The following is a 143,568-nucleotide window of genomic DNA, read 5'->3' on the forward strand; positions in this document are numbered from 1 at the left end:
AGCTTGAATTTCAATGATGCATTGGGGCAACGATTTTGTGAGAAACATCTTCACCCTTAAATAAAGATTTTCTTAATTCCTTACCTGTGTGCTAATTAGATATCACCTTGTTTTCACATTAAACAGACTTCCACATGAGAAAGCAGCAAGGATGCAGTGGCGTTAATGTTTCCTGGTGTCAACCTGTATTATTTCAGTAGACATTGAAATGAGGATGCATCTTGCTGCCTTTCCAATGAAGCAAGTTTAATTTAGTAATAGGTGAAAAACCATCCTTACAAAGGTGTTAATCAGAGACTTGGCTTTGTGGACACTTTTCAGAGAACAAATTTGTTAGCATAAAAATAAAGCCAGAAAATGAAGAGCTGTTTAATCACGCAATTTGATTTTTTTGCCAGCATATTTCTTTTTCTCTGCAACCCACTGCTAAATTGTGCTTCCTAGATGTTTTTATAAAATCACTGAATCAAATCTAACTCTGATTACATCAGAGAAGGCCAGAAGGCCAGGTACCCTACACCATAACAGGGGGTATGAAATTTGACTTGTCTACTTAAAGATCACCAAAATCTGATAACAAGGTCAATTAGGTCCCTGGGTGCGATTGAACCACCAACCTTTTGGTTAATAGCCGTACATACTAACTGATTGCGCCACAGAGACACTTTGCAAAAGTCCATACTGACAAAGGCTAATAAGCATTCATCTAAAACGTTTCCTAGAAAAACTTTAAAAAGTCAATAATCTGGAGAGTTTTTGTAAGATGTTTCTTCCATCAACCAACGAAGAAACACATTGGTACTTTCCCATGATGAGTGAGTGCTTCAGGATCTCTTGCACTTACATGTGCAGCAGAGTACTGCAATGGAAGCATGCTGGGCCCATAACCCAGAGGTAGGCAGATTGAAACTATCCTCTGCTATATGCATTTTTTTTTGTTAATTAAAGTAATCCAAAACTGGGATTGATATTTTGTCTCTTTTATTTTTACTTAAAGTACAATAACTTTTACCATTTTAATTTGTTTTAATAGTATATTGACAGTATTGTTTTCTTTCAAAAATCCACATCATTTTCTTTACCCTATTATTAAAATGGTAATTGACAAAAACAAACTACATTGTCACCAGAAGAGCAATACAAAATGTACAAGTGATATATTAAAATCATATTTCCAGCTTGAATTTCAATGATGCATTGGGGCAACGATTTTGTGAGAAACATCTTCACCCTTAAATAAAGATTTTCTTAATTCCTTACCTGTGTGCTAATTAGATATCACCTTGTTTTCACATTAAACAGACTTCCACATGAGAAAGCAGCAAGGATGCAGTGGCGTTAATGTTTCCTGGTGTCAACTTGTATTATTTCAGTAGACATTGAAATGAGGATGCATCTTGCTGCCTTTCCAATGAATCAAGTTTAATTTAGTAATAGGTGAAAAACCATCCTTACAAAGGTGTTAATCAGAGACTTGGCTTTGTGGACACTTTTCAGAGAACAAATTTGTTAGCATAAAAATAAAGCCAGAAAATGAAGAGCTGTTTAATCACTCAATTGGATTTTTCTGCCAGCATATTTTTTTTCTCTGCAACCCACTGCTAAATTGTGCTTCCTAGCTGTTTTTATAAAATCACTGAATCAAATCTAACTCTGATTACATCAGAGAAGGCCAGGTGCCCTACACCATAACAGGGGGTTTGAAATTTTGACTTGTCTACTTAAAGATCACCAAAATCTGATAACAAGGTCAATTAGGTCCCTGGGTGGGATTGAACCACCAACCTTATGGTTAATAGCCGTACATACTAACCGATTGCGCCACAGAGACACTTTGCGAAAGTCCATACTGACAAAGGCTAATAAGCATTCATCTAAAACGTTTCCTAGAAAAACTTTAAAAAGTCAATAATCTGGAGAGTTTTTGTAAGATGTTTCTTCCATCAACCAACGAAGAAACACATTGGTACTTTCCCATGATGAGTGAGTGCTTCAGGATCTCTTGCACTTACATGTGCAGCAGAGTACTGCAATGGAAACATGCTGGGCCCATAACCCAGAGGTAGGCAGATTGAAACTATCCTCTGCTATATGCATTTTTTTTTTGTTAATTAAAGTAATCCAAAACTGGGATTGATATTTTGTCTCTTTTATTTTTACTTAAAGTACAATAACTTTTACCATTTTAATTTGTTTTAATAGTATATTGACAGTATTGTTTTCTTTCAAAAATCCACTTCATTTTCTTTACCCTATTATTAAAATGGTAATTGACAAAAACAAACTACATTGTCACCAGAAGAGCAATACAAAATGTACAAGTGATATATTAAAATCATCTTTCCAGCTTGAATTTCAATGATGCATTGGGGCAACGATTTTGTGAGAAACATCTTCACCCTTAAATAAAGATTTTCTTAATTCCTTACCTGTGTGCTAATTAGATATCACCTTGTTTTCACATTAAACAGACTTCCACATGAGAAAGCAGCAAGGATGCAGTGGCGTTAATGTTTCCTGGTGTCAACCTGTATTATTTCAGTAGACATTGAAATGAGGATACATCTTGCTGCCTTTCCAATGAAGCAAGTTTAATTTAGTAATAGGTGAAAAACCATCCCTACAAAGGTGTTAATCAGAGACTTGGCTTTGTGGACACTTTTCAGAGAACAAATTTGTTAGCATAAAAATAAAGCTAGAAAATGAAGAGCTGTTTAATCACGCAATTTGGTTTTTTTGCCAGCATATTTCTTTTTCTCTGCAACCCACTGCTAAATTGTGCTTCCTAGATGTTTTTATAAAATCACTGAATCAAATCTAACTCTGATTACATCAGAGAAGGCCAGGTACCCTACACCATAACAGGGGGTATGAAATTTGACTTGTCTACTTAAAGATCACCAAAATCTGATAACAATGTCAATTACGTCCCTGGGTGGGATTGAACCACCAACCTTTTGGTTAATAGCCGTACACACTAACTGATTGCGCCACAGAGACACTTTGCAAAAAGTACATACTGACAAATGCTAATAAGCATTCATCTAAAACGTTTCCTAGAAAAACTTAAAAAAGTCAATAATCTGGAGAGTTTTTGTAAGATGTTTCTTCTATCAACCAACGAAGAAACACATTGGTACTTTCCCATGATGAGTGAGTGCTTCAGGATCTCTTGCACTTACATGTGCAGCAGAGTACAGCAATGGAAGCATGCTGGGCCCATAACCCAGAGGTAGGCAGATTGAAACTATCCTCTGCTATATGCATTTTTTTGTTTGTTAATTAAAGTAATCCAAAACTGGGATTGATATTTTGTCTCTTTTATTTTTACTTAAAGTACAATAACTTTTACCATTTTAATTTGTTTTAATAGTATATTGACAGTATTGTTTTCTTTCAAAAATCCACTTCATTTTCTTTACCCTATTATTAAAATGGTAATTGACAAAAACAAACTACATTGTCACCAGAAGAGCAATACAAAATGTACAAGTGATATATTAAAATCATCTTTCCAGCTTGAATTTCAATGATGCATTGGGGCAACGATTTTGTGAGAAACATCTTCACCCTTAAATAAAGATTTTCTTAATTCCTTACCTGTGTGCTAATTAGATATCACCTTGTTTTCACATTAAACAGACTTCCACATGAGAAAGCAGCAAGGATGCAGTGGCGTTAATGTTTCCTGGTGTCAACTTGTATTATTTCAGTAGACATTGAAATGAGGATGCATCTTGCTGCCTTTCCAATGAATCAAGTTTAATTTAGTAATAGGTGAAAAACCATCCTTACAAAGGTGTTAATCAGAGACTTGGCTTTGTGGACACTTTTCAGAGAACAAATTTGTTAGCATAAAAATAAAGCCAGAAAATGAAGAGCTGTTTAATCACTCAATTGGATTTTTCTGCCAGCATATTTTTTTTCTCTGCAACCCACTGCTAAATTGTGCTTCCTAGCTGTTTTTATAAAATCACTGAATCAAATCTAACTCTGATTACATCAGAGAAGGCCAGGTGCCCTACACCATAACAGGGGGTTTGAAATTTTGACTTGTCTACTTAAAGATCACCAAAATCTGATAACAAGGTCAATTAGGTCCCTGGGTGGGATTGAACCACCAACCTTATGGTTAATAGCCGTACATACTAACCGATTGCGCCACAGAGACACTTTGCGAAAGTCCATACTGACAAAGGCTAATAAGCATTCATCTAAAACGTTTCCTAGAAAAACTTTAAAAAGTCAATAATCTGGAGAGTTTTTGTAAGATGTTTCTTCCATCAACCAACGAAGAAACACATTGGTACTTTCCCATGATGAGTGAGTGCTTCAGGATCTCTTGCACTTACATGTGCAGCAGAGTACTGCAATGGAAACATGCTGGGCCCATAACCCAGAGGTAGGCAGATTGAAACTATCCTCTGCTATATGCATTTTTTTTTTGTTAATTAAAGTAATCCAAAACTGGGATTGATATTTTGTCTCTTTTATTTTTACTTAAAGTACAATAACTTTTACCATTTTAATTTGTTTTAATAGTATATTGACAGTATTGTTTTCTTTCAAAAATCCACTTCATTTTCTTTACCCTATTATTAAAATGGTAATTGACAAAAACAAACTACATTGTCACCAGAAGAGCAATACAAAATGTACAAGTGATATATTAAAATCATCTTTCCAGCTTGAATTTCAATGATGCATTGGGGCAACGATTTTGTGAGAAACATCTTCACCCTTAAATAAAGATTTTCTTAATTCCTTACCTGTGTGCTAATTAGATATCACCTTGTTTTCACATTAAACAGACTTCCACATGAGAAAGCAGCAAGGATGCAGTGGCGTTAATGTTTCCTGGTGTCAACCTGTATTATTTCAGTAGACATTGAAATGAGGATACATCTTGCTGCCTTTCCAATGAAGCAAGTTTAATTTAGTAATAGGTGAAAAACCATCCCTACAAAGGTGTTAATCAGAGACTTGGCTTTGTGGACACTTTTCAGAGAACAAATTTGTTAGCATAAAAATAAAGCTAGAAAATGAAGAGCTGTTTAATCACGCAATTTGGTTTTTTTGCCAGCATATTTCTTTTTCTCTGCAACCCACTGCTAAATTGTGCTTCCTAGATGTTTTTATAAAATCACTGAATCAAATCTAACTCTGATTACATCAGAGAAGGCCAGGTACCCTACACCATAACAGGGGGTATGAAATTTGACTTGTCTACTTAAAGATCACCAAAATCTGATAACAATGTCAATTACGTCCCTGGGTGGGATTGAACCACCAACCTTTTGGTTAATAGCCGTACACACTAACTGATTGCGCCACAGAGACACTTTGCAAAAAGTACATACTGACAAATGCTAATAAGCATTCATCTAAAACGTTTCCTAGAAAAACTTAAAAAAGTCAATAATCTGGAGAGTTTTTGTAAGATGTTTCTTCTATCAACCAACGAAGAAACACATTGGTACTTTCCCATGATGAGTGAGTGCTTCAGGATCTCTTGCACTTACATGTGCAGCAGAGTACAGCAATGGAAGCATGCTGGGCCCATAACCCAGAGGTAGGCAGATTGAAACTATCCTCTGCTATATGCATTTTTTTGTTTGTTAATTAAAGTAATCCAAAACTGGGATTGATATTTTGTCTCTTTTATTTTTACTTAAAGTACAATAACTTTTACCATTTTAATTTGTTTTAATAGTATATTGACAGTATTGTTTTCTTTCAAAAATCCACTTCATTTTCTTTACCCTATTATTAAAATGGTAATTGACAAAAACAAACTACATTGTCACCAGAAGAGCAATACAAAATGTACAAGTGATATATTAAAATCATCTTTCCAGCTTGAATTTCAATGATGCATTGGGGCAACGATTTTGTGAGAAACATCTTCACCCTTAAATAAAGATTTTCTTAATTCCTTACCTGTGTGCTAATTAGATATCACCTTGTTTTCACATTAAACAGACTTCCACATGAGAAAGCAGCAAGGATGCAGTGGCGTTAATGTTTCCTGGTGTCAACCTGTATTATTTCAGTAGACATTGAAATGAGGATGCATCTTGCTGCCTTTCCAATGAAGCAAGTTTAATTTAGTAATAGGTGAAAAACCATCCTTACAAAGGTGTTAATCAGAGACTTGGCTTTGTGGACACTTTTCAGAGAACAAATTTGTTAGCATAAAAATAAAGCCAGAAAATGAAGAGCTGTTTAATCACGCAATTTGATTTTTTTGCCAGCATATTTCTTTTTCTCTGCAACCCACTGCTAAATTGTGCTTCCTAGATGTTTTTATAAAATCACTGAATCAAATCTAACTCTGATTACATCAGAGAAGGCCAGGTACCCTACACCATAACAGGGGGTATGAAATTTGACTTGTCTACTTAAAGATCACCAAAATCTGATAACAAGGTCAATTACGTCCCTGGGTGGGATTGAACCACCAACCTTTTGGTTAATAGCCGTACACACTAACTGATTGCGCCACAGAGACACTTTGCAAAAGTACATACTGACAAATGCTAATAAGCATTCATCTAAAACGTTTCCTAGAAAAACTTAAAAAAGTCAATAATCTGGAGAGTTTTTGTAAGATGTTTCTTCCATCAACCAACGAAGAAACACATTGGTACTTTCCCATGATGAGTGAGTGCTTCAGGATCTCTTGCACTTACATGTGCAGCAGAGTACAGCAATGGAAGCATGCTGGGTCCATAACCCAGAGGTAGGCAGATTGAAACTATCCTCTGCTATATGCATTTTTTTTTGTTAATTAAAGTAATCCAAAACTGGGATTGATATTTTGTCTCTTTTATTTTTACTTAAAGTACAATAACTTTTGCCATTTTAATTTGTTTTAATAGTATATTGACAGTATTGTTTTCTTTCAAAAATCCACTTCATTTTCTTTACCCTATTATTAAAATGGTAATTGACAAAAACAAACTACATTGTCACCAGAAGAGCAATACAAAATGTACAAGTGATATATTAAAATCATCTTTCCAGCTTGAATTTCAATGATGCATTGGGGCAACGATTTTGTGAGAAACATCTTCACCCTTAAATAAAGATTTTCTTAATTCCTTACCTGTGTGCTAATTAGATATCACCTTGTTTTCACATTAAACAGACTTCCACATGAGAAAGCAGCAAGGATGCAGTGGCGTTAATGTTTCCTGGTGTCAACCTGTATTATTTCAGTAGACATTGAAATGAGGATACATCTTGCTGCCTTTCCAATGAAGCAAGTTTAATTTAGTAATAGGTGAAAAACCATCCCTACAAAGGTGTTAATCAGAGACTTGGCTTTGTGGACACTTTTCAGAGAACAAATTTGTTAGCATAAAAATAAAGCTAGAAAATGAAGAGCTGTTTAATCACGCAATTTGGTTTTTTTGCCAGCATATTTCTTTTTCTCTGCAACCCACTGCTAAATTGTGCTTCCTAGATGTTTTTATAAAATCACTGAATCAAATCTAACTCTGATTACATCAGAGAAGGCCAGGTACCCTACACCATAACAGGGGGTATGACATTTGACTTGTCTACTTAAAGATCACCAAAATCTGATAAAAATGTCAATTACGTCCCTGGGTGGGATTGAACCACCAACCTTTTGGTTAATAGCCGTACACACTAACTGATTGCGCCACAGAGACACTTTGCAAAAAGTACATACTGACAAATGCTAATAAGCATTCATCTAAAACGTTTCCTAGAAAAACTTAAAAAAGTCAATAATCTGGAGAGTTTTTGTAAGATGTTTCTTCTATCAACCAACGAAGAAACACATTGGTATTTTCCCATGATGAGTGAGTGCTTCAGGATCTCTTGCACTTACATGTGCAGCAGAGTACAGCAATGGAAGCATGCTGGGCCCATAACCCAGAGGTAGGCAGATTGAAACTATCCTCTGCTATATGCATTTTTTTGTTTGTTAATTAAAGTAATCCAAAACTGGGATTGATATTTTGTCTCTTTTATTTTTACTTAAAGTACAATAACTTTTACCATTTTAATTTGTTTTAATAGTATATTGACAGTATTGTTTTCTTTCAAAAATCCACTTCATTTTCTTTACCCTATTATTAAAATGGTAATTGACAAAAACAAACTACATTGTCACCAGAAGAGCAATACAAAATGTACAAGTGATATATTAAAATCATCTTTCCAGCTTGAATTTCAATGATGCATTGGGGCAACGATTTTGTGAGAAACATCTTCACCCTTAAATAAAGATTTTCTTAATTCCTTACCTGTGTGCTAATTAGATATCACCTTGTTTTCACATTAAACAGACTTCCACATGAGAAAGCAGCAAGGATGCAGTGGCGTTAATGTTTCCTGGTGTCAACCTGTATTATTTCAGTAGACATTGAAATGAGGATGCATCTTGCTGCCTTTCCAATGAAGCAAGTTTAATTTAGTAATAGGTGAAAAACCATCCTTACAAAGGTGTTAATCAGAGACTTGGCTTTGTGGACACTTTTCAGAGAACAAATTTGTTAGCATAAAAATAAAGCCAGAAAATGAAGAGCTGTTTAATCACGCAATTTGATTTTTTTGCCAGCATATTTCTTTTTCTCTGCAACCCACTGCTAAATTGTGCTTCCTAGATGTTTTTATAAAATCACTGAATCAAATCTAACTCTGATTACATCAGAGAAGGCCAGGTACCCTACACCATAACAGGGGGTATGAAATTTGACTTGTCTACTTAAAGATCACCGAAATCTGATAACAAGGTCAATTACGTCCCTGGGTGGGATTGAACCACCAACCTTTTGGTTAATAGCCGTACACACTAACTGATTGCGCCACAGAGACACTTTGCAAATGTACATACTGACAAATGCTAATAAGCATTCATCTAAAACGTTTCCTAGAAAAACTTAAAAAAGTCAATAATCTGGAGAGTTTTTGTAAGATGTTTCTTCCATCAACCAACGAAGAAACACATTGGTACTTTCCCATGATGAGTGAGTGCTTCAGGATCTCTTGCACTTACATGTGCAGCAGAGTACAGCAATGGAAGCATGCTGGGCCCATAACCCAGAGGTAGGCAGATTGAAACTATCCTCTGCTATATGCATTTTTTTTTGTTAATTAAAGTAATCCAAAACTGGGATTGATATTTTGTCTCTTTTATTTTTACTTAAAGTACAATAACTTTTACCATTTTAATTTGTTTTAATAGTATATTGACAGTATTGTTTTCTTTCAAAAATCCACTTCATTTTCTTTACCCTATTATTAAAATGGTAATTGACAAAAACAAACTACATTGTCACCAGAAGAGCAATACAAAATGTACAAGTGATATATTAAAATCATCTTTCCAGCTTGAATTTCAATGATGCATTGGGGCAACGATTTTGTGAGAAACATCTTCACCCTTAAATAAAGATTTTCTTAATTCCTTACCTGTGTGCTAATTAGATATCACCTTGTTTTCACATTAAACAGACTTCCACATGAGAAAGCAGCAAGGATGCAGTGGCGTTAATGTTTCCTGGTGTCAACCTGTATTATTTCAGTAGACATTGAAATGAGGATACATCTTGCTGCCTTTCCAATGAAGCAAGTTTAATTTAGTAATAGGTGAAAAACCATCCCTACAAAGGTGTTAATCAGAGACTTGGCTTTGTGGACACTTTTCAGAGAACAAATTTGTTAGCATAAAAATAAAGCTAGAAAATGAAGAGCTGTTTAATCACGCAATTTGGTTTTTTTGCCAGCATATTTCTTTTTCTCTGCAACCCACTGCTAAATTGTGCTTCCTAGATGTTTTTATAAAATCACTGAATCAAATCTAACTCTGATTACATCAGAGAAGGCCAGGTACCCTACACCATAACAGGGGGTATGACATTTGACTTGTCTACTTAAAGATCACCAAAATCTGATAACAATGTCAATTACGTCCCTGGGTGGGATTGAACCACCAACCTTTTGGTTAATAGCCGTACACACTAACTGATTGCGCCACAGAGACACTTTGCAAAAAGTACATACTGACAAATGCTAATAAGCATTCATCTAAAACGTTTCCTAGAAAAACTTAAAAAAGTCAATAATCTGGAGAGTTTTTGTAAGATGTTTCTTCTATCAACCAACGAAGAAACACATTGGTACTTTCCCATGATGAGTGAGTGCTTCAGGATCTCTTGCACTTACATGTGCAGCAGAGTACAGCAATGGAAGCATGCTGGGCCCATAACCCAGAGGTAGGCAGATTGAAACTATCCTCTGCTATATGCATTTTTTTGTTTGTTAATTAAAGTAATCCAAAACTGGGATTGATATTTTGTCTCTTTTATTTTTACTTAAAGTACAATAACTTTTACCATTTTAATTTGTTTTAATAGTATATTGACAGTATTGTTTTCTTTCAAAAATCCACTTCATTTTCTTTACCCTATTATTAAAATGGTAATTGACAAAAACAAACTACATTGTCACCAGAAGAGCAATACAAAATGTACAAGTGATATATTAAAATCATCTTTCCAGCTTGAATTTCAATGATGCATTGGGGCAACGATTTTGTGAGAAACATCTTCACCCTTAAATAAAGATTTTCTTAATTCCTTACCTGTGTGCTAATTAGATATCACCTTGTTTTCACATTAAACAGACTTCCACATGAGAAAGCAGCAAGGATGCAGTGGCGTTAATGTTTCCTGGTGTCAACCTGTATTATTTCAGTAGACATTGAAATGAGGATACATCTTGCTGCCTTTCCAATGAAGCAAGTTTAATTTAGTAATAGGTGAAAAACCATCCCTACAAAGGTGTTAATCAGAGACTTGGCTTTGTGGACACTTTTCAGAGAACAAATTTGTTAGCATAAAAATAAAGCTAGAAAATGAAGAGCTGTTTAATCACGCAATTTGGTTTTTTTGCCAGCATATTTCTTTTTCTCTGCAACCCACTGCTAAATTGTGCTTCCTAGATGTTTTTATAAAATCACTGAATCAAATCTAACTCTGATTACATCAGAGAAGGCCAGGTACCCTACACCATAACAGGGGGTATGACATTTGACTTGTCTACTTAAAGATCACCAAAATCTGATAACAATGTCAATTACGTCCCTGGGTGGGATTGAACCACCAACCTTTTGGTTAATAGCCGTACACACTAACTGATTGCGCCACAGAGACACTTTGCAAAAAGTACATACTGACAAATGCTAATAAGCATTCATCTAAAACGTTTCCTAGAAAAACTTAAAAAAGTCAATAATCTGGAGAGTTTTTGTAAGATGTTTCTTCTATCAACCAACGAAGAAACACATTGGTACTTTCCCATGATGAGTGAGTGCTTCAGGATCTCTTGCACTTACATGTGCAGCAGAGTACAGCAATGGAAGCATGCTGGGCCCATAACCCAGAGGTAGGCAGATTGAAACTATCCTCTGCTATATGCATTTTTTTGTTTGTTAATTAAAGTAATCCAAAACTGGGATTGATATTTTGTCTCTTTTATTTTTACTTAAAGTACAATAACTTTTACCATTTTAATTTGTTTTAATAGTATATTGACAGTATTGTTTTCTTTCAAAAATCCACTTCATTTTCTTTACCCTATTATTAAAATGGTAATTGACAAAAACAAACTACATTGTCACCAGAAGAGCAATACAAAATGTACAAGTGATATATTAAAATCATCTTTCCAGCTTGAATTTCAATGATGCATTGGGGCAACGATTTTGTGAGAAACATCTTCACCCTTAAATAAAGATTTTCTTAATTCCTTACCTGTGTGCTAATTAGATATCACCTTGTTTTCACATTAAACAGACTTCCACATGAGAAAGCAGCAAGGATGCAGTGGCGTTAATGTTTCCTGGTGTCAACCTGTATTATTTCAGTAGACATTGAAATGAGGATGCATCTTGCTGCCTTTCCAATGAAGCAAGTTTAATTTAGTAATAGGTGAAAAACCATCCTTACAAAGGTGTTAATCAGAGACTTGGCTTTGTGGACACTTTTCAGAGAACAAATTTGTTAGCATAAAAATAAAGCCAGAAAATGAAGAGCTGTTTAATCACGCAATTTGATTTTTTTGCCAGCATATTTCTTTTTCTCTGCAACCCACTGCTAAATTGTGCTTCCTAGATGTTTTTATAAAATCACTGAATCAAATCTAACTCTGATTACATCAGAGAAGGCCAGGTACCCTACACCATAACAGGGGGTATGAAATTTGACTTGTCTACTTAAAGATCACCGAAATCTGATAACAAGGTCAATTACGTCCCTGGGTGGGATTGAACCACCAACCTTTTGGTTAATAGCCGTACACACTAACTGATTGCGCCACAGAGACACTTTGCAAATGTACATACTGACAAATGCTAATAAGCATTCATCTAAAACGTTTCCTAGAAAAACTTAAAAAAGTCAATAATCTGGAGAGTTTTTGTAAGATGTTTCTTCCATCAACCAACGAAGAAACACATTGGTACTTTCCCATGATGAGTGAGTGCTTCAGGATCTCTTGCACTTACATGTGCAGCAGAGTACAGCAATGGAAGCATGCTGGGCCCATAACCCAGAGGTAGGCAGATTGAAACTATCCTCTGCTATATGCATTTTTTTTTGTTAATTAAAGTAATCCAAAACTGGGATTGATATTTTGTCTCTTTTATTTTTACTTAAAGTACAATAACTTTTACCATTTTAATTTGTTTTAATAGTATATTGACAGTATTGTTTTCTTTCAAAAATCCACTTCATTTTCTTTACCCTATTATTAAAATGGTAATTGACAAAAACAAACTACATTGTCACCAGAAGAGCAATACAAAATGTACAAGTGATATATTAAAATCATCTTTCCAGCTTGAATTTCAATGATGCATTGGGGCAACGATTTTGTGAGAAACATCTTCACCCTTAAATAAAGATTTTCTTAATTCCTTACCTGTGTGCTAATTAGATATCACCTTGTTTTCACATTAAACAGACTTCCACATGAGAAAGCAGCAAGGATGCAGTGGCGTTAATGTTTCCTGGTGTCAACCTGTATTATTTCAGTAGACATTGAAATGAGGATACATCTTGCTGCCTTTCCAATGAAGCAAGTTTAATTTAGTAATAGGTGAAAAACCATCCCTACAAAGGTGTTAATCAGAGACTTGGCTTTGTGGACACTTTTCAGAGAACAAATTTGTTAGCATAAAAATAAAGCTAGAAAATGAAGAGCTGTTTAATCACGCAATTTGGTTTTTTTGCCAGCATATTTCTTTTTCTCTGCAACCCACTGCTAAATTGTGCTTCCTAGATGTTTTTATAAAATCACTGAATCAAATCTAACTCTGATTACATCAGAGAAGGCCAGGTACCCTACACCATAACAGGGGGTATGACATTTGACTTGTCTACTTAAAGATCACCAAAATCTGATAACAATGTCAATTACGTCCCTGGGTGGGATTGAACCACCAACCTTTTGGTTAATAGCCGTACACACTAACTGATTGCGCCACAGAGACACTTTGCAAAAAGTACATACTGACAAATGCTAATAAGCATTCATCTAAAACGTTTCCTAGAAAAACTTAAAAAAGTCAATAATCTGGAGAGTTTTTGTAAGATGTTTCTTCTATCAACCAACGAAGAAACACATTGGTACTTTCCCATGATGAGTGAGTGCTTCAGGATCTCTTGCACTTACATGTGCAGCAGAGTACAGCAATGGAAGCATGCTGGGCCCATAACCCAGAGGTAGGCAGATTGAAACTATCCTCTGCTATATGCATTTTTTTGTTTGTTAATTAAAGTAATCCAAAACTGGGATTGATATTTTGTCTCTTTTATTTTTACTTAAAGTACAATAACTTTTACCATTTTAATTTGTTTTAATAGTATATTGACAGTATTGTTTTCTTTCAAAAATCCACTTCATTTTCTTTACCCTATTATTAAAATGGTAATTGACAAAAACAAACTACATTGTCACCAGAAGAGCAATACAAAATGTACAAGTGATATATTAAAATCATCTTTCCAGCTTGAATTTCAATGATGCATTGGGGCAACGATTTTGTGAGAAACATCTTCACCCTTAAATAAAGATTTTCTTAATTCCTTACCTGTGTGCTAATTAGATATCACCTTGTTTTCACATTAAACAGACTTCCACATGAGAAAGCAGCAAGGATGCAGTGGCGTTAATGTTTCCTGGTGTCAACCTGTATTATTTCAGTAGACATTGAAATGAGGATACATCTTGCTGCCTTTCCAATGAAGCAAGTTTAATTTAGTAATAGGTGAAAAACCATCCCTACAAAGGTGTTAATCAGAGACTTGGCTTTGTGGACACTTTTCAGAGAACAAATTTGTTAGCATAAAAATAAAGCTAGAAAATGAAGAGCTGTTTAATCACGCAATTTGGTTTTTTTGCCAGCATATTTCTTTTTCTCTGCAACCCACTGCTAAATTGTGCTTCCTAGATGTTTTTATAAAATCACTGAATCAAATCTAACTCTGATTACATCAGAGAAGGCCAGGTACCCTACACCATAACAGGGGGTATGACATTTGACTTGTCTACTTAAAGATCACCAAAATCTGATAACAATGTCAATTACGTCCCTGGGTGGGATTGAACCACCAACTTTTTGGTTAATAGCCGTACACACTAACTGATTGCGCCACAGAGACACTTTGCAAAAAGTACATACTGACAAATGCTAATAAGCATTCATCTAAAACGTTTCCTAGAAAAACTTAAAAAAGTCAATAATCTGGAGAGTTTTTGTAAGATGTTTCTTCTATCAACCAACGAAGAAACACATTGGTACTTTCCCATGATGAGTGAGTGCTTCAGGATCTCTTGCACTTACATGTGCAGCAGAGTACAGCAATGGAAGCATGCTGGGCCCATAACCCAGAGGTAGGCAGATTGAAACTATCCTCTGCTATATGCATTTTTTTGTTTGTTAATTAAAGTAATCCAAAACTGGGATTGATATTTTGTCTCTTTTATTTTTACTTAAAGTACAATAACTTTTACCATTTTAATTTGTTTTAATAGTATATTGACAGTATTGTTTTCTTTCAAAAATCCACTTCATTTTCTTTACCCTATTATTAAAATGGTAATTGACAAAAACAAACTACATTGTCACCAGAAGAGCAATACAAAATGTACAAGTGATATATTAAAATCATCTTTCCAGCTTGAATTTCAATGATGCATTGGGGCAACGATTTTGTGAGAAACATCTTCACCCTTAAATAAAGATTTTCTTAATTCCTTACCTGTGTGCTAATTAGATATCACCTTGTTTTCACATTAAACAGACTTCCACATGAGAAAGCAGCAAGGATGCAGTGGCGTTAATGTTTCCTGGTGTCAACCTGTATTATTTCAGTAGACATTGAAATGAGGATGCATCTTGCTGCCTTTCCAATGAAGCAAGTTTAATTTAGTAATAGGTGAAAAACCATCCTTACAAAGGTGTTAATCAGAGACTTGGCTTTGTGGACACTTTTCAGAGAACAAATTTGTTAGCATAAAAATAAAGCAAGAAAATGAAGAGCTGTTTAATCACGCAATTTGATTTTTTTGCCAGCATATTTCTTTTTCTCTGCAACCCACTGCTAAATTGTGCTTCCTAGATGTTTTTATAAAATCACTGAATCAAATCTAACTCTGATTACATCAGAGAAGGCCAGGTACCCTACACCATAACAGGGGGTATGAAATTTGACTTGTCTACTTAAAGATCACCAAAATCTGATAACAAGGTCAATTACGTCCCTGGGTGGGATTGAACCACCAACCTTTTGGTTAATAGCCGTACACACTAACTGATTGCGCCACAGAGACACTTTGCAAAAGTACATACTGACAAATGCTAATAAGCATTCATCTAAAACGTTTCCTAGAAAAACTTAAAAAAGTCAATAATCTGGAGAGTTTTTGTAAGATGTTTCTTCCATCAACCAACGAAGAAACACATTGGTACTTTCCCATGATGAGTGAGTGCTTCAGGATCTCTTGCACTTACATGTGCAGCAGAGTACAGCAATGGAAGCATGCTGGGCCCATAACCCAGAGGTAGGCAGATTGAAACTATCCTCTGCTATATGCATTTTTTTGTTTGTTAATTAAAGTAATCCAAAACTGGGATTGATATTTTGGCTCTTTTATTTTTACTTAAAGTACAATAACTTTTACCATTTTAATTTGTTTTAATAGTATATTGACAGTATTGTTTTCTTTCAAAAATCCACTTAATTTTCTTTACCCTATTATTAAAATGGTAATTGACAAAAACAAACTACATTGTCACCAGAAGAGCAATACAAAATGTACAAGTGATATATTAAAATCATCTTTCCAGCTTGAATTTCAATGATGCATTGGGGCAACGATTTTGTGAGAAACATCTTCACCCTTAAATAAAGATTTTCTTAATTCCTTACCTGTGTGCTAATTAGATATCACCTTGTTTTCACATTAAACAGACTTCCACATGAGAAAGCAGCAAGGATGCAGTGGCGTTAATGTTTCCTGGTGTCAACCTGTATTATTTCAGTAGACATTGAAATGAGGATACATCTTGCTGCCTTTCCAATGAAGCAAGTTTAATTTAGTAATAGGTGAAAAACCATCCCTACAAAGGTGTTAATCAGAGACTTGGCTTTGTGGACACTTTTCAGAGAACAAATTTGTTAGCATAAAAATAAAGCTAGAAAATGAAGAGCTGTTTAATCACGCAATTTGGTTTTTTTGCCAGCATATTTCTTTTTCTCTGCAACCCACTGCTAAATTGTGCTTCCTAGATGTTTTTATAAAATCACTGAATCAAATCTAACTCTGATTACATCAGAGAAGGCCAGGTACCCTACACCATAACAGGGGGTATGAAATTTGACTTGTCTACTTAAAGATCACCAAAATCTGATAACAATGTCAATTACGTCCCTGGGTGGGATTGAACCACCAACCTTTTGGTTAATAGCCGTACACACTAACTGATTGCGCCACAGAGACACTTTGCAAAAAGTACATACTGACAAATGCTAATAAGCATTCATCTAAAACGTTTCCTAGAAAAACTTAAAAAAGTCAATAATCTGGAGAGTTTTTGTAAGATGTTTCTTCTATCAACCAACGAAGAAACACATTGGTACTTTCCCATGATGAGTGAGTGCTTCAGGATCTCTTGCACTTACATGTGCAGCAGAGTACAGCAATGGAAGCATGCTGGGCCCATAACCCAGAGGTAGGCAGATTGAAACTATCCTCTGCTATATGCATTTTTTTGTTTGTTAATTAAAGTAATCCAAAACTGGGATTGATATTTTGTCTCTTTTATTTTTACTTAAAGTACAATAACTTTTACCATTTTAATTTGTTTTAATAGTATATTGACAGTATTGTTTTCTTTCAAAAATCCACTTCATTTTCTTTACCCTATTATTAAAATGGTAATTGACAAAAACAAACTACATTGTCACCAGAAGAGCAATACAAAATGTACAAGTGATATATTAAAATCATCTTTCCAGCTTGAATTTCAATGATGCATTGGGGCAACAATTTTGTGAGAAACATCTTCACCCTTAAATAAAGATTTTCTTAATTCCTTACCTGTGTGCTAATTAGATATCACCTTGTTTTCACATTAAACAGACTTCCACATGAGAAAGCAGCAAGGATGCAGTGGCGTTAATGTTTCCTGGTGTCAACCTGTATTATTTCAGTAGACATTGAAATGAGGATGCATCTTGCTGCCTTTCCAATGAAGCAAGTTTAATTTAGTAATAGGTGAAAAACCATCCTTACAAAGGTGTTAATCAGAGACTTGGCTTTGTGGACACTTTTCAGAGAACAAATTTGTTAGCATAAAAATAAAGCCAGAAAATGAAGAGCTGTTTAATCACGCAATTTGATTTTTTTGCCAGCATATTTCTTTTTCTCTGCAACCCACTGCTAAATTGTGCTTCCTAGATGTTTTTATAAAATCACTGAATCAAATCTAACTCTGATTACATCAGATAAGGCCAGGTACCCTACACCATAACAGGGGGTATGAAATTTGACTTGTCTACTTAAAGATCACCAAAATCTGATAACAAGGTCAATTACATCCCTGGGTGGGATTGAACCACCAACCTTTTGGTTAATAGCCGTACACACTAACTGATTGCGCCACAGAAACACTTTGCAAAAGTACATACTGACAAATGCTAATAAGCATTCATCTAAAACGTTTCCTAGAAAAACTTAAAAAAGTCAATAATCTGGAGAGTTTTTGTAAGATGTTTCTTCCATCAACCAACGAAGAAACACATTGGTACTTTCCCATGATGAGTGAGTGCTTCAGGATCTCTTGCACTTACATGTGCAGCAGAGTACAGCAATGGAAGCATGCTGGGCCCATAACCCAGAGGTAGGCAGATTGAAACTATCCTCTGCTATATGCATTTTTTTGTTTGTTAATTAAAGTAATCCAAAACTGGGATTGATATTTTGGCTCTTTTATTTTTACTTAAAGTACAATAACTTTTACCATTTTAATTTGTTTTAATAGTATATTGACAGTATTGTTTTCTTTCAAAAATCCACTTAATTTTCTTTACCCTATTATTAAAATGGTAATTGACAAAAACAAACTACATTGTCACCAGAAGAGCAATACAAAATGTACAAGTGATATATTAAAATCATCTTTCCAGCTTGAATTTCAATGATGCATTGGGGCAACGATTTTGTGAGAAACATCTTCACCCTTAAATAAAGATTTTCTTAATTCCTTACCTGTGTGCTAATTAGATATCACCTTGTTTTCACATTAAACAGACTTCCACATGAGAAAGCAGCAAGGATGCAGTGGCGTTAATGTTTCCTGGTGTCAACCTGTATTATTTCAGTAGACATTGAAATGAGGATGCATCTTGCTGCCTTTCCAATGAAGCAAGTTTAATTTAGTAATAGGTGAAAAACCATCCTTACAAAGGTGTTAATCAGAGACTTGGCTTTGTGGACACTTTTCAGAGAACAAATTTGTTAGCATAAAAATAAAGCCAGAAAATAAAGAGCTGTTTAATCACTCAATTGGATTTTTCTGCCAGCATATTTTTTTTCTCTGCAACCCACTGCTAAATTGTGCTTCCTAGCTGTTTTTTATAAAATCACTGAATCAAATCTAATTACATCAGAGAAGGCCATGTACCCTACACCATAAGAGGAGGTTTGACATTTTGACTTGTCTACTTAAATATCACCAAAATCTGATCACAAGGTTAATTACGTCCCTGGGTGGGATTGAACCACCAACCTTTTGGTTAATAGCCAAACACACTAACCGATTGCGCCACAGAGACACTTTGCAAAAAGTACATACTGACAAAGGCTAATAAGCATACATCTAGAACGTTTCCTAGAAAAACATTAAAAAATCAATAATCTGGAGAGTTTTTGTAAGATGTTTCTTCCATCAACCAACGAATAAACACATTGGTACTTTCCCATGATGAGTGAGTGCTTCAGGATCTCTTGCACTTACATGGGCAGCAGAGTACTGCAATGGAAGCATGCTGGACCCATAACCCAGAGGTAGGCAGATTGAAACTATCCTTTGCTATATGCATTTTTTTTGTTAATTTAAGTAATCAAAACTGGGATTGATATTTTTGCTCTTTTATTTTTACTTAAAGTACAATAACTTTTACCATTTTAATTTGTTTTAATAGTATATTGACAGTATAGTTTTCTTTCAAAAATCCACTTAATTTTCTTTACCCTGTTATTAAAATGGTAATTGACAAAAAAACTACATTGTCACCAGAAGAGCAATACAAAATGTACAAGTGATATATTAAAATCATCTTTCCAGCTTGAATTTCAATGATGCATTGGGGCAACAATTTTGTGAGAAACATCTTCACCCTTAAATAAAGATTTTCGTAATTCCTTACCTGTGTGCTAATTAGATATCACCTTGTTTTCACATTAAACAGACTTCCACATGAGAAAGCAGCAAGGATGCAGTGGCGTTAATGTTTCCTGGTGTCAACCTGTATTATTTCAGTAGACATTGAAATGAGGATGCATCTTGCTGCCTTTCCAATGAAGCAAGTTTAATTTAGTAATAGGTGAAAAACCATCCTTACAAAGGTGTTAATCAGAGACTTGGCTTTGTGGACACTTTTCAGAGAACAAATTTGTTAGCATAAAAATAAAGCCAGAAAATGAAGAACTGTTTAATCACTCAATTGGATTTTTCTGCCAGCATATTTTTTTTCTCTGCAACCCACTGCTAAATTGTGCTTCCTAGCTGTTTTTTTTTAAATCACTGAATCAAATCTAACTCTGATTACATCAGAGAAGGCCAGGTACCCTACACAATAAGAGGGGGTTTGAAATTTTGACTTGTCTACTTAAAGATCACCAAAATCTGATCACAAGGTCAATTACGTCCCTGGGTGGGATTGAACCACCAAACTTTTGGTGAATAGCTGAACACACTAACCGATTGCGCTACCGAGACACTTTGCAAACAGTACATACTGACAAAGGCTAATAAGCATACATCTAGAACGTTTCCTAGAAAAACATTAAAAAATCAATAATCTGGAGAGTTTTTGTAAGATGTTTCTTCCATCAACCAATGAATAAACACATTGGTATTTTCCCATGATGAGTGAGTGCTTCAGGATCTCTTGCACTTACATGTGCAGCAGAGTACTGCAATGGAAGCATGCTGGACCCATAACCCAGAGGTAGGCAGATTGAAACTGTCCTTTGCTATATGCATTTTTTTTGTTAATTTAAGTAATCAAAACTGGGATTGATATTTTTGCTCTTTTATTTTTACTTAAAGTACAATAACTTTTACCATTTTAATTTGTTTTAATACTATATTGACAGTATAGTTTTCTTTCAAAAATCCACTTAATTTTCTTTACCCTATTATTAAAATGGTAATTGACAAAAAAAACTACATTGTCACCAGAAGAGCAATACAAAATGTACAAGTGATATATTAAAATCATCTTTCCAGCTTGAATTTCAATGATGCATTGGGGCAACAATTTTGTGAGAAACATCTTCACCCTTAAATAAAGATTTTCTTAATTCCTTACCTGTGTGCTAATTAGATATCACCTTGTTTTCACATTAAACAGACTTCCACATGAGAAAGCAGCAAGGATGCAGTGGCGTTAATTTTTCCTGGTGTCAACCTGTATTATTTCAGTAGACATTGAAAAGAGGATGCATCTTGCTGCCTTTCCAATGAAGCAAGTTTAATTTAGTAATAGGTGAAAAACCATCCCTACAAAGGTGTTAATCAGAGACTTGGCTTTGTGGACACTTTTCAGAGAACAAATTTGTTAGCATAAAAATAAAGCCAGAAAATGAAAAGCTGTTTAATCACGCAATTTGATTTTTTTGCCAGCATATTTCTTTTTCTCTGCAACCCACTGCTAAATTGTGCTTCCTAGATGTTTTTATAAAATCACTGAATCAAATCTAATTACATCAGAGAAGGCCAGGTACCCTACACCATAACAGGGGGTATGAAATTTGACTTGTCTACTTAAAGATCACCAAAATCTGATAACAAGGTCAATTTGGTCCCTGGGTGGGATTGAACCACCAACCTTTTGGTTAATAGCCGTACATACTAACTGATTGCGCCACAGAGACACTTTGCAAAAGTTCATACTGACAAAGGCTAATAAGCATTCATCTAAAACGTTTCCTAGAAAAACTTAAAAAATCAATAATCTGGAGAGTTTTTGTAAGATGTTTCTTCTATCAACCAACGAAGAAACACATTGGTACTTTCCCATGATGAGTGAGTGCTTCAGGATCTCTTGCACTTACATGTGCAGCAGAGTACAGCAATGGAAGCATGCTGGGCCCATAACCCAGAGGTAGGCAGATTGAAACTATCCTCTGCTATATGCATTTTTTTGTTTGTTAATTAAAGTAATCCAAAACTGGGATTGATATTTTGGCTCTTTTATTTTTACTTAAAGTACAATAACTTTTACCATTTTAATTTGTTTTAATAGTATATTGACAGTATTGTTTTCTTTCAAAAATCCACTTAATTTTCTTTACCCTATTATTAAAATGGTAATTGACAAAAACAAACTACATTGTCACCAGAAGAGCAATACAAAATGTACAAGTGATATATTAAAATCATCTTTCCAGCTTGAATTTCAATGATGCATTGGGGCAACGATTTTGTGAGAAACATCTTCACCCTTAAATAAAGATTTTCTTAATTCCTTACCTGTGTGCTAAATAGATATCACCTTGTTTTCACATTAAACAGACTTCCACATGAGAAAGCAGCAAGGATGCAGTGGCGTTAATGTTTCCTGGTGTCAACCTGTATTATTTCAGTAGACATTGAAATGAGGATGCATCTTGCTGCCTTTCCAATGAAGCAAGTTTAATTTAGTAATAGGTGAAAAACCATCCTTACAAAGGTGTTAATCAGAGACTTGGCTTTGTGGACACTTTTCAGAGAACAAATTTGTTAGCATAAAAATAAAGCCAGAAAATAAAGAGCTGTTTGATCACTCAATTGGATTTTTCTGCCAGCATATTTTTTTTCTCTGCAACCCACTGCTAAATTGTGCTTCCTAGCTGTTTTTATAAAATCACTGAATCAAATCTAACTCTGATTACATCAGAGAAGGCCAGGTACCCTACACCATAACAGGAGGTTTGAAATTTTGACTTGTCTACTTAAAGATCACCAAAATCTGATAACAAGGTCAATTAGGTCCCTGGGTGGGATTGAACCACCAACCTTTTGGTTAATAGCCATACATACTAACTGATTGCGCCACAGAGACACTTTGCAAAAGTCCATACTGACAAAGGCTAATAAGCATTCATCTAAAACGTTTCCTAGAAAAACTTTAAAAAGTCAATAATCTGGAGAGTTTTTGTAAGATGTTTCTTCCATCAACCAACGAAGAAACACATTGGTACTTTCCCATGATGAGTGAGTGCTTCAGGATCTCTTGCACTTACATGTGCAGCAGAGTACTGCAATGGAAGCATGCTGGGCCCATAACCCAGAGGTAGGCAGATTGAAACTATCCTCTGCTATATGCTTTTTTTTTTTGTTAATTAAAGTAATCCAAAACTGGGATTGATATTTTGTCTCTTTTATTTTTACTTAAAGTACAATAACTTTTACCATTTTAATTTGTTTTAATAGTATATTGACAGTATTGTTTTCTTTCAAAAATCCACTTCATTTTCTTTACCCTATTATTAAAATGGTAATTGACAAAAACAAACTACATTGTCACCAGAAGAGCAATACAAAATGTACAAGTGATATATTAAAATCATCTTTCCAGCTTGAATTTCAATGATGCATTGGGTCAACGATTTTGTGAGAAACATCTTCACCCTTAAATAAAGATTTTCTTAATTCCTTACCTGTGTGCTAATTAGATATCACCTTGTTTTCACATTAAACAGACTTCCACATGAGAAAGCAGCAAGGATGCAGTGGCGTTAATGTTTCCTGGTGTCAACCTGTATTATTTCAGTAGACATTGAAATGAGGATGCATCTTGCTGCCTTTCCAATGAAGCAAGTTTAATTTAGTAATAGGTGAAAAACCATCCTTACAAAGGTGTTAATCAGAGACTTGGCTTTGTGGACACTTTTCAGAGAACAAATTTGTTAGCATAAAAATAAAGCCAGAAAATAAAGAGCTGTTTGATCACTCAATTGGATTTTTCTGCCAGCATATTTTTTTTCTCTGCAACCCACTGCTAAATTGTGCTTCCTAGCTGTTTTTATAAAATCACTGAATCAAATCTAACTCTGATTACATCAGAGAAGGCCAGGTACCCTACACCATAACAGGAGGTTTGAAATTTTGACTTGTCTACTTAAAGATCACCAAAATCTGATAACAAGGTCAATTAGGTCCCTGGGTGGGATTGAACCACCAACCTTTTGGTTAATAGCCATACATACTAACTGATTGCGCCACAGAGACACTTTGCAAAAGTCCATACTGACAAAGGCTAATAAGCATTCATCTAAAACGTTTCCTAGAAAAACTTTAAAAAGTCAATAATCTGGAGAGTTTTTGTAAGATGTTTCTTCCATCAACCAACGAAGAAACACATTGGTACTTTCCCATGATGAGTGAGTGCTTCAGGATCTCTTGCACTTACATGTGCAGCAGAGTACTGCAATGGAAGCATGCTGGGCCCATAACCCAGAGGTAGGCAGATTGAAACTATCCTCTGCTATATGCTTTTTTTTTTTGTTAATTAAAGTAATCCAAAACTGGGATTGATATTTTGTCTCTTTTATTTTTACTTAAAGTACAATAACTTTTACCATTTTAATTTGTTTTAATAGTATATTGACAGTATTGTTTTCTTTCAAAAATCCACTTCATTTTCTTTACCCTATTATTAAAATGGTAATTGACAAAAACAAACTACATTGTCACCAGAAGAGCAATACAAAATGTACAAGTGATATATTAAAATCATCTTTCCAGCTTGAATTTCAATGATGCATTGGGTCAACGATTTTGTGAGAAACATCTTCACCCTTAAATAAAGATTTTCTTAATTCCTTACCTGTGTGCTAATTAGATATCACCTTGTTTTCACATTAAACAGACTTCCACATGAGAAAGCAGCAAGGATGCAGTGGCGTTAATGTTTCCTGGTGTCAACCTGTATTATTTCAGTAGACATTGAAATGAGGATGCATCTTGCTGCCTTTCCAATGAAGCAAGTTTAATTTAGTAATAGGTGAAAAACCATCCCTACAAAGGTGTTAATCAGAGACTTGGCTTTGTGGACACTTTTCAGAGAACAAATTTGTTAGCATAAAAACAATGCCAGAAAATGAAGAGCTGTTTAATCACGCAATTTGATTTTTTTGCCAGCATATTTCTTTTTCTCTGCAACCCACTGCTAAATTGTGCTTCCTAGATGTTTTTATAAAATCACTGAATCAAATCTAACTCTGATTACATCAGAGAAGGCCAGGTACCCTACACCATAACAGGGGGTATGAAATTTGACTTGTCTACTTAAAGATCACCAAAATCTGATAACAAGGTCAATTAGGTCCCTGGGTGGGATTAAACCACCAACCTTTTGGTTAATAGCCATACATACTAACTGATTGCACCACAGAGACACTTTGCAAAAGTTCATACTGACAAAGGCTAATAAGCATTCATCTAAAACGTTTCCTAGAAAAACTTTAAAAAGTCAATAATCTGGAGAGTTTTTGTAAGATGTTTCTTCCATCAACCAACGAAGAAACACATTGGTACTTTCCCATGATGAGTGAGTGCTTCAGGATCTCTTGCACTTACATGTGCAGCAGAGTACAGCAATGGAAGCATGCTGGGCCCATAACCCAGAGGTAGGCAGATTGAAACTATCCTCTGCTATATGCATTTTTTTGTTTGTTAATTAAAGTAATCCAAAACTGGGATTGATATTTTGGCTCTTTTATTTTTACTTAAAGTACAATAACTTTTACCATTTTAATTTGTTTTAATAGTATATTGACAGTATTGTTTTCTTTCAAAAATCCACTTAAATTTCTTTACCCTATTATTAAAATGGTAATTGACAAAAACAAACTACATTGTCACCAGAAGAGCAATACAAAATGTACAAGTGATATATTAAAATCATCTTTCCAGCTTGAATTTCAATGATGCATTGGGGCAACGATTTTGTGAGAAACATCTTCACCCTTAAATAAAGATTTTCTTAATTCCTTACCTGTGTGCTAATTAGATATCACCTTGTTTTCACATTAAACAGACTTCCACATGAGAAAGCAGCAAGGATGCAGTGGCGTTAATGTTTCCTGGTGTCAACCTGTATTATTTCAGTAGACATTGAAATGAGGATGCATCTTGCTGCCTTTCCAATGAAGCAAGTTTAATTTAGTAATAGGTGAAAAACCATCCTTACAAAGGTGTTAATCAGAGACTTGGCTTTGTGGACACTTTTCAGAGAACAAATTTGTTAGCATAAAAATAAAGCCAGAAAATAAAGAGCTGTTTAATCACTCAATTGGATTTTTCTGCCAGCATATTTTTTTTCTCTGCAACCCACTGCTAAATTGTGCTTCCTAGCTGTTTTTATAAAATCACTGAATCAAATCTAACTCTGATTACATCAGAGAAGGCCAGGTACCCTACACCATAACAGGGGGTTTGAAATTTTGACTTGTCTACTTAAAGATCACCAAAATCTGATAACAAGGTCAATTAGGTCCCTGGGTGGGATTGAACCACCAACCTTTTGGTTAATAGTCATACATACTAACTGATTGCGCCACAGAGACACTTTGCAAAAGTCCATACTGACAAAGGCTAATAAGCATTCATCTAAAACGTTTCCTAGAAAAACTTTAAAAAGTCAATAATCTGGAGAGTTTTTGTAAGATGTTTCTTCCATCAACCAACGAAGAAACACATTGGTACTTTCCCATGATGAGTGAGTGCTTCAGGATCTCTTGAACTTACATGTGCAGCAGAGTACTGCAATGGAAGCATGCTGGGCCCATAACCCAGAGGTAGGCAGATTGAAACTATCCTCTGCTATATGCATTTTTTTTTGTTAATTAAAGTAATCCAAAACTGGGATTGATATTTTGTCTCTTTTATTTTTACTTAAAGTACAATAACTGTTACCATTTTAATTTGTTTTAATAGTATATTGACAGTATTGTTTTCTTTCAAAAATCCACTTCATTTTCTTTACCCTATTATTAAAATGGTAATTGACAAAAACAAACTACATTGTCACCAGAAGAGCAATACAAAATGTACAAGTGATATATTAAAATCATCTTTCCAGCTTGAATTTCAATGATGCATTGGGTCAACAATTTTGTGAGAAACATCTTCACCCTTAAATAAAGATTTTCTTAATTCCTTACCTGTGTGCTAATTAGATATCACCTTGTTTTCACATTAAACAGACTTCCACATGAGAAAGCAGCAAGGATGCAGTGGCGTTTATGTTTCCTGGTGTCAACTTGTATTATTTCAGTAGACATTGAAATGAGGATGCATCTTGCTGCCTTTCCAATGAAGCAAGTTTAATTTAGTAATAGGTGAAAAACCATCCTTACAAAGGTGTTAATCAGAGACTTGGCTTTGTGGACACTTTTCAGAGAACAAATTTGTTAGCATAAAAATAAAGCCAGAAAATGAAGAGCTGTTTAATCACTCGATTGGATTTTTCTGCCAGCATATTTTTTTTCTCTGCAACCCACTGCTAAATTGTGCTTCCTAGCTGTTTTTTATAAAATCACTGAATCAAATCTAACTCTGATTACATCAGAGACGGCCATGTACCCTACACCATAAGAGGAGGTTTGAAATTTTGACTTGTCTACTTAAATATCACCAAAATCTGATCACAAGGTTAATTACGTCCCTGGGTGGGATTGAACCACCAACCTTTTGGTTAATAGCCAAACACACTAACCGATTGCGCCACAGAGACACTTTGCAAAAAGTACATACTGACAAAGGCTAATAAGCATACATCTAGAACGTTTCCTAGAAAAACATTAAAAAATCAATAATCTGGAGAGTTTTTGTAAGATGTTTCTTCCATCAACCAACGAATAAACACATTGGTACTTTCCCATGATGAGTGAGTGCTTCAGGATCTCTTGCACTTATATGTGCAGCAGAGTACTGCAATGGAAGCATGCTGGACCCATAACCCAGAGGTAGGCAGATTGAAACTATCCTTTGCTATATGCATTTTTTTGTTAATTTAAGTAATCAAAACTGGGATTGATATTTTTGCTCTTTTATTTTTACTTAAAGTACAATAACTTTTACCATTTTAATTTGTTTTAATAGTATATTGACAGTATAGTTTTCTTTCAAAAATCCACTTAATTTTCTTTACCCTATTATTAAAATGGTAATTGACAAAAAAAACTACATTGTCACCAGAAGAGCAATACAAAATGTACAAGTGATATATTAAAATCATCTTTCCAGCTTGAATTTCAATGATGCATTGGGGCAACAATTTTGTGAGAAACATCTTCACCCTTAAATAAAGATTTTCGTAATTTCTTACCTGTGTGCTAATTAGATATCACCTTGTTTTCACATTAAACAGACTTCCACATGAGAAAGCAGCAAGGATGCAGTGGCGTTAATGTTTCCTGGTGTCAACCTGTATTATTTCAGTAGACATTGAAATGAGGATGCATCTTGCTGCCTTTCCAATGAAGCAAGTTTAATTTAGTAATAGGTGAAAAACCATCCCTACAAAGGTGTTAATCAGAGACTTGGCTTTGTGGACACTTTTCAGAGAACAAATTTGTTAGCATAAAAATAAAGCCAGAAAATTAAGAGCTGTTTAATCACGCAATTTGATTTTTTTGCCAGCATATTTCTTTTTCTCTGCAACCCACTGCTAAATTGTGCTTCCTATATGTTTTTATAAAATCACTGAATCAAATCTAACTCTGATTACATCAGAGAAGGCCAGGTACCCTACACCATAACAGGGGGTATGAAATTTGACTTGTCTACTTAAAGATCACCAAAATCTGATAACAAGGTCAATTAGGTCCCTGGGTGGGATTGAACCACCAACCTTTTGGTTAATAGCCATACATACTAACTGATTGCGCCACAGAGACACTTTGCAAAAGTTCATACTGAAAAAGGCTAATAAGCATTCATCTAAAACGTTTCCTAGAAAAACTTTAAAAAGTCAATAATCTGGAGAGTTTTTGTAAGATGTTTCTTCCATCAACCAACGAAGAAACACATTGGTACTTTCCCATGATGAGTGAGTGCTTCAGGATCTCTTGCACTTACATGTGCAGCAGAGTACTGCAATGGAAGCATGCTGGGCCCATAACCCAGAGGTAGGCAGATTGAAACTATCCTCTGCTATATGCATTTTTTTTTGTTAATTAAAGTAATCCAAAACTGGGATTGATATTTTGGCTCTTTTATTTTTACTTAAAGTACAATAACTTTTACCATTTTAATTTGTTTTAATAGTATATTGACAGTATTGTTTTCTTTCAAAAATCCACTTCATTTTCTTTACCCTATTATTAAAATGGTAATTGACAAAAACAAACTACATTGTCACCAGAAGAGCAATACAAAATGTACAAGTGATATATTAAAATCATCTTTCCAGCTTGAATTTCAATGATGCATTGGGGCAACGATTTTGTGAGAAACATCTTCACCCTTAAATAAAGATTTTCTTAATTCCTTACCTGTGTGCTAATTAGATATCACCTTGTTTTCATATTAAACAGACTTCCACATGAGAAAGCAGCAAGGATGCAGTGGCGTTAATGTTTCCTGGTGTCAACCTGTATTATTTCAGTACACATTGAAATGAGGATGCATCTTGCTGCCTTTCCAATGAAGCAAGTTTAATTTAGTAATAGGTGAAAAACCATCCTTACAAAGGTGTTAATCAGAGACTTGGCTTTGTGGACACTTTTCAGAGAACAATTTTGTTAGCATAAAAATAAAGCCAGAAAATAAAGAGCTGTTTAATCACTCAATTGGATTTTTCTGCCAGCATATTTTTTTTCTCTGCAACCCACTGCTAAATTGTGCTTCCTAGCTGTTTTTATAAAATCACTGAATCAAATCTAACTCTAATTACATCAGAGAAGGCCAAGTACCCTACACCATAACAGGGGGTTTGAAATTTTGACTTGTCTACTTAAAGATCACCAAAATCTGATAACAAGGTCAATTAGGTCCCTGGGTGGGATTGAACCACCAACCTTTTGGTTAATAGCCGTACATACTAACTGATTGCGCCACAGAGACACTTTGCAAAAGTCCATACTGACAAAGGCTAATAAGCATTCATCTAAAACGTTTCCTTGCAAAACTTTAAAAAGTCAATAAACGGGAGAGTTTTTGTAAGATGTTTCTTCCATCAACCAACGAAGAAACACATTGGTACTTTCCCATGATGAGTGAGTGCTTCAGGATCTCTTGCACTTACATGTGCAGCAGAGTACTGCAATGGAAGCATGCTGGGCCCATAAACCAGAGGTAGGCAGATTGAAACTATCCTCTGCTATATGCATTTTTTTTTGTTAATTAAAGTAATCCAAAACTGGGATTGATATTTTGTCTCTTTTATTTTTACTTAAAGTACAATAACGTTTACCATTTTAATTTGTTTTAATAGTATATTGACAGTATTGTTTTCTTTCAAAAATCCACTTCATTTTCTTTACCCTATTATTAAAATGGTAATTGACAAAAACAAACTACATTGTCACCAGAAGAGCAATACAAAATGTACAAGTGATATATTAAATTCATCTTTCCAGCTTGAATTTCAATGATGCATTGGGTCAACAATTTTGTGAGAAACATCTTCACCCTTAAATAAAGATTTTCTTAATTCCTTACCTGTGTGCTAATTAGATATCACCTTGTTTTCACATTAAACAGACTTCCACATGAGAAAGCAGCAAGGATGCAGTGGCGTTAATGTTTCCTGGTGTCAACTTGTATTATTTCAGTAGACATTGAAATGAGGATGCATCTTGCTGCCTTTCCAATGAAGCAAGTTTAATTTAGTAATAGGTGAAAAACCATCCTTACAAAGGTGTTAATCAGAGACTTGGCTTTGTGGACACTTTTCAGAGAACAAATTTGTTAGCATAAAAATAAAGCCAGAAAATGAAGAGCTGTTTAATCACTCAATTGGATTTTTCTGCCAGCATATTTTTTTTCTCTGCAACCCACTGCTAAATTGTGCTTCCTAGCTGTTTTTTATAAAATCACTGAATCAAATCTAACTCTGATTACATCAGAGAAGGCCAGGTACCCTACACAATAAGAGGGGGTTTGAAATTTTGACTTGTCTACTTAAATATCACCAAAATCTGATCACAAGGTCAATTACGTCCCTGGGTGGGATTGAACCACCAACCTTTTGGTTAATAGCCGAACACACTAACCGATTGCGCCACAGAGACACTTTGCAAACAGTACATACTGACAAAGGCTAATAAGCATACATCTAGAACGTTTCCTAGAAAAACATTAAAAAATCAATAATCTGGAGAGTTTTTGTAAGATGTTTCTTCCATCAACCAATGAATAAACACATTGGTACTTTCCCATGATGAGTGAGTGCTTCAGGATCTCTTGCACTTACATGTGCAGCAGAGTACTGCAATGGAAGCATGCTGGACCCATAACCCAGAGGTAGGCAGATTGAAACTATCCTTTGCTATATGCATTTTTTTTTGTTAATTTAAGTAATCAAAACTGGGATTGATATTTTTGCTCTTTTATTTTTACTTAAAGTACAACAACTTTTACCATTTTAATTTGTTTTAATAGTATATTGACAGTATACTTTTCTTTCAAAAATCCACTTCATTTTCTTTACCCTATTATTAAAATGGTAATTGACAAAAAAAACTACATTGTCACCAGAAGAGCAATACAAAATGTACAAGTGATATATTAAAATCATCTTTCCAGCTTGAATTTCAATGATGCATTGGGGCAACAATTTTGTGAGAAACCTCTTCACCCTTAAATAAAGATTTTCGTAATTTCTTACCTGTGTGCTAATTAGATATCACCTTGTTTTCACATTAAACAGACTTCCACATGAGAAAGCAGCAAGGATGCAGTGGCGTTAATGTTTCCTGGTGTCAACCTGTATTATTTCAGTAGACATTGAAATGAGGATGCATCTTGCTGCCTTTCCAATGAAGCAAGTTTAATTTAGTAATAGGTGAAAAACCATCCCTACAAAGGTGTTAATCAGAGACTTGGCTTTGTGGACACTTTTCAGAGAACAAATTTGTTAGCATAAAAATAAAGCCAGAAAATGAAGAGCTGTTTAATCACGCAATTTGATTTTTTTGCCAGCATATTTCTTTTTCTCTGCAACCCACTGCTAAATAGTGCTTCCTACTTGTTTTTATAAAATCACTGAATCAAATCTAACTCTGATTACATCAGAGAAGGCCAGGTACCCTACACCATAACAGGGGGTATGAAATTTGACTTGTCTACTTAAAGATCACCAAAATCTGATAACAAGGTCAATTAGGTCCCTGGGTGGGATTGAACCACCAACCTTTTGGTTAATAGCCGTACATACTAACTGATTGCGCCACATAGACCCTTTTACTTGCCTTATAGAGCAGCTCTGGAGCTGTTACAGTGCCCGGCTGCTGCAAGAAATCAGCTTGAATGCTTAAGCGGCTGGGGCATAGCCAACATGAGCCCCACACCGAAGGAGGGTGGAGGTGTTTAATGCGAACTAGGGGTCATCCAAGCGCCGCAAAAGGCCGCCATGCCCTGCACGCCCCTTTTCTCTTTTCATATGCAGACGAGGGTTGATGTGATGACATCACCATATGCAAATCCATCTGCTGCAGGCCTTCCCCCAGGAATGCTTGCACTAGTTGTTGCATTTGGTTTGTTGTTTGGGGGTGCTTCAGTATTAGGCAGCCTTCTGCCCTCCCATGTTCATCTGAAAATATGTGTTCTCCCTGCAGTTGTTGTCCCCAGATGAGAGTTCCCTTGTGCTGCCTCAGTTGGATCTCCTTCACTTGACAGGGGGGTACCCGAGCAGCAACCCTCCCCAGCTCTAGCCCAACTCCTACTTACCTGCCAGGTGAGATACTATGATCATGAAGGTGCTTCTCCCAGGGCAAGGCTCACCCATTGCACTCTGGGTGTGCTGCTCCTGCGATTTCCCCAAATGTGGGAAACTTGACTGCATAATTTGTGTTTCCCCTGGTCGGCTCTCGTATAATTCAGATCTCTTTGTCTCAGGTCTCTCTCCAGCCTAGTTTGCTGTCTGTTTCCACTTCTCTTTTCTTGAGCCGCTCCCTTCTATGCCCTTGCGCACTATCCTGACTTCTCCCGTCTGCTTACTTTGTGCTTTCCAATGCACAATGCAAACTACAGGTAGTACTGCAGGGCCCACACCCTTTTACTTGCCTTACAGAGCAGCTCTGGGGCTGTTACAGTGCCCAGCTGCTGCAAGAAATCAGCTTGAATGCTTCAGGGGCTGGGGCATAGCCAACATGAGCCCCACTCCGAAGGAGGGTGGAGGTGTTTAATGCGAACTAGGGGTCATCCAAGCGCCGCAAAAGGCCGCCATGCCCTGCACGCCCCTTTTCTCTTTTCATATGCAGACGAGGGTTGAAGCCAACTTTGACCCACTGCTTGGATGGCATTACCATATGCAAATCAATCTGCTGCAGGCCTTCCCCCAGGAATGCTTGTACTAGTTGTTGCATTTGGTTTGTTGTTTGGGGGTGCTTCAGTATTAGGCAGCCTTCTGCCCTCCCATGTTCATCTGAAAATATGTGTTCTCCCTGCAGTTGTTGTCCCCAGATGAGAGTTCCCTTGTGCTGCCTCAGTTGAATCTCCTTTACTTGACAGAGATGTGCCTGAGCAGCGGCCCTCCCCAGCCCTATCTCAAATCATACTTATTTTGCATAGGAGATACCATGGTCATGAAGATTGTTCTCCCAGGGTGAGGTTCATTCATTGCATTCTGGGTATGCTGACCCCTGTGATTTCCCCAAATGTGGGAAACTCGACTGCATTATTTGTGGTAGTGGGGGACTGTGTTTGTGCTTTCCTCTGGTCAGCTCTGGTAAAAGTCAGATTTCTTTGTCTCAGATCTTCCTCTAACCTTGTTCTTCTTTCGAGAGTTCCCTTGTGCTGCCTCAGTTGGATCTCCTTCACTTGACAGGGGGGTGCACGAGCAGCGACCCTCCCCAGCTCTAGCCCAACTCCTATTTACCTGCCAGGTGAGATACTATGATCAGGAAGGTGCTTCTCCCAGGGCAAGGCTCACCCATTGCACTCTGGGTGTGCTGCTCCTGCGATTTCCCCAAATGTGGGACACTTGACTGCATAATTTGTGTTTCCTCTGGTCGGCTCTCATATAATTCAGATCTCTTTGTCTCAGGTCTTTCTCCAGCCTAGTTTGCTGTCTGTTTCCACTTCTCTTTTCTTGAGCCGCTCCCTTCTATGCAGTTGCGCACTATCCTGACCTCTCCCGTCTGCTTACTTTGTGCCTTCCAACGCACAATGCATACTACAGGTAGTGCTGCAGGGCCCACACCCTTTTACATGCTTTACAGAGCAACTCTGGAGCTGTTACAGTTCCCAGCTGCTGCAAGAAATCATCTTGAATGCTTCAGGGGCTGGGGCATAGCCAACATGAGCCCCACACCGAAGGAGGGGTCATCCAAGCGCCACAAAAGGACACCATGCCCTGCACATCCCTTTTTTCTTTTCATATGCAGACGAGGGTTGAAGCCAACTTTGACCCACTGCTTGGATGACATCACCATATACAAATCCATCTGCTGCAGGCCTTCCCCCAGGAATGCTTGCACTAGTTGTTGCATTTGGTTTGTTGTTTGGGGGTGCTTCAGTATTAGGCAGCCTTCTGCCCTCCCATGTTCATCTGAAAATATGTGTTCTCCCTGCAGTTGTTGTCCCCAGATGAGAGTTCCCTTGTGCTGCCTCAGTTGACTCTCCTTTACTTGACAGAGATGTGCCTGAGCAGCGGCCCTCCCCAGCCCTATCCCAAATCATACTTATTTTGCATAGGAGATACCATGGTCATGAAGATTGTTCTCCCAGGGTGAGGTTCATTCATTGCATTCTGGGTATGCTGACCCCTGTGATTTCCCCAAATGTGGGAAACTCGACTGCATTATTTGTGGTAGTGGGGGACTGTGTTTGTGCTTTCTTCTGGTCAACTCTGGTAAAAATCAGATTTCTTTGTCTCAGATCTTCCTCTAGCCTTGTTCCTCTTTCGAGAGTTCCCTTGTGCTGCCTCAGTTGGATCTCCTTCACTTGACAGGGGGGTACCCGAGCAGCGACCCTCCCCAGCTCTAGCCCAACTCCTACTTACCTGCCAGGTGAGATACTATGATCATGTAGGTGCTTCTCCCAGGGCAAGGCTCACCCATTGCACTCTGGGTGTGCTGCCCCTGTGATTTCCCCAAATGTGGGAAACTTGACTGCATAATTTGTGTTTCCCCTGGTCGTCTCTCGTATAATTCAGATCTCTTTGTCTCAGGTCTCTCTCCAGCCTAGTTTGCTGTCTGTTTCCACTTCTCTTTTCTTGAGCCGCTCCCTTCTATGCCCTTGCGCACTATCCTGACTTCTCCCGTCTGCTTACTTTGTGCCTTCCAACACACAATGCAAACTACAGGTAGTGCTGCAGGGCCCACACCCTTTTACTTGCCTCACAGAGCAGCTCTGGAGCTGTTACAGTACCCAGCTGCTGCAAGAAATCAGCTTGAATGCTTCAGGGGCTGGGGCATTGCCAACATGAGCCCCACACCGAAGGAGGGTGGGGGTGTTTAATGCGAACTAAGGGTCACCCAAGCGCCGCAAAAGGCCGCCATGCCCTGCACGCCCCTTTTCTCTTTTCATATGCAGACGAGGGTTGAAGCCAACTTTGACCCACTGCTTGGATGGCATTACCATATGCAAATCAATCTGCTGCAGGCCTTCCCCCAGGAATGCTTGCACTAGTTGTTGCATTTGGTTTGTTGTTTGGGGGTGCTTCAGTATTAGGCAGCCTTCTGCCCTCCCATGTTCATCTGAAAATATGTGTTCTCCCTGCAGTTGTTGTCCCCAGATGAGAGTTCCCTTGTGCTGCCTCAGTTGAATCTCCTTTACTTGACAGAGATGTGCCTGAGCAGCGGCCCTCCCCAGCCCTATCCCAAATCATACTTATTTTGCATAGGAGATACCATGGTCATGAAGATTGTTCTCCCAGGGTGAGGTTCATTCATTGCATTCTGGGTATGCTGACCCCTGTGATTTCCCCAAATGTGGGAAACTCGACTGCATTATTTGTGGTAGTGGGGGACTGTGTTTGTGCTTTCCTCTGCTCAGCTCTGGTAAAAGTCAGATTTCTTTGTCTCAGATCTTCCTCTAGCCTTGTTCTTCTTTCGAGAGTTCCCTTGTGCTGCCTCAGTTGGATCTCCTTCACTTGACAGGGGGGTGCCCGAGCAGCGACCCTCCCCAGCTCTAGCCCAACTCCTACTTACCTGCCAGGTGAGATACTATGATCATGTAGGTGCTTCTCCCAGGGCAAGGCTCACCCATTGCACTCTGGGTGTGCTGCTCCTGCGATTTCCCCAAATGTGGGAAACTTGACTGCATAATTTGTGTTTCCTCTGGTCGGCTCTCGTATAATTCAGATCTCTTTGTCTCAGGTCTTTCTCCAGCCTAGTTTGCTGTCTGTTTCCACTTCTCTTTTCTTGAGCCGCTCCCTTCTATGCCCTTGCGCACTATCCTGACCTCTCCCGTCTGCTTACTTTGTGCCTTCCAACGCACAATGCATACTACAGGTAGTGCTGCAGGGCCTACACCCTTTTACATGCTTTACAGAACAGCTCTGGAGCTGTTACAGTGCCCAGCTGCTGCAAGAAATCATCTTGAATGCTTCAGGGGCTGGGGCATAGCCAACATGAGCCCCACACCGATGGAGGGTGGAGATGTTTAATGCGAATTAAGGGTCATCCAAGCGCCACAAAAGGACGCCATGCCCTGCACATCCCTTTTTTCTTTTCATATGCAGACGAGGGTTGAAGCCAACTTTGACCCACTGCTTGGATGACATCACCATATGCAAATCCATCTGCTGCAGGCCTTCCCCCAGGAATGCTTGTACTAGTTGTTGCATTTGGTTTGTTGTTTGGGGGTGCTTCAGTATTAGGCAGCCTTCTGCCCTCCCATGTTCATCTGAAAATATGTGTTCTCCCTGCAGTTGTTGTCCCCAGATGAGAGTTCCCTTGTGCTGCCTCAGTTGATTCGCCTTTACTTGACAGAGATGTGCCTGAGCAGCGGCCCTCCCCAGCCCTATCCCAAATCATACTTATTTTGCATAGGAGATATCATGGTCATGAAGATTGTTCTCCCAGGGTGAGGTTCATTCATTGCATTCTGGGTATGATGACCCCTGTGATTTCCCCAAATGTGGGAAACTCGACTGCATTATTTGTGGTAGAGGGGGACTGTGTTTGTGCTTTCCTCTGGTCAGCTCTGGTAAAAGTCAGATTTCTTTGTCTCAGATCTTCCTCTAGCCTTGTTCTTCTTTCGAGAGTTCCCTTGTGCTGCCTCAGTTGGATCTCCTTCACTTGACAGGGGGGTGCCCGAGCAGCGACCCTCCCCAGCTCTAGCTCAACTCCTACTTACCTGCCAGGTGAGATACTATGATCAGGAAGGTGCTTCTCCCAGGGCAAGGCTCACCCATTGCACTCTGGGTGTGCTGCTCCTGCGATTTCCCCAAATGTGGGACACTTGACTGCATAATTTGTGTTTCCTCTGGTCGGCTCTCGTATAATTCAGATCTCTTTGTCTCAGGTCTCTCTCCAGCCTAGTTTGCTGTCTGTTTCCACTTCTCTTTTCTTGAACCGCTCCCTTCTATGCCCTTGCGCACTATCCTGACTTCTCCCGTCTGCTTACTTTGTGCCTTCCAACGCACAATGCGAACTACAGGTAGTGCTGCAGGGCCCACACCCTTTTAGATGCCTTACAGAGCAGCTCTGGAGCTGTTACAGTGCCCAGCTGCTGCAAGAAATCAGCTTGAATGCTTCAGGTACTGGGGCATAGCCAACATGAGCCCCACACCGAAGGAGGGTGGAGGTGTTTAATGCGAATTAGGGGTCATGCAAGCGCCGCAAAAGGCCGCCATGCCCTGCACATCCCTTTTTTCTTTTCATATGCAGACGAGGGTTGAAGCCAACTTTGACCCACTGCTTGGATGACATCACCATATGCAAATCCATCTGCTGCAGGCCTTCCCCCAGGAATGCTTGTACTAGTTGTTGCATTTGGTTTGTTGTTTGGGGGTGCTTCAGTATTAGGCAGCCTTCTGCCCTCCCATGTTCATCTGAAAATATGTGTTCTCCCTGCAGTTGTTGTCCCCAGATGAGAGTTCCCTTGTGCTGCCTCAGTTGAATCGCCTTTACTTGACAGAGATGTGCCTGAGCAGCGGCCCTCCCCAGCCCTATCCCAAATCATACTTATTTTGCATAGGAGATATCATGGTCATGAAGATTGTTCTCCCAGGGTGAGGTTCATTCATTGCATTCTGGGTATGATGACCCCTGTGATTTCCCCAAATGTGGGAAACTCGACTGCATTATTTGTGGTAGAGGGGGACTGTGTTTGTGCTTTCCTCTGGTCAGCTCTGGCAAAAGTCAGATTTCTTTGTCTCAGATCTTCCTCTAGCCTTGTTCTTCTTTCGAGAGTTCCCTTGTGCTGCCTCAGTTGGATCTCCTTCACTTGACAGGGGGGTGCCCGAGCAGCGACCCTCCCCAGCTCTAGCTCAACTCCTACTTACCTGCCAGGTGAGATACTATGATCATGTAGGTGCTTCTCCCAGGGCAAGGCTCACCTATTGCACTCTGGGTGTGCTGCCCCTTTGATTTCCCCAAATGTGGGAAACTTGACTGCATAATTTGTGTTTCCCTTGGTCGGCTCTCATATAATTCAGATCTCTTTGTCTCAGGTCTCTCTCCAGCCTAGTTTGCTGTCTGTTTCCACTTCTCTTTTCTTGAGCCGCTCCCTTCTATGCCCTTGCGCACTATCCTGACTTCTCCCGTCTGCTTACTTTGTGCCTTCCAACGCACAATGCGAACTACAGGTAGTGCTGCAGGGCCCACACCCTTTTACTTGCCTTACAGAGCAGCTCTGGAGCTGTTACAGTGCCCAGCTGCTGCAAGAAATCAGCTTGAATGCTTCAGGGGCTGGGGCATAGCCAACATGAGCCCCACACCGAATGAGGGTGGAGGTGTTTAATGCGAACTAGGGGTCATCCAAGCGCCGCAAAAGGCCGCCATGCCCTGCACGCCCCTTTTCTCTTTTCATATGCAGATGAGGGTTGAAGCCAACTTTGACCCACTGCTTGGATGACATCACCCTATACAAATCCATCTGCTGCAGGCCTTCCCCCAGGAATGCTTGTACTAGTTGTTGCATTTGGTTTGTTGTTTGGGGGTGCTTCAGTATTAGGCAGCCTTCTGCCCTCCCATGTTCATCTGAAAATATGTGTTCTCCCTGCAGTTGTTGTCCCCAGATGAGAGTTCCCTTGTGCTGCCTCAGTTGAATCTCCTTTACTTGACAGAGATGTGCCTGAGCAGCGGCCCTCCCCAGCCCTATCCCAAATCATACTTATTTTGCATAGGAGATACCATGGTCATGAAGATTGTTCTCCCAGGGTGAGGTTCATTCATTGCATTCTGGGTATGCTGACCCCTGTGATTTCCCCAAATGTGGGAAACTCGACTGCATTATTTGTGGTAGAGGGGGACTGTGTTTGTGCTTTCCTCTGGTCAGCTCTGATAAAAGTCAGATTTCTTTGTCTCAGATCTTCCTCTAGCCTTGTTCCTCTTTCAAGAGTTCCCTTGTGCTGCCTCAGTTGGATCTCCTTCACTTGACAGGGGGGTGCCCGAGCAGCGACCCTCCCCAGCTCTAGCCCAACTCCTACTTACCTGCCAGGTGAGATACTATGATCATGAAGGTGCTACTCCCAGGGCAAGGCTCACCCATTGCACTCTGGGTGTGCTGCTCCTGCAATTTCCCCAAATGTGGGACACTTGACTGCATAATTTGTGTTTCCCCTGGTCGGCTCTCGTATAATTCAGATCTCTTTGTCTCAGGTCTCTCTCCAGCCTAGTTTGCTGTCTGTTTCCACTTCTCTTTTCTTGAGCCGCTCCCTTCTATGCCCTTGCGCACTATCCTGACTTCTCCCGTCTGCTTACTTTGTGCCTTCCAATGCACAATGCAAACTACAGGTAGTGCTGCAGGGCCCACACCCTTTTACTTGCCTTACAGAGCAGCTCTTGAGCTGTTACAGTGCCCAGCTGCTGCAAGAAATCAGCTTGAATGCTTCAGGGGCTGGGGCATAGCCAACATGAGCCCCACACCGAAGGAGGGTGGAGGTGTTTAATGCAAACTAGGGGTCATCCAAGCGCCGCAAAAGGCCGCCATGCCCTGCACGCCCCTTTTCTCTTTTTTGATATGCAGACGAGGGTTGAAGCCAACTTTGACCCACTGCTTGGATGGCATTACCATATGCAAATCAATCTGCTGCAGGCCTTCCCCCAGGATTGCTTGCACTAGTTGTTGCATTTGGTTTGTTGTTTGGGGGTGCTTCAGTATTAGGCAGCCTTCTGCCCTCCCATGTTCATCTGAAAATATGTGTTCTCCCTGCAGTTGTTGTCCCCAGATGAGAGTTCCCTTGTGCTGCCTCAGTTGAATCTCCTTTACTTGACAGAGATGTGCCTGAGCAGCGGCCCTCCCCAGCCCTATCCCACATCATACTTATTTTGCATAGGAGATACCATGGTCATGAAGATTGTTCTCCCAGGGTGAGGTTCATTCATTGCATTCTGGGTATGCTGACCCCTGTGATTTCCCCAAATGTGGGAAACTCAACTGCATTATTTGTGGTAGTGGGGGACTGTGTTTGTGCTTTCCTCTGGTCAGCTCTGGTAAAAGTCAGATTTCTTTGTCTCAGATCTTCCTCTAGCCTTGTTCTTCTTTCGAGAGTTCCCTTGTGCTGCCTCAGTTGGATCTCCTTCACTTGACAGTGGGGTGCACGAGCAGCGACCCTCCCCAGCTCTAGCCCAACTCCTATTTACCTGCCAGGTGAGATACTATGATCAGGAAGGTGCTTCTCCCAGGGCAAGGCTCACCCATTGCACTCTGGGTGTGCTGCTCCTGCGATTTCCCCAAATGTGGGACACTTGACTGCATAATTTGTGTTTCCTCTGGTCGGCTCTCATATAATTCAGATCTCTTTGTCTCAGGTCTTTCTCCAGCCTAGTTTGCTGTCTGTTTCCACTTCTCTTTTCTTGAGCCGCTCCCTTCTATGCCCTTGCGCACTATCCTGACCTCTCCCGTCTGCTTACTTTGTGCCTTCCAACGCACAATGCATACTACAGGTAGTGCTGCAGGGCCCACACCCTTTTACATGCTTTACAGAGAAGCTCTGGAGCTGCTACAGTGCCCAGCTGCTGCAAGAAATCATCTTGAATGCTTCAGGGGCTGGGGCATAGCCAACATGAGCCCCACACCGAAGGAGGGTGGAGATGTTTAATGCGAATTAGGGGTCATCCAAGCGCCACAAAAGGACGCCATGCCCTGCACATCCCTTTTTTCTTTTCATATGCAGACGAGGGTTGAAGCCAACTTTGACCCACTGCTTGGATGACATCACCATATGCAAATCCATCTGCTGCAGGCCTTCCCCCAGGAATGCTTGCACTAGTTGTTGCATTTGGTTTGTTGTTTGGGGGTGCTTCAGTATTAGGCAGCCTTCTGCCCTCCCATGTTCATCTGAAAATATGTGTTCTCCCTGCAGTTGTTGTCCCCAGATGAGAGTTCCCTTGTGCTGCCTCAGTTGAATCTCCTTTACTTGACAGAGATGTGCCTGAGCAGCGGCCCTCCCCAGCCCTATCCCAAATCATACTTATTTTGCATAGGAGATACCATGGTCATGAAGATTGTTCTCCCAGGGTGAGGTTCATTCATTGCATTCTGGGTATGCTGACCCCTGTGATTTCCCCAAATGTGGGAAACTCAACTGCATTATTTGTGGTAGTGGGGGACTGTGTTTGTGCTTTCTTCTGGTCAACTCTGGTAAAAATCAGATTTCTTTGTCTCAGATCTTCCTCTAGCCTTGTTCCTCTTTCGAGAGTTCCCTTGTGCTGCCTCAGTTGGATCTCCTTCACTTGACAGGGGGGTACCCGAGCAGCGACCCTTCGCAGCTCTAGCCCAACTCCTACTTACCTGCCAGGTGAGATACTATGATCATGTAGGTGCTTCTCCCAGGGCAAGGCTCACCCATTGCACTCTGGGTGTGCTGCCCCTGTGATTTCCCCAAATGTGGGAAACTTGACTGCATAATTTGTGTTTCCTCTGGTCGGCTCTCGTATAATTCAGATCTCTTTGTCTCAGGTCTCTCTCCAGCCTAGTTTGCTGTCTGTTTCCACTTCTCTTTTCTTGAGCCGCTCCCTTCTATGCCCTTGCGCACTATCCTGACTTCTCCCGTCTGCTTACTTTGTGCCTTCCAACACACAATGCAAACTACAGGTAGTGCTGCAGGGCCCACACCCTTTTACTTGCCTCACAGAGCAGCTCTGGAGCTGTTACAGTACCCAGCTGCTGCAAGAAATCAGCTTGAATGCTTCAGGGGCTGGGGCATTGCCAACATGAGCCCCACACCGAAGGAGGGTGGAGATGTTTAATGCGAACTAAGGGTCACCCAAGCGCCGCAAAAGGCCGCCATGCCCTGCACGCCCCTTTTCTCTTTTCATATGCAGACGAGGGTTGAAGCCAACTTTGACCCACTGCTTGGATGGCATTACCATATGCAAATCAATCTGCTGCAGGCCTTCCCCCAGGAATGCTTGCACTAGTTGTTGCATTTGGTTTGTTGTTTGGGGGTGCTTCAGTATTAGGCAGCCTTCTGCCCTCCCATGTTCATCTGAAAAGATGTGGTCTCCCTGCAGTTGTTGTCCCCAGACGAGAGTTCCCTTGTGCTTCCTCAGTTAAATCTCCTTAACTTGACGGGGGTGTGCCCGAGCAGCCACCCTCCCCAGCCCTATCCCAACACATACTTATCTTGCATATGAGATCTCTTAATCATGAAGATAGTTCTCACAGGTTGAGGTTCATCCTGGCCCCGCTCCCCGCTGGAGAGCGCTGATGGGGACAGCAGCGGGGCTTCAGCAGAAGGGTGAGTACGTGTGGCCAGAGACCTCCCTTCCCATGTGCAGGCCTGCAGAGTCTGCCGCGCAGGATGGGGCATGTGGCACTCTCCCTCCCAGGGGCTCTTCCAGATGTAGCTTCTCAGCAGTATTTTTCCCGGGCTGCGCGGCGCTCTCCCCGACTGGCATCTGCCCTGGAACACTGCCTTCCTCAACGCAACATCAGCAGGGGGCCCTGGCCTCATCACCATCCCAGGTCTTTCTCATGTATGTATCATGTATGTGTGTGTGATATATGTATGAATCATATATGTTTGTGATATATATATATATATATATATGTATCTATCTATCTATCTATCTATCTATCTATCTATCGTATGTGTGTGTGTATATATGTATCTATCATGTATGTATGTATCTATCTTGTATGTATCTATCTATCTATCTATCTATCTATCTATCTATCTATCGTGTGTGTGATATATGTATGTATCTATCATGTATGTGTTATATGTATGTATCACACCTTCCTCTATACATATACATACATACATACATACACACACACACACACACACACCTATATCTGTACGTACACTGACATACACACCAACATCTATACATTAACACGCTGACCCCTAAACGTACACCAACGTACCCACACCTGCATCTATACCTACACATGCTGACACGTGGACGTACACCGGCTTACCCACATGTGAATCTATACATACATGTGCTGACACCTGGATATACACTGATGTACCCACACCTAACATCTATACATACACATGCTAACACCTGGACGTATACAGACGTACCCACATTTGCATCCATGCATATATAGATTTAGGTGTGTGTACGTCAGTGTACGTCCAGGTGTCAACGCGTGTATGTATAGATGCAGGTGTGGGTACGTCTGTGTATGTCCAGGTGTCAGAATGTGTATGTATAGATGCAGGTGTGGGAAGGTCAGTGTAGGTTCAGGTGTCAGCGCGTGTATGTATAGATGCAGGTGCTTGTATGTCCAGATGTCAGTGCATGTATGTATAGATGCAAGTGTGGGTACGTCGGTGTATGTCCATTTGTCAGCGCGTGTATATATAGATGCAGGTGCTTGTATGTTGGTGTATGTCCAGGTGTCAGCATGTGTATGTATAGATGCAGGTGTGGGAATGTTGGTGTATGTCCAGGTGTCAGGGCGTGTATGTATGGATATTAGGTGTGGGTACATCAGTGTATGTCCAGGTGTTAGCGCATGTATGTATAGATGTATATATACACACACATACGATAGATAGATAGATAGATAGATAGATAGATAGATAGATAGATAGATATTATAAGGGCACGGTCGTGCCCTTATATTAAGGCTGAATCGAACAAACGGAATTCTCCCATAGGGAACTTCTGAGATGGGGGCATGGTGTTTGAGGGGCTACACCTCAAAACTGATTGGACGTACTGAGCTGAAATTTGGCATGGGCGTGTAGAATCGTCACCCGGTGCTGCATGCCAAATTTCAGGGCAAAATAATAAAAAATGAGGAATTGGGAGTAACCTAAAGTTCCAACTGTCAGTTTTTTTCTGTGGCTTCCTTTGTGGCTTTTTGACACCGTTTTCCTATAGAGTGAATTACTGTAGATATTTTTTGGGAAGGCATAACTCCGGATAGAGGACGAATTAAGACTTGGGGTTTGTTTTACTAGATAGAGTATGCCCCAGTGTAGTGCCTTTTGGGGTTGTGGTTTTTCAGAAAGTTATAGGGTTTTTTTAATTAAGAGAAATATGCCCCATTATAGAGATAGGGCTTTTCAATTTGTTGCGGCTGCGCAGTGGCCGCCAGGAGAGCGAGAGTGAGTGAGGGAAGGGGTCTCGTGCAGGCTGAGGTTATAAAAGTAGCTGCTGGCGGCGGGAGGAGAGCCAGCGGTTCCTGGGTGTGTGCACCTGCGGTCCCTTACAGACTGCAGCGACCCATTAGGACTGTGGAGGAGAGGGGTAGCGGCATAGCAGCCGCAGGCTTACCGAAAGTGCTCACTACTGAGCAATATGGTCCCCTTACCCAAAGTGGGAGCCGCAGCGGGAGGAATAGCTGGAGTTGCGCCGCAGGAGAAAGTCAGAGGACATCCAGAAGAGACATCCGGTGCAGCGCTGACTCCTGACTGACAGCGCTTGCCTACTGAGCGGTGTGGTACCCCCACACCTGAAGCGGGTGCGGGAGCGGCAGCGGCAGCCGGAGAAGACAGCTGTGCTGCACGGAAGAAGTCAGGCAGCAGCACCAGCGGGCTGAGGTGGGGAGGATCAGTATGGTCCCTTACGTGCGGCTCACATTCAGATCCATCCGGCTCCCTTCCCCTCCTCCCCTGCACCCTTAGCAGCCTGCCCCCACATCTCATTCACCCACCGCCGCAGACTCCTCCCCCACACGGTTATTATAATAAGGCCACCCCCCTACCCCCTTCCCTCCCTGCTGTGTGTCCAGCCACCCCCCCCCTCACCTGCTGTGTGTCCGGCCTACCCCCCCCCTCACCTGCTGTGTGTCCAGCCCCCCCCCCCTCACCTGCTGTGTGTCCAGCCCCCCCCCCCCCCCCCTCACCTGCTGTGTGTCCGGCCTACCCCCCCCCCCCTCCCTGCTGTGTGTCCAGCCCCCCCCCCCTCACCTGCTGTGTGTCCGGCCTACCCCCCCCCCTCCCTGCTGTGTGTCCAGCCCCCCCCCCCCCTCACCTGCTGTGTGTCTGGCCTACCCCCCCCCTCCCTGCTGTTTGTCCGGCCACCCCCCCCCCTCACCTGCTGTGTGTCCGGCCTACCCCCCCCCTCCCTGCTGTTTGTCCGGCCACCCTCCCCTCCCCTGCTGTGTGTCCGGCGGCCTACCCCCCCCTCCCTGCTGTGTGTCCGGCCTACCCCCCCCTCACCTGCTGTGTGTCCAGCCCCCCCCCCCTCACCTGCTGTGTGTCCAGCCCCCCCTCCTCCCCTGCTGTGTGTCCGGCCTACCCCCCCCCCCTCCCTGCTGTTTGTCCGGCCACCCTCCCCTCCCCTGCTGTTTGTCCGGCCACCCTCCCCTCCCCTGCTGTGTGTCCGGCCACCCTCCCCTCCCCTGCTGTGTGTCCGGCCACCCTCCCCTCCCCTGCTGTGTGTCCGGCCTACCCCCCCTCACCTGCTGCGTGTCCAGCCCCCCCCCCTCACCTGCTGCGTGTCCAGCCCCCCCCCCACCTGCTGTGTGTCCAGCCCCCCCCCCCTCACCTGCTGTGTGTCCAGCCCCCCCCCCTCACCTGCTGTGTGTCCAGCCCCCCCCCCTCACCTGCTGTGTGTCCAGCCCCCCCTCACCTGCTGTGTGTCCAGCCACCCCCCCCCTCCCCTGCTGTGTGTCCGGCCTACCCCCCCCCTCTCTCCCTGCTGTTTGTCCGGCCACCCTCCCCTCCCCTGCTGTGTGTCCTGCCTACCCCCCCTCCCTGCTGTGTGTCCGGCGGCCTACCCCCCCCCTCCCTGCTGTGTGTCCGGCCTACCCCCCCCCTCACCTGCTGTGTGTCCAGCCCCCCCCCCTCACCTGCTGTGTGTCCAGCCCCCCCTCCTCCCCTGCTGTGTGTCCGGCCTACCCCCCCCCTCCCTGCTGTTTGTCCGGCCACCCTCCCCTCCCCTGCTGTTTGTCCGGCCACCCTCCCCTCCCCTGCTGTGTGTCCGGCCACCCTCCCCTCCCCTGCTGTGTGTCCGGCCACCCTCCCCTCCCCTGCTGTGTGTCCGGCCTACCCCCCCTCACCTGCTGCGTGTCCAGCCCCCCCCCCTCACCTGCTGCGTGTCCAGCCCCCCCCCACCTGCTGTGTGTCCAGCCCCCCCCCTCACCTGCTGTGTGTCCAGCCCCCCCCTCACCTGCTGTGTGTCCAGGCCCCCCCCCTCACCTGCTGTGTGTCCAGCCCCCCCCCTCACCTGCTGTGTGTCCAGCCCCCCCTCACCTGCTGTGTGTCCAGCCACCCCCCCTCCCCTGCTGTGTGTCTGGCCTACCCCCCCCCTCTCTCCCTGCTGTTTGTCCGGCCACCCTCCCCTCCCCTGCTGTGTGTCCTGCCTACCCCCCCTCCCTGCTGTGTGTCCAGCCACCCCCCCCACTCACCTGCTGTGTGTCCGGCCTCCCCTCCCCCCCCTCCCCTCCCCTGCTGTTTGTTTGGCCACCATCCCCTCCCCTCCCCTGCTGTGTGTTCGGCAACTCCCCCCTCTTCCTGCTGTGTTCGGCCACCCCCTCCCCTCCCTGCCGTGTGTCCGGTCACCCTCCCCTCACACACGCAGACACGCAGCGCCTGACACACACGCAGACACGCAGCGCCTGACACACACGCAGACACGCAGCGCCTGACACACACGCAGCGCCTGACACACGCAGAGCCTGACACACACGCAGCGCCTGACACACACGCAGACACGCAGCGCCTGACACACACGCAGACACGCAGCGCCTGACACACACGCAGACACGCAGCGCCTGACACACACGCAGCGCCTGACACACGCAGAGCCTGACACACACGCAGCGCCTGACACACACGCAGACACGCAGCGCCTGACACACACGCAGACACGCAGCGCCTGACACACACGCAGCGCCTGACACACACGCAGCGCCTGACACACACGCAGCGCCTGACACACACGCAGCGCCTGACACACACGCAGACACGCAGCGCCTGACACACGCAGACACGCAGCGCCTGACACACACGCAGACACGCAGCGCCTGACACACACGCAGACACGCAGCACCTGACAGACACGCACACACACACACAGCACCTGACACAGATATGCAGCGCCTGACACACACACGCAGACATACAGCGCCTGACACACACACACGCAGACATGCAGCACCTGACACACACATGCAGCACCTGACAGACACACACACCCACACACACACACACAGACATGCAGCACCTGACACACCCACACACACACACACATGCATCACCTGACACACCCACACACAGACATGCATCACCTGACACACCCACACACATATACAGACATGCAGCACCTGACACACACACACACACACACACACACACACAGACATGCAGCGCCTGACACACACACACATACAGACATGCAGCACCTGACACACACACACACACATACAAACATGCAGCACCTGACACACACACACACACACACGCAGCACCTGACACACATATATACATGTGGCATTTAACGCACACATGCACAGCACCTGACACACAATCATATACACTCAGTGCACCTAACACACACATACACTCGCAGCACCTCACACACACTCGTATACACACGCAGCACCTGCCACTCACACATATATACACATGCAGCACCTGCCACTCCCACATACATGAACAGCACCTGAAACACACATACACGCGCAGCACCTGACAGTCACACACATACAGATGCGACAGCTGACACAAACACATACACGCTCAACACCTGACACCCACGTGGCAGCTGACGCATACAAATGCAGCACCTGAAATACACACATATACACGTGCAGCACCTGAGACACACACATACACGTACAGCACCTGAGACACACACACACACATGTATGTACACGCGCGGCTCCAGGCACACACATACGTACGTACACACGCGGCACTTGACACACACACGTACACGCGCGGCACCTGACACAAACACACACACACGTACGTACATGTGTGGCACCTGACACACACACGTATGCACACGTGTGGCTCCTGACACACACGCGCGTTGCTCCTGACACACACACATGTACGTACGCGCTCGGCTCCTGACACACACACGTATGTATACGCGCGGCACCTGAAACCTACACGTATGTACGTATACGTGCGGCTCCTAACACCCTCACGCATGTACACGCGTGGCTCCTGGCACACTGGCACACACACACACACACACACGCGGCACCTGACACATACACGCGTGTACGTACACACATGCACAGCACCTGACATACACACATGTAGGTACGCGCCACCTGACACACACACACACACACACACACGTACACGCACGACACCTGACACACACGTACGTACGCGCACGGCACCTGACACACACGTACATACTAGTGATGAGTGGGTTCGGTTCGTCGGAATCCGGACCCCCCGAACTTCACCCATTTTACATGGGTCCGAGGCAGGTTCGAACCTTCCCGCCTTGCTCGGCTAACCCGAGCGCGCCCGAACGTCATCATCCCGCTGTCGGATTCCCGCGAGATTCGGATGTCTGCATTCGTGGAAAGGGGTCCCATGTGTAAACATGGGACCCCTTTCAGTCCGTCTGGTCCGGGTGTTCGGTTTGTTGTTTTGCCAAGTACGTGGAGTTAATCTGGAACCTGGATCAGGTGAGTATAATTATCTTTTATTTTCAGGTACCCGTGGATTCTACTTGGAGAAGAGGACCGACTGCTTCGTGTCAACATAGGTAAGTATGTGTGTGTCGGCAGGTGTGAAATAAAGTTATACTTTCACGGTGTCTGTGTCCTGTTTTTATTTGGGTATTTTTCCCCCAGTAGAACTACAGGTACCAGCGGGCACGTTTTTCTCCCGCATGCTGGTACTTGTGGTTCTCAAAGTACCAGATTGCGGGGGAGGCTTGCTGGGACTTGTAGTACTACTGGAAAAAACAATATTCTTTCAATTTTCTCAAGGCTATCACCCTCCCATCCGCAGCCCTTGGATGGGGGGACAGCCTTGGGCTTCACCCCTGGCCCTTGGGTGGCTGGGGGGGGACCCCTTGATTGAAGGGGTCCCCACTCCCCCAGGGTACCCCGGCCAGGGGTGACTAGTTGGATATTTAATGCCACGGCCGCAGGGCACTGTATAAAAGTGACCCCCGGCTGTGGCACTATCTGTCCAGCTAGTGGAGCCCGATGCTGGTGTAAAAATAATGGGGGACCCTACTCTTTTTGTCCCCCGTATTTTTTGCACCAGCACCAGGCGCAGAGCCCGGAGCTGGTTTTAAAAATACGGGGGATCCCCTGTCCGTTTTCCCCCCGGATTTTTAGAACCAGGACCGGATCGAAGAGCCCGAGGCTGGTTATGCTTTGGAGGGGGGACCCCACGCAATTTTTCTTTTCCGGGTTTTTCACATTCCATTTAAAAAAATAATAATAATAATAATAATAATCTTTTAAAAAATATATAAATAATACTTGTGCCTCCAAAAAAGACAAACCAAGTACCTAATCCCTTCTAATATAAATAGATATGCTATTACCCCAAAAAAATATTATTTTTTATTAGATTCCGCCTGCAAAGTGTGGCGGATTGAAAATGACGAATTTACTGTTTAAAAGCACTGTTGTCGAATTTACAAACTTCAATTGAATATACTTTTGTTGAATTGCCGCATTTGTACCATTGCAGAAAATCGAATTTGTCAAATGTCGAATTTTAAAAAGTCGAATTTTGAAAGGATGCAAGAATAGGCCCCGCCCCCTTCTTCACATCAGCCGTCCCCTTCTACCCCTGTACCTTGCTCTCTCCTGTCTGTGCTCTCTCCCGTCTGTAGGACTAGGCCCCGTCCCCTTCTTACCCTCCAGTGACTGCTCTCTCCTGACAAGTGGACCAGGCCTGCCCCCTACACGCTGCTGGTGTCTTCATTGTTACTTGGTCTGGAGCTCCGTTGGGGAGAGAACTCACGTGAGCTCATTAAGAATGAGGAACTGGGATGTTTTAATTTTATTGTGAGTAGTGTACTGTGGTGATGTAGTATGTTGTATGGGGGGTATAGTGTAACTATGAAGTGCAGCATATGGGAGGGCTATAGCATAGTGATGTAGTGTGGCATATGGGGGGTGGTAGCGCATAGGCGTGCGTACAGGGGGTGCCTGGTGCGCACAGGCACTCCCTAATGTCCAGCACCGCTGCACGATACGCTTGCTGTGGCACAGTGATCGCTGAGTGTGTGATCGGTGGAGCCTAGCCTGTAGCTCATTTCCGTACCTCCCACCACCGCTGCGCCCGCCCCCCCTCTGCCTGCTGCTAATACTATGCTGAGTGCATTCGTCGGCGGCCTCACTGGGGGGACTGGTGTCACCTTGCAATGTGACGTGGTGATGTCCGCCTATGCTCTCCTCCCGCCCACCCGTGCTTTCCTCCCGCTGCGGTCTCTCAGTCCTAGTGTGCCGCGGCTGCCACACCACTGGCAGTGTTCCTCTAGGGGGGACTGGGAGCCGCCGGCAGACACATTCTGCTGAGACTTACTTGTCAGTGCGGGTTCCGGATGGCAGGCGGCGGGTGGGAGGGCAGACGGGGAGCAGGTGTCACAAGGAGTGTGTGGGTAACTAAATCACAATACTTCCGCTCAACGTGGCACTGCTGGTCCTTCATCTCCCATGTCTCTTCACCAGGTGGCGGGCGGCCCGGAAATTAAGTGATGTGTTGTGCAGCAGTCAGTGTGAAGTGACTGTGAGTAACACTGATGGTGCTGATGATGCTGCTGCAGAATCGGGAAGCAATTAATTCATAAATATAATGTACTCAGTGTATTATACATACATAAACATGTACATACGTGTATTTGTGTATACATGTATATACATGAGTGTGTGTGCATATATATATATATATACAGCCAGTTCCCAGGAACAAAAGTCCTCCCCCGCTTCCGCTAAGTCCACAGCATGACGCTGGGGCTCCACTGGTGGAGCCAGGTGCGGTGGGGGCCCGTCTCAAGTGCTTCAGCAATCAGTGGGCTTGCTCACAGGTGGATCCCTGGATTCTACAAGTAGTGTCTCAGGGATTCAAGCTGGAATTCGAGACGTCTCCCCCTCGCCGTTTCCTAAAATCTGCCTTGCCAACATCTCCCTTGGACAGGGAGGCTGTGATAGAGGCAAATTCACAAGCTGTATTTGCAGCAGGTGATAGTCAAGGTACCCCTCCTTCAACAAGGAAGGGGTTACTATTCCACAATGTTTGTGGTACCGAAACCGGACGGTTCGGTGAGACCCATTTTAAATCTTTGAACACGTATATAAAACGGTTCAAGTTCAAGATGACCCTTAGTTCGCATTAAACACCCCCACCCTCCTTCGGTGTGGGGCTCATGTTGGCAATGCCCCAGCCCCTGAAGCATTCAAGCTGATTTCTTGCAGCAGCTGGGTACTGTAACAGCTCCAGAGCTGCTCTGTGAGGCAAGTAAAAGGGTGTGGGCCCTGCAGCACTACCTGTAGTTTGCATTGTGTGTTGGAAGGAACAAAGTAAGCAGACGGGAGAAGTCAGGATAGTGCGCAAGGGCATAGAAGGGAGCGGCTCAAGAAAAGAGAAGTGGAAACAGACAGCAAACTAGGCTGGAGAGAGACCTGAGACAAAGAGATCTGAATTATACGAGAGACGGCCAGGGGAAACACAAATTATGCAGTCAAGTTTCCCACATTTGGGGAAATCACAGGGGCAGCACACCCAGAGTGCAATGGGTGAGCCTTGCCCTGGGAGAAGCACCTACATGATCATAGTATCTCACCTGGCAGGTAAGTAGGAGTTGGGCTAGAGCTGGGGAGGGTCGCTGCTCGGGTACCCCCCTGTCAAGTGAAGGAGATCCAACTGAGGCAGCACAAGGGAACTCTCGAAAGAGGAACAAGGCTAGAGGAAGATCTGAGACAAAGAAATCTGATTTTTACCAGAGTTGACCAGAAGAAAGCACAAACACAGTCCCCCACTACCACAAATAATGCAGTCAAGTTTCCCACATTTGGGGAAATCACAGGGGCAGCACACCCAGAGTGCAATGGGTGAGCCTTGCCCTGGGAGAAGCACCTTCCTGATCATAGTTTCTCACCTGGCAGGTAAGTAGGAGTTGAGCTAGAGCTGGGGAGGGTCGCTGCTCGGGCACCCCCCTGTCAAGTGAAGGAGATCCAACTGAGGCAGCACAAGGGAACTCTCGAAAGAAGAACAAGGCTAGAGGAAGATCTGAGACAAAGAAATCTGACTTTTACCAGAGCTGACCAGAGGAAAGCACAAACACAGTCCCCCTCTACCACAAATAATGCAGTCGAGTTTCCCACATTTGGGGAAATCACAGGGGTCATCATACCCAGAATGCAATGAATGAACCTCACCCTGGGAGAACAATCTTCATGACCATGATATCTCCTATGCAAAATAAGTATGATTTGGGATAGGGCTGGGGAGGGCCGCTGCTCAGGCACATCTCTGTCAAGTAAAGGCGATTCAACTGAGGCAGCACAAGGGAACTCTCATCTGGGGACAACAACTGCTGGGAGAACACATATTTTCAGATGAACATGGGAGGGCAGAAGGCTGCCTAATACTGAAGCACCCCCAAACAACAAACCAAATGCAACAACTAGTACAAGCATTCCTGGGGGAAGGCCTGCAGCAGATGGATTTGCATATGGTGATGTCATCCAAGCAGTGGGTCAAAGTTGGCTTCAACCCTCGTCTGCATATGAAAAGAAAAAAGGGATGTGCAGGACATGGCGTCCTTTTGTGGCGCTTGGATGACCCTTAATTCGCATTAAACATCTCCACCCTCCTTCGGTGTGGGGCTCATGTTGGCTATTCCCCAGCCCCTGAAGCATTCAAGATGATTTCTTGCAGCAGCTGGGCACTGTAACAGCTCCAGAGCTGTTCTGTAAAGCATGTAAAAGGGTGTGGGCCCTGCAGCACTACCTGTAGTATGCATTGTGCATTGGAAGGCACAAATTAAGCAGACGGGAGAGGTCAGGATAGTGCGCAAGGGCATAGAAGGGAGCGGCTCAAGAAAAGAGAAGTGGAAACAGACAGCAAACTAGGCTGGAGAAAGACCTGGGACAAAGAGATCTGAATTATACGAGAGCCGACCAGAGGAAACACAAATTATGCAGTCAAGTTTCCCACATTTGGGGAAATCGCAGGAGCAGCACACCCAGAGTGCAATGGGTGAGCCTTGCCCTGGGAGAAGCACCTTCCTGATCATAGTATCTCACCTGGCAGGTAAGTAGGAGTTGGGCTAGAGCTGGGGAGGGTCGCTGCTCGGGCACCCCCCTGTCAAGTGAAGGAGATCCAACTGAGGCAGCACAAGGGAACTCTCGAAAGAAGAACAAGGCTAGAGGAAGATCTGAGACAAAGAAATCTGACTTTTACCAGAGCTGAGCAGAGAAAAGCACAAACACAGTCCCCCACTACCACAAATAATGCAGTCGAGTTTCCCACATTTGGGGAAATCACAGGGGTCAGCATAGCCAGAATGCAATGAATGAACCTCACCCTGGGAGAACAATCTTCATGACCATGGTATCTCCTATGCAAAATAAGTATGATTTGGGATAGGGCTGGGGAGGGCCGCTGCTCAGGCACATCTCTGTCAAGTAAAGGAGATTCAACTGAGGCAGCACAAGGGAACTCTCATCTGGGGACAACAACTGCAGGGAGAACACATATTTTCAGATGAACATGGGAGGGCAGAAGGCTGCCTAATACTGAAGCACCCCCAAACAACAAACCAAATGCAACAACTAGTGCAAGCATTCCTGGGGGAAGGCCTGCAGCAGATTGATTTGCATATGGTAATGCCATCCAAGCAGTGGGTCAAAGTTGGCTTCAACCCTCGTCTGCATATGAAAAGAGAAAAGGGGCGTGCAGGGCATGGCGGCCTTTTGCGGCGCTTGGGTGACCCTTAGTTCGCATTAAACATCTCCACCCTCCTTCGGTGTGGGGCTCATGTTGGCAATGCCCCAGCCCCTGAAGCATTCAAGCTGATTTCTTGCAGCAGCTGGGTACTGTAACAGCTCCAGAGCTGCTCTGTGAGGCAAGTAAAAGGGTGTGGGCCCTGCAGCACTACCTGTAGTTTGCATTGTGTGTTGGAAGGCACAAAGTAAGCAGACGGGAGAAGTCAGGATAGTGCGCAAGGGCATAGAAGGGAGCGGCTCAAGAAAAGAGAAGTGGAAACAGACAGCAAACTAGGCTGGAGAGAGACCTGAGACAAAGAGATCTGAATTATACGAGAGACGACCAGGGGAAACACAAATTATGCAGTCAAGTTTCCCACATTTGGGGAAATCACAGGGGCAGCACACCCAGAGTGCAATGGGTGAGCCTTGCCCTGGGAGAAGCACCTACATGATCATAGTATCTCACCTGGCAGGTAAGTAGGAGTTGGGCTAGAGCTGGGGAGGGTCGCTGCTCGGGTACCCCCCTGTCAAGTGAAGGAGATCCAACTGAGGCAGCACAAGGGAACTCTCGAAAGAGGAACAAGGCTAGAGGAAGATCTGAGACAAAGAAATCTGATTTTTACCAGAGTTGACCAGAAGAAAGCACAAACACAGTCCCCCACTACCACAAATAATGCAGTCGAGTTTCCCACATTTGGGGAAATCACAGGGGTCAGCATACCCAGAATGCAATGAATGAACCTCACCCAGGGAGAACAATCTTCATGACCATGGTATCTCCTATGCAAAATAAGTATGATTTGGGATAGGGCTGGGGAGGGCCGCTGCTCAGGCACATCTCTGTCAAGTAAAGGAGATTCAACTGAGGCAGCACAAGGGAACTCTCATCTGGGGACAACAACTGCAGGGAGAACACATATTTTCAGATGAACATGGGAGGGCAGAAGGCTGCATAATACTGAAGCACCCCCAAACAACAAACCAAATGCAACAACTAGTGCAAGCATTCCTGGGGGAAGGCCTGCAGCAGATTGATTTGCATATGGTAATGCCATCCAAGCAGTGGGTCAAAGTTGGCTTCAACCCTCGTCTGCATATGAAAAGAGAAAAGGGGCGTGCAGGGCATGGCGGCCTTTTGCGGCGCTTGGGTGACCCTTAGTTCACATTAAACATCTCCACCCTCCTTCGGTGTGGGGCTCATGTTGGCAATGCCCCAGCCCCTGAAGCATTCAAGCTGATTTCTTGCAGCAGCTGGGTACTGTAACAGCTCCAGAGCTGCTCTGTGAGGCAAGTAAAAGGGTGTGGGCCCTGCAGCACTACCTGTAGTTTGCATTGTGTGTTGGAAGGCACAAAGTAAGCAGACGGGAGAAGTCAGGATAGTGCGCAAGGGCATAGAAGGGAGCGGCTCAAGAAAAGAGAAGTGGAAACAGACAGCAAACTAGGCTGGAGAGAGACCTGAGACAAAGAGATCTGAATTATACGAGAGACGACCAGGGGAAACACAAATTATGCAGTCAAGTTTCCCACATTTGGGGAAATCACAGGGGCAGCACACCCAGAGTGCAATGGGTGAGCCTTGCCCTGGGAGAAGCACCTACATGATCATAGTTTCTCACCTGGCAGGTAAGTAGGAGTTGGGCTAGAGCTGGGGAGGGTTGCTGCTCGGGTACCCCCCTGTCAAGTGAAGGAGATCCAACTGAGGCAGCACAAGGGAACTCTCGAAAGAGGAACAAGGCTAGAGGAAGATCTGAGACAAAGAAATCTGATTTTTACCAGAGTTGACCAGAAGAAAGCACAAACACAGTCCCCCACTACCACAAATAATGCAGTCGAGTTTCCCACATTTGGGGAAATCACAGGGGTCAGCATACCCAGAATGCAATGAATGAACCTCACCCTGGGAGAACAATCTTCATGACCATGGTATCTCCTATGCAAAATAAGTATGATTTGGGATAGGGCTGGGGAGGGCCGCTGCTCAGGCACATCTCTGTCAAGTAAAGGAGATTCAACTGAGGCAGCACAAGGGAACTCTCATCTGGGGACAACAACTGCAGGGAGAACACATATTTTCAGATGAACATGGGAGGGCAGAAGGCTGCCTAATACTGAAGCACCCCCAAACAACAAACCAAATGCAACAACTAGTGCAAGCATTCCTGGGGGAAGGCCTGCAGCAGATGGATTTGCATATGGTGATGTCATCCAAGCAGTGGGTCAAAGTTGGCTTCAACCCTCGTCTGCATATGAAAAGAAAAAAGGGATGTGCAGGGCATGGTGTCCTTTTGTGGCGCTTGGATGACCCCTCCTTCGGTGTGGGGCTCATGTTGGCTATGCCCCAGCCCCTGAAGCATTCAAGATGATTTCTTGCAGCAGCTGGGCACTGTAACAGCTCCAGAGTTGCTCTGTAAAGCATGTAAAAGGGTGTGGGCCCTGCAGCACTACCTGTAGTATGCATTGTGCGTTGGAAGGCACAAAGTAAGCAGACGGGAGAGGTCAGGATAGTGCGCAACTGCATAGAAGGGAGCGGCTCAAGAAAAGAGAAGTGGAAACAGACAGCAAACTAGGCTGGAGAAAGACCTGAGACAAAGAGATCTGAATTATATGAAAGCCGACCAGAGGAAACACAAATTATGCAGTCAAGTGTCCCACATTTGGGGAAATCGCAGGAGCAGCACACCCAGAGTGCAATGGGTGAGCCTTGCCCTGGGAGAAGCACCTTCCTGATCATAGTATCTCACCTGGCAGGTAAATAGGAGTTGGGCTAGAGCTGGGGAGGGTCGCTGCTCGTGCACCCCCCTGTCAAGTGAAGGAGATCCAACTGAGGCAGCACAAGGGAACTCTCGAAAGAAGAACAAGGTTAGAGGAAGATCTGAGACAAAGAAATCTGACTTTTACCAGAGCTGACCAGAGGAAAGCACAAACACAGTCCCCCACTACCACAAATAATGCAGTCGAGTTTCCCACATTTGGGGAAATCACAGGGGTCAGCATACCCAGAATGCAATGAATGAACCTCACCCTGGGAGAACAATCTTCATGACCATGGTATCTCCTATGCAAAATAAGTATGATTTGAGATAGGGCTGGGGAGGGCCGCTGCTCAGGCACATCTCTGTCAAGTAAAGGAGATTCAACTGAGGCAGCACAAGGGAACTCTCATCTGGGGACAACAACTGCAGGGAGAACACATATTTTCAGATGAACATGGGAGGGCAGAAGGCTGCCTAATACTGAAGCACCCCCAAACAACAAACCAAATGCAACAACTAGTGCAAGCATTCCTGGGGGAAGGCCTGCAGCAGATTGATTTGCATATGGTAATGCCATCCAAGCAGTGGGTCAAAGTTGGCTTCAACCCTCGTCTGCATATGAAAAGAGAAAAGGGGCGTGCAGGGCATGGCGGCCTTTTGCGGCGCTTGGATGACCCCTAGTTCGCATTAAACACCTCCACCCTCCTTCGGTGTGGGGCTCATGTTGGCTATGCCCCAGCCCCTGAAGCATTCAAGCTGATTTCTTGCAGCAGCTGGGCACTGTAACAGCCACAGAGCTGCTCTGTAAGGCAAGTAAAAGGGTGTGGGCCCTGCAGTACTACCTGTAGTTTGCATTGTGCATTGGAAAGCACAAAGTAAGCAGACGGGAGAAGTCAGGATAGTGCGCAAGGGCATAGAAGGGAGCGGCTCAAGAAAAGAGAAGTGGAAACAGACAGCAAACTAGGCTGGAGAGAGACCTGAGACAAAGAGATCTGAATTATACGAGAGCCGACCAGGGGAAACACAAATTATGCAGTCAAGTTTCCCACATTTGGGGAAATCGCAGGAGCAGCACACCCAGAGTGCAATGGGTGAGCCTTGCCCTGGGAGAAGCACCTTCATGATCATAGTATCTCACCTGGCAGGTAAGTAGGAGTTGGGCTAGAGCTGGGGAGGGTTGCTGCTCGGGTACCCCCCTGTCAAGTGAAGGAGATCCAACTGAGGCAGCGCAAGGGAACTCTAGAAAAAAGAACAAGGCTAGAGGAAGATCTGAGACAAAGAAATCTGACTTTTACCAGAGCTGACCAGAGGAAAGCACAAACACAGTCCCCCACTACCACAAATAATGCAGTCGAGTTTCCCACATTTGGGGAAATCATAGGGGTCAGCATACCCAGAATGCAATGAATGAACCTCACCCTGGGAGAACAATCTTCATGACCATGGTATCTCCTATGCAAAATAAGTATGATTTGGGATAGAGCTGGGGAGGGCCGCTGCTCAGGCACATCTCTGTCAAGTAAAGGAGATTCAACTGAGGCAGCACAAGGGAACTCTCATCTGGGGACAACAACTGCAGGGAGAACACATATTTTCAGATGAACATGGGAGGGCAGAAGGCTGCCTAATACTGAAGCACCCCCAAACAACAAACCAAATGCAACAACTAGTGCAAGCATTCCTGGGGGAAGGCCTGCAGCAGATTGATTTGCATATGGTAATGCCATCCAAGCAGTGGGTCAAAGTTGGCTTCAACCCTCGTCTGCATATGAAAAGAGAAAAGGGGCGTGCAGGGCATGGCGGCCTTTTGCGGCGCTTGGATGACCCCTAGTTCGCATTAAACACCTCCACCCTCCTTCGGTGTGGGGCTCATGTTGGCTATGCCCCAGCCCCTGAAGCATTCAAGCTGATTTCTTGCAGCAGCTGGGCACTGTAACAGCCACAGAGCTGCTCTGTAAGGCAAGTAAAAGGGTGTGGGCCCTGCAGTACTACCTGTAGTTTGCATTGTGCATTGGAAAGCACAAAGTAAGCAGACGGGAGAAGTCAGGATAGTGCGCAAGGGCATAGAAGGGAGCGGCTCAAGAAAAGAGAAGTGGAAACAGACAGCAAACTAGGCTGGAGAGAGACCTGAGACAAAGAGATCTGAATTATACGAGAGCCGACCAGGGGAAACACAAATTATGCAGTCAAGTTTCCCACATTTGGGGAAATCGCAGGAGCAGCACACCCAGAGTGCAATGGGTGAGCCTTGCCCTGGGAGAAGCACCTTCATGATCATAGTATCTCACCTGGCAGGTAAGTAGGAGTTGGGCTAGAGCTGGGGAGGGTTGCTGCTCGGGTACCCCCCTGTCAAGTGAAGGAGATCCAACTGAGGCAGCGCAAGGGAACTCTAGAAAAAAGAACAAGGCTAGAGGAAGATCTGAGACAAAGAAATCTGACTTTTACCAGAGCTGACCAGAGGAAAGCACAAACACAGTCCCCCACTACCACAAATAATGCAGTCGAGTTTCCCACATTTGGGGAAATCATAGGGGTCAGCATACCCAGAATGCAATGAATGAACCTCACCCTGGGAGAACAATCTTCATGACCATGGTATCTCCTATGCAAAATAAGTATGATTTGGGATAGAGCTGGGGAGGGCCGCTGCTCAGGCACATCTCTGTCAAGTAAAGGAGAGTCAACTGAGGCAGCACAAGGGAACTCTCATCTGGGGACAACAACTGCAGGGAGAACACATATTTTCAGATGAACATGGGAGGGCAGAAGGCTGCCTAATACTGAAGCACCCCCAAACAACAAACCAAATGCAACAACTAGTGCAAGCATTCCTGGGGGAAGGCCTACAGCAGATGGATTTGCATATGGTGATGTCATCCAAGCAGTGGGCCAAAGTTGGCTGGAACCCTCATCTGCATATGAAAAGAGAAAAGGGGTGTGCAGGGCATGGCGGCCTTTTGCGGCGCTTGGATGACCCCTAGTTCGCATTAAACACCTCCACCCTCCTTCGGTGTGGGGCTCATGTTGGCTATGCCCCAGCCGCTTAAGCATTCAAGCTGATTTCTTGCAGCAGCTGGGCACTGTAACAGCTCCAGAGCTGCTCTGTAAGGCAAGTAAAAGGGTCTCTGTGGCGCAATCAGTTAGTATGTACGGCTATTAACCAAAAGGTTGGTGGTTCAATCCCACCCAGGGACCTAATTGACCTTGTTATCAGATTTTGGTGATCTTTAAGTAGACAAGTCAAATTTCATACCCCCTGTTATGGTGTAGGGTACCTGGCCTTCTCTGATGTAATCAGAGTTAGATTTGATTCAGTGATTTTATAAAAACATCTAGGAAGCACAATTTAGCAGTGGGTTGCAGAGAAAAAGAAATATGCTGGCAAAAAAATCAAATTGCGTGATTAAACAGCTCTTCATTTTCTGGCTTTATTTTTATGCTAACAAATTTGTTCTCTGAAAAGTGTCCACAAAGCCAAGTCTCTGATTAACACCTTTGTAGGGATGGTTTTTCACCTATTACTAAATTAAACTTGCTTCATTGGAAAGGCAGCAAGATGCATCCTCATTTCAATGTCTACTGAAATAATACAGGTTGACACCAGGAAACATTAACGCCACTGCATCCTTGCTGCTTTCTCATGTGGAAGTCTGTTTAATGTGAAAACAAGGTGATATCTAATTAGCACACAGGTAAGAAATTACGAAAATCTTTATTTAAGGGTGAAGATGTTTCTCACAAAATTGTTGCCCCAATGCATCATTGAAATTCAAGCTGGAAAGATGATTTTAATATATCACTTGTACATTTTGTATTGCTCTTCTGGTGACAATGTCGTTTTTTTTGTCAATTACCATTTTAATAATAGGGTAAAGAAAATTAAGTGGATTTTTGAAAGAAAACTATACTGTCAATATACTATTAAAACAAATTAAAATGGTAAAAGTTATTGTACTTTAAGTAAAAATAAAAGAGCAAAAATATCAATCCCAGTTTTGATTACTTAAATTAACAAAAAAAAAATGCATATAGCAAAGTATAGTTTCAATCTGCCTACCTCTGGGTTATGGGTCCAGCATGCTTCCATTGCAGTACTCTGCTGCACATGTAAGTGCAAGAGATCCTGAAGCACTCACTCATCATGGGAAAGTACCAATGTGTTTATTCATTGGTTGATGGAAGAAACATCTTACAAAAACTCTCCAGATTATTGATTTTTTAATGTTTTTCTAGGAAACGTTCTAGATGTATGCTTATTAGCCTTTGTCAGTATGTACTGTTTGCAAAGTGTCTCTGTGGCGCAATCGGTTAGTGTGTTCGGCTATTAACCAAAAGGTTGGTGGTTCAATCCCACCCAGCGACGTAATTGACCTTGTGATCAGATTTTGGTGATATTTAAGTAGACAAGTCAAAATTTCAAACCCACTCTTATTGTGTAGGGTACCTGGCCTTCTCTGATGTAATCAGAGTTAGATTTGATTCAGTGATTTTATAAAAAACAGCTAGGAAGCACAATTTAGCAGGTGGTTGCAGAGAAAAAAAATATGCTGGCAGAAAAATCCAATTGAGTGATTAAACAGCTCTTCATTTTCTGGCTTTATTTTTATGCTAACAAATTTGTTCTCTGAAAAGTGTCCACAAAGCCAAGTGCATTCCTGCTTCAATGACAGCAGCACATCCCTACCTCACTTATAGCAGCACATCCCTGCCTCGCTGACAGCAGCACATCCCTGCCTCGCTGACAGCAGCACATCCCTGCCTCGCTGACAGCAGCACATCCCTGCTTCGCTGACAGCAGCACATCCCTGCTTCGCTGACAGCAGCACATCCCTGCTTCGCTGACAGCAGCACATCCCTGTCTCGCTGACAGCAGCACAGCACTGCTTCGCTGACAGCAGCACATCACTGCTTCACTACCAGCAGCACATCCCTGCCTCACTGGCAGCAGCACATCCCTGCCTTACTGACAGCTGTATATAGGGCCTAATTCAGACCTGATCCCTGCTGTGCATATTCACACAACAGGAGATCAGGTCTGAAGTGCGTGTGTGCTGGTGCCGCAGTGCACCGGCACATGCCAGAGATGCGATCAGCATCTCTGCCCAGTGAGCGCCTCTGCCTGATTGACAGGCAGAGGCGGTCACTGGGCAGGAGGAGTCGGGCCAGCGGCGTTGTGCCGCCATTTTGGGGGCACAGTCAGGACAACGCAGACATGACCGGACCGTATGGGGGCGGGCCGTGACGGCTGCGTGACCCGGACAGCAACGGGCCTTATTTACTAAAATCTCAGATAAATTTTATGGCATTTATGTGCAGTCTAGTTTGCACAGTTGATAGAGTGTTGATCTTGCACTATCAATGTAAGCCTCACATAGGTTTGATACACATGTAAGTTTGTTTTTATTTTACTACATTGTGGTTTGTGGCTCTATACCATGTAATGCATGTCTTTTAACAGTAGTCAAGTCTTCCAATGTGCTTGTTAGTGAAACCCAATAGATAGCTTTATTTTATTTTGTTTCTTCAAATATTGAATGCATATGTCTTATAACTTTTTTTTTTTTTCAATATACAGGTTGAGTATCTGTATATACATTTTTATTATAAGATTTTCAATGACACAAGTACATCCAAGTTGCAGATTATGGATTGTGAAGGACAAATCAACCATATAAACAATTTAAGCAATTTAAATTGCATGCAGGTAGTAGAATATCAAACTCCTTGGATGAGAGTTGGTCGTAATAAACTAGGATAGAAAAGAATAAAGTAGAAAATAAGATTTTAAACCTACCGGTAAATCTTTTTCTCGTAGTCCGTAGAGGATGCTGGGGACTCCGTAAGGACCATGGGGATAGACGGGCTCCACAGGAGACATGGGCACTTTAAGAAAGACTTTAGTTCTGGGTGTGCACTGGCTCCTCCCTCTATGCCACAGTTAGAGAAACTGTGCCCAGAGGAGACGGACAGTATGAGGAAAGGATTTTGTTAATCCAGGGCAAGATTCATACCAGCCACACCAATCACACCGTATAACTTGTGATAAACTACCCAGTTATCAGTATGAAAAAACAACATAGCATCAGTGCAGGACCGATGCAACTATAACATAACCCTTATTGAAGCAATAACTATATACAAGTATTGCAGAAGTAGTCCGCACTTGGGACGGGCGCCCAGCATCCTCTACGGACTACGAGAAAAAGATTTACCAGTAGGTTTAAAATCTTATTTTCTCTAACGTCCTAGAGGATGCTGGGGACTCCGTAAGGACCATGGGGATTATACCAATGCTCCAAAACGGGCGGGAGAGTGCGGATGACTCTGCAGCACCGATTGAGCAAACATGAGTTCCTCCTCAGCCAGGGTATCAAACTTATAGTATTTTGCAAAGGTGTGTGAACCCGACCAAGTAGCAGCTTGACACAGCTGTAGTGCCGAGACCCCTCGGGCAGCCGCCCAAGAAGAGCCCACTTTCCTCGTGGAATGGGCCTTGACCGATTTCAGTAACTGCAATCCAGCCATAGAATGCGCTTGCTGAATCGTGTTACAAATCCGGCGAGCAATAGCCTGCTTTGAAGCAGGGGCACCAATCTTGTTGGTTGCATACAGGACAAACAGCGCTTCAGTTTTCCTGACTCTAGCCGTCCTGGCCACGTAAATTTTCAAAGCCCTAACCACATCAAGTAACTCGGAATCCTCCAAGTCACGCGTAGCCACAGGCACCACAATAGGTTGGTTCATATGAAAAGATGAGACCACTTTTGGTAGGAATTGAGGACGGGTCTGCAATTCCGCTCTATCCACATGGAATACCAAATATGGGCTTTTATGTGACAAAGCCGCTAATTCTGACACTCGCCTAGCCGAAGCCAAGGCTAATAACATGACCACCTTCCATGTGAGATATTTTAACTCCACTGTTTTAAGTGGTTCAAACCAGTGTAATTTTAGAAAACTTAACACCACGTTAAGGTCCTAAGGTGCCACCGGAGGCACAAAAGGAGGCTGAATATGCAGCACTCCTTTTACAAAAGTCTGAACTTCTGGAAGAGAAGCCAATTCTTTTTGAAAGAAAATGGATAAGGCCGAAATCTGGACCTTAATAGAGCCTAATTTTAGGCCCAAATTCACTCCAGTTTGTAGGAAGTGAAGGAAACGGCCCAGATGGAATTCTTCCGTAGGAGCATTCCTGGCCTCACACCAAGAAACATAATTTCGCCATATACGGTGTAATGTTTTAACGTTACATCCTTCCTAGCCTTTATCAGCGTAGGGATGACCTCAACCGGAATGCTAGGATCCGGCATTCAACCGCCATGCCGTCAAACGCAGCCGCGGTAAGTCTTGGAACAGACAGGGCCCCTGATGCAACAGGTCCTGTCTTAGAGGGAGAGGCCACAGATCTTCTGTGAGCATTTCCTGCAGATCCGGATACCAGGTCCTCCGTGGCCAATCTGGAACAATGAGGATTGTTCTCACTCCTCTTTGTCTTATTATCCTCAACACCTTGGGTATGAGAGGAAGAGGAGGAAATACATAGACCGACCGGAACACCCACGGTGTCACTAGGGCGTCTACAGCTACTGCCTGAGGGTCTCTTGACCTTGCGCAATACCTCTGTAGCTTTTTGTTGAGCCGGGACGGCATCATGTCTATCTGTGGCAGTTCCCACCGACTTGTAATCTGTGCAAAGACTTCCTGATGAAGTCCCCACTCTCCCGGATGTAGGTCGTGTCTGCTGAGGATGTCTGCTTCCCAGTTGTCCACTCCCGGAATGAACACTGCTGACAGTGCGCTTGCGTGATTCTCCACCCAGCGAAGAATTCTGGTGGCTTGTGCCATCGCCACTCTGCTTCTTGTGCCGCCTTGGCGGTTTACATGAGCCACTGCGGTGACGTTGTCTGACTGGATCAGAACCGGTTGGTCGCAAAGTAAGGTCTCCGCTTGACGTAGGGCATTGTATATGGCCCTTAGTTCCAGGATGTTGATGTGAAGACAAGTCTCTTGACTTGACCAAAGACCTTGGAAATTTCTTCCCTGTGTGACTGCTCCCCAACCTTGGAGGCTTGCGTCTGTGGTCACCAGGATCCAGCCCTGAATGCTGAATCTGCGTCCCTCGAGAAGGTGAGCACTCTGCAGCCACCACAAGAGTGATACCCTGACCCTGGGGGACAGGGTGATCAACCAGTGCATCTGTAAATGTGACCCGGACCACTTGTCCAGTAGGTCCCATTGGAAAGTCCTCGCATGGAACCTGCCGATTGGAATGGCCTCGTATGATGCCACCATCTTTCCCAGGACTCGAGTGCAGTGATGCACTGACACCTGTTTTGGTTTCAATAGGTTCCTGACAAGAGTCATGAGTTCCTGGGCCTTTTCTATCAGGAGATAAACCCTCTTCTGGTCTGTGTCCAGAATCATGCCCAAGAAAGACAGACGAGTAGTAGGAATCAACTGCGACTTCGGGATATTGAGAATCCAGCCGTGTTGCTGTAACACTTTCAGTGAAAGTGATACGCTGTTCAGCAACTGCTCTCTTGATCTCGCTTTTATGAGATCGCCCAAGTACGGGATAATTGTGACACCTTGCTTGCACAGGAGCACCATCATTTCCGCCATTACCTTGGTGAAAATTCTCAGGGCCATGGAGAGACCAAACAGCAACGTCTGAAATTGGCAATGACAGTCCTGTACCGCAAATCTGAGTTACGCCTGATGAGGTGGATAAATGGGGACATGAAGGTATGCATCCTGTACACAAATGCGGACAACAGGTGTCAAGCCGTGTGTTGCCTTTGTCAAGCTGTAATAAGTAGGGATAAGGACGTTAACCACCTCGGAACATCCTCCCTTATATGTCACCTGCAGCGCATTCATCATAAGTCAGTGACAAGTTCAAAAACTTTGGATGACAGCGGAAGCAGTCCACTAACCACTAAATCCCTTCCTCTTGTAACCAAGCTCCTGCAAACCACACCACCAACTCCCTCAGTGTCAATTTCCTCCTTAGACTGGAGAGCCAATAGTCCTGCAGGCCATGTCACTGGCAACTCTGACGAGTCCTCTCCTGCCTGGGATTCCTCCGATGCATCCTTGAGTGTAACGCCTACTGCTGCTGGCGCTGCTGTTGTTGCTGTTGGGAGTCGATCGTCATCCCAGAGGGGAAGTCGGAAGACCACTTGTACTTCTTCCAGTAAGCAATTGACTGTCCAACAGTCCTTTGCGAGGAAGATGAAATATCACAGCAGTCATCCTGCTGCAAAGCGGATAACTCAGGTCTGGGTGGTGAGAAACGTGGTTCCGGTATCCATCGTTAATTTAGAGGCAACTAGAGACTTGATTGAGGTACTGTGTCCCCGGTACCAAATACCCTCTAGGTTCCATTTCTCTAGGCAGGCGATACCGAAAATGTACACAGACCTCAGAAAAAGAGTCACCAGTGTCCTAAAAAATGCAGTTGTACCCAATGTCCACTTGTCTGTGGTTAAGTGGAGCAGGGCAGACTCAGGACTATATGACTGTGACAGCCCACTGGGTAGATGTATTGCCTCCCGCAGCAAGAACAGCAGCGGCGGCACCAGTAGCAGCATCTCGCAATTGCCAACTCGTTCCTAGGCAGGCTACGCTTTGTATCACCGCTTTCCATAAGAGGCACACAGCTGACAACCTCTTACGGAAACTGAGGAACATCATCGCAGAATGGCTTACCCCAATTGAACTCTCCTGGGGATTTGTGACATCGGACAACGCCACCAATATTGTGCGTGCATTACATCTGGGCAAATTCCAGCACGTCCCATGTTTTGCACATACATTGAACTTGGTGGTGCAGAATTATTTAAAAAACGACAGGGGCGTGCAAGAGATGCTGTCGGTGGCCCGAAGAATTGCGGGCCACTTTCTGCCTTCAGCCACCGCATGCCGAAGACTGGAGCACCACCAAACATTCCTGAACCTGCCCTGCCATCATCTGAAGCAAGAGGTGGTAACGAGGTGGAATTCAACCCTCTATATGCTTCAGAGGATGGAGGAGCAGCAAAAGGCCATTCAAGCCTATACATCTGCCCACGATATAGGCAAAGGAGGGGGAATGCACCTGACTCAAGCGCAGTGGAGAATGATTTCAACGTTGTGCAAGGTTCTGCAACCCTTTGAACTTTCCACACGTGAAGTCAGTTCAGACACTGCCAGCCTGAGTCAGGTTATTCCCCTCATCAGGCTTTTGCAGAAGAAGCTGGAGACATTGAAGGAGGAGCTAAAACAGAGCGATTCAACTAGGCATGTGGGACTTGTGGATGGAGCCCTTAATTTGCTTAACCAGGATTCAATCTGTTGAAATCAGAGCACTACATTTTGGCCGCCGTGCTCGATCCTAGATTTAAAACCTACATTGTATCTCTCTTTCCGGCAGACACAAGTCTGCAGAGGTTCAAAGACCTGCTGGTGAGAAAATTGTCAAGTCAAGCGGAACGTGACCCGTCAACAGCTCCTCCTTCACATTCTCCCGCAACTGGGGGTGCGAGGAAAAGGCTAAGAATTCCGAGCCCACCCGCTGGCGGTGATGCAGGGCAGTCTGGAGTGAGTGCTGACATCTGGTCCAGACTGAAGGACCTGGCAACGATTACTGACATGTCGTCTACTGTCACTGCATATGATTCTGTCACCTTTGAAAGAATGGTGGAGAAAAAGAGGCAATTTGGAGGCCCTTGCACAAACTGGCTTTATTCTACTTAAGTTGCCCTCCCTCCAGTGTGGACTCCGAAAGAGTGTTTAGTGCGGCCGCTCACCTTGTCAGCAATCGGCGTACAAGGTTACTTCCAGAAAATGTGGAGAAGATGATGATCATCAAAATTAATTATAATCAATTCCTCCGTGGAGACATTCACCAGCAATTGCCTCCAGAAAGTACACAGGGATCTGAGATGGTGGATTCCAGTGGGGACGAATTAATAATCTGTGAGGAGGGGGATGTACACAGTGAAAGGGGTGAGGAATCGGAGGATGATGAGGTGGACATCTTGCCTCTGTAGAGCCAGTTTGTGCAAGGAGAGATTGATTGATTCTTTTTTGGTGGGGGCCCAAACCAACCAGTCATTTCAGTCAGTCGTGTGGCAGACCCTGTCGCTGAAATGATGGGTTCGTCAATGTTTTTCTTTTCAATCTAAGCCCCTGCAGTTTTCTGTAAGCATCTGCTTCGCTATGATGATCAACAAGTCACAAGGGAAAACACTCAGGGCTGGAGGCGTAGATCTTAGGACCAGCTGCTACAAGCATGGCAGAGGTGTCACTATCACTGGTGACACCCAGAGAGGCGGCGAGGGAGATTGTAATGCAGTGCGCGCAGATAAGCAGCGCAATGGTAAAAAGGAGGCATGGTCTCATAGGTAGGGGCGTGGCCTGAATCACCATTTTGTTGCTGCGGGTATCCCGGGGGTTGGGGGCTGTACCCGGGGACTAGTGTGTGAGTGGTGCTGGCTCCTGCACAGTGACAGAAACTGGGTGTTGCACGTAATGTCACAGTGAAACACCCATATTCTGTCACTGAAGAAAAGCCGGCACTTTGGTGTCACCCCACTTGGCGGGTGACACTCGGGTGTGTGCCGCAACCCCGTTGTGATGCCACTGACCCATGGGAAGCTTTACGTGGCTTACCCATGTGTTAGTAGCCCCAAGCATCTTTTGTGTTAGTCCCTGAAGAAAAACTTCAAATATTGTTTACAATTTTGTAATCAATGGCCTAATTCAGTAAGGATTGCAAATTCTGCTAAGTAACAGAATTTGCAATCCTTTGGTTCGCATGCTGGGGCCACCCATCACAGGGCATGGCCACCCAGCATGCCGCCTCCCTTCTTGACCACGCTGAAATTGCAGTCTCAGTGCAGTTCAGCGTGATCATAAAAAATGGGTTAGCCTCCTGTTGGTGCAGACTGTACGTGTGCGCAGGAAGCCGCCACCATTTTTGTGATCGCAACGGCTGCATGTGATGTCATGCAGCCGCTCTGACCACGCCTCCTGTTTCTCCGTTGAAGCCCTGCCCCCGCACCGCTCCATCTCCGACTTTGAAATGGAGTGTTGCTGACCCCCCCCCCACACCGATTGACAGTCACAGAAAATGCAGGCGCTTGCGTATGCTCTTAGCAATTTTTGCAGTTGGATTGCTTATTGTGATTGCAATCCAACCTGAATCAGGCTCTATTACCTATCACAATGCACTGCAGGTAGTACAAAATGGGGTTAATATAGGAGAAAAACCCCCAGAGCTGTGCTCCTTAACTGTCCCTGGTGGCTAGTGGTGCGGCTGCCCAGTAATCAGTGTCCACGCCAGTGCGCACACGGCCCGCCCCCTACTGCCACGCTGGATCACGGTATAGTGTGGGCACAGAAGCCCCTTACCTCCCTTTCATCAGCGGCCTCGTGATCCCGGAGGGCGGTGTGTGTGTGACTGACCTTAGGAAGAAACCGGAGCCTCCGCTGCAGTGACCCAGCAACCAGGGCACGGGAGTATACTGCGCCGCTGGGAGTGATGGAGCTGCAGTAAAGATGTCTATTAGACCTAGCCTGCTGCAGCCCTTGTACATTCTTATAAAAAAAGTTCTTCTTTTCTTGTCAAAATTAATAGCTAAGTATAGGCTGCCTGAGGCAGCCCCCTGTTAAGTGTCCTGCTACTGAAGGCACCAACTACAAACTGAGCTCCCTGTTCATGGAAGCGAGGTTATAGAGCAGGGGGCGCTGAGCATCTTGGGAACAGTCAAAAGCTTTGAGCCTGTTGGTGCCTCAGATCAAGATCCTACTCTACACCCCAATGTGAATCCTTGTGGAGTCCAGTGTACCCCACAGAAGAAATGAATGTGTCACACCCATTGGCAGCAACATTAGAATAGCTGCTGATGGGCACAATTGAGAAAGGAAGGGGGGAAAACATTTGAATCCAGCACATATATGTAATTTGAATATGTAATTTGTACCTTCCTACTTTAAAATGTAATGGATGAACCTCACCCTGTGAGAACTATCTTCATGAACAAGAGATCTCATATGCAAGATAAGTATGTGTTGGCAGAGGCGCTCACTGGGCAGAGATGCTGATCGCATCTCTGGCATGTGCCGGTGCACTGCGGCACCAGCACACACACACACACTTCAGACCTGATCTCCTGTTGTGTGAATATGCACAGCAGAGATCAGGTCTGAATTAGGCCCTATATACAGCTGTCAGTAAGGCAGGGATCTGCTGCTGCCAGTGAGGCAGGGATGTGCTGCTGTCAGTGAAGCAGTGATCTGCTGCTGCCAGTGAGGCAGGGATCTGCTGCTGCCAGTGAGGCAGGGATGTGCTGCTATAAGTGAGGCAGGTATGTGCTGCTGTCAATGAGGCAGGGATGTGCTGCTGTCAGTGAAGCAGGAATGTGCTGCTGTCAGCGAGGCAGTGATCTGCTGCCCACTATCTCCCTATCACCCCTGCCTGAGTCACACACTTTCCCTGTCACCCCTGCCCCAGTTACCCACTATCTCCCAGTCACCGCTGCCTCAGTTAACCACTATACCTGCGACCCCTGCCTCAGTCACCCACTATACCAGTCACCCCTGCTTTAGTCACCCACTATCTCTGTCACCCCTGCCTCAGTCAACCACTATCTCCATATCACCCCTACCTCAGTCACCCACTATCCCTGTCACCTCTGCCTCAGTCACCCACTGTCACCCTATCACCCCTGCCTCAGTCACCCACTATCCCTGTCACCCCTGCCTCAGTCTCCTACTGTCCCTGTCACCCCTGCCACAGTCATCCACTATATCCCTATCACCCCTGCCTTAGTCACTGACTATCTCCCAGTCACCCCGGCCTCAGTCACCCACTATCTCCCAGTCATACATGCTTCAGTCACCCACTATCTCCCAGTCATCCCTGCCTCAGTCACCTACTGACACCAGTGCAGACATTTCTGCTGCGGCCTCTCCACTCTCCAGCGTGAACGTACTGACGACTGAGGAAATCCGCTTCCCAGTTGAGGACTCCGGGAATGAACACTGCCGATATTGCTGGCAGATGACGTTCTACCCAACTGAGGATTTTTGATACTTCCAGCTTTTCCATGCAATTTCGAGTGCCGCCTTGATGATTTGTGTACACTACCGTGGTGTCGTTGTCCGATTGTACTTGAACAGGCCTGTTCTGTACTAGAGGCAGGGCCAGTGTCAATGAATTGAACACTGCCCGCAATTCCAGAATGTTTATCGGGAGGAGAGATTCCTCCCTGGTCCACCGATGGTGAAGGGTCGTCATCACGGCCATGACCTTGGTGAATTTCCGAGGTGCCGTGGCCAAACCAGAAGGCAGGACCTGAAATCCAAAAACTAACCAGGCACAACACTGCTTAGCTTCCAACATCAGATGAGATTGGACATATCCAGTGTGATGCGGCTGTAGATGATTTTTGCTGTTTCTAACTTCTACTTCTAACTACTGGTACATCAATGAATAAGTTTCAAAATATAATGCATCAAGAGAACGGTGTTGGTAGTATAAAACTACCTACAGCACCTGGTATTCCCAGGTGGTCTCACATCCAAGAACAAACCAGGCCTAAAATCAGGTGATATTGGGCATATACAGTGTGGTGTGGCTGTAGATGAGCTTAGTGGTTTCTGTTAGAGTTCTTCTACTTCTAACTACTCGTACATAAATGAGTAAGCAGCCGATTTATTAAACCTGGTGAAATGATAATTTGCATGGTGATAAAGTACCAGCCAGTCAGCTCCTAATTGCCATGTCACAGGCTGGGTTTGAAAAATGACAGTTAGGAGCTGACTGGCTGGTACTTTATCACCTTGCACTTTATCAGTTCACCAGGCTTAATAGATCTGCCCCAATGTTTCAAAATGGAATGCATCAAGAGAACGGTGTTGGTAGTATAAAACTACCTACAGCACCTGGTATTCCCAGGTGGTCTCACATCCAAGAACAAACCAGGCCTAAAATCAGGTGATATTGGGCATATACAGTGTGGTGTGGCTGTAGATGAGCTTAGTGGTTTCTGTTAGAGTTCTTCTACTTCTAACTACTCGTACATAAATGAGTAAGCAGCCGATTTATTAAACCTGGTGAATTGATAATTTGCATGGTGATAAAGTACCAGCCAATCAGCTCCTAATTGCCATGTCACAGGCTGGGTTTGAAAAATGACAGTTAGGAGCTGACTGGCTGGTACTTTATCACCTTGCACTTTATCAGTTCACCAGGCTTAATAGATCTGCCCCAATGTTTCAAAATGGAATGCATCAAGAGAACGGTGTTAGTATTGTAAAAATACACACAGCTCCTGGTATTTCCTTGTGGTCTCCCATCCAAGTACTAAAACCAGGACCAACACTGCTCAGCTTCCATGATCAGGAGAGATTGGGCAAATCCAGTGTGCTGTGGCTGTAGATGAGCTGGTGGTTTCTGTTACAGCTCTTCTACTTCTAACTTCTGGTACATAAAAGAATACATGTAAAAATTAAATGTACCAAGAAAATGGTGTTGGTAGTTTAAAAACACCTAAAGAATCTGATACTACCAAGCAGTCTCCCATCCATGTATTAACAAAGTCCAATACTGCTTTGCTTCAAAAATCAAATGAGATTGGGCATATCCAGTGTGGTGTGGCTTTAGATAAGCTTTGTGGTTTCTGTTAGAGCTCTTCTACTTCCAACTACTGGTACATTAATGAATATGTATAAGGTTGTAGTTTATCCAATATGCCTTTACTACCTTACCTTTCAACCCCCCCTCCCTCCCCTCTTCTCCTTATAGCTTCCTTAGTTCTCTCCTCCTCGTGTGTGCGTTATTTGTTTTCTCATACGTCCTAGAGGATGCTGGGGTCACATTAAGAACCATGGGGTATAGACGGGATCCGCAGGAGACATGGGCACTTTAAGACTTTCAAAGGGTGTGAACTGTCTCCTCCCTCTATGCCCCTCCTCCAGACTCCAGTTTTAGTATTGTGCGCAGTGATACTGGATGCACTACAGGGGAGCTCTACTGAGTTTCTCTGAAAAGACTTGTTAGTTTTTTTTATTTTCAGGGAGGCTGCTGGCAACAGTCTCCCTGCTTCGTGGGACTTAGGGGAGAGAAGTATGACCAACTTCTAGTGAGTTCAATGGCTCTGCTTCAGGCTGACAGGACACCATTAGCTCCTGAGGGTGCTGATCGCTGGGTACGCCTAGATGCACACTCCCGCAGCCTGCCGTCACCCCCTTACAGAGCCAGAAGACATGTGAGTAGCAGAAGAACAGAAGACTTCTTCTTCAGTGACGGCATTCTGAGGTACCGAGCAGCGAGCGGAACGCTGCGCGCCATGCTCCCACACAAACACAGGCACTGCAGGGTGCAGGGCACGGGGGGGGGCACCATGGGCAGCATAAATTCCTCACAAAAGGCTGGAAAAAGTGGACATTAGTGCCTGGGCACTGTCCTTACCCCGCTAGCGTAATTAATTATTTCTGAACGGGACAGATACGCGCCATTACAGCGGCGGGGCTTCTTCCTCACCTCACCAGAACATCTTTAGAGCATTACAAGTCTATCACTATAGAGTTTATTATTTCCCAGACTGTGTACTTTTGGCGCTGGATTGTGAGCTGAAAAATCCTCTGTGTCCCTCTGACAGATTTACTGACGGTCTGTCCCCCATAAGCCGGTGTGTCTGTGGGTACTTGGTATATGTGTGTCAACATGTCGGTGGCTGAATGTTTTTCCCAAGAGGAAACTATATTAGGAATGCAGACATATGATGGTGGCCCTGTTGGCACCACCAATAACTGACTGGGTAAATGTTTCAGTAATATCAGAGTAAGGTTGGATAAATCTGTGTCCCAGACACAGATGTAGAGAATAGATGTGATATTCATGGCTATGTTTCTTTTCCCTCAGGCCCCGCTGGGTCGCAAAAATGTTATTTTGCCCAGTTACTACACACTGATACTGACACGGATACTGATACTTATGTCGACCATAATGTTTCCTGATTAGATCCAATATTGGCAAGGAGCATTCAGTACATGATTGTGGATATTAAGGACATATTAAAATCACTGAAGACCCTGCTGTTCCTGACAAAGGGTTCTATATGTATGTATATATAGATATATAATGAAAGCTGATGTAACGTTCCTCCATCTCTGTTTGAGAAAGTCTGGGCCAGCTCGACAAGATGGTTTCAAATCCCCAAAAGGATTCTGGTTGTTTATTCATTTCCCGCCGCGGACAGAATAAAGTGGGAGTCACCCCCTGTTCTGCACGGGGCCCTGTCACAAATCCAGCGGATCGTATGCAGGAAGCTACATTATTTCTAGTTATGTAACCACGGGTACATTACTTAGACCTGCCATTACATGTGCATGGGTGAGTAGTAGTATTCAAGAATTGGTCGAATACCTTGTCATCCGATATAGATACCCTGGAGAGATGGGATACTCCTTACGTTGTATCATATCAAGGACACTGCAGCATACTTACGTGAGACTGCAAGGGATATAGGACTCTTGAGTTCACGGGCCAATTTCATGGCAGTGTCGGATAGGAGGGCATTGTGGATTCACCAAGAGAATGCTGATGCTGACTCCAAGAAGAAAGGGAGTCTCTTCCCTATGAAGGTGAAGCCTTGTTTGGTGACTGCCTAGTTAATTTGATCTCGGCAGCTCCCGCAGGTAAGTCAACCTTCTTGCCCTATGTTCCCTCCCAACGGATGAAGACGCATCATTATCTGATGCAGTCATTTCGGCCCAATAGATATGCAAGAAGTTAAGATTCCCCTTTCTTTGCAGGTAGAGGAAGGAGAAGAGAGAAGAGGTCTGCATCCTCTTCAAGATCGCAGGAGCAGAGATCATCCTCTGCTTCTGCCAAATCCACTGCATGACGCTGGGGCTCTCTTGCAGGAGCCCGCACCAGTGGGGGCACGTCTAAAACTCTTCAGTCAGTTCTGGATTCATTCGGACATGGACTCGTGTGTTTTACAAATAGTGTCCCAAGGGTACAAACTGGGGTTTCAAGATGTTCCCCCTCACCGATTGATCAAACATTAAGTTACTGTGCTATTCCTGGGTTATATAGCGCTGGGGTATGTGCTGGCATACTCTCTCTCTGTCTCTCCAAAGGGCCTTGTGGGGGAAATGTCTTCAGTAAAAGTATTCCCTGTGTGTGTGGTGTGTCGGTACGCGTGTGTCGACATGTCTGAGGAAGAAGGCTATATTAGAGAGGAGCGGGAGCAAATGAACGTGGTGTCTCCGCCGACACCTGATTGGATGGATATGTGGAATGTTTTAAATGCTAGTGTAAACTCATTGCACAAAAGATTAGACAAGGCAGAAGCTTTGGGACAGTCAGGGTCTCAACCAATGCCTAATCCTATGTCGCAGGGACTGTCAGGGTCTCATAAGCGCCCACTATCCAGATTGTTGACACAGATACCGACACGGATTCTGACTCCAGTGTCGATTACGATGATGCAAAGTTACAGCCAAAATTGGCAAAATACATTTGATATATGATTATGGCAATAAAAGATGTTTTGCACATCACAGAGGAGCCCCCTATCCCTGACAAGAGGGTACATATGTACAAGGGAAAGAAGCCTGAGGTAACCTTTCCCCCCTCACACGAGCTGAACGAGTTATGTGAAAAAGCTTGGGAATCTCCTGCAGATTTCCAAAAGGATTCCCCTTTCCCATCAACGGATAGGTTACGATGGGAATCCTCCCCTTGGGTGGACAAAGCATTAACACGCTTATCCAAGAAGGTAGCCCTCCCGTCCCAGGATACGGCTACCCTCAAAGAGTCTGCTGACCGCAAACAGGAGATTACCCTGAAGTCCATTTATACACATTCAGGTACCTTACTCAGACCGGCAATTGCGTCGGCCTGGGTGTGTAGTGCTGTAGCGGCATGGACGGATACCCTAGATAAGGCTACTATTTTATTGCCCCTGGGGCATATAAGAGATGCTGTCCTATATATGTGTGTATGCAAACTACAGGTGGTGCTGCAGGGCTCACACCCTTTTACTTGTCTTGTAGAGCAACTCTGGAGCTGTTACTGGGTCCAGCTGCTGCAAGAAATCAGCTTGAATGCTTCAGGGGCTTGGGCATGGCCAACATGAGCCCCACACTGATGGGGGTGTATAAAGCGATCTAGGGGTCATCCAAGCGCAACCCCACAAAGGCCGCCATGCCCTGCGTGACCATTTTCTCTTTTCATATGCAGACGAGGGTTGCAGCCAACTATGCCCATTGCTTGGATGACATCACCGTATGCAAATCCGTCTGCTGCAGACCTTTCCCCAGGAATGCTTGTACTAGTTGTTGCATATGGTTTGATGTTTGAGGGTGCTTCAGTATTAGGCAGCCTTCCACCCTCTCATGTTCATCTGAAAATATGTGGTCTCCCTGCAGTTCCCTTGTGCTTCCTCAGTTGAATCTCCTTAACTTGACGGGTGTGTGCCCGAGCAGCCGCCCTCCACAGCCCTATCCCAGCACATGCTTTTCTTGCGTATGAGATCTCTTGATCATGAAGATAGTTCTCACAGGGTGAGGTTCATCCATTACATTTTAAAGTAGGAAGGTACAAATTACATATTCAAATTACATATATGTGCTGGATTCAAATGTTTTCCCCCCTTCCTTTCTCAATTGTGCCCATCAGCAGCTATTCTAATGTTGCTGCCAATGGGTGTGACACATTCATTTCTTCTGTGGGGTACACTGGACTCCACAAGGATTCACATTAGGGTGTAGAGTAGGATCTTGATCTGAGGCACCAACAGGCTCAAAGCTTTTGACTGTTCCCAAGATGCTCAGCGCCCCCTCCTCTATAACCTCGCTTCCATGAACAGGGAGCTCAGTTTGTAGTTGGTGCCTTCAGTAGCAGGCCACTTAAGAGGGGGCTGCCTCAGGCAGCCTATTCTTAGCTATTAATTTTGACAAGAAAAGAAGAACTTTTTTTTATAAGAATCTACAAGGGCTCCAGCAGGCTAGGTCTAATAGACATCTTTACTGCAGCTCCATCACTCCCAGCGGCGCAGTATACTCCCGCGCCCTGGTTGCTGGGTCACTGCAGCGGAGGCTCCGGTTTCTTCCTAAGGTCAGTCACACACACACCGCCCTCCGGGATCACGAGGCCGCTGATGAAAGGGAGGTAAGGGACTTCTATGCCCACACTATACCGTGATCCAGCGTGGCTGTAGGGGGCGGGCCATGTGCGCACTGGCGTGGACACTGATTACTGGGCAGCTGCTCCACTAGCCACCAGGGACAGTTAAGGAGCACAGCTCTGGCGGGTTTTCTCTTATATTAACCCCATTTTGTACTACCCGCAGTGCATTGTGATAGGTAATAGAGCCTGATTCAGGTTGGATTGCAATCGCAATAAGCAGTCCAACTGCAAAAATTGCTAAGAGCATACGCATGCGCCTGCATTTTCTGCGGCACCCCGCAGTTAATGCGATCGCCTCTGACTGTCAATCGGTGCTGGGGGGGGGGGGTCAGCAACACTCCATTTCCAAGTCGGAGATGGAGCGGTGCGTGGGCAGGGCTTCAAAATGGGGTCGGCAACGGAGAAACAGGAGGCGTGGTCAGAGCGGTTGCATGACATCACATGCAGCAGCTGCGATCACAAAAATGGTGGCGGCTTCCTGCGCACACATACAGTCTGCACCAACAGGAGGCTAACCCATTTTTTATGATCACGCTGAACTGCACTGCGACTGCAATTTCAGCGTGGTCAAGAAGGGAGGCGGCATGCTGGGTGGCCCCAGCATGCGAACCAAAGGATTGCAAATTCTGTTACTTAGCAGAATTTGCAATCCTTACTGAATTAGGCCCATTGATTACAAAATTTATTTGTAAATATTTGAAGTTTTTCTTCAGGGACTAACACAAAAGATGCTTGGGGCTACTAACACATGGGTAAGCCACGTAAAGCTTCCCATGGGTCAGTGGCATCACAACGGGGTTGCGGCCCACACCCGAGTGTCACCCGCCAAGGGGGGTGACACCAAAGTGCCGGCTCCTCTTCAGTGACAGAATATGGGTGTTTCACTGTGACATTACGTGCAACACCCAGTTTCTGTCACTGTGCAGGAGCCAGCACCACTCACACACTAGTCCCCGGGTGCAGCACTCAACCCCCGGGATACCCGGAGCAACAAAATGGAGATTCAGGCCAACAGGCCACACCCCTACCTATGAGACCATGCCTCCATTTTACCATTGCGCTGCTTATCTGCGCGCACTGCATTACAATCTCCCTCGCTTCCTCTCTGGGTGTCACAAATGATAGTGACACCTTTGCCATGCTTGTAGCAGCTGGTCCTAAGATCTACGCCTCCAGCCCTGAGTGTTTGCCCTTGTGACTTGTTGATCATCATAGCGAAGCAGATTCTTACAGAAAACTGCAGGGGCTTAGATTGAAAAGAAAAACATTGACGAACCCATCATTTCAGCAACAGGGTCTGCCACACGGCTGACTGAAATGACTGGTTGGTTTGGACCCCCACCAAAAAAGAAGCAATCAATCTCTCCTTGCACAAACTGGCTCTACAGAGGCAAGATGTCCACCTCATCATCCTCCGATTCCTCACCCCTTTCACTGTGTACATCGCCCTCCTCATAGATTATTAATTCGTCCCCACTGGAATCCACCATCTCAGATCCCTGTGTACTTTCTGGAGGCAATTGCTGGTGAATGTCTCCACGGAGGAATTGATTATAATTCATTTTGATGATCATCATCTTCTCCACATTTTCTGGAAGTAACCTCGTACGCCGATTGCTGACAAGGTGAGCGGCTGCACTAAACACTCTTTTGGAGTACACACTGGAGGGAGGGCAACTTAGGTAGAATAAAGCCAGTTTGTGCAAGGGCCTCCAAATTGCCTCTTTTTCCTGCCAGTATACATACGGACTGTCTGACGTGCCTACCTGGATGCGGTCACTCATATAATCCTCCACCATTCTTTCAAAGGTGACAGAATCATATGCAGTGACAGTAGACGACATGTCAGTAATCGTTGCCAGGTCCTTCAGTCCGGACCAGATGTCAGCACTCACTCCAGACTGCCCTGCATCACCGCCAGCGGGTGGGCTCGGAATTCTTAGCCTTTTCCTCGCACCCCCAGTTGCGGGAGAATGTGAAGGAGGAGCTGTTGACGGGTCACGTTCCGCTTGACTTGACAATTTTCTCACCAGCAGGTCTTTGAACCTCTGCAGACTTGTGTCTGCAGGAAAGAGAGATACAATGTAGGTTTTAAATCTAGGATCGAGCACGGTGGCCAAAATTTATTGCTCTGATTTCAACAGATTGAATCCTGGTTAAGCGAATTAAGGGCTCCATCCACAAGTCCCACATGCCTAGCGGAATCGCTCTGTTTTAGCTCCTCCTTCAATGTCTCCAGCTTCTTCTGCAAAAGCCTGATGAGGGGAATGACCTGACTCAGGTTGGCAGTGTCTGAACTGACTTCACGTGTGGCAAGTTCAAAGGATTGCAGAACCTTGCACAACGTTGAAATCATTCTCCACTGCGCTTGAGTCAGGTGCATTCCCCCTCCTTTGCCTATATCGTGGGTAGATGTATAGGCTTGAATGGCCTTTTGCTGCTCCTCCATCCTCTGAAGCATATAGAGGGTTGAATTCCACCTCGTTACCACCTCTTGCTTCAGAGGATGGCAGGGCAGGTTCAGGAATGTTTGGTGGTGCTCCAGTCTTCGGCACGCGGTGGCTGAATGCAGAAAGTGGCCCGCAATTCTTCGGGCCACCGACAGCATCTCTTGCACGCCCCTGTCGTTTTTTAAATAATTCTGCACCACCAAATTCAATGTATGTGCAAAACATGGGACGTGCTGGAATTTGCCCAGATGTAATGCACGCACAATATTGGTGGCGTTGTCCGATGTCACAAATCCCCAGGAGAGTCAAATTGGGGTAAGCCATTCTGCGATGATGTTCCTCAGTTTCCGTAAGAGGTTGTCAGCTGTGTGCCTCTTATGGAAAGCGGTGATACAAAGCGTAGCCTGCCTAGGAACGAGTTGGCATTTGCGAGATGCTGCTACTGCTGCCGCCGCTGCTGTTCTTGCTGCGGGAGGCAATACATCTACCCAGTGGGCTGTCACAGTCATATAGTCCTGAGTCTGCCCTGCTCCACTTAACCACGGACATGTGGACTAGTGGACATTGGGTACAACTGCATTTTTTAGGACACTGGTGACTCTTTTTCTGAGGTCTGTGTACATTTTCGGTATCGCCTGCCTAGAGAAATGGAACCTAGATGGCATTTGGTACCGGGGACACAGTACCTCAATCAAGTCTCTAGTTGCCTCTGAATTAACGATGGATACCGGAACCACGTTTCTCACCACCCAGGCTGACAAGACCTGAGTTATCCGCTTTGCAGCAGGATGACTGCTGTGATATTTCATCTTCCTCGCAAAGGACTGTTGGACAGTCAATTGCCTACTGGAAGTAGTACAAGTGGTCTTCCGACTTCCCCTCTGGGATGACGATCGACTCCCAGCAGCAACAACAGCAGCGCCAGCAGCAGTAGGCGTTACACTCAAGGATGCATCGGAGGAATCCCAGGCAGGAGAGGACTCGTCAGACTTGCCAGTGACATGGCCTGCAGGACTATTGGCTCTCCTGTCTAAGAAGGAAATTGACACTGAGGGAGTTGGTGGTGTGGTTTGCAGGAGCTTGGTTACAAGAGGAAGGGATTTAGTGGTCAGTGGACTGCTTCCGCTGTCATCCAAAGTTTTTGAACTTGTCACTGACTTATGATTAATGCGCTGCAGGTGACGTATAAGGGAGGATGTTCTGAGGTGGTTAACGTCCTTACCCCTACTTATTACAGCTTGACAAAGGCAACACACGGCTTGACACCTGTTGTCCGCATTTGTGTACAGGATGCATACCTTCATGTCCAAATTTATCCATCTCATCAGTCGTACCTCAGATTTGCGGTACAGGACTGTCATTGCCAATTTCAGACGTTGCTGTTTGGTCTCTCCACTGCCCAGAGAATTTTCACCAAGGTAATGGTGGAAATGATGGTTCTCCTGCGCAAGCAATGTGTCACAATTATCCCGTACTTGAGCGATCTCATAAAAGCGAGATCAAGAGAGCAGTTGCTGAACAGCGTATCACTTTCACTGAAAGTGTTACAGCAACACGGCTGGATTTTCAATATCCCAAAGTCGCAGTTGGTTCCTACGACTCGTCTGTCTTTCTTGGGCATGATTCTGGACACAGACCAGAAGAGGGTTTATCTCCCGATAGAAAAGGCCCAGGAACTCATGACTCTTGTCAGGAACCTATTGAAACCAAAACAGGTGTCAGTGCATCACTGCACTCGAGTCCTGGGAAAGATGGTGGCATCATACAAAGCCATTCCATTCGGCAGGTTCCATGCGAGGACTTTCCAATGGGACCTACTGGACAAGTGGTCTGGGTCACATTTACAGATGCATTGGTTGATCACCCTGTCCCCCAGGGTCAGGGTATCACTCCTGTGGTGGCTGCAGAGTGCTCACCTTCTCGAGTGACGCAGATTCGGCATTCAGGACTGGATCCTGGTGACCACAGATGCAAGCCTCCAAGGTTGGGGAGCAGTCACACAGGGAAGAAATTTCCAAGGTCTTTGGTCAAGTCAAGAGACTTGTCTTCACATCAACATCCTGAAACTAGGGGCCATATACAATGCCCTACGTCAAGCGGAGACCTTACTTTGCGACCAACCGGTTCTGATCCAGTCAGACAACGTCACCGCAGTGGCTCATGTAAACCGCCAAGGCGGCACAAGGAGCAGAGTGGCGATGGCACAAGCTACCTTTGCATTTTTCTCCCAAACGAAGGACACTAGAATGAAAATTTTAAAGCCTCCTGTTAGTGCTTCATCTACACGGTATAGCCCTGAATTTTCCAATGCGTAGCTCTTTGCAAAAGAGAGATATTGGCAAGGAAAAGCTGTCTTGTACCTTTGCATTTTTCTCCCAAACGAAGGACACTAGAAAGAAAATTTTAAAGCCTCCTGATAGGCCATCAGCTACACGGCATAGCCCTGAATTTTCCAATGCGTAGCTCTTTGCAAAAGAGAGATATTGGCAAGGAAAAGCTGTCTTGTACCTTTGCATTTTTCTCCCAAACGAAGGACACTAGAAAGAAAATTTTAAAGCCTCCTGTTAGGCCATCATCTACACGGCATAGCCCTGAATTTTCCAATGTGCAGCTCTTTGCAAAAGAGAGATATTGGCAAGGAAAAGCTGTCTTGTACCTTTGCATTTTTCTCCCAAACGAAGGAAACTAGAATGAAAATTTTAAAGCCTCCTGTTAGTGCTTCATCTACACGGTATAGCCCTGAATTTTCCAATGCGTAGCTCTTTGCAAAAGAGAGATATTGGCAAGGAAAAGCTGTCTTTCAACTCTTCCACAACTGAAAAACAGATAGTGTTCCCAAGCCTTCCATCCTGTAATATCTTCAGTCTCTCGTCAATGAAGAAAACAATCCCTCCAGCAGACTCTTCAACCACGATACAAGATCACAGCCAAAAGGGCGAGAAGCAACTACACTTGCGTTTAACCAAAATGGCTAAAACTTAGTGGAGGAAAGTGCAGTGCACCAAAACATAAGCTGACACAATCATGGAGAATGCGCCAGCATATATGCTCTTCTATCTATATTTTGCAAACCTGCTCTTGTCCCCTCCAGCTGCTCCATGTAGATTTGACGCCTGGCAAGGTGCATAACCCACTGACAAGCAGGCACACTCCTGCATGAGTTTTCACTCTCACTAGCAGGATGATACACATTCATTTGCATGTGCTCCACCTCTGACACACCGCCCACCCAACCACCCAGTCACCAGAGCCACCCACAAGCCAACTGGCTCCGTGATTTAATTTGCACAGTGCAGTCATCCAGGCAGCATGTCCTTCTCAATGGAATAATCTCTGGTTCCATGGAATCTTCCGCATTGGAATGCTGCGGAACAAAAAGGATTTAAACATTCAGCTTGCTAGCATTCAATGTACCTGCGGCTTGGCTCTAGCACATGGGTCTTCATCCTGTGGCCCTCCAGCTGCTGTGAAACTACACATCCCAGCATGCCCTGCCACAGTTTTGCTATTAAGGTATGCTAAAACTGAGGCAGGGCATGCTGGTATATGTAGTTCCACAGCAGCTGGAGGGTCGCAGGTTGAAGACCCATATTCTAGCATGCCTGTTCTATGATGCATGTTCCGTGATGTCACAATCAGCTTGGAATGGGGTGTCTAGCATGCATTTGCTGACAGCCACTTGAGGGAGACACACATCAGGAGATGCAGCATATCGGAGGTCTTCGATGCCTTTCCAGCAAATGCACACCACCAGCTGCTGGTCTGGACACAAAACAATACCCACAATTGAAGGCTCAAAATGCCCAACTACAGGATTAATGTAAGTAGTGAATTTAGGAATTAATTTAGAAGTAGGAAATTAAGTTAGTTCACAAGTACATTCAAATTCCGATCTAAAGTCTAGGTAGGCCTCACGTCCTGGCAGCCCCCAGCATTTAAAAATGCCTTGATTAGAGGTAGGGAATTAAATGTAGATAAGAAGTAGACACAAAATAACACTCCACAGAGCAATTATCAGGTGTCTTTATCAATTGTTGCATTTAAAAAATCAAGCAATTAGGGAACACAATGTTGCGACAATGTAACCCTATTTGCAAAATAGTACTAAATAAGTTTGTCGATGTAAGACATTTGCAAAGGCGCAAACAAAACACGCTGGAAAATGCAACTGAATCTGTTTTTGGAGGTTAGAATAGATGCAGGATCAAGTAGCTCAATGGGTAGGGTGTTTGATTAGAATTCAACAGGTTATAGATTTGAATCCTGGGTATGATAGTTTGAGGTGTTATTTAATAAAGTATGTTTATATATTAGTCACACATGGCTTACTTTTACAAATGGCATGTCACCAGTTAGTGCTGACTGCTGATATGCCATTTGCACAAACACCCCATGTGTGACTGTATATGCATTTAAGGAGGGCACCCCGGCAATACCACAAACCATTGAGTGTCAAGTATACTAGATATATCTTCATATCTCATGTGCTTTCTCTGAGACCAATCTTGTTATGCCCCTTCCCCACAAGGCATGCGCCTTTTGTCCATATTGCAAAAATGGGGAGGGGAGGGGGGGGGGGCATATAATTCTCTGTCACAGGGCACCAAAAAGTCTAGTTATGGCTCTGGTATGCATTATGTAATCTGGCAGACCATATCTCCAACACTGGCTGGTTGGAATAGAAATCCGGTTATCTATGTGAGCAAATGACCATCAACGATTTACTCTCAAACACTAGAAAATGGACAAACATGGTCCCCTAAACAAATTGGTTAAATTTTGGGTTTAACCAATTTGTGTAATGACCATTTTTGACCACTTTTCTAGTGTTTGGGAGCAAATGGTTAATTGACATTTGCTACTATACATTACCATATTTTCATTCCACCCATCCAGACTGGATAGATAGCCTGACAGATAATTGTGTAGTGTACGCCCAGGATAACTGTCAGTTGTGCTTTCTTTTATGACGGCACATAAATGGGTGGGCAGATCCAGAGCAAGCACTGCCCACTCATGCATAGTTGTCAACTGATGTGAAGTTCCAGGGGGCAATCTCAGTTATAAAGAAAAGTATCTGGAAATTGTCCCTAGTTTAAAAAAAAATAAAAAAAAAAATTGATCAACTCCATTTATTTAGTATGATATCCCAGCAGTCAGAACAACATACTTTATTAAATAACACATCTCAAACTACCATACCCAGGATTCAAACCTATAACCTGTTGAATTCTAATCAAACACCCTACCTATTGAGCTATTTGATCCTGCATAAAAATTGTGAACATTATATGAAGCTATTGGTACTTTGCAAAAAAAAAGTATCAGCATTACAACGCAGCAGATCCATGCAGTTTGCAGCCACACACTACATGTATCTGCTCAGCCACAATGCTGATTATTTCTTCACAAAGTACAAGGTGAGCTCCAAACAGAATTCTCTAGCTTAGAATTATACCTTTCTATGCCAAACCTAGAAGTCGGGCCCCCCACCCTGGGATCCCCCAGAGGGAGGCCTGCACTGTCATGCGGCAGGCTTGTCCGTTTTGGAAGCAGGCTGATGGGCAGCCCAGGCTTGCTTCAGTCTGGGCTTGGCAGGTCTGGAAGCATGAGCTTGCTTTGGGTATGCCTGACCTTGGGTACGCTTTACCTGAGGGATGAAAGGGCCAAGGGAAAGTACTTTTAGCCTTCTGCGTGGTAGGAGTCATACGAGGTAGGCAAGCTGTTTTAGCAGTAGCCAGATCAGCTACAATCTTATTGAGGTCTTCTCCAAAGAGAGTGTCTCCCTTGAAAGGAAGCACCTCCAGGGTTTTCTTGGAATCCATATCCACCGACCAGGATCTCAACCAGCTGTATAAAGTATTACCTTGGAACTGGCTCTCCACTCCCCATTATCTGGTTATCATGGCTTCCTCCGCCAGTGTCCAGACTCGCTTGCTGAAGCTCGGCCACTTCTTCCTAGCAGCAGGCTCCTGGATCACTGGGCAGCAGAGGTGCTTGGGAGCCGGAAGGGGGCGGAGCAATCAGGCAGGCAGTTGCAGTGCTGCCCAGCTATCTGTGGTGTGAGAAGAAGCAGGGGCACCCCACCGCTGGCAGTGCTGCAGCTAGCGGTGGTGGCAGCGGCGAGGCTGCTGGGCTGGGTCTTGAAAAAGGTGGAAAGAAGGGTTTTACGGCATGGAATGTACAAACTGCGAGACCCTGCTGGTAGCGCCTTTGTCTATTTAGTAGGAAGGGCACATAACAGCCGGGGGGCAATGGAGGAAGCCCCTTTAGGGCTGGAGCCCCTTCAGGGCTGGAGCCCGGCGGCAACTGACTCCGTTGTCTCTGGCAGTTCTGCCCCTGGACTAGAGGAATGGTCAAGAACATGGCAACATTTAATGCCAAAAAATGCAAAATCATACATGTCTCAAAAATGCAAAGGCTAACTATAATATTAAGGGCATTATAATGGCAAGAGGAAAGCTATCTAAGTATTACTATTTCAGGTGAGCAATGTAACAAAGCAATAGGAAAGGCAAGTCAGATGCTTGTTTGCATAGGTTAAAGAACCAGTAGCAGAAAAAAGTAATACAGGTTGAGTATCCCATATGCAAATATTCCGAAATACGGAATATTCCGAAATACGGACTTTTTTGAGTGAGACTGAGATAGTGAAACCTTTGTTTTTTGATGGCTCAGTGTACACAAACTTTGTTTAATACTCAAAGTTATTAAAAATATTGTATTAAATGAACTTCAGACTGTGTGTATAAGGTGTATATGACACATGAATGAATTCTGTGAATGTACACACACTTTGTTTAATGCACAAAGTTATAAAAAATATTGGCTAAAATGACCTTCAGGCTGTGTGTATAAGGTGTATATGAAACATAAATGCATTCTGTGCTTAGATTTAGGTCCCATCACCATAATATCTCGTTATGGTATGCAATTATTCCAAAATACAGAAAAATCCGATATCCAAAATTCCTCTGGTCCCAAGCATTTTGGATGAGGGATACTCAACCTGTAATGCCACTGTATAGGTCCTTGGTACAGCCACATTTAGAATCCTGTGTTCAGTTCCAGAAGCCATATCTCCAGAAGGCTGTAAATACATTAGGGCAACTAAAATTGTGCATGGCCTACATCACAAAACTTACCTGGAAATACTAAAAAATGTTGATGTGTATAGTTTGGAGAAGGGAAGAGGGAACATACAGTAATAGAAACATTTAAATATATAGGGAGGAATGTAATAGGGTGTGAGAATCAGAAAGTGAGAGATTTTGTGTTTTTTCCTGTTGTTTTTTTTTTTTTTATTGTTTGTTTTTTAAAGTGGCAATCCTTTACATGGCAAAACCAGGTTGATATTTGCCATGTAAAGGATTGCCACCGTGGGCATGTGTAGAAGGGGCACTGCTACTGTTGGCATTATGTGTGTAAGCTGCACTGATATGGTGGTTATGTGTATAAAGGGCACTGCGACTGTGGGTATTATTATTATTATTATTATTATTATTACATGCGGTGTAATGACAATAAGATAGTGCTACTGTGTGGCGTATTTTGATTTGGGGTGCTATTGTGTGGCCATGCCCCTTCCTTGTGATACCACACCTTCTTTTTTTAAGGAGCGCACTGTCCCTTTATTAAGTATTGGAGAGAGGGCCCAAATTAATAGTTTGCAGGGAGGCGCCAAACACCCTAGCACTGGCCCTTTGGTAGGGGACAGGATTTGCTTCTGCTTGTGCACATATGTTATGATTGCCAGCCAACAGCACTGGTTTTGCCTATAACACTAACTATAAATATTTTGAATTGGTCCTGGACCATCAATCCAAGGCACCCCTGCAAGTGTCCTGAGGCACCCCAGGGTGCAGTTTGAGAACCACTGGTCTAGTGAGTACCCAGGATAATTATTGTAGCTGGTCTGCGGGTAACAGCTCTCAGATCCACTTCTAGAAAAAATGCAGCAATGTAATTTGAGTGACAAACTGCAGAGATGAACCCTTTCTGTGACTGCTGCACAGGGATCACACAAACTCTATTCATAGGGCTGACTTCACTTAGGGGAGATGTTCTCACCCCGCAAAGAAGTGCGAGTATATACCGCACTTACGGTACCATTGGATTTACAGATATTTTCTTGCAATACACTATGGGGGTCATTCTGAGTTGATTGCTCGCTAGCAGTTTTTAGCAGCCATGCAAACGCATTGTCGCTGCCCACTGGAGAGTGTATATTCACTTTGGAGAAGTGCGAACACTTGAGCAGCCGAGCGCCTGCAAAATCGTTTCAAAATAAGACCAGCACTGTAGTTACACTTCGTGTGCGTTGATTCTAACAACCGAGGGACGGCTTTTGATGTCACACACCCATCCAGCGAATGCCCAGCCACGTCTGCATTTCTTCTGCCACGCCTGCATTTTTCCAAGCACTCCCTGAAAACGGTCAGTTGACACCCAGAAACGCCCTCTTTCTGTCAATCTCCTTGTGGCCTGTTCTGTGATTGGAATAATCGCTAGAACTAGTGCAAAACCACAATGGACTTTGTACCCGTACGATGCGCATGCACATTACGGAGCATGCGCATGCACAGATTAGCCATTTTTTTTCAACTGATTGCTACGCAGCGAACAACGGCAGCAAGCGATCAACTCGGAATGACCCCCTATATACATAGAAACATGGATTTTTACTGCAGGAATTATGGTTAGTTTAGGGGTATCGGTTAGGGTCAACAGAGGTGTAGCTAGGGGTCCAAGCGCCCCTGGCAAAGTAAGGGACTGGCGCCCCCCCTTTCGATAAAGCATTGCAGTCCATTGGCGGTTACCATGTTGGAGCCACAGCAACTGACCCCCACACGCTGCCCTACATCATCGGCTGGGATTCACTGTTGGTGTGAAGCCACTGGGAACATTCTGGTAGCATTAGCAGCAGTCTGTGTCATAGATAGGGAAGGCAGAAGGATAACTAGCTAATAGCAGTCTGTTGGCAGCAGAGGCTGGGCGGGGGGCTGAGAATGAGCCAACGCTGATCAGTGTCCAGTCTGCTCAGACAAAAATATTTTGTGATCAGGGCTGGTTTCTAGACCAAAGGAGCCAATGGCAAAAATTTCCTTTGGCACACCCCCCCCCCCACACACACACACATACACACACACACACACACACACACACACACACACACACACACACACACCAAAAAAGAACATATCCCAGTTTAACATAACGCTATGTGGTGCAAGGTGTGGAGCTGGTCACTTGTATCAGACCTCTGACATTTGCCTTTTCACCCATATTGCATACTTTTTCTTGCAGGTTGTGTCTTAATTTAAGAAGTGTTCTAAGTACTTCAGCTTAGTATCTTTACTGACCCCTCTTTACCCCACACTACATAACTGACCCCTCTATACCCTACACTACATCACTGACCTTTCTATAACCATCACTGCATTACTGACCCCTCTATACAGTACACTGACCTCTATATACCTGCTAGTACATCCCTGATGCCTATATTCCCTAAGCTAAATCCCTGACGCCTCTATTCCCTACGCTACATCCCTGACGCCTCTATTCCCTATGCTACATCCCTGACGCCTCTATACCCTACGCTACATCCCTGATGCCTCTATTCCCTACGCTACATTCCTGATGCCTCTATAACCTACGCTACATCCCTGACGCCTCTATACCCTACGCTACATCCCTGACGCCTCTATACAGTACAATGCATTACTGATCCCTCTAGACCATACATCCTCATTACATCAGAGAGATAGTGAAACACTGGAAAAAATAAGGATAAAGTGGACTACAGAAACTGATGCTCTAAACAAAGGAGAGAGAGAGAAAAGCACAAGGGAAAGTGGGCAATCGGAACACCATAGAGAGAGGAGAGATAGAAATGCCTGAAAAAGTAAAGGGGGTTGGGTATGGCATCCGGCGCTCGGGATTCCAGCAGTCACATGATACCTAATCCTAATCCTAACCCTCTGGGGGGGTGGCGGATAGGGCTAACCCTCAGGGGGTGGCAGCTAGGACTAACCCCCCCCCCCCCTCCTAGTGCCTTCCCTAACACCCCCTCCCCCGGTCCTAACCCTTCAACAATTTCAGTATCCTTCCCTCACAGTCTAATTGGTCAGTCCCATGCTGATTGCCATAGCGCCCTTTCGAGACTGCAGAACTCTATCCCTTAGCCACGGTTGGCACAGCTGGATGGTGCCCCTGGCAAGTGCCATCCTGGCCAAGGGGTAGATACGCCCCTGAGGGTCAGGGCCAGAAACAGAAATCTCGGGGCCCAGTACACTGATATCTCTGGGGCCCCCTCAACCCCCCCTTAACTTGGCAGAGGGATCTTTAAAAAAAAATGGAGCCTTTGACTCGGACCGTCAGTGAGGCCGGCAGGTGGTTTTCATACTGGGCTATCCAGCTCTTCGGTGGCGGTGGCAGGGACATTCAGAAAAGGGCCAGCACAGCAACATGCATAATAATGGCAATACAGTATGGACCACAGGGACTGGACAAAGTGATGGGGTAAAAGGAGGGGGGAGGGTTTAGTTGGCCTGTTAATTGTTTTCCTGCTTAAATTGAGCAGTTGGTGGATACACTTTAAAAAGCAATATTGGCACTGTGGCCCCATTATTTCTGTTCTTAATACTTGGAGCCCTGAACAAGTGTCCCCTTTGTCCCCCCTGTCACCGGGCCTGTTCAGGCGTTACCTATGGAGAAGCTGCGACATGACATCCTAGGACACGATACTGCACCATGCATCACCATTATATTTCAGTGTGCCTTGTCAATATTTAAATCTTGTTCTGTGTGACGTGAGTTGTAAATGGTTGAAAATCTCTGTGCTACAGTATCGTCACCATGTAGTTATAACAACACTGCAAAACCACCAAAAGACGTGTTTTGGTAGAGGGACTGCTGGAGGGGCCCATTGGGGCCCCCAGTTTGCTACCCCACCCCAGTATACCTGTGCTGTAGCCAGTGGAAGGGGCACTATCTTCCCGGTGATTTCTTCGGGAAGATGGTGCCGCACATAGAAAGCAAAGACTCTGGCTGCACTCTCCTGCCCTCGCTCTAAGCAAGGTGATCGGGCCACAAAAGGACCCCTGTCGGACCCCTGCCGGACCCCGGCCTGTGGGCCACAAAAGGATGCATTGGGGGCGGCATGCGGCCCATGGGTTTGACACCCCTGCCCTAGAGTATCAAAATTTGTTTCACGGCACCCCTAGGCCAAAGTTTTTTTTATTGAGAAATTCAGAAAAAAATATAAAATTAAGTAAATTGTGTTTATAGCATGTCATCCTCAGGTTCAGTTATGTTGTGAGGGAATGGTTTTGCCAATTTAATAAAGTATAAATAATTTTAATTGGTCCTGGACCACCAAACTATGCTACCAGTGCAAGAACCCCAGTTTGGAAACTACTGCCATAAAATAAACCTTTTTTGTTTTTTTTAAACTACATGTAATACACCTTAGAGCTCAGTTCCTAAAAGGTTTTAAACCCTTGCATACAGTAAACTACACATATTTAAAAATCCTACACCGGGCACAAGTGCTCACGGGCCAATTTCATGGCAGTCTCGGATAGGAGGGCATTGTGGATTCACCAAGGGAATGCTGATGCTGACTCCAAGAAGAAAGGGAGTCTCTTCCCTATGAAGGTGAAGCCTTGTTTGGCGACGGCCTAGTTAATTTGATCTCGGCAGCTCCCGCAGGTAAGTCATCCTTCTTGCCCTATGTTCCCTCTCAACGGATGAAGACGCATCATTATCTGAAGCAGTCATTTCGGCCCAATAGATATGCAAGAAGTTAAGATTCCCCTTTCTTTGCAGGTAGAGGAAGGAAAAGAGGGAAGAGGTCTGTAGCCTCTTCAAGATCGCAGGAGCAGAGATCGTCCTCTGCTCCTGCCAAATCCACTGCATGACGCTGGGGCTCTCTTGCAGGAGCCCGCACCAGTGGGGGGCACGTCTAAAACTCTTCAGTCAGTTCTGGATTCATTCGGACCTGGACTCGTGGGTTTTACAAATAGTGTCCCAAGGGTACAAACTGGGGTTTCAAGACGTTCCCCCTCACCGATTGTTCAAATCAGCCTTAGTCAGCAGGGAGAAGGTTTTTATTCAAGCCTCTTCGTGGTCCCGAAGCCGGACGGCTCAGTCAGACCAATCTTAAATCTGAAATCCCTTAATTTCTACCTAAAGAAATTCAATTTCAAGATGGAATCTCTCAGGGTAGTGATCTCCAGTCCGGGGGATAAAGGAGATTTCATGGTTTTGGTAGACATAAAGGATGCCTACTTATATGTTCCCATTTAGCCACTGCATCAAGCTACCTGAGGTTTGCAATTCAGGATTGTCATTACCAATTTCAGACGTTGCCGTTTGGTCTGTCCACGGCTCCGAGGATTTTCACCAGGGTGATGGCGGAAATGATGGTTCTCCTTCGCAAGCAAGGAGTCACAATTATCCCGTACTTGGATGATCTCCTGATAAAGGCAAGATCCTGGGACCAGTTGGTGCAAAACATCTACTCTCCCTGACAGTTCTTCAACAACATGGTTGGCTCCTAAACTTGCCAAAATCGCAGTTGGTCCCAATGACGCGGTTGTTGTTTTTGGGAGTGATACTGGACACAGAAGAGGTTTTCTTCTAGTGGAAAGGCTCTGGAGATCCAGAGTCTGGTCAAACAAATTCTGAAACCAGCAAGAGTGTTAATCCATCAATGCATTCAGTTGCTGGGGAAGATGGTTGCGGCCTACGAGGCCATTCAGTTTGGCAGGTTCCATGCCAGAGTGTTCCAGTGGGACCTGTTGGACAAGTGGTCCGGATCCCACCTACACATGCACCGGAGGATAATCCTGTCTTCCAAGACCAGAATCTCACTCCATTGGTGGCTGCACAGTTCTCACCACCTAGAGGGGCGATGGTTCGGGATCCAGGACGGGATCCTAGGGACCACGGATGCAACCCTCCGAGGCTGGAGAGCAGTCACACAGGGGGAAAACATCCAAGGAAGATGGTCAAGTCTTCCTTGGATGTTTTCATCTCCACATAAATGTTCTGGAGTTAAGGGCCATTTAATAACTGCAGACACAGTACGCACTGGGACGGGTGCCCAGCATCCTCTACGGACTAAGAGAAAAGGATTTACCGGTAGGTATTAAAATCCTATTTTCTCTAACGTCCTAGAGGATGCTGTGGACTCCGTAAGGACCATGGGGATAGACGGGCTCCGCAGGAGACATGGGCACTTTAAGAAAGACTTTAGTTCTGGGTGTGCACTGGCTCCTCCCTCTATGCCCCTCCTCCAGACCTCAGTTTGATACTGTACCCAGTGGAGACTGGGTGCTTTTCAGGAGCTCTCCTGAGCTTTCTGACAGAAAGTATTTTGTTAGGTTTTTAATTTTCAGGGAGCACTGCTGGCAACAGACTCCCTCATCGAGGGACTGAGGGGAGAGAAGCAGCCCTACTCTCTGAGTTGCAAGGTCCTGCTTCTTAGGCTACTGGACACCATTAGCTCCAGTGGGATTGGTACGCAGGATCTCACCCTCGCCGTCCGTCCCAGAGCCGCGCCGCCGTCCCCCTCGCAGAGCCGGAAGATAGAAGCCGGGTGAGTATGAGAAGAAAAGAAGACTTCAGAGGCGGCAGAAGACTTCATGATCTTCACTGAGGTAACGCACAGCACTGCAGCTGTGCGCCTTTGCTCCCATACACCTCACATACTCCGGTCACTGTAAGGGTGCAGGGCGCAGGGGGGGCGCCCTGGGCAGCAATATAAACCTCTTTCGCAAAAATATAACATATATACAGCTGGGCACTTTATATATGTATAAGCCCCCACCAATTTTACAGTTTAAGCGGGACAGACGCCCGCCTCCGAGGGGGCGGGGCTTCTCCCTCAGCACTCACCAGCGCCATTTTTTCTCCACAGCACCGCTGAGAGGAAGCTCCCCGGACTCTACCCTGCTTATACCACGTTAGACAAGAGGGTTGAAAAGAGGGGTGGGGGGGGCACATAATTCGCAAATTACATACAGCAGCACTACTGGGCAAACATTAAGTTACTGTTTTATTCCTGGGTTATATAGCGCTGGGGGGTGTGCTGGCATACTCTCTCTCTGTCTCTCCAAAGGGCCTTGTGGGGAAACTGTCTTCAGAAAAAGCATTCCCTGTGTGTGTAGTGTGTCGGTACACGTGTGTCGACATGTCTGAGGAAGAAGGCTATATTAGAGAGGAGCGGGAGCAAATGAATGTGGTGTCTCCGCCGACAGCTGATTGGATGGATATGTGGAATGTTTTAAATGCTAGTGTAAACTCATTGCACAAAAGATTAGACAAGGCAGAAGCTTTGGGACAGTCAGGGTTTCAACCCATGCCTGATCCTATGTTGCAGGGACTGTCAGGGTCTCATAAGCGCCCACTATCCCAGATTGTTGACACAGATACCGACACGGATTCTGACCCCAGTGTCGATTACGATGATGCAAAGTTACAGCCAAAATTGGCAAAATCCATTCGATTTATGATTATGGCAATAAAAGATGTTTTGCACATCACAGAGGAACCCCCTGTCGCTGACAAGAGGGTACATATGTACAAGGGAAAGAAGCCTGAGGTAACCTTTCCCCCCTCACACGAGCTGAACGAGTTATGTGAAAAAGCTTGGGAATCTCCAGATAAAAGACTGCAGATTTCCAAAAGGATTCTTATGGCGTATCCTTTCCCATCAACGGATAGGTTACGATGGGAATCCTCCCCTAGGGTGGACAAAGCATTAACACGCTTATCCAAGAAGGTAGCCCTCCCGTCCCAGGATACGGCTACCCTCAAAGAGTGTGCTGACCGCAAACAGGAGATTACCCTGAAGTCCATTTATACACATTCAGGTACCTTACTCAGACCGGCAATTGCGTCGGCCTGGGTGTGTAGTGCTGTAGCGGCATGGACAAATACCTTATCTGAGGGGATGGATAGCCTAGACAAGGATACTATTTTATTGACCCTGGGGCATATAAGAGATGCTGTCCTATATATGTGTGTATGCAAACTACAGGTGGTGCTGCAGGGCCCACACCCTTTTACTTGTCTTGTAGAGCAGCTCTGAAGCTGTTACAGTGCCCAGCTGCTGCAAGAAATCAGCTTGAATGCTTCAGGGGCTTGGGCATGGCCAACATGAGCCCCACACCGAAGGAGGGTGGGGGTGTTTAATGCAAACTTGGGGTTATACAAGCGCCGCAAAAGGCCGCCATGCCCTGCATGCCCCTTTTCTCTTTTCATATACAGATGAGGGTTCCAGCCAACTTTGGCCCACTGCTTGGATGACATCACCGTATGCAAATCCGTCTGCTGCAGACCTTCCCCCAGGAATGCTTGCAATAGTTGTTGCATATGGTTTAATGTCTGAGGGTGCTTCAGTATTAGGCAGCCTTCCGCCCTCCCATGTTCATCTGAAAAGATGTGGTCTCCCTGCAGTTGTTGTCCCCAGACGAGAGTTCCCTTGTGCTTCCTCAGTTAAATCTCCTTAACTTGACGGGGGTGTGCCCGAGCAGCCGCCCTCCCCAGCCCTATCCCAACACATACTTATCTTGCATATGAGATCTCTTGATCATGAAGATAGTTCTCACAGGTTGAGGTTCATCCTGGCCCCGCTCCCCGCTGGAGAGCGCTGATGGGGACAGCAGCGGGGCTTCAGCTGAAGGGTGAGTATGTGTGGCCAGAGACCTCCCTTCCCATGTGCAGGCCTGCAGAGTCTGCCACGCAGGATGGGGCATGTGGCACTCTCCCTCCCAGGGGCTCTTCCAGATGTAGCTCCTCAGCAGTATTTTTCCCGGGCTGCGCGGCGCTCTCCCCGACTGGCATCCGCCCTGGAACACTGCCTTCCTCAACGCAACATCAGCAGGGGGCCCTGGCCTCATCACCATCCCAGGTCTTTCTCATGTATGTATCATGTATGTGTGTGTGATATATGTATGAATCATATATGTTTGTGATATATATATATATGTATCTATCTATCTATCTATCTATCTATCTATCTATCTATCTATCTATCTATCTATCGTTCGTATGTGTGTGTATATATATGTATCTATCATGTATGTATGTATGTATCTATCTTGTATGTATGTGTTCTATCTATCTATCTATCTATCTATCTATCTATCTATCTGTCTATCTATCTATCTATCTATCTATCTATCTATCTATCTATCTATCTATCGTGTGTGTGATATATGTATGTATCTATCATGTATGTGTTATATGTATGTATCACACCTTCCTCTATACATATACATACATACATACATACATACATACATACACAGTCACACACCTATATCTGTACGTACACTGACATACACACACCAACATCTATACATAAACACGCTGACCCCTAAACGTACACCAACGTACCCACACCGGCATCTATACCTACACATGCTGACACGTGGACGTACACCGGCTTACCCACATGTGAATCTATACATACATGTGCTGACACCTGGACATACACTGATGTACCCACACCTAACATCTATACATACACATGCTAACACCTGGACGTATACAGACGTACCCACATTTGCATCCATGCATATATAGATGTAGGTGTGTGTACGTCAGTGTACGTCCAGGTGTCAACGCGTGTATGTATAGATGCAGGTGTGGGTACGTCTGTGTATGTCCAGGTGTCAGAATGTGTATGTATAGATGCAGGTGTGGGAACGTCAGTGTAGGTTCAGGTGTCAGCGCGTGTATGTATAGATGCAGGTGCTTGTATGTCCAGATGTCAGTGCATGTATGTATAGATGCAAGTGTGGGTACGTCGGTGTATGTCCATTTGTCAGCGCGTGTATATATAGATGCAGGTGCTTGTATGTTGGTGTATGTCCAGGTGTCAGCATGTGTATGTATAGATGCAGGTGTGGGAATGTTGGTGTATGTCCAGGTGTCAGGGCGTGTATGTATGGATATTAGGTGTGGGTACATCAGTGTATGTCCAGGTGTTAGCGCATGTATGTATAGATGCAGGATAATAATCACACAGCGTGCCCCCCACCAACCACAAACCTCCCCCACCCCCCTGTATGACATAAACACCGCTAATTCCACTTACACACAATAATTTCAGTTTGCGACCAGGAGCCGGCAATGTATGTGCACCCAAATGAAGCCACTGTACATGCCCTGCAGGCTGCTATGTACTGCACAGGTGCAACAAATGTAAATGCCCTATCTTTAAAATGGGGCATATTTTACTAAATTAAAAAAACCTGTAACTTTCTGTAAAACCTTAACCCCAAAAGGCACTACACTAACATCGGGGTGTAGAGTTGGATCTTGATCCAAGGCACCAACAGGCTAAAGCTTTGACTGTTTCCAGGATGCCTTGCACCGCCTCCTCTATAACCCTGCCCAGTGGCGTAACTAGACCTTTGTGGGCCCCATAGCAAAATTCTGAATGGGCCCACCAGCACTCAACAAGAATGAGTGGCGTTTGGGGTCAGAAAAGTAGAGGGGAAGGGGTCTGACAGAGTAGGGGGCAGGACATGAATGAATAGAAACTGAGGTGTCCATTATATAAAGAAATACAGTATGTGTGTCTGTGTGTATATCACACACACACACACACATATAAGGGAAATTCAAATGCCCTCAATTATTGCGCCCATTACACTCTGGTTTAGGTGCACAAAGCACCTAAACCTGAATAAAGTAATGGGCGCGATCATGAAAAGACACCGTTTGGTTGCCCAAATGGGTCTCTTTGCACACATTTCAGCTTGTTTCCCCTGGGGGTAGCGAGCTGAAATAAACATGTCGCACCCGTTGGCAGCAACATTAGAATAGCTGCTGACGGGCACGATTGAGGGAGGAAAGGGACACTTGAATCCAGCCCATAGATGCAATGTGAATATGTAATTTGTACCTTCCTATCTTAAAATGTATATAGTAGTGTTTACACTAGAGGTCTTTCCGAACCCCCTAATCCTAACATTGTAATTTGCTTTAGGGCGCACCTCCAATTAGTCTAGTGTTTCGTATTTTCACATTAAATACTTTCTTGCATTGGTTGGTTAAAGATTAGATCGTATATTTTTCTAGATATAGCTGTGCATAGTCTACAAGGCTACATGCTTCTCCCCTAACTAGAGATGTGCAGCGGGCATTTTTCGTGTTTCATGTTTTGGTTTTGGTTTCGGATCCCCAGTTGTGTTTTGGATATGGACGCGTTTTGGCAAAACCACCCTTTCGGGTTTTGTATTCGGGTGATTTTTTTTTAAAACCTCAAACAGCTAAAATCATAGAATTTGGGGGTAATTTTGATCCTATAGTATTAAGCTCAATAACCATAATTTCTACTCCTTTCCAGTCTATTCTGAACACCTCACACCTCCCAATATTATTTTTAGTCCTAAAATTTGCACCAAGGTCCCTGGATGACTAAGCTAAGCGACCCAAGTGGGCAGCACAAACACCTGGCCCATCTAGGAGTGGCACTGCAGTGTCAGACAGGATGGCACTTAAAAAAATAGCCCCAAACAGCACATGATGCAAAGATAAATAAAAAAAGAGGCGCAAGATGAAATTGTAGTGTGTCTCTCCTGCTCAGTGTCAGTTCTCAGTAGTATCCTCATCAGTGCTCAGTATCACTGCTCATTGTCTTGTGCTGCAATGTGGTGCTCAGTATACTAGAGTACATTACTAATAGTCCAGTGCTGCATCTTGCTGCTCAGTGTCAGTTCTAGTATCCTCATCAGTGCTCCGTATCACTGCTCATTGTCTTGTGGTGCTCAGTATACTACAGTACATTACTAATACTCCAGTGTCTTGTGCCGCATATGGCTGCTGTAGGGTGCTGTGGTAGTGTCCTGTCACTGTGCATATGTCATCATTCCAGTCACAGTGATATCTGGTATCTATCTAGTGGTATCTAATTCCAGACATTACCACCGTCTAATTCCAGATATATTACTGGCATATAATTCCACACATTAAAAAATGGAGAACAAAAAGATGGAGGGTAAAATAGGGAAAGATCAAGATCCACTTCCACCTAGTGCTGAAGCTGCTGCCACTAGTCAAGGCAGAGACAATTCAATGCCATCAACATTATGTAATGATTATACGATACATTATATATCATATCATTGTATGGTTGTAAAATACAACTTAAAAACTTTAATGAATAAATACATAAAGTAGCTTTTATGTAACCTTTTTAAACCTATTAGCATAGACCGAATCTCATCGTGTGTATAGGCCTTTAGTTCAACAACAGCATGGACCAGTTAGTGTGTTTTGACCACTGCACAGCACCTGGTGTTATATAGTAAGCACCACTATGGCATAGTATAAAGCATTATGGGCCTGATATGAGTGTGACCAGCGGTGATGTGGAATGCAGTAGGAGGTGCTGTTTAGCAAGCACCACTTCTATATTCACCATGCAGTATATTGTGTGAATATAGAAGTGTTGGCTGTGTTATGTATTAGAGCAGGGGTTCTCAAACTCGGTCCTCAGGACCCCACACAGTGCATGTTTTGCAGGTAACCCAGCAAGTGCACAGGTGTATTAATTACTCACTGACACATTTTAAAAGGTCCACAGGTGGAGCTAAGTATTTAACTTGTGATTCTGTGAGGAGACCTGGAAAACATGCACCGTGTGGGGTCCTGAGGACCGAGTTTGAGAACCTGTGTATTAGAGTAATTATTGCAGCTCCCAGCTAAAATTGCAACAATGTAATTTAGTGACAAGCTGCAGAGATTAACCCTTTCTGTGGCTGCTGCACAACCTCTATTCATATCGCTGAATTCAATTAGGGAGATGTTCTCACCCCGCGAGCAAGCGCAGGTAAATGCCACACTTAAATGTATGGGTATGGTCTCCATAAAATGAGCGTAGCCTTGCAGGCAAAGACTACCTTACACCCCAGTTCTTGACCCTGCACCAACAGACCTCGGCCACCACAAGGAAAAAAGTACAGTAATTTCCACCATGTTAAGCCCCACACATTAATGCCCTTTGGAACATATTATGTCACTCACCACAATATCTGTGATACACTATGCCCTACAGTAAAGCTTCTAATTACTTTTACAAAAACTGCTCAACGCCAAGAGTTTCACGTGCTGGGTGTCATGCTCATTGCCAGGGGTTTCACTCTCTGGGTGTCATGCTCATTGCCAGGGGGAACGCAGTAGGAGGTGTTATATAGTAAGCACCACTATGGCATAGTATATAGCATTATATATATTGTGAGCACTGGTGATGTTGAGTGCAGTAGAGCTGCTGCTGGGTAATTACAATTTACTACAACCACCAATATATTCTGCTGCACTATATATATGCAAAGCTAATTCTGCTGGGTAATTACAATTGACTACAACCACCAATATATTCTGCTGCACTATATCTATATTTGCAAAGCTAATTCTGCTGGGTAATGCAAATTGAAACATTATTGCATAGTATGTGATTTTGAAGTACTTTTTTAAAGTTTTGAATGATATAGAACCAGTTTAATCTTTGTGGAATGCCTGGTTGTTGTTTTTAAGGTAATTTATTGCCTGGCATTTGAGGTGGGGGGGGTTTGGTTACAGATTTCAATTATTGGTTTTACTTGTAATAGTCTTCTACTTAAGTCCAATGGTGTAGGCTGTGCAAAGCCGTTTGGCTGTGCATTTATTGATCCAAGCGTGCATTTTTATCAAAGCGTGATAAAATTGACACATAACAGCAGCGTTCAATCAGCGTTAATTTATCTTCAGCTGATATCGATTGTGAATTGACGTTTCTTCTCTTCTTGTCACCTACAGTTAATTACAATTGACTACAACCACCAATATATTCTGCTGCACTATATCTATATATGCAAAGCTAATTCTGCTGGGTAATGCAAATTGAAACATTATTGCATAGTATGTGATTTTGAAGTACTTTTTTAAAGTTTTGAATGATATAGACCCAGTTTAATCTTTGTGGAATGCCTGGTTGTTGTTTTTAAGGTAATTTATTGCCTGGCATTTGAGGGGGTGGGGTGTGGTTACAGATTTCAATTATTGGTTTCACTTGTAATAGTCTTCTACTTAAGTCCAATGGTGTAGGCTGTGCAAAGCCGTTTGGCTGTGCATTTATTGATCTAAGCGTGCATTTTTATCAAAGCGTGATAAAATTGACACATAACAGCAGCGTTCAATCAGCGTTAATTTATCTTCAGCTGATATCGATTGTGAATTGACGTTTCTTCTCTTCTTGTCACCTACAGGTAATTACAATTGACTACAACCACCAATATATTCTGCTGCACTATATCTATATATGCAAAGCTAATTCTGCTGGGTTATGCAAATTGAAACATTATTGCATAGTATGTGATTTTGAAGTACTTTTTTAAAGTTTTGAATGATATAGACCCAGTTTAATCTTTGTGGAATGCCTGGTTGTTGTTTTTAAGGTAATTTATTGCCTGGCATTTGAGGGGGTGGGGTGTGGTTACAGATTTCAATTATTGGTTTCACTTGTAATAGTCTTCTACTTAAGTCCAATGGTGTAGGCTGTGCAAAGCCGTTTGGCTGTGCATTTATTGATCTAAGCGTGCATTTTTATCAAAGCGTGATAAAATTGACACATAACAGCAGTGTTCAATCAGCATTAATTTATCTTCAACTGATATCAATTGTGAATTGACGTTTCTTCTCTTCTTGTCACCTACAGGTAATTACAATTGACTACAACCACCAATATATTCTGCTGCACTATATCTATATATGCAAAGCTAATTCTGCTGGGTAATGCAAATTGAAACATTATTGCATAGTATGTGATTTTGAAGTACTTTTTTAAAGTTTTGAATGATATAGACCCAGTTTAATCTTTGTGGAATGCCTGGTTGTTGTTTTTAAGGTAATTTATTGCCTGGCATTTGAGGGGGTGGGGTGTGGTTACAGATTTCAATTATTGGTTTCACTTGTAATAGTCTTCTACTTAAGTCCAATGGTGTAGGCTGTGCAAAGCCGTTTGGCTGTGCATTTATTGATCTAACCATGCATTTTTATCAAAGCGTGATAAAATTGACACATAACAGCAGTGTTCAATCAGCATTAATTTATCTTCAGCTGATATCGATTGTGAATTGACGTTTCTTCTCTTCTTGTCACCTCCAGGTAATTACAATTGACTACAACCACCAATATATTCTGCTGCACTATATCTATATATGCAAAGCTAATTCTGCTGGGTAATGCAAATTGAAACATTATTGCATAGTATGTGATTTTGAAGTACTTTTTTAAAGTTTTGAATGATATAGACCCAGTTTAATCTTTGTGGAATGCCTGGTTGTTGTTTTTAAGGTAATTTATTGCCTGGCATTTGAGGGGGTGGGGTGTGGTTACAGATTTCAATTATTGGTTTCACTTGTAATAGTCTTCTACTTAAGTCCAATGGTGTAGGCTGTGCAAAGCCATTTGGCTGTGCATTTATTGATCTAAGCGTGCATTTTTATCAAAGCGTGATAAAATTGACACATAACAGCAGTGTTCAATCAGCGTTCAATCGAAGTGAAAAAGAAGGAAAACAGAAGCACACCAATCTAACAAAACAAAGAAAACTGAAGAACTAATAACAAATGTGAGTCACTTACTCCTCAGATCACTCACCTCCTGATTGTTGCATCTGATTACATAGCACAGAACTACCTTACTTGGACATTTCATAAACCATCCATTTCACCTACAAATGCCTGTATCTGTATTATTGTAATTTTGTTTTTTAAGCACAGCTGCACCAATGCAATTTTACCTGCAAACACTTAAAACATCTAACATAATTACCATTGCTTCTTAAACCTCTCACAATCCTTTCATTTCTTACACTCCAAATACATTTCTGCACCCACTTTATCTACGCTTTTGACTCATTTCATACTAAATCTACACCCCTTGAGCCTACACTGCTTTTCTCACCTGCATTTCTGCAATTCTTCTGCTCGGATTGCCTTACCGTCTCCTCTCCTACTTCCACTACTTCAACCTATTTACCTACTTAACACTATGTCAAGGTTTTCTTATACTCCCCACATCACTCAGTGTCTACCTAATAATGTATCTTTATCCTTCCCCCACTAGTCTCCTCCACCTCCTCCTCTCTCCCCTCCTCTGTCTCCCCTCCATCCCTCTGTTTCCTTCCCCCACCTTTCCTGTTACCCCACTTTCATTCACCTCTGCCCCATGGTCCTGCTACCCCACAACTCAGCCCTGCTCCCTCTCTCCCTTCCCTGTCACCTCCCCACACCCCCATCCACATCACACTGACCTCCCTCCCTGCCCACCTCCTGCAGTTTCCCCTCCTAGCTCAGGCACCCGTACCATCACTACTCTCTCATCATCCCTGCCCTCAAAGTTAATCCCACCTCATCGCTACAGCAACCCTGAAAATCTAATTCACATCTCTCCCACAAACTCATACCCCCTATCCTGTGCCCTCTGGAATGCCAGATCTGTTTGTAACAAACTGGTCCCAACTCATGACCTTTTCATTTCCAACTCCCTACACCTACTAGCCATTACTGAAACTTGGATTACGCCCTCTGACACTACTTCTGCTGCTGCTCTCTCTGCTGGGGGCCTTACATTCACACACACACCCCGACCTGGGGGTCGCCATGGGGGTGGTGTTGGGGTCCTTTTACCTTCTAGTTACTCCTACCAACTCATACCACCAGAACCATCCCTTATATTCTCTACATTTGAGGTCCACGCCATATGCCTCTTCCAACCAGTCCATCTTAGAGTAGCTGTCATTTACCGCCCCCCTGGCACTGCTTCCAAATTCATCGACAACTTTGCTTCCTGGCTTCCTCACTTCCTCTCTTCTGACATTCCCACCATTATCCTAGGCGATTTCAACATCCCTATTGACATCCCCACACAATCCCCTGCCTCTAAACTCCTTAACCTCACCTCTTCACTTGGTCTCTCCCAGTGGACCTCCTCACCCTCCCATGTGAATGGGAGCACACTGGATCTGGTCTTCACTCACCGCTGTGATATTTCTGATTTTTCCAACTCCCCATTTCCCCTCTCTGACCACCACCTGCTCTCCTTCAACCTATCTCTCTCGACTTCCCCATCTCTACCTCCTAAGGCTACCATCACTAAGCGTAACATTGAAGCTATTGACACCACATTCCTTTCCTCCCTGTTTGACTCACTTCTCTCTCCTATTCTCTCTCTCTCATGCCCTGAACAAGCCACTTCCACATACAATGCTTCCCTTACTTCTGCTCTTGACTCTGTTGCTCCACCAACGACTATTCACCCTTGCAAATTAACACCTCAACCCTGGCACACCAAATGCACCAGATATCTGCAAAAATGCTCATGTACTGCTGAGCGACACTGGAGGAAATCACGCTCTAAGGCAGACTTCCTCCATTTCAAACTTATGCTCTCATCCTTCAGTGCTGCCCTTTCTCTTGCTAAACAGTCATACTTCAAGAACCTAATCTCCTCCCAGTCTTCCAACCCCCGGCGCCTCTTTGCCACTCTCAACTCACTCCTCTGCCCACCTCCACCTCATCTCCCTTCCTCACTCTCTGCTCTTGACTTTGCCACTTACTTCACATCCAAAATTGACTCCATACGTCAGGACATCACATCACACCAGACTATCAGTAACCAGCCTTCTCCCATCCCTTACCAACCCTCCCCATCCCTCGCACCAACTCTGTCATCTTTCTCCCATGCATCTGGAGAGGAAGTCATGGCCCTCATTCGTTCCTGTCCCCTCACCACTTGACCCTATCCCCTCCCGCCTCCTTTGCCACCTCTCTTCTTCTGCTTGTTCCCATCTTTCCCACCTTCTCAATCTCTCCCTCTCATCAGGCACTGTCCCCTCTGCCTTCAAGCACGCTCTCATCTCTCCTATTCTTAAAAAACCTACCCTTGATCCAAACACTCTCTCCAACTACCGACCCATCTCTCTCCTCCCTTTTGCCTCCAAACTCCTTGAGCGTATTGTCTACAACCGCCTTACTTCCTTTCTTTCCTCACACTCACTGCTTGACCCATTCCAGTCTGGCTTCCGTCCTCTCCACTCCACTGAAACTGCCCTTACAAAAGTATGCAATGACCTCCATGCTGCTAAATCTAAGGGACACTACTCTCTACTTATTCTACTTGATCTCTCTGCTGCTTTTGACACTGTAGACCATCCTCTCCTACTGCAAATCCTTCACTCCATTGGTCTGCGTAACACTGCCCTCTCTTGGTTGTCGTCCTACCTTTCTGACCGTTCATTCTCTGTCTCCTCTCATGACTCCACCTCCCCCTCACTTCCACTAACTGTAGGGGTACCCCAAGGTTCTGTCCTTGGTCCTCTTCTCTACTCTCTCTATACGTCCTCACTAGGTAAGCTCATTAGTTCTTTTGGTTTCCAATATCATCTCTATGCTGATGACACTCAAATCTATCTTTCCTCTCCAGACCTCTCCCCTACTCTCCTCACTCGTATCTCCAACTGTCTCTCTGCTATCTCTTCCTGGATGTCCCAGCGCTTTCTTAAACTTAACATGTCTAAGACCGAGCTGATCATCTTCCCTCCCTCCCGCATAATCTCACCTCCTACAATCTCATTATCTATTGATGGCACTACTATCTCCTCTACCCCCCAAGCGCGCTGTCTTGGAGTAATCCTTGACTCCTCCCTCTCCTTCAAACCACACATTCAGCACCTCTCACAAACCTGCCGTTTTCATCTAAAAAATATTTCCAGGATCAGACTTTTTCTGACCCAGGATGCTACTAAGACTCTTATCCACTCACTGGTCATCTCCAGACTGGACTGCTGTAATCTCTTCCTGACTGGCATTCCTGACAAATACCTCTCTCCACTCCAATCTATCCTCAATGCTGCTGCCCGGCTCATTTTCCTCACCAAACGCACTACGTCCACCTCTCCTCTCTTACTAGTCCTTCACTGGCTCCCCTTCCCTTTCAGAATCCATTTCAAGCTTCTCACACTTGCTTACAAAGCCCTCACCCACTCCTCTCCCATCTACATCTCTGATCTTATCTCGCTTTACACTCCCACCCGTCCTCTTCGCTCTGCTAATGCACACCGACTCTCCTGCCTACGGATTACTTCCTCCCACTCCTACCTCCAAGATTTTTCACGTGCTGCACCACTTCTCTGGAATTCCCTACCTCTCCCCCTCAGACTCTCCACCTCTCTACAAAACTTCAAACGGGCTCTCAAGACCCACTTCTTCACCAAACCCAGCCAAATCTCATCCTAAACCTCTGTTCCATGCTCTCTATGTACCCCATCTATCTCACCCCTGTCTGTCTACCCCTCCCTTTAAGAATGTAAGCTCTCACGAGCAGGGCCCTCTTCCCTCATGTGCTTACTCTTTTCTTACTTTAATAATCTTCAGCTGCACCAAATCCAGCAGTCTTCTGCCACCTGATACTTATTCCAGTGTCATCTGCTGATGTAGCTATGTTTATTTACCCTGTACTTGTCCTATATTGTCGTCAACTGTAAGTTGCTGTTTTCCTGTTTGATTATTTGTTTATGTACTCTGTAATTGGGCACTGCGGAACCCTTGTGGCGCCATATAAATAAAGGATAATAATAATAATAAATAATATAATATTTAGCAGTACGGTACAGTAGGCCACTGCTCTACCTACCTCTGTGTCGTCAAGTATACTATCCATCCATACCTGTGGTGCATTTTAGAAAAAAACATGTCTCGGCAGAGCAATCTATAAATCCATCATTTTTCAGACAGCAACAGTGGGTATTGTAATAGTCACCCAATCCATCACTTTTATAGGGTTACATGCACCCACATGCTACAGCCTGTCTCAATAATTTTACTGTCATGCTGTGTGTGTTTGTGTTTTTATTTGGGTATTTTTTGTTGTTGTAGAACTACAGGTACCAGCAAGCCCGTTATTTCCCCGCCTGCTGGTACTTGAGGTTCTACAAGTACCAGCAAGCGGGGGAGGCTTGCTGGGCCTTGTAGTTCCACAACGAAAAAACAATATTCTTTTTTTACACACATGGCTATCAGCCCGGCACCCACCACCCAGGGGTGCTGGGGACAGCCTCGGGCTTCACCCCTGGCCCTTGGGTGCCTCGAGGGGAGGAACCTCTTGATTTAAGGGCCTACATAAAAGTGTCCCCCGGCTGTGGCATTATCTCTCTGGCTAGAGGAGCCCGGTGCTGGTTTTAAAAATATGGGGGACCCCTACATCTATTGTCCCACGTATTTTTGGAACCTGGACCGGTCTAAGAGCCCGGTGCTAGTTGTCTAAATACGGGGAACCCCTGTCCAATTTTTCCCCCAGTATTTAAATAACCAGGACCGGCTCAAAGAGCCCGAGGCTGGTTATACTAAGGAGGGGGGACCACACGCATTTTTTTTAACCCATTCAGACCCTTCTCCTTTAAGTTAATGGAAGCCCTGGACAACAAAATTGCATTCATGTCCTCCTCCCTCACCCTTCCCAGTCCCAAACACTCATTTTTTTTTTCTTTAAAAATTTATAATATATAACGAGAACAATGAGCAGGCAGGCAGCGGGCATTGGCGGCATCGGACTGAGATAGAAATTAGTGGTGGAGGGCTGGGTCAGTTGATTGTGGGCGAGTTTGTAAGCCATTGGCGGTGGCAGCGGGTATCGGCTCAGAGGCAGTAGCGGGCATTGGCTAAGGGTCATCGGCAGGATTCGGCGGACATTATGGCTGTAGTGCCTCACTAGCCACTGACCTCACTGCACGCCACTGTGGGACAGATGTAACATGCAGAGAGAGGTAGATTTGGGAGGGGGAATGTCCTAGCATAACTGTTAATTGCAGTGTAATACTGTAATTCAGCTGTGCAGCAATTGTGGCTAAATGTCAAAGAAGCCAGTATTTACCCTGCATGCAAAACAATAAATGTATTTGAACATACCTCCCAACTATCCCAATTTTTGCAGGACAGTCACTTTTTTGGGGAATGTCCAGCTAACCCAAACAACCCCCCCCCCCTTCCCATGGGGAAGGGGGGGGGGGTGGAAGGCTCCCTGTAGCTTGTTGCTCTGCAAATATGCACATTGTGGGTAATTCAGACCTGATCGCTAGGGTGTGTTTTTTGCATCCCTGTAATCAGGTAGTTGCCGCCTACAGCGGAAGGGAAAATTTGCTGTGCAGGTGTGTGATCACATGTGCACAAGAGCTGCACAGCTCAGCACTTACTCAGCCATTGAGGTGACGTCACAAATCCTCCCACAAAACGCCGGGTCCCTCCAGTGTTTTTCCGGACACTCCCTAGAAACATTCAGTTGCCACCCACACAAACACCCTCTTCTTGTCAATCTTCTTGTGATCTCCGGACCGTCGCACTTACGCATTGTGGCGCATACGCATGTGCAGTGCAGACCAGATTGCCCGCTGGCTGAAAATAAATTGAAGCGATCTGGTCTGAATAAGCCTCAATGTCTATTCACGGGAGACAGAGGGGCTGGGGCATGGCCAGCAGCTCACAGAGCACCTATAATGACAAAAATGGGAGACATGGCTCATGATCGCGATATACCTGCGAAGGTACGCCCTCTACTGATTGACAGGCAGAGGCATTCGCATTTTCTGCGGGGCACCCGGAGAAAATGTAGGCACACGCACAGGATGGACCCTGCGTATATGCCCCCATCCTCTTCATAGTTTTTGCGGTTGGAACGCGTATTACGATCCAAACTGAATTAGGCCCTATGTCTTATATACACGAGCAGTGTGAAAACATCAATCGATGGGGGTAATTCCAAGATGATCGCAGCAGGAATTTTGTTAGCAGTTGGGCAAAACCATGTGTACTGATGGATTTATAGATTGCTCTGCCGAGACATGTTTTTTTCTAAAATGCACCACAGGTATGGATGGATAGTATACTTGACGACACAGAGGTAGGTAGAGCAGTGGCCTACTGTACCGTACTGCTATATATTATATTATTTATTATTATTATTATTATCCTTTATTTCTCTGACGTCCTAAGTGGATGCTGGGGACTCCGTCAGGACCATGGGGATTAGCGGCTCCGCAGGAGACAGGGCACAAAAGTAAAAGCTTTAGGATCAGGTGGTGTGCACTGGCTCCTCCCCCTATGACCCTCCTCCAAGCCTCAGTTAGATTTTTGTGCCCGGCCGAGAAGGGTGCAATCTAGGTGGCTCTCCTAAAGAGCTGCTTAGAGTAAAAGTTTTGTTAGGTTTTTTATTTTCAGTGAGTCCTGCTGGCAACAGGCTCACTGCTACGAGGGACTTAGGGGAGAAGAAGTGAACTCACCTGCGTGCAGGATGGATTGGCTTCTTAGGCTACTGGACACCATTAGCTCCAGAGGGATCGAACACAGGCCCAGCCATGGAGTCCGGTCCCAGAGCCGCGCCGCCGACCCCCTTGCAGATGCCGAAGAGTGAAGAGGTCCAGAAACCGGCGGCAGAAGACTTTTCAGTCTTCATGAGGTAGCGCACAGCACTGCAGCTGTGCGCCATTGTTGTCAGCACACTTCACACCAGCGGTCACTGAGGGTGCAGGGCGCTGGGGGGGGCGCCCTGGGCAGCAATGAAATACCTAAACTGGCTAAAAGATACATCACATATAGCCCCTGGGGCTATATGGATGTATTTAACCCCTGCCAGGTCTCAGAAAAACGGGAGAAGAAGCCCGCCGAAAAGGGGGCGGGGCCTATTCTCCTCAGCACACAGCGCCATTTTCCCTCACAGAAATGCTGGTGGGAAGGCTCCCAGGCTCTCCCCTGCACTGCACTACAGAAACAGGGTTAAAACAGAGAGGGGGGGCACTTATTTGGCGATATGATTATATATATTAAGATGCTATAAGGGAAAAACACTTATATAAAGGTTGTCCCTGTATAATTATAGCGTTTTGGTGTGTGCTGGCAAACTCTCCCTCTGTCTCTCCAAAGGGCTAGTGGGGTCCTGTCCTCTATCAGAGCATTCCCTGTGTGTGTGCTGTGTGTGTGCTGTGTGTCGGTACGTGTGTGTCGACATGTATGAGGACGATGTTGGTGAGGAGGCGGAGCAATTGCCTGTAATGGTGATGTCACTCTCTAGGGAGTCGACACCGGAATGGATGGCTTATTTAAGGAATTACGTGATAATGTCAACACGCTGCAAGGTCGGTTGACGACATGAGACGGCCGGCAAACCAATTAGTACCTGTCCAGGCGTCTCAAACACCGTCAGGGGAGTTAAAACGTCCTTTTACCTCAGTCGGTCGACACAGACACGGACACTGACTCCAGTGTCGACGGTGAAGAAACAAACGTATTTTCCTTTAGGGCCACACGTTACTTGTTAAGGGCAATGAAGGAGGTGTTACATATTTCTGATACTACAAGTACCACAAAAAAGGGTATTATGTGGAGTGTGAAAAAACTACCTGTAGTTTTTCCTGAATCAGATAAATTAAATGAAGTGTGTGATGATGCGTGGGTTTCCACCGATAGAAAATTATTGGCGGTATACCCTTTCCCGCCAGAAGTTAGGGCGCGTTGGGAAACACCCCTTAGGGTGGATAAGGCGCTCACACGCTTATCAAAACAAGTGGCGGTACCGTCTCCAGATACGGCCGCCCTCAAGGAGCCAGCTGATAGGAGGCTGGAAAATATCCTAAAAAGTATATACACACATACTGGTGTTATACTGCGACCAGCGATCGCCTCAGCCTGGATGTGCAGCGCTGGGGTGGCTTGGTCGGATTCCCTGACTGAAAATATTGATACCCTTGACAGGGACAGTATTTTATTGACTATAGAGCATTTAAAGGATGCATTTCTATATATGCGAGATGCACAGAGGGATATTTGCACTCTGGCATCAAGAGTAAGTGTGATGTCCATATCTGCCAGAAGATGTTTATGGACACGACAGTGGTCAGGTGATGCAGATTCCAAACGGCACATGGAAGTATTGCCGTATAAAGGGGAGGAGTTATTTGGGGTCGGTCCATCGGACCTGGTGGCCACGGCAACAGCTGGAAAATCCACCTTTTTTACCCCAAGTCACATCTCAGCAGAAAAAGACACCGTCTTTTCAGCCTCAGTCCTTTCGTCCCCATAAGGGCAAGCGGGCAAAAGGCCAGTCATATCTGCCCAGGGATAGAGGAAAGGGAAGAAGACTGCAGCAGGCAGCCCATTCCCAGGAACAGAAGCCCTCCACCGCTTCTGCCAAGTCCTCAGCATGACGCTGGGGCCGTACAAGCGGACTCAGGTGCGGTGGGGGGTCGTCTCAAGAGTTTCAGCGCGTAGTGGGCTCACTCGCAAGTGGACCCCTGGATCCTACAAGTAGTATCCCAGGGGTACAGATTGGAAATTCGAGACGTCTCCCCCTCGCAGGCTCCTGAAGTCTGCTTTACCAACGTCTCCCTCCGACAGGGAGGCAGTATTGGAAACAATTCACAAGCTGTATTCCCAGCAGGTGATAATCAAAGTACCCCTCCTACAACAAGGAAAGGGGTATTATTCCACACTATATTGTGGTACTGAAGCCAGACGGCTCGGTGAGACCTATTCTAAATCTGTAATCTTTGAACACTTACATACAAAGGTTCAAATCAAGATGGAGTCACTCAGAGCAGTGATAGCGAACCAGGAAGAAGGGGACTATATGGTGTCCCTGGACATCAAGGATGCTTACCTCCATGTCCCAAATTGCCCTTCTCACCAAGGGTACCTCAGGTTCGTGGTACAGAACTGTCACTATCAGTTTCAGACGCTGCTGTTTGGATTGTCCACGGCACCCCGGGTCTCTACCAAGGTAATGGCCGAAATGATGATTCTTCTTCAAAGAAAAGGCGTCTTAATTATCCCTTACTTGGACGATCTCCTGATAAGGGCAAGGTCCAGAGAACAGTTGGAGGTCGGAGTAGCACTATCTCAAGTAGTTCTACGACAGCACGGGTGGATTCTAAAAATCGCAGCCGTTTCCGACGACACGTCTGCTGTTCCTAGGGATGATTCTGGACACAGTCCAGAAAAAGGTTTTCTCCCGGAGGAGAAAGCCAGGGAGTTATCCGAGCTAGTCAGGAACCTCCTAAAACCAGGAAAAGTGTCAGTGCATCATTGCACAAGGGTCCTGGGAAAAATGGTGGCTTCTTACGAAGCGATTCAATTCGGCAGATTCCACGCAAGAACTTTTCAGTGGGATCTGCTGGACAAATGGTCTGGATCGCATCTTCAGATGCATCAGCGGATAACCCTATCTCCAAGGACAAGGGTGTCTCTCCTGTGGTGGTTACAGAGTGCTCATCTTCTAGAGGGCCGCAGATTCGGCATTCAGGATTGGATGCTGGTGACCACGGATGCCAGCCTGGAAGGCTGGGGAGCAGTCACACACGGAAAAAATTTCCAGGGAGTGTGATCAAGTCTGGAGACTTCTCTCCACATAAATATACTGGAGCTAAGGGCAATTTACAATGCTCTAAGCTTAGCAAGACCTCTGCTTCAAGGTCAGCCGGTATTGATCCAGTGGGACAACATCACGGCAGTCGCCCACGTAAACAGACAGGGCGGCACAAGAAGCAGGAGGGCAATGGCAGAAACTGCAAGGATTCTTCGCTGGGCGGAAAATCATGTGATAGCACTGTCAGCAGTGTTCATTCCGGGAGTGGACAACTGGGAAGCAGACTTCCTCAGCAGGCACGGCCTCCACCCGGGAGAGTGGGGACTTCATCGGGAAGTCTTCCACATGATTGTGAACCGTTGGGAAAGACCAAAGGTGGACATGATGGCGTCCCGCCTGAACAAAAAACTGGACAGGTATTGCGCCAGGTCAAGAGACCCTCAGGCAATAACTGTGGACGTTCTGATAACACCGTGGGTGTACCAGTCGGTGTATGTGTTCCCTCCTCTGCTTCTCATACCCAAGGTATTGAGAATTATAAGACGTAGAGGAGTAAGAACTATACTCGTGGCTCCGGATTGGCCAAGAAGGACTTGGTACCCGGAACTTCAAGAGATGCTCACAGAGGACTCATGGCCTCTGCCGCTAAGAAGGGACTTGCTTCAACAAGTACCATGTCTGTTCCAAGACTTACCGCGGCTGCGTTTGACTGCCTTGGCGGGGGAACGCCGGATCCTAAGGGAAAAAGGCATTCCGGAAGAGGTCATTCCTACCCTGGTCAAAGCCAGGAAGGAGGTGACCGCACAACATTATCACCACATGTGGCGAAAATATGTTGCATGGTGTGAGGCCAGGAAGGCCCCACGAAGAGATTTCAACTCGGTCGATTCCTGCATTTCCTGCAAACAGGAGTGTCTATGGGCCTCAAATTGGGGTCCATTAAGGTTCAAATTTCGGCCCTGTCGATTTTCTTCCAGAAAGAATTGGCTTCAGTTCCTGAAGTCCAGAAGTTTGTCAAGGGAGTACTGCATATACAACCCCCTTTTGTGCCTCCAGTGGCACTGTGGGATCTCAACGTAGTTCTGGGATTCCTCAAATCACATTGGTTTAAACCGCTCAAATCTGTGGATTTGAAATATCTCACATGGAAAGTGACCATGCTGTTGGCCCTGGCCTCGGCCAGGCGAGTGTCAGAATTGGCGGCTTTGTCTCGCAAAAGCTCATATCTGATTGTCCATTCGGACAGGGCAGAGCTGCGGACTCGTTCCCAGTTTCTCCCTAAGGTGGTGTCAGTGTTTCACCTGAACCAGCTTATTGTGGTACCTGCGGCTACTAGGAACTTGGAGGACTCCAAGTTGCTAGATGTTGTCAGGGCCCTGAAAATATAGGTTTCCAGGACGGCTGGAGTCAGGAAAACTGACTTGCTGTTATCCTGTATGCACCCAACAAACTGGGTGCTCTTGCTTCTAAGCAAACGATTGCTAGTTGGATGTGTAGTACAATTCAGCTTGCACATTCTGTGGCAGGCCTGCCACAGCCAAAATATGTAAATGCCCATTCCACAAGGAAGGTGGGCTCATCTTGGGCGGCTGCCCGAGGGGTCTTGGCTTTACAACTTTGCCGAGCTGCTACTTGGTCAGGGGCACACCCTGACTGAGGAGGACCTGGAGTTCTCTCATTCGGTGCTGCAGAGTAATCCGCACTCTCCCGCCCGTTTGGGAGCTTTGGTATAATCCCCATGGTCCTGACGGAGTCCCCAGCATCCACTTAGGACGTCAGAGAAAATAAGAATTTACTTACCGATAATTCTATTTCTCGTAGTCCGTAGTGGATGCTGGGCGCCCATCCCAAGTGCGGATTGTCTGCAATACTTGTACATAGTTATTGTTACAAAAATCGGGTTATTATTGTTGTGAGCCATCTTTTCAGAGGCTCCGCTGTTATCATGCTGTTAACTGGGTTCAGATCACAGGTTGTACAGTGTGATTGGTGTGGCTGGTATGGGTCTTACCCGGGATTCAAAATCCTTCCTTATTGTGTACGCTCGTCCGGGCACAGTATCCTAACTGAGGCTTGGAGGAGGGTCATAGGGGGAGGAGCCAGTGCACACCACCTGATCCTAAAGCTTTTACTTTTGTGCCCTGTCTCCTGCGGAGCCGCTAATCCCCATGGTCCTGACGGAGTCCCCAGCATCCACTACGGACTACGAGAAATAGAATTATCGGTAAGTAAATTCTTATTTTATATGGCGCCACAAGGGTTCCGCAGTGCCCAATTACAGAGTACATAAACAAATAATCAAACAGGAAAACAGCAACTTACAGTTGACGACAATATAGGACAAGTACAGGGTAAATAAACATAGCTACATCAGCAGATGACACTGGAATAAGTATCAGGTGGCAGAAGACTGCTGGATTTGGTGCAGCTGAAGATTATTAAAGTAAGAAAAGAGTAAGCACATGAGGGAAGAGGGCCCTGCTCGTGAGAGCTTACATTCTAAAAGGGAGGGGTAGACAGACAGGGGTAAGACAGATGGGGTACATAGAGAGCATGGAACAGAGGTTTAGGATGAGATTTGGCTGGGTCTGGTGAAGAAGTGGGTCTTGAGAGCCCGTTTGAAGTTTTGTAGAGAGGTGGAGATTCTGAGGGGGAGAGGTAGGGAATTCCAGAGAAGTGGTGCAGCACGTGAAAAATCTTGGAGGTAGGAGTGGGAGGAAGTAATCCGTAGGCAGGAGAGTCGGTGTGCATTAGCAGAGCGAAGAGGACGGGTGGGAGTGTAAAGCGAGATAAGATCAGAGATGTAGATGGGAGAGGAGTGGGTGAGGGCTTTGTAAGCAAGTGTGAGAAGCTTGAAATGGATTCTGAAAGGGAAGGGGAGCCAGTGAAGGACTAGTAAGAGAGGAGAGGTGGACGTAGTGCGTTTGGTGAGGAAAATGAGCCGGGCAGCAGCATTGAGGATAGATTGGAGTGGAGAGAGGTATTTGTCAGAAATGCCAGTCAGGAAGAGATTACAGCAGTCCAGTCTGGAGATGACCAGTGAGTGGATAAGAGTCTTAGTAGCATCCTGGGTCAGAAAGGGTCTGATCCTGGAAATATTTTTTAGATGAAAACGGCAGGTTTGTGAGAGGTGCTGAATGTGTGGTTTGAAGGAGAGGGAGGAGTCAAGGATTACTCCAAGACAGCGCGCTTGGGGGGTAGAGGAGATAGTAGTGCGATTGTAGGAGGTGAGATTATGCGGGAGGGAGGGAAGATGATCAGCTCGGTCTTAGACATGTTAAGTTTAAGAAAGCGCTGGGACATCCAGGAAGAGATAGCAGAGAGACAGTTGGAGATACGAGTGAGGAGAGTAGGGGAGAGGTCTGGAGAGGAAAGATAGATTTGAGTGTCATCAGCATAGAGATGATATTGGAAACCAAAAGAACTAAAGAGCTTACCTAGTGAGGACGTATAGAGAGAGAAGAGAAGAGGACCAAGGACAGAACCTTGGGGTACCCCTACAGTTAGTGGAAGTGAGGGGGAGGTGGAGTCATGAGAGGAGACAGAGAATGAACGGTCAGAAAGGTAGGACGACAACCAAGAGAGGGCAGTGTTACGCAGACCAATGGAGTGAAGGATTTGCAGTAGGAGAGGATGGTCCACAGTGTCAAAAGCAGCAGAGAGATCAAGTAGAATAAGTAGAGAGTAGTGTCCCTTAGATTTAGCAGCATGGAGGTCATTGCATACTTTTGTAAGGGCAGTTTCAGTGGAGTGGAGAGGACGGAAGCCAGACTGGAATGGGTCAAGCAGTGAGTGTGAGGAAAGAAAGGAAGTAAGGCGGTTGTAGACAATACGCTCAAGGAGTTTGGAGGCAAAAGGGAGGAGAGAGATGGGTCGGTAGTTGGAGAGAGTGTTTGGATCAAGGGTAGGTTTTTTAAGAATAGGAGAGATGAGAGCGTGCTTGAAGGCAGAGGGGACAGTGCCTGATGAGAGGGAGAGATTGAGAAGGTGGGAAAGATGGGAACAAGCAGAAGAAGAGAGGTGGCAAAGGAGGCGGGAGGGGATAGGGTCAAGTGGGGAGGTGGTTGTGGGCGGAAAGGAACGAATGAGGGCCATGACTTCCTCTCCAGATGCATGGGAGAAAGATGACAGAGTTGGTACGAGGGATGGGGAGGGTTGGTAAGGGATGGGAGAAGGCTGGTTACTGATAGTCTGGTGTGATGTGATGTCCTGACGTATGGAGTCAATTTTGGATGTGAAGTAAGTGGCAAAGTCAAGAGCAGAGAGTGAGGAAGGGAGACGAGGTGGAGGTGGGCAGAGGAGTGAGTTGAGAGTGGCAAAGAGGCGCCGGGGGTTGGAAGACTGGGAGGAAATGAGGTTCTTGAAGTATGACTGTTTAGCAAGAGAAAGGGCAGCACTGAAGGATGAGAGCATAAGTTTGAAATGGAGGAAGTCTGCCTTAGAGCGTGATTTCCTCCAGTGTCGCTCAGCAGTACATGAGCATTTTTGCAGATATCTGGTGCATTTGGTGTGCCAGGGTTGAGGTGTTAATTTGCAAGGGTGAATAGTGGTTGGTGGAGCAACAGAGTCAAGAGCAGAAGTAAGGGAAGCATTGTATGTGGAAGTGGCTTGTTCAGGGCATGAGAGAGAGAGAATAGGAGAGAGAAGTGAGTCAAACAGGGAGGAAAGGAATGTGGTGTCAATAGCTTCAATGTTACGCTTAGTGATGGTAGCCTTAGGAGGTAGAGATGGGGAAGTCGAGAGAGATAGGTTGAAGGAGAGCAGGTGGTGGTCAGAGAGGGGAAATGGGGAGTTGGAAAAATCAGAAATATCACAGCGGTGAGTGAAGACCAGATCCAGTGAGCTCCCATTCACATGGGAGGGTGAGGAGGTCCACTGGGAGAGACCAAGTGAAGAGGTGAGGTTAAGGAGTTTAGAGGCAGGGGATTGTGTGGGGATGTCAATAGGGATGTTGAAATCGCCTAGGATAATGGTGGGAATGTCAGAAGAGAGGAAGTGAGGAAGCCAGGAAGCAAAGTTGTCGATGAATTTGGAAGCAGTGCCAGGGGGGCGGTAAATGACAGCTACTCTAAGATGGACTGGTTGGAAGAGGCATATGGCGTGGACCTCAAATGTAGAGAATATAAGGGATGGTTCTGGTGGTATGAGTTGGTAGGAGTAACTAGAAGGTAAAAGGACCCCAACACCACCCCCATGGCGACCCCCAGGTCGGGGTGTGCGTGTGAATGTAAGGCCCCCAGCAGAGAGAGCAGCAGCAGAAGTAGTGTCAGAGGGCGTAATCCAAGTTTCAGTAATGGCTAGTAGGTGTAGGGAGTTGGAAATGAAAAGGTCATGAGTGGGGACCAGTTTGTTACAAACAGATCTGGCATTCCAGAGGGCACAGGATAGGGGGTATGAGTTTGTGGGAGAGATGTGAATTAGATTTTCAGGGTTGCTGTAGCGATGAGGTGGGATTAACTTTGAGGGCAGGGATGATGAGAGAGTAGTGATGGTACGGGTGCCTGAGCTAGGAGGGGAAACTGCAGGAGGTGGGCAGGGAGGGAGGTCAGTGTGATGTGGATGGGGGTGTGGGGAGGTGACAGGGAAGGGAGAGAGGGAGCAGGGCTGAGTTGTGGGGTAGCAGGACCATGGGGCAGAGGTGAATGAAAGTGGGGTAACAGGAAAGGTGGGGGAAGGAAACAGAGGGATGGAGGGGAGACAGAGGAGGGGAGAGAGGAGGAGGTGGAGGAGACTAGTGGGGAAGGATAAAGATACATTATTAGGTAGACACTGAGTGATGTGGGGAGTATAAGAAAACCTTGACATAGTGTTAAGTAGGTAAATAGGTTGAAGTAGTGGAAGTAGGAGAGGAGACTGTAAGGCAATCCGAGCAGAAGAATTGCAGAAATGCAGGTGAGAAAAGCAGTGTAGGCTCAAGGGGTGTAGATTTAGTATGAAATGAGTCAAAAGCGTAGATAAAGTGGGTGCAGAAATGTATTTGGAGTGTAAGAAATGAAAGGATTGTGAGAGGTTTAAGAAGCAATGGTAATTATGTTAGATGTTTTAAGTGTTTGCAGGTAAAATTGCATTGGTGCAGCTGTGCTTAAAAAACAAAATTACAATAATACAGATACAGGCATTTGTAGGTGAAATGGATGGTTTATGAAATGTCCAAGTAAGGTAGTTCTGTGCTATGTAATCAGATGCAACAATCAGGAGGTGAGTGATCTGAGGAGTAAGTGACTCACATTTGTTATTAGTTCTTCAGTTTTCTTTGTTTTGTTAGATTGGTGTGCTTCTGTTTTCCTTCTTTTTCACTTCGATTGAACGCTGATTGAACACTGCTGTTATGTGTCAATTTTATCACGCTTTGATAAAAATGCACACTTAGATCAATAAATGCACAGCCAAATGGCTTTGCACAGCCTACACCATTGGACTTAAGTAGAAGACTATTACAAGTGAAACCAATAATTGAAATCTGTAACCACACCCCACCCCCTCAAATGCGAGGCAATAAATTACCTTAAAAACAACAACCAGGCATTCCACAAAGATTAAACTGGGTCTATATCATTCAAAACTTTAAAAAAGTACTTCAAAATCACATACTATGCAATAATGTTTCAATTTGCATTACCCAGCAGAATTAGCTTCGCATATATAGATATAGTGCAGCAGAATATATTGGTGGTTGTAGTCAATTGTAATTACCTGGAGGTGACAAGAAGAGAAGAAACGTCAATTCACAATCGATATCAGCTGAAGATAAATTAATGCTGATTGAACACTGCTGTTATGTGTCAATTTTATCACGCTTTGATAAAAATGCATGCTTAGATCAATAAATGCACAGCCTACACCATTGGACTTAAGTAGAATACTATTACAAGTGAAACCAATAATTGAAATCTGTAACCACACCCCACCCCCTCAAATGCCAGGCAATAAATTACCTTAAAAACAACAACCAGGCATTCCACAAAGATTAAACTGGGTCTATATCATTCAAAACTTTAAAAAAGTACTTCAAAATCACATACTATGCAATAATGTTTCAATTTGCATTACCCAGCAGAATTAGCTTTGCATATATAGATATAGTGCAGCAGAATATATTGGTGGTTGTAGTCAATTGTAATTACCTGTAGGTGACAAGAAGAGAAGAAACGTCAATTCACAATTGATATCAGTTGAAGATAAATTAATGCTGATTGAACACTGCTGTTATGTGTCAATTTTATCACGCTTTGTTAAAAATGCACGCTTAGATCAATAAATGCACAGCCAAACGGCTTTGCACAGCCTACACCATTGGACTTAAGTAGAAGATATTACAAGTGAAACCAATAATTGAAATCTGTAACCACACCCCACCCCCTCAAATGCCAGGCAATAAATTACCTTAAAAACAACAACCAGGCATTCCACAAAGATTAAACTGGGTCTATATCATTCAAAACTTTAAAAAAGTACTTCAAAATCACATACTATGCAATAATGTTTCAATTTGCATTACCCAGCAGAATTAGCTTTGCATATATAGATATAGTGCAGCAGAATATATTGGTGGTTGTAGTCAATTGTAATTAACTGTAGGTGACAAGAAGAGAAGAAACATCAATTCACAATCGATATCAGCTGAAGATAAATTAACGCTGATTGAACGCTGCTGTTATGTGTCAATTTTATCACGCTTTGATAAAAATGCACGCTTGGATCAATAAATGCACAGCCAAACGGCTTTGCACAGCCTACACCATTGGACTTAAGTAGAAGACTATTACAAGTAAAACCAATAATTGAAATCTGTAACCAAACCCCCCCCCCACCTCAAATGCCAGGCAATAAATTACCTTAAAAACAACAACCAGGCATTCCACAAAGATTAAACTGGGTCTATATCATTCAAAACTTTAAAAAAGTACTTCAAAATCACATACTATGCAATAATGTTTCAATTTGCATTACCCAGCAGAATTAGCTTTGCATATATAGATATAGTGCAGCAGAATATATTGGTGGTTGTAGTCAATTGTAATTAACTGTAGGTGACAAGAAGAGAAGAAACGTCAATTCACAATCGATATCAGCTGAAGATAAATTAACGCTGATTGAACGCTGCTGTTATGTGTCAATTTTATCACGCTTTGATAAAAATGCACGCTTGGATCAATAAATGCACAGCCAAACGGCTTTGCACAGCCTACACCATTGGACTTAAGTAGAAGACTATTACAAGTAAAACCAATAATTGAAATCTGTAACCAAACCCCCCCCCACCTCAAATGCCAGGCAATAAATTACCTTAAAAACAACAACCAGGCATTCCACAAAGATTAAACTGGGTCTTTATCATTCAAAACTTTAAAAAAGTACTTAAAAATCACATACTATGCAATAATGTTTCAATTTGCATTACCCAGCAGAATTAGCTTTGCATATATAGATATAGTGCAGCAGAATATATTGGTGGTTGTAGTCAATTGTAATTACTCAGCAGAATTAGCTTTGCATATATAGATATAGTGCAGCAGAATATATTGGTGGTTGTAGTCAATTGTAATTACCCAGCAGAATTAGCTTTGCAAATATAGATATAGTGCAGCAGAATATATTGGTGGTTGTAGTCAATTGTAATTACCCAGCAGAATTAGCTTTGCATATATATAGTGCAGCAGAATATATTGGTGGTTGTAGTAAATTGTAATTACCCAGCAGCAGCTCTACTGCACTCAACATCACCAGTGCTCACAATATATATAATGCTATATACTATGCCATAGTGGTGCTTACTATATAACACCTCCTACTGCGTTCCCCCTGGCAATGAGCATGACACCCAGAGAGTGAAACCCCTGGCAATGAGCATGACACCCAGCACGTGAAACTCTTGGCGTTGAGCAGTTTTTGTAAAAGTAATTAGAAGCTTTACTGTAGGGCATAGTGTATCACAGATATTGTGGTGTGTGACATAATATGTTCCAAAGGGCATTAATGTGTGGGGCTTAACATGGTGGAAATTACTGTACTTTTTTCCCTGTGGTGGCCGAGGTCTGTTGGTGCAGGGTCAAGAACTAGGGTGTAAGGTAGTCTTTGCCTGCAAGGCTACGCTCATTTTATGGAGACCATACCCATACATTTAAGTGTGGCATATACCTGCGCTTGCTCGCGGGGTGAGAACATCTCCCTAATTGAATTCAGCGATATGAATAGAGGTTGTGCAGCAGCCACAGAAAGGGTTAATCTCTGCAGCTTGTCACTAAATTACATTGTTGCAATTTTAGCTGGGAGCTGCAATAATTACTCTAATACATAACACAGCCAACACTTCTATATTCACACAATATACTGCATGGTGAATATAGAAGTGGTGCTTGCTAAACAGCACCTCCTACTGCATTCCACATCACCGCTGGTCACACTCATATCAGGCCCATAATGCTGTATACTATGCCATAGTGGTGCTTACTATATAACACCAGGTGCTGTGCAGTGGTCAAAACACACTAACTGGTCCCATGCTGTTGTTGAACTAAAGGCCTATACACACGATGAGATTCGGTCTATGCTAATAGGTTTAAAAAGGTTACATAAAAGCTACTTTATGTATTTATTCATTAAAGTTTTTAAGTTGTATTTTACAACCATACAATGATATGATATATAATGTATCGTATAATCATTACATAATGTTGATGGCATTGAATTGTCTCTGCCTTGACTAGTGGCAGCAGCTTCAGCACTAGGTGGAAGTGGATCTTGATCTTTCCCTATTTTACCCTCCACCTTTTTGTTCTCCATTTTTTAATGTGTGGAATTATATGCTAGTAATATATCTGGAATTAGACGGTGGTAATGTCTGGAATTAGATACCACTAGATAGATACCAGATATCACTGTGACTGGAATGATGACATATGCACAGTGACAGGACACTACCACAGCACCCTACAGCAGCCATATGCGGCACAAGACACTGGAGTATTAGTAATGTACTGTAGTATACTGAGCACCACAAGACAATGAGCAGTGATACGGAGCACTGATGAGATTACTAGAACTGACACTGAGCAGCCAGATGCAGCACTGGACTATTAGTAATGTTCTGTAGTATACTGAGCACCACAATGCAGCACAAGACAATGAGCAGTGATACTGAGCACTGATGAGGATACTAGAACTGACACTGAGCAGCAAGATGCAGCACTGGACTATTAGTAATGTACTCTAGTATACTGAGCACCACATTGCAGCACAAGACAATGAGCAGTGATACTGAGCACTGATGAGGATACTACTGAGAACTGACACTGAGCAGGAGAGACACACTACAATTTCATCTTGCGCCTCTTTTTTTATTTATCTTTGCATCATGTGCTGTTTGGGGCTATTTTTTTAAATGCCATCCTGTCTGACACTGCAGTGCCACTCCTAGATGGGCCAGGTGTTTGTGCTGCCCACTTGGGTCGCTTAGCTTAGTCATCCAGGGACCTTGGTGCAAATTTTAGGACTAAAAATAATATTGGGAGGTGTGAGGTGTTCAGAATAGACTGGAAAGGAGTAGAAATTATGGTTATTGAGCTTAATGTTTTTAGCTGTTTGAGGTTTTAAAAAAAAATCACCCGAATACAAAACCCGAAAGGGTGGTTTTGCCAAAACGCGTCCGTATCCAAAACACAACTGCGGATCCGAAACCAAAACCAAAACATGAAACACGAAAAATGCCCGCTGCACATCTCTAGTTAGGGGAGAAGCATGTAGCCTTGTAGACTATGCACAGCTATATCTAGAAAAATATACGATCTAATCTTTAACCAACCAATGCAAGAAAGTATTTAATGTGAAAATACGAAACACTAGACTAATTGGAGGTGCGCCCTAAAGCAAATTACAATGTTAGGATTAGGGGGTTCGGAAAGACCTCTAGTGTAAACACTACTATATACATTTTAAGATAGGAAGGTACAAATTACATATTCACATTGCATCTATGGGCTGGATTCAAATGTCCCTTTCCTCACTCAATCGTGCCCGTCAGCAGCTATTCTAATGTTGCTGCCAACGGGTGCGACATGTTTATTTCAGCTCGCTACCCCCAGGGGAAACAAGCTGAAATGTGTGCAAAGAGACCCATTTGGGCAACCAAACGGTGTCTTTTCATGATCGCGCCCATTACTTTATTCAGGTTTAGGTGCTTTGTGCACCTAAACCAGAGTGTAATGGGCGCAATAATTGAGGGCATTTGAATTTCCCTTATATGTGTGTGTGTTAGAGATGAGCGGGTTCGGTTTCTCTGAATCCGAACCCGCCAGAACTTCATGTTTTTTTTCACGGGTCCGAGCGACTCGGATCTTCCCGCCTTGCTCGGTTAACCCGAGCGCGCCCGAACGTCATCATGACGCTGTCGGATTCTCGCGAGGCTCGGATTCTATCGCGAGACTCGGATTCTATATAAGGAGCCGCGCGTCGCCGCCATTTTCACACGTGCATTGAGATTGATAGGGAGAGGACGTGGCTGGCGTCCTCTCCGTTTAGAATTAGAATAGATTAGAGAGACACTTGATTTACTAATTTTGGGGAGCATTAGGAGTACTCAGTAGTGTACAGTGCAGAGTTTTGCTGATAGTGACCAGTGACCACCACTTTTATTTATAATCCGTTCTCTGCCTGAAAAAAGCGATACACAGCACACAGTGACTCAGTCACATACCATATCTGTGTGCACTGCTCAGGCTCAGGCCAGTGTGCTGCATCATCTATTATCTATATATAATATTATATATATCTGTCTGACTGCTCAGCTCACACAGCTTATAATTGTGGGGGAGACTGGGGAGCACTACTGCAGTGCCAGTTATAGGTTATAGCAGGAGCCAGAAGTACATAATATAATCCGTTCTCTGCCTGAAAAAAGCGATACACAGCACACAGTGACTCAGTCACATACCATATCTGTGTGCACTGCTCAGGCTCAGGCCAGTGTGCTGCATCATCTATTATCTATATATAATATTATATATATCTGTCTGACTGCTCAGCTCACACAGCTTATAATTGTGGGGGAGACTGGGGAGCACTACTGCAGTGCCAGTTATAGGTTATAGCAGGAGCCAGGAGTACATAATATATTATATAGTGAGTTACCACCAGACACACAGTGCAGTTTATTTAATATATCCGTTCTCTGCCTGAAAAAAGCGATACACACAGTGACTCAGTCAGTCACATACCATATCTGTGTGCACTGCTCAGGCTCAGGCCAGTGTGCTGCATCATCTATATATATTATATATCTGTCTGACTGCTCAGCTCACACAGCTTATAATTGTGGGGGAGACTGGGGAGCACTACTGCAGTGCCAGTTATAGGTTATAGCAGGAGCCAGGAGTACATAATATTATATTAAAATTAAACAGTGCACACTTTTGCTGCAGGAGTGCCACTGCCAGTGTGACTAGTGACCAGTGACCTGACCACCAGTATATAATATTAGTAGTATACTATCTCTTTATCAACCAGTCTATATTAGCAGCAGACACAGTACAGTGCGGTAGTTCACGGCTGTGGCTACCTCTGTGTCGGCACTCGGCAGCCCGTCCATAATTGTATATACCACCTAACCGTGGTTTTTTTTTCTTTCTTTATACATACATACTAGTTACGAGTATACTATCTCTTTATCAACCAGTCTATATATTAGCAGCAGACACAGTACAGTGCGGTAGTTCACGGCTGTGGCTACCTCTGTGTCGGCACTCGGCAGCCCGTCCATAATTGTATATACCACCTAACCGTGGTTTTTTTTTCTTTCTTTATACATACATACTAGTTACGAGTATACTATCTCTTTATCAACCAGTCTATATATTAGCAGCAGACACAGTACAGTGCGGTAGTTCACGGCTGTGGCTACCTCTGTGTCGGCACTCGGCAGCCCGTCCATAATTGTATATACCACCTAACCGTGGTTTTTTTTTCATTCTTTATACATACATACTAGTTACGAGTATACTATCTCTTTATCAACCAGTCTATATTAGCAGCAGACACAGTACAGTGCGGTAGTTCACGGCTGTGGCTACCTCTGTGTCGGCACTCGGCAGCCTGTCCATAATTGTATATACCACCTAACCGTGGTTTTTTTTTCTTTCTTTATACATACATACTAGTTACGAGTATACTATCTCTTTATCAACCAGTCTATATATTAGCAGCAGACACAGTACAGTGCGGTAGTTCACGGCTGTGGCTACCTCTGTGTCGGCACTCGGCAGCCCGTCCATAATTGTATATACCACCTAACCGTGTTTTTTTTTTCATTCTTTATACATATATACTAGTTACGAGTATACTATCTCTTTATCAACTAGTCTATATTAGCAGCAGACACAGTACAGTGCGGTAGTTCACGGCTGTGGCTACCTCTGTGTCGGCACTCGGCAGCCCGTCCATAATTGTATATACCACCTAACCGTGGTTTTTTTTTCTTTCTTTATACATACATACTAGTTACGAGTATACTATCTCTTTATCAACCAGTCTATATATTAGCAGCAGACACAGTACAGTGCGGTAGTTCACGGCTGTGGCTACCTCTGTGTCGGCACTCGGCAGCCCGTCCATAATTGTATATACCACCTAACCGTGGTTTTTTTTTCTTTCTTTATACATACATACTAGTTACGAGTATACTATCTCTTTATCAACCAGTCTATATATTAGCAGCAGACACAGTACAGTGCGGTAGTTCACGGCTGTGGCTACCTCTGTGTCGGCACTCGGCAGCCCGTCCATAATTGTATATACCACCTAACCGTGGTTTTTTTTTCTTTCTTTATACATACATACTAGTTACGAGTATACTATCTCTTTATCAACCAGTCTATATATTAGCAGCAGACACAGTACAGTGCGGTAGTTCACGGCTGTGGCTACCTCTGTGTCGGCACTCGGCAGCCCGTCCATAATTGTATATACCACCTAACCGTGGTTTTTTTTTCTTTCTTTATACATACATACTAGTTACGAGTATACTATCTCTTTATCAACCAGTCTATATATTAGCAGCAGACACAGTACAGTGCGGTAGTTCACGGCTGTGGCTACCTCTGTGTCGGCACTCGGCAGCCCGTCCATAATTGTATATACCACCTAACCGTGGTTTTTTTTTCTTTCTTTATACATACATACTAGTTACGAGTATACTATCTCTTTATCAACCAGTCTATATATTAGCAGCAGACACAGTACAGTGCGGTAGTTCACGGCTGTGGCTACCTCTGTGTCGGCACTCGGCAGCCCGTCCATAATTGTATATACCACCTAACCGTGGTTTTTTTTTCTTTCTTTATACATACATACTAGTTACGAGTATACTATCTCTTTATCAACCAGTCTATATATTAGCAGCAGACACAGTACAGTGCGGTAGTTCACGGCTGTGGCTACCTCTGTGTCGGCACTCGGCAGCCCGTCCATAATTGTATATACCACCTAACCGTGGTTTTTTTTTCTTTCTTTATACATACATACTAGTTACGAGTATACTATCTCTTTATCAACCAGTCTATATATTAGCAGCAGACACAGTACAGTGCGGTAGTTCACGGCTGTGGCTACCTCTGTGTCGGCACTCGGCAGCCCGTCCATAATTGTATATACCACCTAACCGTGGTTTTTTTTTCTTTCTTTATACATACATACTAGTTACGAGTATACTATCTCTTTATCAACCAGTCTATATATTAGCAGCAGACACAGTACAGTGCGGTAGTTCACGGCTGTGGCTACCTCTGTGTCGGCACTCGGCAGCCCGTCCATAATTGTATATACCACCTAACCGTGGTTTTTTTTTCTTTCTTTATACATACATACTAGTTACGAGTATACTATCTCTTTATCAACCAGTCTATATATTAGCAGCAGACACAGTACAGTGCGGTAGTTCACGGCTGTGGCTACCTCTGTGTCGGCACTCGGCAGCCCGTCCATAATTGTATATACCACCTAACCGTGTTTTTTTTTTCATTCTTTATACATACATACTAGTTACGAGTATACTATCTCTTTATCAACTAGTCTATATTAGCAGCAGACACAGTACAGTGCGGTAGTTCACGGCTGTGGCTACCTCTGTGTCGGCACTCGGCAGCCCGTCCATAATTGTATATACCACCTAACCGTGGTTTTTTTTTCTTTCTTTATACATACATACTAGTTACGAGTATACTATCTCTTTATCAACCAGTCTATATATTAGCAGCAGACACAGTACAGTGCGGTAGTTCACGGCTGTGGCTACCTCTGTGTCGGCACTCGGCAGCCCGTCCATAATTGTATATACCACCTAACCGTGGTTTTTTTTTCTTTCTTTATACATACATACTAGTTACGAGTATACTATCTCTTTATCAACCAGTCTATATATTAGCAGCAGACACAGTACAGTGCGGTAGTTCACGGCTGTGGCTACCTCTGTGTCGGCACTCGGCAGCCCGTCCATAATTGTATATACCACCTAACCGTGGTTTTTTTTTCTTTCTTTATACATACATACTAGTTACGAGTATACTATCTCTTTATCAACCAGTCTATATATTAGCAGCAGACACAGTACAGTGCGGTAGTTCACGGCTGTGGCTACCTCTGTGTCGGCACTCGGCAGCCCGTCCATAATTGTATATACCACCTAACCGTGGTTTTTTTTTCTTTCTTTATACATACATACTAGTTACGAGTATACTATCTCTTTATCAACCAGTCTATATATTAGCAGCAGACACAGTACAGTGCAGTAGTTCACGGCTGTGGCTACCTCTGTGTCGGCACTCGGCAGCCCGTCCATAATTGTATATACCACCTAACCGTGGTTTTTTTTCTTTCTTTATACATACATACTAGTTACGAGTATACTATCTCTTTATCAACCAGTCTATATATTAGCAGCAGACACAGTACAGTGCGGTAGTTCACGGCTGTGGCTACCTCTGTGTCGGCACTCGGCAGCCCGTCCATAATTGTATATACCACCTAACCGTGGTTTTTTTTTCTTTCTTTATACATACATACTAGTTACGAGTATACTATCTCTTTATCAACCAGTCTATATATTAGCAGCAGACACAGTACAGTGCGGTAGTTCACGGCTGTGGCTACCTCTGTGTCGGCACTCGGCAGCCCGTCCATAATTGTATATACCACCTAACCGTGGTTTTTTTTTCTTTCTTTATACATACATACTAGTTACGAGTATACTATCTCTTTATCAACCAGTCTATATATTAGCAGCAGACACAGTACAGTGCGGTAGTTCACGGCTGTGGCTACCTCTGTGTCGGCACTCGGCAGCCCGTCCATAATTGTATATACCACCTAACCGTGGTTTTTTTTTCTTTCTTTATACATACATACTAGTTACGAGTATACTATCTCTTTATCAACCAGTCTATATTAGCAGCAGACACAGTACAGTGCGGTAGTTCACGGCTGTGACTACCTCTGTGTCGGCACTCGGCAGCCCGTCCATAATTGTATACTAGTATCCAATCCATCCATCTCCATTGTTTACCTGAGGTGCCTTTTAGTTGTGCCTATTAAAATATGGAGAACAAAAATGTTGAGGTTCCAAAATTAGGGAAAGATCAAGATCCACTTCCACCTCGTGCTGAAGCTGCTGCCACTAGTCATGGCCGAGACGATGAAATGCCAGCAACGTCGTCTGCCAAGGCCGATGCCCAATGGCATAGTACAGAGCATGTCAAAACCAAAACACCAAATATCAGTAAAAAAAGGACTCCAAAACCTAAAATAAAATTGTCGGAGGAGAAGCGTAAACTTGCCAATATGCCATTTACCACACGGAGTGGCAAGGAACGGCTGAGGCCCTGGCCTATGTTCATGGCTAGTGGTTCAGCTTCACATGAGGATGGAAGCACTCAGCCTCTCGCTAGAAAACTGAAAAGACTCAAGCTGGCAAAAGCACCGCAAAGAACTGTGCGTTCTTTGAAATCCCAAATCCACAAGGAGAGTCCAATTGTGTCGGTTGCGATGCCTGACCTTCCCAACACTGGACGTGAAGAGCATGCGCCTTCCACCATTTGCACGCCCCCTGCAAGTGCTGGAAGGAGCATCCGCAGTCCAGTTCCTGATAGTCAGATTGAAGATGTCAGTGTTGAAGTACACCAGGATGAGGAGGATAAGGGTGTTGCTGGCGCTGGGGAGGAAATTGACCAGGAGGATTCTGATGGTGAGGTGGTTTGTTTAAGTCAGGCACCCGGGGAGACACCTGTTGTCCGTGGGAGGAATATGGCCGTTGACATGCCAGGTGAAAATACCAAAAAAATCAGCTCTTCGGTGTGGAGGTATTTCACCAGAAATGCGGACAACAGGTGTCAAGCCGTGTGTTCCCTTTGTCAAGCTGTAATAAGTAGGGGTAAGGACGTTAACCACCTCGGAACATCCTCCCTTATACATCACCTGCAGCGCATTCATAATAAGTCAGTGACAAGTTCAAAAACTTTGGGTGACAGCGGAAGCAGTCCACTGACCAGTAAATCCCTTCCTCTTGTAACCAAGCTCACGCAAACCACCCCACCAACTCCCTCAGTGTCAATTTCCTCCTTCCCCAGGAATGCCAATAGTCCTGCAGGCCATGTCACTGGCAATTCTGACGAGTCCTCTCCTGCCTGGGATTCCTCCGATGCATCCTTGCGTGTAACGCCTACTGCTGCTGGCGCTGCTGTTGTTGCCGCTGGGAGTCGATGGTCATCCCAGAGGGGAAGTCGTAAGCCCACTTGTACTACTTCCAGTAAGCAATTGACTGTTCAACAGTCCTTTGCGAGGAAGATGAAATATCACAGCAGTCATCCTACTGCAAAGCGGATAACTGAGTCCTTGACAACTATGTTGGTGTTAGACGTGCGTCCGGTATCCGCCGTTAGTTCACAGGGAACTAGACAATTTATTGAGGCAGTGTGCCCCCGTTACCAAATACCATCTAGGTTCCACTTCTCTAGGCAGGCGATACCGAGAATGTACACGGACGTCAGGAAAAGACTCACCAGTGTCCTAAAAAATGCAGTTGTACCCAATGTCCACTTAACCACGGACATGTGGACAAGTGGAGCAGGGCAGGGTCAGGACTATATGACTGTGACAGCCCACTGGGTAGATGTATGGACTCCCGCCGCAAGAACAGCAGCGGCGGCACCAGTAGCAGCATCTCGCAAACGCCAACTCTTTCCTAGGCAGGCTACGCTTTGTATCACCGCTTTCCAGAATACGCACACAGCTGAAAACCTCTTACGGCAACTGAGGAAGATCATCGCGGAATGGCTTACCCCAATTGGACTCTCCTGTGGATTTGTGGCATCGGACAACGCCAGCAATATTGTGTGTGCATTAAATATGGGCAAATTCCAGCACGTCCCATGTTTTGCACATACCTTGAATTTGGTGGTGCAGAATTTTTTTAAAAACGACAGGGGCGTGCAAGAGATGCTGTCGGTGGCCAGAAAAATTGCGGGACACTTTCGGCGTACAGGCACCACGTACAGAAGACTGGAGCACCACCAAAAACTACTGAACCTGCCCTGCCATCATCTGAAGCAAGAAGTGGTAACGAGGTGGAATTCAACCCTCTATATGCTTCAGAGGTTGGAGGAGCAGCAAAAGGCCATTCAAGCCTATACAATTGAGCACGATATAGTAGGTGGAATGCACCTGTCTCAAGTGCAGTGGAGAATGATTTCAACGTTGTGCAAGGTTCTGATGCCCTTTGAACTTGCCACACGTGAAGTCAGTTCAGACACTGCCAGCCTGAGTCAGGTCATTCCCCTCATCAGGCTTTTGCAGAAGAAGCTGGAGGCATTGAAGGAGGAGCTAAAAGGGAGCGATTCCGCTAGGCATGTGGGACTTGTGGATGCAGCCCTTAATTCGCTTAACAAGGATTCACGGGTGGTCAATCTGTTGAAATCAGAGCACTACATTTTGGCCACCGTGCTCGATCCTAGATTTAAAGCCTACCTTGGATCTCTCTTTCCGGCAGACACAGGTCTGCTGGGGTTGAAAGACCTGCTGGTGACAAAATTGTCAAGTCAAGCGGAACGCGACCTGTCAACATCTCCTCCTTCACATTCTCCCGCAACTGGGGGTGCGAGGAAAAGGCTCAGAATTCCGAGCCCACCCGCTGGCGGTGATGCAGGGCAGTCTGGAGCGACTGCTGATGCTGACATCTGGTCCGGACTGAAGGACCTGACAACGATTACGGACATGTCGTCTACTGTCACTGCATATGATTCTCTCAACATTGATAGAATGGTGGAGGATTATATGAGTGACCGTATCCAAGTAGGCACGTCACACAGTCCGTACTTATACTGGCAGGAAAAAGAGGCAATTTGGAGGCCCTTGCACAAACTGGCTTTATTCTACCTAAGTTGCCCTCCCACAAGTGTGTACTCCGAAAGAGTGTTTAGTGCCGCCGCTCACCTTGTCAGCAATCGGCGTACGAGGTTACATCCAGAAAATGTGGAGAAGATGATGTTCATTAAAATGAATTATAATCAATTCCTCCGCGGAGACATTGACCAGCAGCAATTGCCTCCACAAAGTACACAGGGAGCTGAGATGGTGGATTCCAGTGGGGACGAATTGATAATCTGTGAGGAGGGGGATGTACACGGTGATATATCGGAGGGTGAAGATGAGGTGGACATCTTGCCTCTGTAGAGCCAGTTTGTGCAAGGAGAGATTAATTGCTTCTTTTTTGGGGGGGGTCCAAACCAACCCGTCATATCAGTCACAGTCGTGTGGCAGACCCTGTCACTGAAATGATGGGTTGGTTAAAGTGTGCATGTCCTGTTTTGTTTATACAACATAAGGGTGGGTGGGAGGGCCCAAGGACAATTCCATCTTGCACCTCTTTTTTCTTTTCTTTTTCTTTGCATCATGTGCTGATTGGGGAGGGTTTTTTGGAAGGGACATCCTGCGTGACACTGCAGTGCCACTCCTAGATGGGCCCGGTGTTTGTGTCGGCCACTAGGGTCGCTAATCTTACTCACACAGTCAGCTACCTCATTGCGCCTCTTTTTTTCTTTGCGTCATGTGCTGTTTGGGGAGGGTTTTTTGGAAGGGACATCCTGCGTGACACTGCAGTGCCACTCCTAGATGGGCCCGGTGTTTGTGTCGGCCACTAGGGTCGCTAATCTTACTCACACAGCTACCTCATTGCGCCTCTTTTTTTCTTTGCGTCATGTGCTGTTTGGGGAGGGTTTTTTGGAAGGGCCATCCTGCGTGACACTGCAGTGCCACTCCTAGATGGGCCCGGTGTTTGTGTCGGCCACTAGGGTCGCTGATCTTACTCACACAGCTACCTCATTGCGCCTCTTTTTTTCTTTGCATCATGTGCTGTTTGGGGAGGGTTTTTTGGAAGGGACATCCTGCGTGACACTGCAGTGCCACTCCTAGATGGGCCCGGTGTTTGTGTCGGCCACTAGGGTCGCTTATCTTACTCACACAGCGACCTCGGTGCAAATTTTAGGACTAAAAATAATATTGTGAGGTGTGAGGTATTCAGAATAGACTGAAAATGAGTGTAAATTATGGTTTTTGAGGTTAATAATACTTTGGGATCAAAATGACCCCCAAATTCTATGATTTAAGCTGTTTTTTAGTGTTTTTGGAAAAAAACACCCGAATCCAAAACACACCCGAATCCGACAAAAAAAATTCGGTGAGGTTTTGCCAAAACGCGTTCGAACCCAAAACACGGCCGCGGAACCGAACCCAAAACCAAAACACAAAACCCGAAAAATTTCAGGCGCTCATCTCTAGTGTGTGTGTGATATACACACAGACACACATACTGTATTTCTTTATATAATGGACACCTCAGTTTCTATTCATTCATGTCCTGCCCCCTACTCTGTCAGACCCCTTCCCCTCTACTTTTCTGACCCCAAACGCCACTCATTCTTGTTGAGTGCTGGTGGGCCCATTCAGAATTTTGCTATGGGGCCCACAAAGGTCTAGTTACGCCACTGGGCAGGGTTGTAGAGGAGGCGGTGCAAGGCATCCTGGGAACAGTCAAAGCTTTAGCCTGTTGGTGCCTTGGATCAAGATCCAACTCTACACCCCGATGTTAGTGTAGTGCCTTTTGGGGTTAAGGTTTTACAGAAAGTTACAGGTTTTTTTAATTTAGTAAAATATGCCCCATTTTAAAGATAGGGCATTTACATTTGTTGCACCTGTGCAGTACATAGCAGCCTGCAGGGCATGTACAGTGGCTTCATTTGGGTGCACATACATTGCCGGCTCCTGGTCGCAAACTGAAATTATTGTGTGTAAGTGGAATTAGCGGTGTTTATGTCATACAGGGGGGTGGGGGAGGTTTGTGGTTGGTGGGGGGCACGCTGTGTGATTATTATCCTGCATCTATACATACATGCGCTAACACCTGGACATACACTGATGTACCCACACCTAATATCCATACATACACACCCTGACACCTGGACATACACCAACATTCCCACACCTGCATCTATACATACACATGCTGACACCTGGACATACACCAACATACAAGCACCTGCATCTATATATACACGCGCTGACAAATGGACATACACCGACGTACCCACACTTGCATCTATACATACATGCACTGACATCTGGACATACAAGCACCTGCATCTATACATACACGCGCTGACACCTGAACCTACACTGACGTTCCCACACCTGCATCTATACATACACATTCTGACACCTGGACATACACAGACGTACCCACACCTGCATCTATACATACACGCGTTGACACCTGGACGTACACTGACGTACACACACCTACATCTATATATGCATGGATGCAAATGTGGGTACGTCTGTATACGTCCAGGTGTTAGCATGTGTATGTATAGATGTTAGGTGTGGGTACATCAGTGTATGTCCAGGTGTCAGCACATGTATGTATAGATTCACATGTGGGTAAGCCGGTGTACGTCCACGTGTCAGCATGTGTAGGTATAGATGCAGGTGTGGGTACGTTGGTGTACGTTTAGGGGTCAGCGTGTTTATGTATAGATGTTGGTGTGTGTATGTCAGTGTACGTACAGATATAGGTGTGTGTATGTATGTATGTATGTATGTATATGTATAGAGGAAGGTGTGATACATACATATAACACATACATGATAGATACATACATATACATACATATATCACACACACGATAGATAGATAGATAGATAGATAGATAGATAGAACACATACGTACAAGATACATACATACATGATAGATACATATATATACACACACATACGATAGATAGATAGATACATACATACATATATATATATATATATATATATATATCACAAACATATATGATTCATACATATATCACACACACATACATGATACATACATGAGAAAGACCTGGGATGGTGATGAGGCCAGGGCCCCCTGCTGATGTTGCGTTGAGGAAGGCAGTGTTCCAGGGCGGATGCCAGTCGGGGAGAGCGCCGCGCAGCCCGGGAAAAATACTGCTGAGGAGCTACATCTGGAAGAGCCCCTGGGAGGGAGAGTGCCACATGCCCCATCCTGCGTGGCAGACTCTGCAGGCCTGCACATGGGAAGGGAGGTCTCTGGCCACACATACTCACCATTCTGCTGAAGCCCCGCTGCTGTCCCCATCAGCGATCTCCAGCGGGGAGCGGGGCAGGATGAACCTCAACCTGTGAGAACTATCTTCATGATCAAGAGATCTCATATGCAAGATAAGTATGTGTTGGGATAGGGCTGGGGAGGGCGGCTGCTCGGGCACACCCCCGTCAAGTTAAGGAGATTTAACTGAGGAAGCACAAGGGAACTCTCGTCTGGGGACAACAACTGCAGGGAGACCACATCTTTTCAGATGAACATCGGAGGGCGGAAGGCTGCCTAATACTGAAGCACCCTCAGACATTAAACCATATGCAACAACTATTGCAAGCATTCCTGGGGGAAGGTCTGCAGCAGACGGATTTGCATACGGTGATGTCATCCAAGCAGTGGGCCAAAGTTGTCTGGAACCCTCATCTGTATATGAAAAGAGAAAAGGGGCATGCAGGGCATGGCGGCCTTTTGCGGCGCTTGTATAACCCCAAGTTTGCATTAAACACCCCCACCCTCCTTCGGTGTGGGGCTCATGTTGGCCATGCCCAAGCCCCTGAAGCATTCAAGCTGATTTCTTGCAGCAGCTGGGCACTGTAACAGCTTCAGAGCTGCTCTACAAGACAAGTAAAAGGGTGTGGGCCCTGCAGCACCACCTGTAGTTTGCATACACACATATATAGGACAGCATCTCTTATATGCCCCAGGGTCAATAAAATAGTATCCTTGTCTAGGCTATCCATCCCCTCAGAGAAGGTATTTGTCCATGCCGCTACAGCACTACACACCCAGGCCGACGCAATTGCCGGTCTGAGTAAGGTACCTGAATGTGTATAAATGGACTTCAGGGTAATCTCCTGTTTGCGGTCAGCACACTCTTTGAGGGTAGCCGTATCCTGGGACGGGAGGGCTACCTTCTTGGATAAGCGTGTTAATGCTTTGTCCACCCTAGGGGAGCATTCCCATCGTAACCTATCCGTTGATGGGAAAGGATACGCCATAAGAATCCTTTTGGAAATCTGCAGTCTTTTATCTGGAGATTCCCAAGCTTTTTCACATAACTCGTTCAGCTCGTGTGAGGGGGGAAAGGTTACCTCAGGCTTCTTTCCCTTGTACATATGTACCCTCTTGTCAGCGACAGGGGGTTCCTCTGTGATGTGCAAAACATTTTTTATTGCCATAATCATAAATCGAATGGATTTTGCCAATTTTGGCTGTAACTTTGCATCATCGTAATCGACACTGGAGTCAGAATCCGTGTCGGTATCTGTGTCAACAATTTGGGATAGTGGGCGCTTATGAGACCCTGACAGTCCCTGCAACATAGGATCAGGCATGGGTTGAAACCCTGACTGTCCCAAAGCTTCTGCCTTGTCTAATCTTTTGTGCAATGAGTTTACACTAGCATTTAAAACATTCCACATATCCATCCAATCAGCTGTCGGCGGAGACACCACATTCATTTGCTCCCGCTCCTCTCTAATATAGCCTTCTTCCTCAGACATGTCGACACATGTGTACCGACACACTACACACACAGGGAATGCTTTTTCTGAAGACAGTTTCCCCACAAGGCCCTTTGGAGAGACAGAGAGAGAGTATGCCAGCACACCCCCCAGCGCTATATAACCCAGGAATAAAACAGTAACTTAATGTTTGCCCAGTAGTGCTGCTGTATGTAATTTGCGAATTATGTGCCCCCCCCCACCCCTCTTTTCAACCCTCTTGTGTAACGTGGTATAAGCAGGGTAGAGTCCGGGGAGCTTCCTCTCAGCGGTGCTGTGGAGAAAAAATGGCGCTGGTGAGTGCTGAGGGAGAAGCCCCGCCCCCTCGGAGGCGGGCTTCTGTCCCGCTTAAACTGTAAAATTGGTGGGGGCTCATACATATATAAAGTGCCCAGCTGTATATATGTTATATTTTTGCGAAAGAGGTTTATATTGCTGCCCAGGGCGCCCCCCCTGCGCCCTTCACCCTTACAGTGACCGGAGTATGTGAGGTGTATGGGAGCAAAGGCGCACAGCTGCAGTGCTATGCGTTACCTCAGTGAAGATCATGAAGTCTTCTGCCGCCTCTGAAGTCTTCTTTTCTTCTCATACTCACCCGGCTTCTATCTTCCGGCTCTGCGAGGGGGACGGCGGCGCGGCTCTGGGACGGACGGCGAGGGTGAGATCCTGCGTACCAATCCCACTGGAGCTAATGGTTTCCAGTAGCCTAAGAAGCAGGACCTTGCAACTCAGAGAGCAGGGCTGCTTCTCTCCCCTCAGTCCCTCGATGAGGGAGTCTGTTGCCAGCAGTGCTCCCTGAAAATTAAAAACCTAACAAAATACTTTCTGTCAGAAAGCTCAGGAGAGCTCCTGAAAAGCACCCAGTCTCCACTGGGTACAGTATCAAACTGAGTTCTGGAGGAGGGGCATAGAGGGAGGAGCCAGTGCACACCCAGAACTAAAGTCTTTCTTAAAGTGCCCATGTCTCCTGCGGAGCCCGTCTATCCCCATGGTCCTTACGGAGTCCACAGCATCCTCTAGGACGTTAGAGAAAATAGGATTTTAATACCTACCGGTAAATCCTTTTCTCTTAGTCCGTAGAGGATGCTGGGCACCCGTCCCAGTGCGTACTGTGTCTGCAGTTATTAAATGGCCCTTAACTCCAGAACATTTATGTGGAGATGAAAACATCCAAGGAAGACTTGACCATCTTCCTTGGATGTTTTTCCCCTGTGTGACTGCTCTCCAGACTCGGAGGGTTGCATCCGTGGTCCCTAGGATCCCGTCCTGGATCCCGAACCATCGCCCCTCTAGGTGGTGAGAACTGTGCAGCCACCAATGGAGTGAGATTCTGGTCTTGGAAGACAGGATTATCCTCCGGTGCATGTGTAGGTGGGATCCGGACCACTTGTCCAACAGGTCCCACTGGAACACTCTGGCATGGAACCTGCCAAACTGAATGGCCTCGTAGGCCGCAACCATCTTCCCCAGCAACTGAATGCATTGATGGATTAACACTCTTGCTGGTTTCAGAATTTGTTTGACCAGACTCTGGATCTCCAGAGCCTTTCCACTAGAAGAAAACCTCTTCTGTGTCCAGTATCACTCCCAAAAACAACAACCGCGTCATTGGGACCAACTGCGATTTTGGCAAGTTCAGGAGCCAACCATGTTGTTGAAGAACTGTCAGGGAGAGTAGATGTTTTGCACCAACTGGTCCCTGGATCTCGCCTTTATCAGGAGATCATCCAAGTACGGGATAATTGTGACTCCTTGCTTGCAAAGGAGAACCATCATTTCCGCCATCACCCTGGTGAAAATCCTCGGAGCCGTGGACAGACCAAACGGCAACGTCTGAAATTGGTAATGACAATCCTGAATTGCAAACCTCAGGTAGCTTGATGCAGTGGCTAAATGGGAACATATAAGTAGGCATCCTTTATGTCTACCAAAACCATGAAATCTCCTTTATCCCCCGGACTGGAGATCACTACCCTGAGAGATTCCATCTTGAAATTGAATTTCTTTAGGTAGAAATTAAGGGATTTCAGATTTAAGATTGGTCTGACTGAGCCGTCCGGCTTCGGGACCACGAAGAGGCTTGAATAAAAACCTTCTCCCTGCTGACTAAGGCTGATTTGAACAATCGGTGAGGGGGAACGTCTTGAAACCCCAGTTTGTACCCTTGGGACACTATTTGTAAAACCCACGAGTCCAGGTCCGAATGAATCCAGAACTGACTGAAGAGTTTTAGACGTGCCCCCCACTGGTGCGGGCTCCTGCAAGAGAGCCCCAGCGTCATGCAGTGGATTTGGCAGAAGCAGAGGACGATCTCTGCTCCTGCGATCTTGAAGAGGCTACAGACCTCTTCCCTCTTTTCCTTCCTCTACCTGCAAAGAAAGGGGAATCTTAACTTCTTGCATATCTATTGGGCCGAAATGACTGCGTCAGATAATGATGCGTCTTCATCCGTTGAGAGGGAACATAGGGCAAGAAGGATGACTTACCTGCGGGAGCTGCCGAGATCAAATTAACTAGGCCGTCGCCAAACAAGGCTTCACCTTCATAGGGAAGAGACTCCCTTTCTTCTTGGAGTCAGCATCAGCATTCCCTTGGTGAATCCACAATGCCCTCCTATCCGAGACTGCCATGAAATTGGCCCGTGAGCACTTGTGCCCGGTGTAGGATTTTTAAATATGTGTAGTTTACTGTATGCAAGGGTTTAAAACCTTTTAGGAACTGAGCTCTAAGGTGTATTACATGTAGTTTAAAAAAAACAAAAAAGGTTTATTTTATGGCAGTAGTTTCCAAACTGGGGTTCTTGCACTGGTAGCATAGTTTGGTGGTCCAGGATCAATTAAAATTATTTATACTTTATTAAATTGGCAAAACCATTCCCTCACAACATAACTGAACCTGAGGATGACATGCTATAAACACAATTTACTTAATTTTATATTTTTTTCTGAATTTCTCAATAAAAAAAACTTTGGCCTAGGGGTGCCGTGAAACAAATTTTGATACTCTAGGGCAGGGGTGTCAAACCCATGGGCCGCATGCCGCCCCCAATGCATCCTTTTGTGGCCCACAGGCCGGGGTCCGGCAGGGGTCCGACAGGGGTCCTTTTGTGGCCCGATCACCTTGCTTAGAGCGAGGGCAGGAGAGTGCAGCCAGAGTCTTTGCTTTCTATGTGCGGCACCATCTTCCCGAAGAGATCACCGGGAAGATAGTGCCCCTTCCACTGGCTACAGCACAGGTATACTGGGGTGGGGTAGCAAACTGGGGGCCCCAATGGGCCCCTCCAGCAGTCCCTCTACCAAAACACGTCTTTTGGTGGTTTTGCGGTGTTGTTATAACTACATGGTGACGATACTGTAGCACAGAGATTTTCAACCATTTACAACTCACGTCACACAGAACAAGATTTAAATATTGACAAGGCACACTGAAATATAATGGTGATGCATGGTGCAGTATCGTGTCCTAGGATGTCATGTCGCAGCTTCTCCATAGGTAACGCCTGAACAGGCCCGGTGACAGGGGGGACAAAGGGGACACTTGTTCAGGGCTCCAAGTATTAAGAACAGAAATAATGGGGCCACAGTGCCAATATTGCTTTTTAAAGTGTATCCACCAACTGCTCAATTTAAGCAGGAAAACAATTAACAGGCCAACTAAACCCTCCCCCCTCCTTTTACCCCATCACTTTGTCCAGTCCCTGTGGTCCATACTGTATTGCCATTATTATGCATGTTGCTGTGCTGGCCCTTTTCTGAATGTCCCTGCCACCGCCACCGAAGAGCTGGATAGCCCAGTATGAAAACCACCTGCCGGCCTCACTGACGGTCCGAGTCAAAGGCTCCATTTTTTTTTAAAGATCCCTCTGCCAAGTTAAGGGGGGGTTGAGGGGGCCCCAGAGATATCAGTGTACTGGGCCCCGAGATTTCTGTTGCTGGCCCTGACCCTCAGGGGCGTATCTACCCCTTGGCCAGGATGGCACTTGCCAGGGGCACCATCCAGCTGTGCCAACCGTGGCTAAGGGATAGAGTTCTGCAGTCTCGAAAGGGCGCTATGGCAATCAGCGTGGGACTGACCAATTAGACGGTGAGGGAAGGATACTGAAATTGTCCCAACCCTGTTACAGTTTGAAACGCCCCTCAACTGCTGTCCACTGCTTCACTCCTAGCTCTGCCCCTTTGAAATTATTAATCCCTACCCCCCGGTAGGCGGAGTTCTCCAGGCCCATACTCAGGAGTCACCACTGCTGTACATTATGTGCCGGTTGTAGAGGCAGAGCGGGGAACATCAGAGAACGCCACAAATTACACAGTGGGCAAGGAGATGGCTGGAGACAGCTGCACAGCCATGCCTTGCAAGTTCGAGAGAGCTGTTGAATTTCAGCACTTCAAGTCAGAGCCTGCCCCCTGCTGCCCAAGCAGTCCGTGACAGTTAGTGTCGAGGAGGGGGGGATTTGTGCATGTGTGCTCTCAGTGTGTGTGTGGGGGGGGTGGGGGGGTGGAGGATGTGTGTGACTGTGAGGGAGCTGTCAGTGTCAGTGGGGAGAGGAGCAGGAGGGAGTTGTCAGTGTGTGGAAGTGATGAGAGTTGTCAGTACTGGGAAAATGTGTGTGTGTGTGTACTAGATTTAGGAGTGTGTGTTTGTGAGAGGTTTCAGTTGGGGAATTAGAGTTCATACAGTAATTAAATGTTTTCATATTGAGAACTACATCTCCCAGCATATACAGTGTGCTGGGGATGCTAACAAGCTTTATTTAAAAGTTTAAAAAACATTGCTTTTATGACTGCAATGGTTAAAAAGGGAGAGCTATAAATCAATTTATCAGTGAATGATCGCAGTTTGAGCTGTTACATTTTACTGAACCACCTATCCCTCCACACTCACTACCTGTCCTCAGGATACATTTACCATCCCGGCAGACGGTATACCGGCGGTCATTTGACCGATGTTGGAATCCTGACACCACTTGGGAGACTGGTGCCGGCACACAGACAGCCAACATCCCGAAGGCGAGTATTGGAGGGAGGGTTAGGACCGGGGGAGGGGGTGTTAGGGAAGGCACTAGGAGGGGGGGGGTTAGTCCTAGCTGCCACCCCCTGAGGGTTAGCCCTATCCGCCACCCCCCCAGAGGGTTAGGATTAGGATTAGGTATCATGTGACTGCTGGAATCCCGAGCGCCGGATGCCATACCCAACCCCCTTTACTTTTTCAGGCATTTCTATCTCTCCTCTCTCTATGGTGTTCCGTTTGCCCACTTTCCCTTGTGCTTTTCTCTCTCTCTCCTTTGTTTAGAGCATCAGTTTCTGTAGTCCACTTTATCCTTATTTTTTCCAGTGTTTCACTATCTCTCTGATGTAATGAGGATGTATGGTCTAGAGGGATCAGTAATGCATTGTACTGTATAGAGGCGTCAGGGATGTAGCGTAGGGTATAGAGGCGTCAGGGATGTAGCGTAGGTTATAGAGGCATCAGGAATGTAGCGTAGGGAATAGAGGCGTCAGGGATTTAGCTTAGGGAATATAGGCATCAGGGATGTACTAGCAGGTATATAGAGGTCAGTGTACTGTATAGAGGGGTCAGTAATGCAGTGATGGTTATAGAAAGGTCAGTGATGTAGTGTAGGGTATAGAGGGGTCAGTTATGTAGTGTGGGGTAAAGAGGGGTCAGTAAAGATACTAAGCTGAAGTACTTAGAACACTTCTTGAATTAAGACACAACCTGCAAGAAAAAGTATGCAATATGGGTGAAAAGGCAAATGTCAGAGGTCTGATACAAGTGACCAGCTCCACACCTTGCACCACATAGCGTTATGTTAAACTGGGATATGTTCTTTTTTGGTGTGTGTGTGTGTGTGTGTGTGTGTGTGTGTGTGTATGTGTGTGTGTGTGTGGGGGGGGGGGGGCAAAGGAAATTTTTGCCATTGGCTCCTTTGGTCTAGAACCAGCCCTGATCACAAAATATTTTTGTCTGAGCAGACTGGACACTGATCAGCGTTGGCTCATTCTCAGCCCCCCGCCCAGCCTCTGCTGCCAACAGACTGCTATTAGCTAGTTAACCTTCTGCCTTCCCTATCTATGACACAGACTGCTGCTAATGCTACCAGAATGTTCCCAGTGGCTTCACACCAACAGTGAATCCCAGCCGATGATGTAGGGCAGCGTGTGGGGGAGGGGGTCAGTTGCTGTGGCTCCAACATGGTAACCGCCAATGGACTGCAATGCTTTATCGAAAGGGGGGGCGCCAGTCCCTTACTTTGCCAGGGGCGCTTGGACCCCTAGCTACACCTCTGTTGACCCTAACCGATACCCCTAAACTAACCATAATTCCTGCAGTAAAAATCCATGTTTCTATGTATATAGGGGGTCATTCCGAGTTGATCGCTTGCTGCCGTTGTTCGCTGCGTAGCAATCAGTTGAAAAAAAATGGCTAATCTGTGCATGCGCATGCTCCGTAATGTGCATGCGCATCGTACGGGTACAAAGTCCATTGTGGTTTTGCACTAGTTCTAGCGATTATTCCAATCACAGAACAGGCCACAAGGAGATTGACAGAAAGAGGGCGTTTCTGGGTGTCAACTGACCGTTTTCAGGGAGTGCTTGGAAAAATGCAGGCGTGGCAGAAGAAATGCAGACGTGGCTGGGCTTTCGCTGGATGGGTGTGTGACATCAAAAGCCGTCCCTCGGTTGTTAGAATCAACGCACACGAAGTGTAACTACAGTGCTGGTCTTATTTTGAAACGATTTTGCAGGCGCTCTGCTGCTCAAGTGTTCGCACTTCTCCAAAGTGAATATACACTCTCCAGTGGGCAGCGACAATGCGTTTGCATGGCTGCTAAAAACTGCTAGCGAGCAATCAACTCAGAATGACCCCCATAGTGTATTGCAAGAAAATATCTGTAAATCCAATGGTACCGTAAGTGCGGTATATACTCGCACTTCTTTGCGGGGTGAGAACATCTCCCCTAAGTGAAGTCAGCCCTATGAATAGAGTTTGTGTGATCCCTGTGCAACAGTCACAGAAAGGGTTCATCTCTGCAGTTTGTCACTCAAATTACATTGCTGCATTTTTTCTAGAAGTGGATCTGAGAGCTGTTACCCGCAGACCAGCTACAATAATTATCCTGGGTACTCACTAGACCAGTGGTACTCAAACTGCACCCTGGGGTGCCTCAGGACACTTGCAGGGGTGCCTTGGAT

At 44.9% G+C, this 143,568-nt stretch overlaps 32 non-coding genes and 2 pseudogenes across 32 annotated transcripts; 17 read left to right on the forward strand and 17 right to left on the reverse strand.

Moving 5' to 3' along the window:
• Positions 1-19,302: 19,302 nt before the first annotated feature.
• Positions 19,303-19,376, reverse strand: TRNAN-AUU (transfer RNA asparagine (anticodon AUU)). The gene has a single exon. It is a non-coding gene; the product is annotated as a tRNA-Asn (tRNA).
• Positions 19,377-27,474: 8,098 nt separating this feature from the next.
• Positions 27,475-27,548, reverse strand: TRNAN-AUU (transfer RNA asparagine (anticodon AUU)). Its single transcript has one exon. It is a non-coding gene; the product is annotated as a tRNA-Asn (tRNA).
• A 5,151-nt stretch (positions 27,549-32,699) lies between these two features.
• On the forward strand, positions 32,700-32,862 carry LOC135037499 (U1 spliceosomal RNA). The gene has a single exon (XR_010232032.1). It is a non-coding gene; the product is annotated as a U1 spliceosomal RNA (small nuclear RNA).
• A 671-nt stretch (positions 32,863-33,533) lies between these two features.
• Positions 33,534-33,697, forward strand: LOC135037474 (U1 spliceosomal RNA). Its single transcript, XR_010232008.1, has one exon. It is a non-coding gene; the product is annotated as a U1 spliceosomal RNA (small nuclear RNA).
• A 152-nt stretch (positions 33,698-33,849) lies between these two features.
• On the forward strand, positions 33,850-34,012 carry LOC135037510 (U1 spliceosomal RNA). Its single transcript, XR_010232043.1, has one exon. It is a non-coding gene; the product is annotated as a U1 spliceosomal RNA (small nuclear RNA).
• Positions 34,013-34,658: 646 nt separating this feature from the next.
• LOC135037486 (U1 spliceosomal RNA) lies at positions 34,659-34,822 on the forward strand. Its single transcript, XR_010232019.1, has one exon. It is a non-coding gene; the product is annotated as a U1 spliceosomal RNA (small nuclear RNA).
• Positions 34,823-34,974: 152 nt separating this feature from the next.
• LOC135037464 (U1 spliceosomal RNA) lies at positions 34,975-35,137 on the forward strand. Its single transcript, XR_010232002.1, has one exon. It is a non-coding gene; the product is annotated as a U1 spliceosomal RNA (small nuclear RNA).
• Positions 35,138-35,808: 671 nt separating this feature from the next.
• Positions 35,809-35,972, forward strand: LOC135037476 (U1 spliceosomal RNA). The gene has a single exon (XR_010232009.1). It is a non-coding gene; the product is annotated as a U1 spliceosomal RNA (small nuclear RNA).
• Positions 35,973-36,124: 152 nt separating this feature from the next.
• LOC135037504 (U1 spliceosomal RNA) lies at positions 36,125-36,287 on the forward strand. The gene has a single exon (XR_010232037.1). It is a non-coding gene; the product is annotated as a U1 spliceosomal RNA (small nuclear RNA).
• Positions 36,288-36,958: 671 nt separating this feature from the next.
• On the forward strand, positions 36,959-37,122 carry LOC135037491 (U1 spliceosomal RNA). The gene has a single exon (XR_010232024.1). It is a non-coding gene; the product is annotated as a U1 spliceosomal RNA (small nuclear RNA).
• Positions 37,123-37,274: 152 nt separating this feature from the next.
• LOC135037502 (U1 spliceosomal RNA) lies at positions 37,275-37,437 on the forward strand. Its single transcript, XR_010232035.1, has one exon. It is a non-coding gene; the product is annotated as a U1 spliceosomal RNA (small nuclear RNA).
• A 671-nt stretch (positions 37,438-38,108) lies between these two features.
• LOC135037492 (U1 spliceosomal RNA) lies at positions 38,109-38,272 on the forward strand. The gene has a single exon (XR_010232025.1). It is a non-coding gene; the product is annotated as a U1 spliceosomal RNA (small nuclear RNA).
• A 152-nt stretch (positions 38,273-38,424) lies between these two features.
• Positions 38,425-38,560, forward strand: LOC135037470 (U1 spliceosomal RNA; annotated as a pseudogene).
• Positions 38,561-39,258: 698 nt separating this feature from the next.
• On the forward strand, positions 39,259-39,422 carry LOC135037479 (U1 spliceosomal RNA). Its single transcript, XR_010232012.1, has one exon. It is a non-coding gene; the product is annotated as a U1 spliceosomal RNA (small nuclear RNA).
• A 152-nt stretch (positions 39,423-39,574) lies between these two features.
• On the forward strand, positions 39,575-39,737 carry LOC135037509 (U1 spliceosomal RNA). The gene has a single exon (XR_010232042.1). It is a non-coding gene; the product is annotated as a U1 spliceosomal RNA (small nuclear RNA).
• Positions 39,738-40,410: 673 nt separating this feature from the next.
• Positions 40,411-40,574, forward strand: LOC135037473 (U1 spliceosomal RNA). The gene has a single exon (XR_010232007.1). It is a non-coding gene; the product is annotated as a U1 spliceosomal RNA (small nuclear RNA).
• Positions 40,575-40,726: 152 nt separating this feature from the next.
• On the forward strand, positions 40,727-40,889 carry LOC135037511 (U1 spliceosomal RNA). Its single transcript, XR_010232044.1, has one exon. It is a non-coding gene; the product is annotated as a U1 spliceosomal RNA (small nuclear RNA).
• Positions 40,890-41,560: 671 nt separating this feature from the next.
• LOC135037481 (U1 spliceosomal RNA) lies at positions 41,561-41,724 on the forward strand. Its single transcript, XR_010232014.1, has one exon. It is a non-coding gene; the product is annotated as a U1 spliceosomal RNA (small nuclear RNA).
• A 152-nt stretch (positions 41,725-41,876) lies between these two features.
• LOC135037507 (U1 spliceosomal RNA) lies at positions 41,877-42,039 on the forward strand. Its single transcript, XR_010232040.1, has one exon. It is a non-coding gene; the product is annotated as a U1 spliceosomal RNA (small nuclear RNA).
• A 10,112-nt stretch (positions 42,040-52,151) lies between these two features.
• Positions 52,152-52,293, reverse strand: LOC135037466 (U1 spliceosomal RNA; annotated as a pseudogene).
• A 152-nt stretch (positions 52,294-52,445) lies between these two features.
• On the reverse strand, positions 52,446-52,608 carry LOC135037488 (U1 spliceosomal RNA). Its single transcript, XR_010232021.1, has one exon. It is a non-coding gene; the product is annotated as a U1 spliceosomal RNA (small nuclear RNA).
• Positions 52,609-52,760: 152 nt separating this feature from the next.
• LOC135037493 (U1 spliceosomal RNA) lies at positions 52,761-52,924 on the reverse strand. The gene has a single exon (XR_010232026.1). It is a non-coding gene; the product is annotated as a U1 spliceosomal RNA (small nuclear RNA).
• A 671-nt stretch (positions 52,925-53,595) lies between these two features.
• LOC135037498 (U1 spliceosomal RNA) lies at positions 53,596-53,758 on the reverse strand. The gene has a single exon (XR_010232031.1). It is a non-coding gene; the product is annotated as a U1 spliceosomal RNA (small nuclear RNA).
• Positions 53,759-53,910: 152 nt separating this feature from the next.
• Positions 53,911-54,074, reverse strand: LOC135037489 (U1 spliceosomal RNA). The gene has a single exon (XR_010232022.1). It is a non-coding gene; the product is annotated as a U1 spliceosomal RNA (small nuclear RNA).
• Positions 54,075-54,745: 671 nt separating this feature from the next.
• On the reverse strand, positions 54,746-54,908 carry LOC135037465 (U1 spliceosomal RNA). Its single transcript, XR_010232003.1, has one exon. It is a non-coding gene; the product is annotated as a U1 spliceosomal RNA (small nuclear RNA).
• A 152-nt stretch (positions 54,909-55,060) lies between these two features.
• LOC135037490 (U1 spliceosomal RNA) lies at positions 55,061-55,224 on the reverse strand. The gene has a single exon (XR_010232023.1). It is a non-coding gene; the product is annotated as a U1 spliceosomal RNA (small nuclear RNA).
• A 671-nt stretch (positions 55,225-55,895) lies between these two features.
• Positions 55,896-56,058, reverse strand: LOC135037463 (U1 spliceosomal RNA). Its single transcript, XR_010232001.1, has one exon. It is a non-coding gene; the product is annotated as a U1 spliceosomal RNA (small nuclear RNA).
• A 152-nt stretch (positions 56,059-56,210) lies between these two features.
• On the reverse strand, positions 56,211-56,374 carry LOC135037487 (U1 spliceosomal RNA). Its single transcript, XR_010232020.1, has one exon. It is a non-coding gene; the product is annotated as a U1 spliceosomal RNA (small nuclear RNA).
• Positions 56,375-57,020: 646 nt separating this feature from the next.
• Positions 57,021-57,183, reverse strand: LOC135037508 (U1 spliceosomal RNA). The gene has a single exon (XR_010232041.1). It is a non-coding gene; the product is annotated as a U1 spliceosomal RNA (small nuclear RNA).
• A 152-nt stretch (positions 57,184-57,335) lies between these two features.
• Positions 57,336-57,499, reverse strand: LOC135037477 (U1 spliceosomal RNA). Its single transcript, XR_010232010.1, has one exon. It is a non-coding gene; the product is annotated as a U1 spliceosomal RNA (small nuclear RNA).
• Positions 57,500-58,170: 671 nt separating this feature from the next.
• Positions 58,171-58,333, reverse strand: LOC135037500 (U1 spliceosomal RNA). Its single transcript, XR_010232033.1, has one exon. It is a non-coding gene; the product is annotated as a U1 spliceosomal RNA (small nuclear RNA).
• A 152-nt stretch (positions 58,334-58,485) lies between these two features.
• On the reverse strand, positions 58,486-58,649 carry LOC135037482 (U1 spliceosomal RNA). Its single transcript, XR_010232015.1, has one exon. It is a non-coding gene; the product is annotated as a U1 spliceosomal RNA (small nuclear RNA).
• Positions 58,650-59,320: 671 nt separating this feature from the next.
• Positions 59,321-59,483, reverse strand: LOC135037501 (U1 spliceosomal RNA). Its single transcript, XR_010232034.1, has one exon. It is a non-coding gene; the product is annotated as a U1 spliceosomal RNA (small nuclear RNA).
• Positions 59,484-59,635: 152 nt separating this feature from the next.
• Positions 59,636-59,799, reverse strand: LOC135037483 (U1 spliceosomal RNA). Its single transcript, XR_010232016.1, has one exon. It is a non-coding gene; the product is annotated as a U1 spliceosomal RNA (small nuclear RNA).
• Positions 59,800-143,568: the final 83,769 nt, after the last annotated feature.

The sequence above is a fragment of the Pseudophryne corroboree genome, unplaced genomic scaffold, assembly GCF_028390025.1.
Source record: "Pseudophryne corroboree isolate aPseCor3 unplaced genomic scaffold, aPseCor3.hap2 scaffold_680, whole genome shotgun sequence".
NCBI lineage: Eukaryota > Metazoa > Chordata > Amphibia > Anura > Myobatrachidae > Pseudophryne > Pseudophryne corroboree.